This window comes from Babylonia areolata, chromosome 3, assembly GCF_041734735.1.
Source record: "Babylonia areolata isolate BAREFJ2019XMU chromosome 3, ASM4173473v1, whole genome shotgun sequence".
Taxonomy (NCBI): domain Eukaryota; kingdom Metazoa; phylum Mollusca; class Gastropoda; order Neogastropoda; family Buccinidae; genus Babylonia; species Babylonia areolata.
Window position 1 is genome coordinate 11,416,964 of NC_134878.1, and position 144,179 is coordinate 11,561,142.

Consider the following 144,179-nt stretch of genomic DNA (forward strand, 5'->3'; position numbering starts at 1 on the left):
TTGTATATATAAACTAAATGGAATCAGGGAGAACGGCTATGGCTGTAGCTACAGTGACAGTGGTGGTAGCAGTGGGAGCTTCATTGTAACTATTAGCGTCAATAGTGGTTGTAACAGATGTAGTAATGGATTAAAAAAAATCATTTAGTGATGGAGACTGCAGAACCTGCAGAACCCCTCCTGCCACTCTCGATCCTCACTATCTACCCCTTCAACACACACACAAAGGATGAGAGTACATCTTCAGCTGTAACTGTGTGAACAATGCTCAAGGCATGATATTTTGATTCTCTCTCTCTCTCTGTTGTTGTTTTTTTGTGTTTGTTTCGGTTGTTTTGTTGTTTTTGTACTTGCGTTATTTTTCTTCCATGGTATTCGATATTTATATTGCTTGCAGACATGCTTCATGTGTCTTCCTGTGATAAAACAACGGAAGATAATAATGTAAGATAGCCTATGCTGTGATATTTCCACCGTTGGAAAATTGAAAATGACAATCCTTCATTTACTGATTGACTGACACTGACAGGTGCGGTTACTGGAAGTGATAGCGGAGGAGATGGGTCAGCACAGCCCCCTGAAGCTGAGGGACATCTACCTGGACATCGCCACCACGCACGACAAAAGTCTGTCCGGATACTGTCAGTACCAGGACCTCAACGACTGCATGAACAGACAGATGGTAGGTACACGCCACGCCTGGGTTGCATGAACCTTCTAAACAGCAAACTGAGAGATGTATGATCAATGGTTTCTCCATTGTAATGGGAAGTCATTTACAGCTTAGTCTTTTGTGAAGGACCGTTGTTACTCTCAAACTAGGAGGCAAGATTGCACTGTGTCACAGTGCTGCAGCTTTGGCGGCCCATTTGGCATTTGGGAACCATCCCATCGCCGACTGTCCTAAAACCCGTTAGGCCGAGAGAGTGGGAATGTAACTTGGGCAAGACACTCTCCACTATAATCTAATTCTTGCCCAGATAGGTGGGACAGCAGTCGCCTCCATCGCTGTTCTGATGGTCATAGTCGGACACGACTGACTATCATTCTTGACAGCGCTAGGCTTTGCATAGCTCGAATAGTCTGGGATGCATGAGCGACCCCAGCAGCGCCATGTTTGTTTAGAACTAATGATTTTATTCCAAAGGCAGTGGAATAAGCGTTGACTTTGGAAATTTTTGTTTTAAGGCTGAGCACATAGCGCTGCTGAAATCGTTTGTGCAACCCGAATCATGTGGACGTGAGTGAACAGATGCGTGCCAGTCTCTGATCCTTGAGGTCTGTTTGTTCCTATCCCGTTTATCTCTCCCTCACCCTCTCTCTATCTGTCTCTCTCTTTCCGTGTCTCTGTCTCTTTCTCTGTTTCTCTTCCTCTCTTTCTTTCTCTGTCTCTGTCTCTGCACGTTTATATGTATTTGACTGTGCTTTCATATCTATGAAACTGCGTTTTGGGGGCATATCTGTTATGCATGTGTGGGTGTATGTGTGAATGTGTGTCTTCATGTTTTATATTTATTTGCTTATTTATCATCATTGTTGTCTTATTTATTTAATTATTTATTTATTATTATTATTATTTTATCATTATTTTCATTACTACTACCTTTTTTTTTCATCATAATTATTATTTAGTTATTTATGTATGTACGCTTATATATATATATATATTTTTTTATTTTTTTTCAAGGCCTGACTAAGCGCGTTGGGTTGCGCTGCTGGTCAGGCATCTGCTTGGCAGATGTGGTGTAGCGTATATGGATTTGTCCGAACGCAGTGACGCCTCCTTGAACTACTGATACTGATACTGTCTCTCTCTTTCTCGCTGTCTATCTCTCTATCTTTCTTTCTGTCTCTGTCTGTTTCAGTTTTTGTCCGTCTCTGTCTCCCTGTCTCGATCTGTCTCTTTTTTTCTGTGTCTTTTTCTTTCTCTTTCACTTTGTCCCTCTGTCTCTGTCTGTCTCTCACTCACACGCACACACACACACACATACGCACACGCACACACACACACACACATACGCACACGCACACACACACACACACACACACACACATTCTCTCTCTCTCTCTCTCTGTCTTTTTCTTTCTCTTTCTCTTTGTCTGTTCGTCTGTCTCTGTCTGTCTGTCTGTCTATGTCTCTCTCCCTCTCTTTGTCTGACTTTTCTTTCTTTCCCTCTATCATTTTCTCCGCATATCCCTTCTTGGCTGTCTCTCTCAGTCTCCACTTCTGTCATGCTTTCGTTTCCACGTCACATGCACACTCTAATAAACCAAATTACCATCAGTTTTCTTTGTGTTTCATTCACCCGTCGTATACATATCCAACATCACCTTTTTTTTTGTTGGTCACTGTTGTTCTTTTAGTTTTTGTTTGTGTGTGTGTGTGTGTGTGTGTGTGGTGTGTGTGTGTGTGTGTGTTTTAACAGTCCCTATCTGTACTTCTCTACCTCCTTCAAAGAAATCAGTCAATAGAAAATAAAACTGCTCCGTCTGTGTCAACAGTTCAGCATGCCCGGTGACTTGCTACAACTGACGGCCGGTATGTTCGTCTCCACTGACAGACACAGCCGCGAGGTCAACTACGAGAAGTTCCTGTCTTTCCTTGGGCTGGCGCTCAAATATGCTTCCAAGTAAGTTCCTTGGGAGAGAGTGAAGGATAAAGAGAGAGACAGTTTAGTGACTGTCCATGCTAAAAGAGAGAAGGGGGGTGTGGGGGGGAGGGAGTGAAGTTAAAGATCCCCAAGCCTTCTATGACCATGGGGACAGTGAAGACACATCTACTGTGTCTCATGCTCGGCGTAGGAAGGCGGGCCCAGTCCTTTTCTTCCGCCGTTTTAACCTTTCCAGCCGAAGTCGGGTACCCATTCACACGTGGGTGGAGTGAGGAGAATCGGAGTAAAGTGCCTCTCTCAAGGACAAAACAGCATGCCGAAACGGGGTCCTCGAACCCTGATCACTAATTTAACACTGAATCAGGAGTCCCACACCAAACCGACCCCGCCACTGTGCGTCATGGAGAGAAGTGACATTACACAAAAATTGATACCAACGGTAATGAAAAAATAGTTTATGTTTAAAAACTGTTATCAGGGAACTGGTTAGCACCGTCCACGCAGCTTGTGTATCCACATAGAAATGAAGACATTACAGGAATGGGTGTCAGTGACGAGGTTGTGATTATCAGTTTTATAGGGTTTACGGGCAAGAACTGTTTTTAATTGTGAGAGTGGAAAAGAATAGACATTTTTGTGATGTATGATGTTGCTCATGTTTGTCCTAATTGCGTTTTTAATCTAAGTAGTATATTATAAAGTGACGATGGGGTTGATTTTGTGTTTTCGACTGTCTGTCAGTGTTTCGTGTTTTCTGTGTATCCCTCTTTCTCTCGCCCTCTCCCCTTTCTCTTTGTCTCTGTCTGTCTGTCCGTTTGCCTTTCTGTCTCTCTCTCTCTGTCTCTCTCTCTCTGCCATTCTCTGTCTCTCTCTTTGTCTCTGTCTCTCTCTGTCTCTGTCTCTCTCTCTCTCTCAGTTATCTATCTCACCCTCTGTTTCTCCTATCTCTCTCGCTTCCATCATTTCCTACTTGTGTGTATCTCGGTATTTTATTTTTCCGTTTCGTTATGAAGACCATTTGTTTATTGCATTATTTCCTTAGAATTCATTTATCTACTGTTGACGTGTTGGTAAATCTACTACTGAAATGTCTTTTGTTTAATGATGCGTTTGTGTATATGTGTGTGCGGGCACGCGTTTATTAGTGTACCAGTATATGTGTGTGTGTTCATGCATAAAGTTGTGCACTTGCGTCTCTGTATTGCAGGAACAGACCCCCAGAGGACACACACAGATCCAGGTCACCGTAAGTATATTGTCATGAAACTCGCTTTCAACATACTCAGGTTGAACCATTCTTTGTGCAGTCTTGTATGTGCGTCAGATTTCTTCAGCTCGAAGTGTCGTCGCTGAGTATACGTCACGAAACAAATACACGCAAGAAATACCTTTTCTGGGGAAATACCTTTCTGGGGCAAACAAACACTGCACCAAAACAAATTTACAATGAAAATGATTGGTGAAATAGTGAAACATGTTTCTTATTATCTCTGAGAGTAGAGCGTGTTATTGTTGTGTACGATATACATAGTGTGTTGTTAGCGGCTGGTTTGTTTGTGTTATTGAAAAGAAAAGGGAGAAGAGGCTGTTTGTTATGTGTGATCGGGTGTGAGTGAGGTGGGGGGTGGGTGGAAGGGGGGATGAGGGAGCGCTCGTAGGCGCCATGAGTTTTGCGTTTTAAGTATTGGTGAGGTGGAGAAAACTTTGTTCTTTGTGTCTAGTGTATGACAGAACGCGCGCGCGCATGCGTGTGTGTGCGTGCAATTGGAGTGCATGTGTATTATGTTCGTGTGTAGAACAAGGAGGGGGGGGGGGGTGCGCCTGAATATTTGTACATGTATGCATGTGGAATGAAATTATCTTTCTCTTTCAATATTGTATTCCAGTATTTATGTATTTGTTCCTCGCTGTCTCTCCATACACCAGTCCTTTCCCCCCATCTTTACTCACCCCGCCCTCTCTCTCTCGCTTTCTTCTTTAACTTCTTCCTTGTTCACCTTGTCCTCATTCTTCACACACACACACACACACACACACACACACACACACACACACACACATGTTGATGGTTTGATGTAAAAAAAAAAAAAAAAAAGCAACTGTTGATTATTCAATTTACCATCATGAAATAAAATCTTGACTTAACCTCACACACACACACACACACACACACACACACACACACACACACCTTTCACAACCCTTATTAATCCAGCAACTGACTTTGACCACACAGGGTGAGCCAGCAGGTGGACAACTACTTCACCAACTCGGAGCATGCCAAGCTGGTCAGCACGGTGGAGCAGCAGCTCAGCGAGAACGACTTCACCATCGACATCAGCCGGCTAGAGACCGACATGCTCCGCGCCGACAGGATGGGCAAGAATCTTCTCGACCTCAGAACGGTGAGCGGCGTTCCGATCATGAATTATGTTCGTGTTCGGGCTGAACAATAAATGATGTTGAGTCAAAATTTCAAAGCCGCTGACATGGTAAGGTTTCATTCTTGGTTGAAAATGGCTTTTTTTAAGGGGAGGGGGTATAGGGTAGCGAGGGGGCAGTGAAAAATTGAGTGATTTAGCATTTGCAGGTTATTTTATGAAGGGAGGTTTTTGTTTTATTTTTTTTATTTTCGAAAATTGCATTTCTGTGTTGATACATTGTGTTGCTGTTTTGATTAGGAGGTTAGTTTTTTGGTTGGTTTGTGTTGTATTGTTGTTGTTTACGTGAGGACATTCACAGTGGTGATCAGGGTTGTGTGGGGATTATTTCAGTGACTGTAGTCCGATTAATTTTCATCTGGTGTAGTCAGTACACTAGCGATCGCTTGCATACATGCATTGCAATTCCATGCCACGGATGTGCGCTCATACATTCAGACACGCATCAAAAATGATTGTACACTCCAACATTATGCATAAACAGGCGTATGCGCGCACAATGGAGCACAAACACATGCGCATGGACACTTGCACGCGAGCATGCACACACACACAAAGAAAGAACACACAACAATAAGTGTTTTTAATAAGATTCTTATTCTCTTCACACACACACACACTTACAGGACACATGCGCACACGTGCACACGGGAGGGTATTATTCGTAATGGCAACAAGTGTACGATTATGATTGTTGTCTTTTTTTTCTTCTTCAGATCATGGACGTGTGTTACCAGCAAAACATTCCTCTGCAGAAGTCTGTGTTGACTCGTGTTTTACAGAGGTGTCGCTTCAGCAACCACGATGATCTTTACAAGTAAGCAGCGCTCCTGACGTTTGTGCCACAGTTGGAGATGAGATAGCACAGAGATCGATTTCACTGCCAGAAACCTCCCCTTGGGGATGAGCCAGTGTTATTGTTTTTTGTTGTTTTTTTCATGTTTTTGCTGTTGTTGCAGCTGTTGTTGTCTTGTTGTCAAAGATCACAAAAAAATGTAATGGAGAATGACGTCTTTCAGTATGATATTCTTCACACTTTCTTTTTTTATTCCACAATTCCTGTGTTTTACTGAGTGGGTATATTATGAACTCTTTTGGTTGTTTCTTTCATTTTCCATCTTTTTCTCCTCCTCTGCGTCCTCTATATTCTTCTTCTTCATGTTTTTCATACTTTCCTTTTTTTCTCTCTCTCTTTCTTCATCTTCTTCTCCCTCTCCCTCGTCATATTGATTATTTTTTCTTTCGTCCACTTCACTTCTTCCACATGAACTAGTTATTCTATAGCCCCAAAAGTGGTCAACACATGAACTAAGTAAGCATAACAGTAAGATATAAGCTGAAAGAATCTTGGTAAAAATCGACTTAGCGTGGGGTAAAAGAGGCAAATTATGGGCGATGTACGTTGTGACGTCAACCCGTTACAGCTGGAGGCAGTTCGTGGACTTTCTGGGCAAGGCCAACCAAGGCAAACCCCGCACAGAGCCGGTTCGCTTCAAACCCGTGTCACCCCCACCTGCCCAGCGTCGCTACACTCCCGCGTCCCCGGTGAACAGCAGGCCTCTGACTCCGTTGTGGAGACGGCATGAGGTGAGTGAGTGGGTCTCTCAGTGCGAGCCTGTGTTCACTCATTTCTGGTTGTTTCGTCGTATTATGATTATGTACCAGTAAATGTTTACTGTGTATTTGAGTGTATCTGATTGTCATGTTTGTATTTCCATAACCTTTTGTTATTTTGTGAATATTTTTATTTCATTTCTCTTTGCCCCGAGGGCTGGATGTAAAAAAGCAAATGCATGCTTGTTCCACTTCCCTCATTAGAAAAAAGTTCGTTCGTTTGTTGTTTTTGTTGTCGTGGTTTGATGGTTGCTGGTGTATTTTCGGTTTGTCTGGTGGTGGTTATTGTGGTTTACTTTTCCAGACATGGATGGATTTGTTTGTTAAAAAATTGTCTCACATTTAATGTATCAGGTTAGTATTCTCTTGCATTCCCACTTTTAACATACCGTTTTGGGGGATGGGGGAGGAGTGCTTAAAGTCTATCTTGTCTGTCTGTCATTGAAAACTATGAATATCCACATTCTCTAGTCATTTGAGGTAGGATTTTGAGAGCACTGAAGTCTTCAAAGTTTTTGTGATAAGTTAAAAAAACAACCCAGTCTGTTAATTAGTAAAGGCATCTCAGCTAACGGCAGGTAGGAGGGGGTTATTAGAGCACTAGCGCTTTACACACTGCCTGCCATCTCACTTTCTCAGGCATGCCAACGACTTAGTATAGGGGATGCGATCTTGATCCTTGGTAAGCATCTCAATTTTTGATTCATTGCCATTTCAGATGCGTGTGTCGACAAGAATAGTTGGTGTGTGTGTGTGTGTGTGTGTGTGTGTGTGTAGTGATAACGATGTGACTAGCATATAGTACCCGTTCCTAGGTTTACTGTGTCAGCCCTGCGTCATTTACAGTGTGACACATTTGGATGTTTCCAGTTCTCTGGGATTAGATATTACACGTTTTCTTTCTTTCAATTTGGAATATAAATTGTTCAATTTTTGCGATTTCTGTCATTAACCATTGTTCATTTCTCTTTTTAGGGTCATTTGTTACACTTCCGGTTCTTGTTCGTACACTCAGTCACATTTCCAGATGCCGAGTTCTTTCCGTCCTTTTTTTTTTTTTTACCTTCTTTCTTTCCTTCTGTGTGTTGCTACACAGCCCCCACCTCAAGACCCCCGTGTGCCCTTCAGTTATGAAGGTCACCGCGAGGAGCAGCACTCCAGGCAGGAGCAAGTGATCTCACGCCTCGAGCAGGACATCAGACAGCTAGAACGCAATTACGGGGTAAGAGACTGTCAGTGTCTTCAGAGTGTGTGGTTATGTTTGGAGGAGATAGGGAGGATGGTGTGTGTATGTGTGTGTGTGTGTCTGGCTGTCTGTCTGTCTGTCCGTCTGTCCGTCTGCCTGTGTCTGTGGGTATGTGACTGCATGCGTGTGTGAGTGAGTGTGTGCGCGTGTGTGTATGTGTGGTTGGCGTGAGAAGGGTGTAGGATTAAGTCTTGTGATGCCGTCCAATTAATGTGGAAATATCGAAAGATATTTGACATAAATAAGATCATGTCATCGCCCATCCTGTGTGTACTGACTACGCCACCTGGTGTCAACACGGGAGGTAAACGGATGCTGAACTACATGTCGTGTCTTGCAAAAAAGGTCTGCCACACATCAGCAGTTTATTAAACGGGAGACGAACAACATCCAGAGTCAAGTATAAACCGGGAACAGAAGGCCATATTTGCATGAATGTGCAAGTTAGTGTATGGCCTATTGGGCATTAATGAATACACGACCGAGCTTCATCAGTAAGACTCACAGGCCGTCAGTAGGATCTTCAGGGTCCATATTCACACGCTAACTGATGAGTGATCGCATTCGACTTTGTTTCGTTTTGCTTCGATTTGTTTTGTTTTTTCAATTGATCATCAGATTTCTTATCAGTCACCAGACAGTTTAGAATACCTGAAAGTGGCGTCCGTGACTTTGTTCACACCTGTATTATGGTCATCCCTGAAGGACTGACGACCCAGAAGCCTCCAGTAAACAAGACTAGACTTTTTAAAAATATTTTTTATCTTTTAAAAACTAAGATGATATCTTCAATTTGGAGAGTGTGATCCAAACACAACCTTTCCTACTTCGGAGAGATCCTGGGTGTTAACTACAGTGTTTGTTTCTTCGAATATCGTGGGTTACTAAAGAAGCACAAAGAAAAAAGAGAACGAGTAGAGATAACGAAGAGTGTACGAGCGTTCTTGTCAATGGGGTATTTGTGATATCGACTACCGCCCTTTTTAGTCTTGGTCATAAACTTGGTGATTATTGACTTGGTGTCTTCTGTTGGCCCCCTTTCTTTGTATCGTTCGTTATCTGATTTTTAGGTGTAGGGTCTGTAATGCGGGCAGCCCATGCGCTGCTTCTTTATTTCCAATGGAGTTTGTGGGTGTGGCGAGGGCGTCTTTCAAACAAGACATATGTGAAGGGGGGGGGGGGGATGGGGGTGAGCAGTCGAGGAGGAGGGAGGGTGAAGAACTTGCCTTTAAAAATCAAGCCAGTAGCCCCCCCCTACCCCCACGACGCCCCCCCCCACCCCCCACCCCCACGCCCCCTTACTCCCCCCTTCCACGCAGCGTGTTCCTATAATGAAATGAGCACTTGACGACTGTGCTGATAAACAGGCATTTGTTTCAGGACATCAAAGACAAATTGAGGCCCAAGAACGACACTCCGTGGTTCAAGAACTTCATGGAGTTCGCCAACGCCCTCTACAACCAGGACCAGCGATTTGAAGGTCGATGCCATGGCCTTGTGGGATGTTGTGTGTTCATGAAACGCATTGGTTGTCGTTAACTGTTTGCTTTTTCTCTTGTTCATTTACATGTGCGTGTGTTTTTCTTTCTTTCTGTGTAAAGTCTTTGTGTATGTTATGTGTACTCGCTTTAAGCGTCTTTTTATGAGAGGCTACTCATTGTGTTTATTGGTCATTAGGTGAGCGTTTTTATGAAGAAACATACTCCACAAGCACACACGCATGTACACACACACACATACACACACACACACACACACACACACACACACACTGGCTAACATTGTTAATAAACAGCTTCAGATGTGGTCATGTGGGATATACAAGCGCAACTGCTCGGACGGTTATGAGTGAGTGTGTATTTGCCTTTGTGTGTGTGTGTGTGTGTGTGTGCGTGTGTGTGTACTGAAGTGTGTGTTCTTTTTTTTTTTCTTCAGGTGATTTGCCAGCCGAAGACGTGTACCGGTGGACGAGGATGTACAACGAGAGTGGCAACCTGGGATTCTCAGACCATAATATCTCCAAGGCCCTCAGCGATGCCTCCAAAGGCGGCAAAGTCAACATTCACACTTACCTCGCCAAGCTGGGCAACGTGGCCAACCACGAGAAAATCGTCTGATGGCTCCTCCCCATCCCCTATTGTTCTCGTCTAGTGTCTCCTCCATCTCTCCTACTGACCGCCCTCCTCATCTGATGGAATGTCCTTCATCTTTACACGTCAGCCTGATAGCAACTTCTCTGGTCTGAGTTACGTCATCTCCAGCTACTTGTCAGCAGTTTTTTTCAGTCGTCCCATTATTTGTCAGCATCTTGTGTTGTGTATCTTTATGTGGAACAGTGCTGTGCAGCAGCAGCCCCCCTCCCTCTCCCCTTCCAAGAAAGCATCCAATTGTTTTAATCACCCCCATTTATCACATATACAGCGAGCCCTGTATGGATGAATCTGCATGCTATCAGTTTTCACGCAAGGTGTACTGACTGGTGGTTGTTGAATCTCCATGATTCTTTTTCTCCTAGCTTTTCCATACTCGCCAGCAGTTTTTTCCCTTAATACTTTGTATTTTGTTCTGTTCGGTCCTGTAGTTCTATTCATCAGATCAATGGTCACTCCTAAACCCTTCATTCAGCATTTTGTTTTCATCAGACATGTAGTGACTCTTTCTAGACAGTTGATTCTTTCAACAGCTGCATATTTCATTGATTTAAAAGACATGTTCACTCTCAGTCTATCCAGTCTTTTGCAAGCTTGTCTAATTACAGTGTACCATACGTCCTCTGTCTCCTCTGCAAATCAGCTCTTTGCTGTCAAGTCGTCGTCGCAGATTTTGTTGTTTGCTCGTTTTCACATTCAAATGATTATTATAAGTTATTGTGGATATGATTTGCGATGTTGAGATATTATGGGCGACTGAAAAGTGACATTCTTGCTAACACTGTCAGTGAGTATCAATTGGAAGAACAACAGTTAAGGACTGGAAGAGTCAAAGTGTGCTTTAAAGCCAGCTGATTATGGAAATTTGGAGTTGCCACATGTAATCCCGTATCTCACTGAAACAGGACGAGGGTCACTCAGAAGCCTTTTACTAATTATCTGTGATATTTTACTCTGAAACTTGCCAGAACTCTAACTTATGACACTTTTTTTTTCTAAAGCATAGACGTTGTCATACAAAGGTTTTGTTATTTTGATGTAAATAGTATCAACTGTTTGCTCTCAAGTTTTGTCATTTCGTTTAATAAATCCGAATGTCCTTGTTGTTATTGTTGTTGTTATGTCTGGTGTGAAAAAAAGGACAAAGCGAGATGCACATTTTACTTTCCCTTGTTTTCCTGGAATGGTTTGTCATCAGTTTATGCATGATTCGCACTCTAATGGTTATGTCTATCGATGAACTGTGCACGCGCATGTCTCAACTGATATGAAGCAATTTAGAAACTGAAAAAAGAAATAGTGTTTTAAGAAATGCATGGAACTTGAAGTGTGTGTGTGGGTGCACGTACCTGTGTGGATGCCTGTGGGTGTGGTTGAATGGATGTTGTGTACACTGAAGCTCTGCAAACTTTGTTATCATCTCAGGAGGAAGTTTCGTTTCGGCCCAAAGATGGGAGAAACAAAGTTTGTAAACCTCTTTCATGAAACACAAACGGGTAACGTGTGTGTGTGTGAGTGTGTAAGTGCATGCGTGTGTATGTTTGTTGCACTGCCATTGAAGTAATGCATTATAACATGGACTCAGACTCAGCCCACAGCAAAAGTTTAATAAGAAAATGTTCAGTTGAATGCAATATCACCCAAGTAATACGGCTGAGAAAGACTGCTGGCATACATGTAAAGAAAAGGAAAGATTTGCTAGTCTGTCAACAGAAGAATGACATGCTAAACGTTAAGTAATATATATATATATATATATATATATATATAAGGGGGTAGGATAGTAAAACCATATTCACTGTGAACTGAGGAACTTAACTGAGGAATATGACTTGAGTCCTACTGTCGGCAAATCTTTGAACTGGGAGGATGGGGGGAGTAGAGGGGGGGGAGGAGATCAAGTTACTTTAAGCTGAAAAGGTCTGCCTGTCTGGGTTGTACAAGAAACCAGTCATGCAGAAGGACAGGTTTCTCCCATGATCTATTATTGGACCGCACTAAAGGGAAGGAACCCGTCAGGTCTAGGACAGTCGGGAAATTGTACTCCTGCTGTTCGCAACACAGATTGTCAAGTTATTGTTTGTCAGAGAAATAAAATCCTTTAATCGGCTGTCATGTTCGAGATCAACTGTGCGCCTCTCAACACAAGCAGAACGAGACATAATATATGACAAGTAAATCAACCTTTATGTGGCTTTATTTTTTCGGGGGAATGGGGTGGGGGTAGTGAGTATTTCAGCATGTTTTTGGAGAAGGGAAGCGAGCAAGCGTTGGAGGTCTAGCCTGATATTTTATCCTCAATATTTATCGCCCCATAACTCATACTGGCCTTAATTTAGAGAGACGTTAGGTATGTGTGTATTGGGAGGGAATTACCAAGATAAGTGCTGCTTGCAAATGTCACTCGCGCGCTTTTTTTTCTTTTGTTTTTTTGCGCCTGCTTCAGGTTTGGTTTGGTACAATTGAATTGGTGAAATTGAATATAATTTTCTCGCCCGTCCGTAATCATAATGTGATGTTATATGTCCAACTAATGACCTGTTTACCTTCCTATTTCTGAAGTTTGTTTATACATGAAATCTCTCTGTTTCATATCCTCCTCACCACCATCGTTTTAGCAATCTTAACAGTCGGTTCCATAACCCTGTGATATAAACTTTAATTTATTATGGTTCATCTGAAGAGATGAGTTTGTCGATCTGTTATCATTGCATGTTATTTGATATGTTCTTGTTCCCGATTCATCCCTCAGCCTACCTGTCAATGTACACATTGAGTATGAATGATATGTGTACAACAGATGAATTACTACGACAATTCATGTTTGTTTCCTACTCTGCAACAAATCATATGTCTTGGCTGTTGTCTTATGAGTACTTAATATTATGCCATAGATATATCTGAAAACGTGTACATAAATATATTCATTTAATAAAACTGGTCACGTTTGTGTCTCTGTCTTTTTGTTCTTCCCCTTGAGGCTGTTCTGTCTCTCAGTCTGTCTCCCTCTCTCTTTCTCACACTCTCTCACTTATATGAATGAGCGTATATGCATGTGCGTGTGTGTGTGTGTATGCGTGCATGCATGCGTGCGCGCGTATGTGTATTTGAGATTATATAACAGTGTCACGTATGGCATTCTCTGCGCACACTCACGCACACAAACGCAAACACACACACAAACACACACACACAGGCCAACACGCGCACGATGACGCATGCACGCGCACGTTAATATTTATTGATGGGAAAGCACTTCTTGGTACGAAAACAAACTTGAAAATCATGACGGATGTGTGTTTTAGTCGATTGTGTGAAAAGTAATATTTGGCCAGATGACCGCATAATGATTTATTTTGCTTTGTCCCCAAACAACCCTGCAATTAATAACACACACACACACACACACCCACACGACCTATTCCCCTCGCCTTTCCTCCCCGTGCTCTCCAGCCCACTCTTTATTCCGTTTAATATCACTCTTAGCAAAACAACACGCAAACACATACGCGCACGCACACATACACGTGCGCACGCACACACAAACACGTGCACGCGCGCGCACACACACGCACACACCGAATTACTGAAGATTGAAGAGTCATTCTGTGATAGTTGTCTGGCCAGTAACGGGGAATACGATAGTCCACACGACTAAGAAATATGATAGCTCCAACAGTAGAGAAATATGATAGTCAAGACACCTCGTTCAGTCATGGCCACAAATGTCAACAAGCAGATCATATCCATTACAGCCAATGACTGCTATGACCACCGCGAAGACTACGTTGAAAGCAGAACAATTGTGCGGATTTAACAGGTATAAACAATGGTTTTGATTTGGCCCACAGTAGGCTTGAGTGTATCCCGGCCCACTAAAAATCTCTCTGTAAGATGGTTTTCCTGGCAGGCTGGATTAAAAGACAGCACTAACACCATACATTATTTAAATACTGTCTACCTGTCCCTCCCTCTGCCACCTCTCTTGTGTGTGTGTGTGTGTGTGTGTGTGTGTGTGTGTGTGTGTGTGTGTGAACTTCAAAAATAAGGATTCGTGTCTACGTATGACGCATCTGTCATCCGAAGGGCAACAAGATATGTCAGAGCGTGTATGAACTGATCGCCGCTGAGTAGCATTAATCAAGTATGTTACGATGTAACAGATATAAATGACCCAACTTCACAGCGCCATCGTCAGGCTAAACTAAAGTTTAAAAAAAAAAAAGGATGAAAAAGAGATAACAGTTATACTAATGATGATGAAATAATGATAATAAACAAATATAACATGCCGAAGGGGTAATGTCACTGATTGCTCATGATAAAAAGTGAAGCATCCCTGCAAACGTAAAGCTTTTTACCCTCCTGCATTGTCATTTTTTGGTTCTGTTTTACAGCCGAACCGTACATTGAATGGACCGAACCAGGATGTGGTTTTTTTTTTATCATCATACTTTTATCTATTCATTTTTTTAATGGGCCTGTACGACTCAGTTCATCGCTCAGCTCGATTCACAGGTATTTAAAAAGTTGTTTCCCTTAAATTGCACTCTCTATGCTTGAAAATAATTTGAGTGATTCAATAAGCAGACGACATTTGCTGGTGGATTATTCGAACGGGTAAGGTGTCTCACAAGGTATTTTATAGAAAATGTTTAGATAAGCTGATTGTGACTCTGATTTGGCGAATATTGCTTTATTTTGCACAAAATAAGAATTTAGAACTCAAACCAAAATGAGCCTTAGAATCGTAGAACAACAGAAAAGCACTTTGATCTGGATCAAGCTCGGCAGACTGCCCGATAGTCATATGTCATCACTTAAACACACAGCCCATGTGATTTGCCTTACCAAATAATCTTTGATCTATTCTTAACATCACTCTCGTACATGTGTGGGTGTATATCACGCCCGGAGACGTGTATGTTATGATCTACTGTTGTTTCGGGATGGAGGGAGAGAGAAAGGAGACGTCCGGTGTTTTACGTCACAATAGTTACTGAGGATATATGTATGAGAAATGCTTAATGCATTCAGGGCCAAAAATAAAAATTAAAAAAAAAAAAAGAGAGAAAAAAGTTAGATTCCGACAATACGAACGTCTGACGCGTGAATATTTCAATCCATCGTCGTTGACATGAATGACACATATAACAAATCTACAACAGGCCTTGATAGCTCGAAAGCAAATACGACTAACGGTAAAACATTACAAGACTGTCCTTCCTCCCCACTCTACACACGAGTTACTCATCATTTCCTCTCAACGTTATGCATGCGTGTGTGTCAAGTGCGCTTTTCAACGCCCCCTTCCCTCGCTCGATGTGTGTGTGTGTGTGTGTGTGTGTGTGTGTGTGTGTGTGTGCGTGCGTGCGTGCGTGCGTGTGTGTGTGTGTGTGTGTTTCTGTGTTATATGAAATTCTCATTTACAGGCATCTGTTAACCACATGTAATGTTGAATATTTCATATTTATATGAATTATATATATTGTTATATGAATATTTCAAGTATTGAATATTTATAAGGATCATCACAAGAAACGATTTCTCAAACATTTACAAAATTCGTGGGTTAAATCAAAAAGGGAAAACACGTTTGACCCAGGGCTTTGAACATTTTGTCCAGAAATTCATACGCTGATGAATTGTTAATTACTTTTAGTATCCAGTCTTGACAACATATATTACATATTTCGTTTCTCTCTTTCTGCCTTTCTGTCAACGCCTGTCTGTCTGTCTGTCTGTCTGTCTCTCTCTCTCTCTCTCTCTCTCTGTCTGTCTGTCTGTCTCTCTGTCACACACACACACACACACACACACACACACACACACACACACACACAAGCACACATAGACACACACACACTCTCACTAGTCTCTCTCTCTCTCTGTCTCCCCCTCTCTCTCTTATGTGAATTACACATTAGAAAAAAAAACATACATTTTACATGTGTTTCCGTATACAATACACACTTACTCACTGAGATCAGAATTCATTTTCCTTTCTTTCTTTCTTCGTTCGTTTTTTCTTTCTTTCTTTTTTCACAAGAAATGAAGACTGGCATTTGAGAATCGGCATGCCTCGCTTCCTTGGTCGAGACTATTACAATGATGTAAGTACTAATTTCATAATAAAGATTTCAATAATGACAATTATACTATGAAATTATCTTGCATGGATATTAGCTGCCCATATCTTTTTTTCATACTAACTCATATACACGCGCGGGCGCGCGCGCACAAACACACACACACACACGCACACAAACACACACACACACGCACGCACACACACACACACACACACACACACACACACACACGCACGCACGCACCACGCTGATCAGTGTGTTATCGATGAAGAAAGGCATTTTCATTTGTCGCACACACACACACACACACACCCACACACACCCACACCCACACACACACACACACACACACACACACACACACACACCACGCTGATCAGTGTGTTATCGATGAAGAAAGGCATTTTCATTTGTCGCGATCTGTCCACTTTTGTCACTCTGTTTCTCTCTGTGCATGTGTGTATCTGTCTGTTGGTTTGCGTCTGCCTGTTTCTTTGTTTGTCTCTGCATGCCCGTCTGTCTGTCTGCCTGACTGTCTGTCTGTCTGTCTGTCTCTCTCTCTCTCTCTCTCTCTCTCTCTCTCTCTCTCTCTCTCTCTGCCTCTCTCTCTCTAGCTCGCTCGCATAAAAATAAGGGACGAACAGGAAGGGAATGGGAATATAACCGACAGAAGCGGCGAAGGTTTGTTTGTTTTGTTTTGTTGTTGTTGTTGTTGTTTGTTTGTTTGTTTGTTTTTTTGTTTTTGTTTGTTTGTTGTTGTTTTGTTTTTTGATTGGGGGTGGGGGTGGGGGAGAGGCAGGGGAAGGGGGGCGGGGGGAGGGGGGGTTGGCTGTTATATTGTATATATCTTCTTTAGTTATTCTTCATTTTATTTTTATTTTTCAGGACTTCACAGCCAGGAGAGAACTCAGTGCTCGTGCGTCTCTTACAGTGCCACGAAGATTCAAAGAGGATACTGCAGACAAGCAAGATGTGTCTTGCTCAGAAATCTATGCACCTTACACAGAAGGTTTTGGTAAATACAGCACATAGAGAAATGAATACATTGAGTTTTAAGCTCAATCAATCACTCTGCTGAATCTACTGAATGCAACTGTTAAGGGCCGAAACACTTGACTGAAGGGGGCTTCTTCTCTGAAGACCTTGTACTGTCCTGCTCTTCCTAGAGTTTCTTATCACTCAGTACTGAATGCAACTGACTCAAACTCATAAATCTGTCATTTTTTAGTTTACGAGTTCAAGTACGATTTAGTGTGTGTCATTCACACTTTCAAAAAGTCTATGTGTGTAAGGGAAATTTGTCTATTATAAATTGCTTGGTTGGTAGGTTGCAATTGTGTTGCCAGATTGACCGATTGAGTGGTTTTGTCACTGTTACTTGGTCTCTGGTTGAATGGCCAACTGAAAGTGTCGGTTGGTTGGTTTCATTTTATTTACCCAACAGCCAGACAACCTCAAACGTTGTATCAGGGATATCAGTCAATGAAATACTGTATCAAGATTCTACAGTAATACGTATATCTGTATGCTAGTAATTGATCATACATTGCAGGTGACTTGCAGCCGTTTGACCATGCTGATGTCACCAATTTTAGTCTGGAAGTTTCCGATGAAAAGGTTCCCAGTGCTGAGCCGCTCCAGTGGTCAGTACTTTATTTTGTCCATAGCTTATTTGTGTTTGGGGTAAAACACGTTTTGGTATTGTCGTTTGAGTAATACTGTAACGGTGGACTTCATTGTCTGTCTCTCTGGTGGTCTGTCTATCTGTCTGTCACTGTCTGTGTCTCTGTCTGTGTGTGTGTCTCTCTCTGTCTGTGTGTCTCTCTCTCTGTGCCAGTCTGTCTTTAGATCCTGCCCCTGTCTTTCCCTCTCTCTTCTCCTTTCTTTTTGTTTCCCTCATTTTCCCTCTTCCTCTCTTCTCCACTGTTCCGCAACCTCTCCCTCCCTTCCCTTTGTCCTCTTCCCCACCGTTTACCTATGTGACCGTCCATCCCCACTCTCTGTTTGCCTGTCTCTGTCTGTCTGTCTGTCTGTCTGTCTGTCTCTCTCTCTCTCTCTCTCTCTCTTCTCTCTCTCTCTCTCTCTCTCTCTCTTTCAATCAGCGTGTTTAGAGAAGAAAGTGGGCTTTGCATTCATACTATATCCTGGTCCATCTTTCACAAAATGAGAGTTGTAAATAGCTAGTGTGTGTGTGTGTGTGTGTGTGTGTGTGTGTGTGTGTGTGTGTAAGCATTCATGCATGCGCAAGTATGTAATTATAATATGCACGTTTACTGTTTTCAAGGGCTACAAGGTGGAAAGTGTTCGATGGCAACTACATAGAAATAGTTCCCAGCTCCAACCCTGAATCGGAAAACAGCCTGTTTGACTCTCAGTCTGAGTCTGTGTCTGAAGCTTGTGTGGTGGAGGATGTCAGCACAGTTCCATTGCAATGGATAACCAAAGGTAAAACGTCTGGATTTATGGCGTGTAATAGTAGCATCATCATTATCGCTGTGTTTTTATTGGATTGTCTCGTATCATATCGTGGAAAGGGTGGGGTGGCAGCAGCAGCATCGGCATAAGTGGGGTGAGATATTGTATTATGTTTTATTATTCTAGTCACTACAGATTTCTCGTCAGCTTCGGACTGCTTTCCCTTGGGAAAGCGCGTTGGCGTCCTTGTCAGACGTTGATATTTTGTCTTGCGTGTACATATTTGTTCAGACATCAAAATTTAAATTTTCTGCACAATTGTTATAACGACATTTATATTGTCGTCATTTTTCCTTCGTGGCAGTTAAGTGCATGCTGCAAATAAGACGTTAGCCAGTCGCCTTATCTGACTGACTATCTGGGCACCCAGTCTATCAAAGTTTAATTAAGAGAAAGAGAAAAGTCTGCTTGTGCGCGACTGGGGTCGTCTCCTAGCTGACGTGGAAGAAAGCGATATCACCAGGCAGTCACTCTTTAATTATGTCTGATGTACAGAATGTAGTGTGCTCTATTGTTATCTTAAAAAGTAAGTTTATGATTAATTGTGTTAAAAAAAAACATTTGCATAATGTTGGGTTTTTTTTATTCTCATCGTGCTAGAATGATACGACACACTGCGATATCAACTCAACGTTATCGTATACGGATATAAATATTGCACAGTATACATGATGTTATCATCTGCAGACGAAGGTTACCTCGAGGAACCAGTGTACGTGTGCCGGTCAGACGTTCTGAACACAAGTCTGCCCAATCTGCTGAAATGGTCTACTGAAGAACTTGCCGGACCTCCTCTGGAGCGTTCTTCTCCTGGCTCCCTTCAGGACGTTGAAAACGTTTCTGAAGATCTGTTGTTTGGGTAAGATGTGATACATTTCCCTTCCAGTCTCCTCTGAGAGAAGGTATTCCTTCCAATCTCTTGTGATAGAAGATATTCTCAATGACATTATTTTATACATTTCTCTGTCTTTCTTGCTCTCACCCTCCTTTTATGTGTCTCTGTCTGTCTGTCTCTCTTGCTTTCCTGCGAACGTATGATAACTTTGGGTGTGTACATGTTTTTATATGGTTTTCTTTCAAATGGTTGGTAGGTTTAGTAATTTCCACCAAGTGATATGTGTGCATGTCTGAATGTGTCTCTGTCTGTTTATGTTCGGGCACTCGTATACATATACACATACGCGTTTGTACACGTAAACGTTTTGTTTGTGCATTTGTTGTACGGAATAAAGGAGAAAGGTTTCAGAATGGTTAAGACGCTTATCTTCCTGTAAAGTGTCCGTGAGGGTTAGGGTTCGAATCCTGCTCTCACCCTTTCTCCCAGATTTTGACTGGAAAATGAAAAGGAGCGTATTTTCATTAATACGAGGCGATAAACCGAGGCCCCCGTGTGCCGCACGCACTTGGGGTACTGAAAAAGAACCCATGGCAACATGAGTATTTTTCCTCTGGCAGAATTCTGTAAAATACATCCACTCTGTTAGGTATACAAATATATGTGCATGCACTGAAGGCCTGACTGAATGCGTTGGGTTATGCTGTTGGTCAGGCATCTGCCTAGCAGATGTGGTGTAGTGCATCATGTGGATTTGCCCGAAAGCAGTAAGCCTCCTTCAGAAACTGAAATTTAAACTGAAACTGTACGACGTAACAATATAATGCACAAAATATTTTGACAATTTGCTTTTTTTTTTGCTTTTTTTTAACAGAAAAAGCGACCTGCATCTTGAGACATCGCCAGAGCAGAGTTTAGAGGGACCACCGGTGTCCAGCTCATCCCAGATCTTCAGTAAAACCGAGGAGTTGGAACAGCATTCTTTCACACCTGTAAGACTGATGAACTGATACAGGGATGTACTGGGGGATATTTTACTATTTCTTCGTCAACGTGGCTTTTTTGCTTGAAATACTGTGTCTGAGAAGAATGCTCACCTACAAAGCTGAGTCAGTATTTTCCCTGTACTTTTGAACTACGTGTAACGAAACATTAGTCCAGGGTATCCCGCCTTTGTGTTCTTGTGTGTGTTCATGTGCAATAGGTTAAGCAGTGTGTGTGTGTGTGTGTGCGCGCGCGCGCGCGTACATGTGCCCACATTTATAGATACACATTAGCACAAACAGTCAGGGATATACCTGCTGTGAATCGTCTGTCTCCCCAGGCCAAGGCAGAGGAACTGATGTGTCCTGTACCAGAAAACGATTCACCCACCTCCTCACAACAGTCGGTGCACGCTGCGAACGGTCTAGTCCGTGAAGCACACGCTACGTGCACAGAGCTTGGGGGTCTGCAGTGCTCTCCCCCTCTTCCTCCATCAGTGCACATGGAGAACGGCGACAGTGACGGTATCTGCTACATTCTGATGTGTCACATTGACAGTATGTTGATTTTAGTACTATTTTATGCGACAGTAACAGCACAGTGTCAGTTCTGCAAATTTCCTCTATTTGAAGCCATTAAAGAGTCTCGAATCTTGAAAGCAAAAAAAAAACAAAAAGCAAAAGAAAACAAAAATTGCTGAAGGGAAACACGGTTACCATTTGCGATAAAAAATGAACACAAACAAATGAACGAAAAGCTTTGGTGAATTTAATGCTTGTGTTGCTGTTGGTTGTGCTACTGCACAGCAGCTAATCCTCTTGTCGACATATCACGTTGTATACGTAATGTTTAATCATCACATTCAAGTTTCCCACGTTCTAGTCAGAAGGGTTTTTATGCTGTAGCGCTTATAGGTCTACTCATCAATTTATTGTTGCTGTCATTATCTGAGTTTTGCCAGTAATAAGCAGTCACGTTGTGTTGTTGTTTTTATGTCTGTCTATGTGTTTGTCTCCTTCTGTCTAGTTGTTTCATTCCTTATTTATTTCACTTATGTTTGTTTTTCCACTTTCCAGTTTGCTTAGTTTATATACTGTGTGACTGGACGAAAATATGAAAATAATGACAAATCGTTAGTTGGTCGATTAATCGATTGATCAACTGATTCAGATCAATTAATTGTCTCTCTCACTCAAACACTCACTCAGTCACTCACTTGCTCTCATCTCTGTAATTTTAAACGCAGATAAATCAAGTATGAAGGAGCTGGTCAAGCAACAACAACCAGAAAAAGGGCTGGAGAAGCTGGTGATGTCTCCGCTAACCCCGGGGTGTCAGAGAAATTTTCTGTCTTTAAACGAACGAACTGTCGGCGAAGGTGAGTTTATTCATTGATTCGTGTGTTGTCATACTGGGTTTTTTTATGACGACTGCGTTTCTCTTTGTGTGTCTCTCTTTATCCGTACCGTATGGAGGCATTTTAGCTATATTGCTAGTACTACAAAGTTGCCAACATTTACTCACAATGCTGTGTTTTGCAAAGCACAATAAATACCGTGCAGAACGGTACATAATAGTACAGTGCGATAAACAGTACAGAACAGTACAGTACAGTACAGCAAAGCACAGCACAGCACAGTACAGTACAGAACAGTACAGTACAATACAGTACAGTACAGCACAGCACAACACAGCACAGCACAGTACAGTACAGCACAGCACAGCACAACACAGCACAGTACAGCACAGTACAGTACAGCACAGCACAACACAGCACAGTACAGCACAGTACAGTACTACAATACAGTGCATGGCATTGCAGTTCAGTATACAAGAATGCACACTGCAACGCAACGCAACACAATGTAATGCAGTGCAATACAATACAATGCCGTCGATGCGATGCAATAGCCTTCAATACAATGAAGGGTTGTGTCGTGCAATGCACGATAAGCGCATGGCAGCAGAACGTGGTACAGTACAATACCGTACAGTACTGAACAACATACCATAAAATGCAACACAGTACAGCACAATACAGTGTGACACACAACGGACACACATTTTGACAACAAATTATGTCTTTCCATTGTTTATATTCATCAGATGACACAGACATTGTAAGACCTTGCTCGTCAGTCATGGAATCCCCTCTACACGTGCTGACATCATCACCCACTGATTTTGAGGGAAAGATGAGCCAGACACTCCTGGAGCCCTGGTCACCAGAAATCCTGACTGACCACTGGTTGGTTCAAACGCATGCACGCACGCATACACACAAAAACAAAGACTCGCGCGCACAGAGCTTGTACGCACACACACGCAAACACGCACGCACACGCACGTACACACGCATGCACGCATGCTCACACTCGCATACGCATAGTGTTCTGCACACACACACACACACACACACGTACGGAAGCACGCGCACATACACACGTACAGACGCACGCACGCACGCACGCACGCACGCACGCACACACACAATTTCTCACAGCTTCACGATCAGATCAGTCGATTGCAATTGAACAGTAAGCTCAACGACACAAATCGCATCCATAAAAATGACAAGTAATCACTGGTTAAGTCCTATCAGAAAATAAATGACGGAATATAAAGACATTTTCAGTGATCAGCAGTACCTTACAAATAGAAAGATAGATCAAAATGTTCAGAATGAAATGTGAAACCACATTGTGTCCGCCTCATCTTAACGACACGTCCGTACTGCACTCGACTCACAGAGTGAGGCATAATGGTTTCGAGACATTTTCACACGGGAAATAAATGGTATGTCTTTGTCACAGTCCGCTGCTGAATACTGAAGGAGTCAGCAAACTGGAGGAAAAACTACGATACAAGGAGGCATGCTTTGGAAATATCCAGACGGTCAAATTTTTGGGTACTTTTCTGGGTATCTGTGTGTCTGTATGTCTCAGTGTCTGTCTGTCTTTAGCTATCTATAAACCACATAAAATGTTAAAAATGCTATTGTATGTATGTTATTTTTTCTGATTGCTTCTGTGATATAATCATGTGCTATGTATGTGCATATTTGATATACATTTGATGATTGTGTTACTCCCCTTTAGCCAGTGAATAAGATCTTTTTCTCTCCTCTGCCTCGTCGCCCTCCATCATCTTACCCCTTCCCTCGTCTGTGTATGTATCTCTGTCTCTTGTCCTTCTCTCCTATTGATGCATTTTCAGTTTTCGCTTATTGTTTGACAATGAACAAGCTAGTTACATGTTAATTATTGTAAGTAAAGAAATGTGTGTTTTTGTTGCAATGACAGGGGAACGATAAACAGACGCAAAGACAGACAGACTGAAAAACAGTTATAGCAATAGGGAAGAGAGAGAGAGAACGGAACAGGGAATAGGAAGAGGGCAAACTTGAAGACAGCAGCAAAAGGGAAGAGAGATAAGTACACTGGACTAACAAAGCAATGATCAGGTACAAGTGCTAGCACGTACATTACCCAAAAGTAGGAATAGCCAATTGAATTTGCCTACAACGGGTTCGGCATTCACCACCTCACAAATAAGGGTTGCTTATAGATAAACATCGTCCTTCTGTGTGCAGAGCCTCAGCTGCATGACCCTGAACACCTGGCAGCGGAGGAGAAACCAAACCCAGTCTCTCAGGCCATTCACCTGGCCTCGTCAGTACACAACAAAGCAAGCATGGGTCAGGTGGAACTAAGCCTTACCTGGGATTTCATTCCTCCAGATACACACCACCTCTCTAACTTCTGCCCTGAATCCTTGATTCTTGAACACGTACAGCCTCCGACATGGAAACTGAATGTGGAGTTCGAAGCAGTTGAAGCTGTAGTGGAACGTGAACTTGAAAAGAGAACTCTCCGAGACACAGAAAAAGAAGACGCGATCGATAACAAATCTGTTGACCGCGTAGACAGTCTAGGAGATGGCCTCAGCTCGAACAGGAACAGCTCGGAGCAAGATGATTGTCGTAATGTTATTCACTCTGAAGGCGACATGAAAGGCGAAAAGAATGCGCACGGTATCAGTGCAGTGGCTGCAAAGGCTTGCTCAAAACGTTCACCTAAAGTCACAAAAGGCAACACCCTGAGCAAAACATCTCCACTTGAGTCCTTTACGGGTACCACACATGTCAAACAAAAAACTGCATCAAATTACCCGGTCCAGAATCCTTTGGAAAAAGACCTATCCGACAAGCAGTTCGAAGCAATGCAAAACAGTCTTTCGAACGAACCAACGGACAGTACAAAATCACGCGACTTTCTGTTTAAAACGTTGCCTCCAGAAAAGAGGTTGGAACTATTAGAAACCCCAGCAGCTCAACCCAGCAAACGCCAGAATAATCAGGAAACTGTGAAGAAACCTTGTCCTCTTCAGATAGATTCAAATTCCGGAGACGGGGATAAAAACATGAGGTGCTGTGGACAGCAGCCAATAAAAGGCGCCATTGACCCATCACAGGATGCCAGTACCGATTCTCCTCCTGCCAGGTTTGACCTTCAGTTTGACGAGGAAGACCTAGACCTGGGGTCAGATTCTTTTGATGAAATCACCTCTACCTCTCCAGGTAAGAATGGTACAGAAATTTTGTCTACTATCTGCAAGGGTATCTTTAGTGCAAACAGGTATTAGATCTACCTCTGCTACTGGAAATTGGACTGGAAGGTTTGGCATCAGACTCAGATTGGGACATTTGGTACAAGTAGGCAATACATTTCTCCCTCGGTTTCAGATAGAGTCGTCAATGAGTGTGGACAATATGTCTGCCGGTAGGAATATGACTGATTGTTTTTTTATGTCCAACTTAAAAAAGGTCATTTAGTGCAAAAAATGACACCTCTGCAAATGTCAACTGAAAATTTGTCAGTTCAGCTGTTAAAGATGTGGTCATTTAGTACAAATAGAAACAGCATGCGTAATTTCGGTAGACGTTTTGTCAGCCCCACTATCTAAAAGAGATTAACCATATACAAATATATTATGTTTACACGACTGGAAGAGATTTTACTTTCAGTTGAAAATGGGGCCATCAAATGTAAACCCATCTTGTTCTATTTATTGAATGTAACAGAATTTGAACAGGGACACCGCCATAGAATACAAATTATATCGTGACAGCCCACAAATACACAATCGTGTGCAATAAGACAAAACAAATTTTGTCAAGACGTTAACAAACAATACACTTTAATCGTATGATGCAGACTACACTGAAACTATATGATTTTTTCTGACCTGATCGAAGGACTGATCAATCGACTAAGAAATTCATTCACTGATTGATGTGGTCGCTAACTGTTTCTTTAATCGGTCAGTCAGTCGTTTAGTTTACTAGTTCATTATTCGTTACGTATTTCTCTGTTTCTGTTTTCATTCAGAGAAATGATACAAACCAGAAACGGACAGGCTGGTTGACTGATTAAGTGACTGACTGATGACCGAAACTGGCTGGCTGGATGATTAGATTGTGGAATGGCAAGTTGTTTGTTGAGTTGATTGATTCGTTGCTTGTTTGATTCTTTGGCTAGTTTATTGACTAGCTCATTGACTGATTGTTCAGACACAAAATCCAAGTCTAGTGTGAGCTCTGCTTCACGGTGTGATGGCGTGCCTTTCGACCCCGTGGACAGTTTCCTGATGATGCGAGACGCCAGAACAACAGGCACAGCTGCTCAGGACTTGGGTAAAGGTAATGTTTTTTTTTTTCTTTCTGTTTCGTTGTTTTTGTTGTTTTTCTTTTGTTCTTTTTTCAGCGTTTCTTCATTGGTTAGATCGGATAAGAACAAATAATGAAATTTATCCTACTCGGTTTTTAATTTTGTGTGAGTATCTCTTCTACATTCCCTGTGACAGGTGTCCGACGGTTTTCTGTATACGTGCATGCAAACGTACATGAATGCGTGTGTACGTGTTTCTTTTTGTCCCATTGGGGCCATAAGATACTGAATCATCGAAATTGCGCGCTGTATGTTGTTATTTGTTTTAATATAACTAAGATGATAATGCACAATTTGGTTTACCTTTCTTTTTTTCCCATCGTCTGCATCGTTTCAGTGATATTTACTCTGCTCGTTCCAAGTCCCCCATTCACTTCCAAACTCGGGTTGTTTGAAGGCCCAATTTTTCTCTGTGTTCAGGTTAGTTTGTTGTTTGGTTGACTTAAAACATGTATAAGTAAAGTTGGCCACTGTTGCTGATAGATCATTGTGATATGTTTTGTTGTCAATTACACTGGTGGTAGTGGTACAGAAGTTCTTGTAGAAATAATAGTATCAGCACCAGCAGCGACAGATGTAGTGGCAATAGTACAAACAGCAACAGCGGCTGCAGAAGTAGTAACATTATTGTTGTTTTGTTGGTTTTAGAGTTGTTGCAGTTTGTGTTGCTGTTCCATATTTGAGAGGATTGGACTGTCTTTACCTTTCGCTTTTACTTTCATTTAAGCACCATCGTTTAGACACAACCATTGTTCTCCAACTTTCCCAGTTTCCTGTTGGGCGCGATGGCCTATTCGAACGAAGGGAGCAGTCCTTGGTTTCATTTTCAGTATTTCAAGGAGGTATTGCGTTCGGACAAATAAATATACACTGCACCACGTCTGCTAAGCAACTGCTACACCAACAGCATAACCCAACGCACTTGTCCGGCCTTGATTGCATGCATATGTATTTGTGTACCTATCAGAGTGGGTTTCTTCTGCAGAAGTTATGCAAGATGACTGGTTCCTTTCTTTTGTGCGTGCTGCACAAGGGACCTCGGTTTATCGTCCCATCCGAATGACTAGACGCGAAGTTTGATTCTCTTGTCAAACTTGGAAGAAAGGGCGAGACTGGGAGTCGAACCCAGACTCTCATGGAAACTGTAACGGCAGGTAAAAGGCGTCTCAACTATTCTGCCACCTTTCTTCTTGTGCTCTGATTGATGCAGGTCACAGCATTGTGAAACCAGTGGAGAAGGCACCACAGGCCCCCAAGAGGCCTCACCCTGGAGTCATCACCCCCATGACAGTGCTGCCGAGGAGTGCCAGTGCCAAAGAACAGAGATTTCTCACTGTCTCTTTGTCAGGTGAGCACAGCAATGTCCATAGTGTGGTTGATGATTAGTTCATGCTTGCAAAGGCGGAAGAAGTCTCTTTGGTCAGAGAAAGCAGAGAGAGAGACAGAGACTAGAAGACAGACAGACAGCTAGACAGACAGAGAGTGGATGTCTAGGGGTGGGGGGAAGAGGTACAAATCGGTGCGTGGATACACACACACACTCTCTCTCTCACACACACACATACATACATATATATATGTGAGAGAGAGAGAGAGAGAGATGAACTCATTTGTTCGCACACATATACTATGTATATACACATGCATACATGCACATACATGCTCGCAAACAAATGCACACAAGCATACATGCACGCAAGCACTCTCATACACGCGCGCGCACACACACACACACACACACACACACACACACACACTTCACCTCCTCCCTGCTTCCCCAGCTTCTCTTACTCCCATACACCGCCGACCCCCCCCCCCACGCCCCCCCCCCGCCACACACACACACACACACGCCAATCACCCGAAACCTCACCTAACCAGGGTAAACTTCTCCCCCCACTCCCCCACCCCCAAGGCCCGTACCTGACGGCTCTACAGGAGACGTGCAGCCAGGCAGAACCTCACATGGACCAGCTACGGACCCAACGGATCGTGTCTCCGGACGCCAGTTTCCTGGGACTCAAACCCGACTACACAAGGTTCTTGCTTAAGGACAAGATGACCAAGCTTCAAGACACTGCCTCCCAAGGTATGGCACTGACCTCCCAAGGTATGGTACTTTGTCTCCCATGGTGCGTGTCCCAGTCTATTTCGCTTTTCTGTTTAATCTTATTTCTTTTTTTTTTTGTCACATCCCACCTTCTGCGACTTCTCACGCCATTCGTCTCAGGCCACTCATACTGGTTCCGTCATACGCAGCCAAATACAGGTTCGTTCTTTGGCATTCCCAGCGCCAGCAGTCCTGTGGAAACTGTCTGTTGTTAGGTCGTCATGAGGCCACACACCGGATTAAATTTCTCACTGCTACTGAGTCATCTTCGAGTGTGTTCAGTGCTGCCTGTCCTGATTCAGCATAGGATGGACATCACCTGCTACCCCTGACCAACCCTGTCCTTGCTCCCATGCTGACGACAGTAATTATCCACTCGGTCCTACGTTCTTACTGATAGATGGTCTTTCTTTCTGGACGGGAAACAATTTCTTGTGCTTCTCTGCCGTGGCTAAAAATGGAAAAAGAAATTACAACACAACAAATTGTCGGGAAATATTAATAACATCACAATAAAACGTCGGCAGACAGAAATAACAACTCAACTAAACGTCGGGAAATAGAAATGACAACACAACGAAACGTCTCGGCGTATACAAGCGAGCATGAATTCAAGTTGTTAGCCAGCTCATGGACAAAATAAATGGTAAACAAACGAGCTGACAGTCTTCCTGTGTGTCTGTCTGTCTGCCAGTCTGTCTGACCATCTGTCGGTGTAGCTGTCCGTCAGTGTGCCTCTTATTTTCAAACGATTTCTTGTAAGAAACGAACAGACAGTCAAACAAACAGTCTTCCACTGTGTGGGGGTGTGTCCGTCTGTCTGCCTGTCCGTCTGTGCATCTGTCTCTCTACCTGTATGTATGTGTTACATTCAGTTTTTTGTTGCTGTTTTTTTTCTCTATAATATTCAGTTGGTTCGGAAACACATCTCTTTGAAAACGCATGCAAACTCTGTGTGTGTGTGTGTGTGTGTGTGTGTGTGTGTGTGTGTAATTAAGTAATGTAATACGCATAGTCATTGGGTGTGTTTTATGCTTTTGTGCGTTAAATCTACATTTTTTTTCTTGTAAGTTGTTGCGTGTATGTGTATGTGTTTGATAAACGCGCTTTGAGCTCCCTTTTAGGGGGGAAAGCGCTCAGCAAGTATTCATTATCATTATTATTGTTATTATTGTCATCATTGTTAATATTATCATTATTATTGTTGTCATTGCTATCATTATCATTCTTATTGTTGTTGTTGTTGTTGTTGTCTGGCAGCAGAGGACGCCAAAGACGAAGTGTACAAGTGCGTGGCCGTGGTGCACGCGTTACGCCTGGCGGCCCACATGTTGGTGCACTGCTGTCTGGAGTCGGCCATCGTTCACCTCGGGGCCATGCAAGGCAAACATACTGTGCTCACAGGTGGGAGTCAGTGTTGGTGTTGGCGGAGGTGTTGTTGTGGTGGTGGTGGTAGTGGTGAGGGTCGTGATGGTGATGTGTGCGTGTGTGTGTGCTTGTCTGTGTATGTGTCTCTGTCTGTCAGTGTGTGTGTGTGTGTGTGTGTGTGTGTGTGTGTGTGTGTGTGTGTGTGTGTGTGTGTGTGTGTGTGTGTGAGCTATCATTGATTTTGTCTTCGCACTATGTAGGATAAAGCAAAGTGTTGTTGGTGTTGTTTGCATGCGTCAGTCGGAATATGTGTGTGTATGTGTTTTCGGGTGCGTGCGTGCTTGCGTGTGTGTGTGTGTGTGTGTGTGTGTGTGTGTGTATTCGGGGTGTTTGCGTGCATGTGTGTGTGACTGTGTTGTATATGACCACTTACATTACGTTTGCCAAATTTTATTCTATCATTTAAGCAGTTACAAAAGACGTTGTCACCACCACCACCCCACACACACCACCACCACCACCACCACCTCCACAACCCTACAAATAAAACCCACTCATTTGTTCCCTGCTCAAGGATCTCTGGAGGGACTGCGCAAAGCGCTGTTCCAGTGTCAGTTCACGGCCCAGCAGACCAGACAGCTGCACCCCAAGGTGGCTGCCGTGTGCAGAGAGATCCAGCAACATAAGCAGTCCTGCCCTGCCCCACACAAGGTAGTGAGTGATGGGTGTGTGTGTGACAGAACATGTACGTGTGTGTCACTCCTTTTTTTGTTTGTTTGTTTGTTTTTCGTCTGAAGACAGAACGAAAAATGTAACGAAAAGTAAGGGATTTTGGTTTGCTCCATCCATGATGTTTATCCACCATAAATAAATGTCTTGTGTAAGAAGTAAAGGGTTCTAGTTTGCTTCAGCCATGATGTTTATCTACCATAGATAATTCTCTTATGTAAGCAGTTAGGGGTTCTAATTTGCTCTGACCATGATGGTTATCTGCCATAAATAAATCTCGTTATGTAAGAAGTAAGAGGTTCTATCTTGCTGCGTCCATGCTGTTTATCTGCCATAAATAAATCTCACATAAATAAGCTGAAAGACAGGACAGTTAGAGAGTGAGTGGGAGTGGGGTGGGGATAAGCGTTGACTGACTGAATGACTGATTAATCTTTAATGCTCAACTTTAAAGCCGGAGTCTCAAAGCTTGTCCTTGTTCGTCCACATGCCAGCATTCCACACTAACTAAAAAGGCAAATCAGAATCCCGCTTTGCCGTTGAATACAGGGCACAGGAACATATGCCACGTGTGAGAGAGAGAGAGAGAGAGAGAGACGGGGAGGGAGGGGGTATGCAGACACGGACAAATAAAGAAACATAGAAAGAGGAGTGAGCGAACTGTGACCTCGAAATATTTTCAATTCAGGGAGAGAGTGCAGAAAAATGTGTGGGAATGAAGGAGAGACGAAAAGAAGGGCAAGAAAGAAGATGAACACCTTGAAAATGTAACTGCCGAGAAACCGAAAAGTGAATGGTTTTGCTGCAGGTGGTGGTGGCCGTGAGGCGGGAGGAACCCACGCTGCTGAAGACACTGCAGTCAGTCATCAGTCTGGATGGGACTGTGGCCAGCGTCTTGTCGGACCCGGGTGGTGGATACCAGCGCTGGTCAGACAGACCAACCCCCTTTTTTTGTTCTGTCTGACTGTTTGTTGTCTGTCTGTCTGTCTGTCTCTTTGTCTGTCTGTCAGTCTGCCCCCTTTCTTGTAAGTCTGTCTGTATCTGTCTCTAAGTCTGTTTCTCCCTGCTTCTTACTTCTTTCCTCCCTCTTGCTGCTCATCTCTTTGTATTTCTGCCTCTGCTTTTCCGCGTCTATGTATACCTACGTATCTGTATCTGTCTGACACGTCTGTCTATCTGTCTGTATCTGCCTCTGAGTCTGTTTCTCCCTGCCTCGTACATCCTTCTGTCCTTCCGTCCATCTGTCTGTATCTCTGCCTCTGCCTGTGTGTATCCATGTACATGTTTGCGTCTGTCTGACATGTCTGTCTATCTGTCAGTTTCACCCTGCCTCGTACATCCTTCCTCCCTCATGCTGTTCATCTTTCTGTATCTCTGCCTCTGCCTGCCAGTGTCTATGTACGTGTCTCTGTCTGTCTGACTGTCTGTCTGTCTATCTGTATCTGTCTCTTAGTCTGTTTCTCCCTGCCTCGTACTTCCTTCCTCCCTCATGCTGTTCATCTTTCTATATCTCTGCCTCTGCCTGTCAGTGTCTATGTACGTGTCTCTGTCTGTCTGTCTGTCTGTATCTGCCTCTTTGTCTGTTTCTCCCTGCCTCGTACTTCCTTCCTCCACCTTGCTGTTCATTTCTCTGTATCTCCGCCTCTGTCTGTCTGTTTACGTGTACGTGTCTGTGTCTGTGTCTGTCTGACCTGACTGTCTCTTGGTCTGTCTCTCCCTACCTGTATCTGTCTGTCTTTCTGTATCGGTGTACGTGCCTGTGTCTGCCTGTCTGTCTGTCTTTCTATCTATATCCCCTTCTCCCTCTGTATCTCTCTTTATTACCCCTTATTTCTCTATCTCTGTCTCTGAATCTGTCTGTTTTCTTTCGTCTCCCTTTTATTTCCATGTTTGCTGTCAATGAAAATATGAAGATTGACTTTTATTTTAAAGAAACGACGCAATGCTTAAAGTTATACATATATACGTGTGTGTGTGTGTGTGTGTGTGTGTGTGTACCCACGACGTACGGCACACAAAGTTTTAGGCGAGATACGGGAAAGGTTAAAGCCAATTTCTCCACAAAGGACTATTGAGGCTACCCACCACGTTCACGTATCAACTTTGCAAACAAAACGCAGATAAAAAGGGCCAGTGACTGTTTGTTTGTTTGTTTATTTGTTTTGCAACCGACAGGCTGGATGACTGTGAGTGTTTGCTGACCTGGGACCAGAACGCTGTGGCCGCGCTGGTAGTGGTGTGCACTCTGGTGCTGGAGTTCGAAGCCGACCCACAATCGCCTCTTCACCAGGCCTGTCAAACACACAACGTCCACTACGTGGGCCTGTCCGTACAAGGTAAACAGTCCGCTACATTTATCAGGTGTCTGGGTGGACGATTGATGTAGTATCAAGTATTCGGTATGTATTATGATTAATTGATGTGGTATAATGTATCCGCTAAATTGATACGTCAGGACTGATTAATGTAGTATCATGTATCCGCTACATTTATTTGCCAGGATAGACGATTGATGTAGTATCATGTGTGGATAAGGTAGATATATCGATGCTCGAAACTGTATAACCAGCACCGGTTGTTATGGCTATCCAAGAACATGTTGATCAGTTTAAATTCAAGATCATGCGAATTCAATGGACTTCGAACTGTTTGAAGTTCTTGGTCCATGTCGACTTCGGTTTACTGGTGTTGTTTTTGCGAGTTATCAAATGACCACAAGGAAGGTCATCGAAAAAGCACACATTCTGTCCGACAGTATGTTGATGTAAGTTGCTGAAATTCGAACAAATATTTCTTTTTTGCCTGACAACAAAGCGATGCTTTAAAATGTATATTTTTGCCCATCAGACGTTTGCAGTGTGTTCAGGGATAGGTGGACTGGTAAAACCCATGGAAGCCTGTGTTCTGTTAGAATCAAAATGTGTGTGTGTGTGTGTGTGTGTGTGTGTGTGCAGAAACACAGACGACCGGTGCAGAGAGAAGACTGCCATCAGCGGACACAGGCACCACGGTGGTTGGATCCCAACGTCTCATCCAGAATCAACAGCTGCTGCAGCTTCTAGAAACAAGGTCGGCAACCTGTAAAAACAGCAGTCGATCTGCTAAGGATTGCGTCTGCACTGTTGGACGTGTTGGCTTTAAAAATCTCCAAGCTGGATGAATAAAAAAAAAAAAAAAGTGTAGGATAAATAATCGTCTGCAAACATCGTTTCATCACTGACATGACCACGTGCACTGACTTGGACTGGTGGCCTAGTTATTTGTAACTCCTCTGCCAAGGAAACGAGAGAATCGAGGTCCCGTGGGGTGGTGGTGGTGTGTCCATCGAGATCGATGATGACCATCGTTGTCATCCAGCTGGGGGATGGGGGGAGGGTGGTGGTGGGGTGGGGGGGAGGATGCTCATGAATCTATCTGTGAATGCGCAGATGGCTGAATAGTCCAATCTGCGCACGAAATGTTCACTGACAGTTGGGGCAGACAAAGGCAGGCATATCATCGTCAGGGAGTTTGTTTGCCCGTGACTTTCTGGCCTGCCTCTTCTGAACAGCTGCAGCATTCGGAGCACGAAAGAAAAAAAAAACAAAAAAAAAAAAACCTCCACAGCGACAAAAGGGTTTTCATTGGCAACATTCTGTAGTAAAATCAATTTTGATAGTAAAACAAATACATTATTTGCAGGCAGACAAAAGCGAAAGAAAATATGTATGGCGCTGCAATCCACGTGGCGACGCGCTCTTGCCAGGGAGAGCCCGATTTTCACTCAGAGAAGTCTGATGTGACAAAAGATAATACAATACAGTACAATCTGCCACAACATTTGATCCTTGTAGAAGCGCGTAATATAGACAATACGTTGGTCATTTCCTGTTTTTATCAGATGGCCTTATATTCAACTTGTTTTTCGTCACTTCTTTTATTTGGAAGTTTCACAACATGCAGTAGCCTCGTTTTAGTTTGGTTTCAATCAGTTAAAATGTAATTGTATGTGCTTGTGTGTGCATGTGAATTGGGGTGGTGGATGAGTTTGTGGGTGAGAGAGAAAGAGAGAGAGAGATGCTTGAGCATAACCGAGTTCTCTTTAGTTTAGCACAAAACAGTATTCCATGATCGTGGTTTAAATTGACTGACCTAGCTGAAGACAGCTATCACACCCTTGGTTAACAACTTTATTCCGGTAATACCGCCATTGCTTTCCGGTCCTCCAGACACAACATCATCGTGGTGAGGAGAGACTATGCCAGCCTGGGCCACATCCATTACCCGGACGTGGTGGTGAACATCCACCAAGGCGCCGTCCTGGTGCCGGTGAAGGAGCTGAAGGAGGAAGGGGGCCTGGAGAGGGTGACAGAGCGACTGGCGGCCGTGGGGCTTCAGCTGTCCACTGTCTGGATCCTGCTGCATGCCATGGGATATTCCGGCAGGTATACCTAGATTTCTATAGCAGACCTACAGATATCGCTGATTCTTTGTCAAAGGGTTTGCGTTTATATTAAGAAGACATTACACCCCCACCAAAAAAGGAGAAAAAAACAGAAGATGGGAAAGTGAGGGTCAGTAATGGTCTCGATGAAAAGCCATTGTGTTGTAAAAATTGCGGGTATCTTGTAGGAACAGCTGAGCGTGTGTGTGTATGCGTGTGGTGTGTGTATGCATGCATGTCACAGTGTGTGTGGTTGTGTATGTGTGTGCAGTGTATGCGTGTGTTATAAAGTTCACTTTTAATATAGATTGAGTGGGCTGTACTTGTAAACGATATGAATGACTAATTGAATAATACAAATAAAATAAAGAAATATTAAAATTCCCAGATTATTTGTTTGAAAAAACTCTTCAGTGTTGCCGAACAATACTTTGAATAATCCTACATTGCACAAATATTACTGCTTGTGTGCACATAAAATGGCATCAAATCGATGAATGTTGTAAAAAAAAAAAAAAAAAAAGAAGAAAAAAAAAAGAAAGTAGATGCATTGACCTGTGAAAACTGTCCACCCTATCTGAATTTTTTTTAAATAAGGCTGTTTATATACCAGAGTTCGTAAGTCATAATTATGTTTTTGGGGAAAGTCATAAAACAATCCAAGGTATTTGACCTGGTCAGCAGGAAAGGCCTCTTCACACTGCTACAGAAGATTGGATGTCCCCCCCACCACCCCCCACCCCCGCACCCCACAAGCTCCTGAGGATGATCACGTCTTTTATAAAGACATGCAGGGCACCGTTCAGCACGATGGATCTTCCTCTGACCCATTCCCAGTCAAGAGCGGGGTGAAGCAAGGCTGTAAGCAAGTAACCTCTCCTTGAATGCCGAACTTCTCCAGCATGTTTGCACTCCTGACCCGGAGCCGTCTGTGGTGGCTCGGCCACGTCAGGCGAATGGATGACGGGCGAATCCCCACTGAAGGAAATCCTTTATGGCGAGCTCGCCACTAGTTCCAGACCTGCAGGAAGACCTGTCCTACGCTACAGGGATGTCTGCAAACGAGACATGAGGGCAGGCGACATCGTCCCAGCAGGTTGGGAGGTGGTGGCTGAAGACCGTAACAGCTGGAGAAGGACCGTAAAGGCATGCGTCCAGAGGAGCAAGGAGAAGATGAACAGCACTGGGAACAGGGGAGAAAGCGCAGACGGCAGAGGGCAGAATCCGTACCCTCTGAGCCAGGCGCGATTTTCACCTGTAGCAACTGCAACAGAGCCTGCCGATCCAGAATCGGACTGTACAGCCACAGCAGGCGTTGCAGCTCATCAACTTGACCGAACTAGGCGCAGAGTTCCATTGTCTCCCGAGACAGACGGACGCCAACAACAACATAAAACAATACAGGTTTCGTGGAATTTTGCATGTATGGACTCTGTGTGTGTGTGTGTGTGTGTGTGTGTGTGTGTGTGTGCCAACAACAATATAAAACAATACAGGTTTCGTGGAATTTTGCATGTATGGACTCTGTGTGTGTGTGTGTGTGTGTGTGTGTGTGTGTGTGTGCCAACAACAATATAAAACAATACAGGTTACGTGGAATTTTGCGTGTATGGACTCTGTGTGTGTGTGTGTGTGTGTGTGTGTGTGTGTGTGTGGTTTTCTCTCGCACAGAAACGTATTTGACATACTTGACAAAGACGCTGTGAAAAAGATGGTCCAGCTTCAAGCACTGATGGCCAACCTGTCGGCGTCTGCAAAGGGATTCACAGCAAGTTATAAGGTTTATTTTCAATATATTCAACATTTTTTCAGTTGTAAACGTGACAAGGAAATGAACCGATTTGTTATGGTAGATCAGATGTATTCCAGAATACATTTGTGATTAAAAATATTTTTTTCTAGTTTATTTTTCAGAGATTTTTTACTGTTGTTGTTGTTGTTGGTGGTGGTGGTGGTGGTGGTGGTATGTGTGTGCCGGGTGTGTGTGTGTGTGTGCGCGCGCGCGCGTACGTGTGTGTGTGCATGTGTATACATGCGATGGTGTGCGTGATTGAGGGTCTTTGAAATTACGTTTGTATGTGTTTGTTTATTTGTGTGTGTGAGACAGGTGTTGTTGTGTCAGAGTGCCGAAGACGTGGCCCTCTACCTTTCTCACCTGACCACGGCGACGTTGGGCAAAATCAGTTCTGCTAAAACTGACCTCTGTTTGACTGCTGAAAACCTTCCCTTGCCCCCTGTTGAAATGGACAAGGCGCGTATACCTGACTGTCTTTTTGACTCCATGTTTGTTAGTCTGTCTGTCTTTCGATCTTCTTTGGTTTTTTTCTTTTGTCTCTTGCTGTCTGTCTGGCTCTGTCTCAGTGTCTGTTTGTCTCCCGTGCTCTCTCCTTCTCTTTCTTTCTCATCCTGCTCATCTTCTTGTGGATGAGAGATGTACATGTGTGTCTGTCTCAGTGTCTGTCTCCCGTGCTCTCTCCTCTTTCTTTCTCATCCTGCTCATCTTCTTGTGGATGAGAGATGTACATGTGTGTCTGTCTCAGTGTCTGTCTCCCGTGCTCTCTCCTTCTCTTTCTTTCTCACCCTGCTCATCTTCTTGTGGATGAGAGATGTACATGTGTGTGTGTGTGTGTGCGCGTGCGTGCGTGCATGTGTGCCGCGTGCATGTGAGCTGGCGTAGCTGTGCATGAGTCAGTGCGGCTTACGTATGCGAGTTCGTGCGTGCATATGTGCGTATGTAATCAATGCTTTTTTTCTTTAATGATAAAACACAATTTATATTTTGGTTTTAGTTGCGTGGTTTGCAGATTCTGATGAAAAATATTTGCTAAAGGCGCGTGTGCTTATGTTTCAGGAGGAAAAGTTTCTCCTTGGTATTCCTTGTCTCAACCCATTCAGGTATTGATACGTATAGACATGATTTTTTTTTTTAAATCCAGTGTAGCCTACGTGTATATGTGTAAATGTCATAAATTAACTAGTCGTTTTATTATTGAATTGTGCCTTCGGGTATTCATTGTTTGCATATGTCAATAAATTAGGCTATAGTTGAATAAGTAATGATCTGACTTTACACGACTTCAAACAGTATACAAGCCGGCGATTCAAGTTGGCTGTCGAGTGGCCAAACACAAAGAAAGGAAAACATGTAGCTCTCGAGCACCCCGCAGGTAACTGTAAGTAGCGACTGTTGATGTGATACGCGTTTTGAAAAAAAAAAAAGTCTCTCTGGGCTCTGCAAGTAATATATATGATAAATGATGTTTATCCACTGATTTGGCTACTAATTGAAGTGTTTATTATTTTTTGTCAATGCTCCCATTATTCTTTTTGTGTTTAAAGGCGTACGTGTGATCTGGAACAGGTGCTGTGTCTGTGTTTGTTGAGTAGGCTTCTAACTGAAGTGTGGGTTTTTTTGGGGTTTTTTGGGTTGGTTTTTTTTGTTATCAATCCTCGGATCACTCTTTTCAGTATCTCTGAAGGCGTGTAATCCAGTACAAGTGCTGTGTGTGTGTTTTTTGCAGATGCCAACTACTGCTATCCCGTGCCACAGTGGGTGAGGTACTGACCATGTCCGTTGATCAGCTTCACTCTCTTTACCCCGAGCTGCCAGAAAGTTGTCTTCAGGTCAGTTCAGCTCACCTCTCACATCTGTGTAACCTTTTGACATACTAAGTGCGCGCGACTGAGCGCCATGTGTGTGCGTACGTGTCACTGTGTGTGTGTGCGCGCGCGCGCGCGCTTTTGCGCGCGTGCGTATATATATTCAACGTGTCACAGCTATCCTGCATTGAAAATGATATGAAGAGCTAAGAGAACATGTAAGCAAGTACTCTCGCACATCAAATGTGGTGCACATGATTTCAATATTAACCTGAATGTTCACACACACACACACACGTGCGCGCGCGCACACACACATTCCTAGTACGTATCGCAGCTCCCGCGTAACGCACACACACACACACACACACAAGACGCAAACAAACAAATGAAATATGCTTGCCATGAAAATGTATTCCTGGTTTGTAGCCTATTTATTATTTTCACTGATGAACTGCCTGAGACTTACAGGGGTCAGTCAGGACTGAAGCCCTTGCAGAAAGTCACGGTCCTGATCTTAATCATTTTGTTTTGCAGAACCTACATCGAGTGGTCACGATGGACAGGGGACTTCAACTCCGACCTCACAGATCAAACACGTTGCCCCCGTTGCCAACAGCCGACTACAACAACCAGAACAGACAACGACAGCCTCTCCCGGACTCATCACCCTTGCATCATGGACAGGACGAAGGGAATGGAGAGCCTGCTGTGTTTTATCAACCTCAACCCTTTCCACCTGTTACTGATGATGAGTATCGGGGACAGGACATTTCATCAGCTTACCTGTATCAAGACACTGCCAGACCTGATCACGCATCGCACCAGGTATCTCTGCCAAATGTGCCATCTGGTCTTTCCAAAAGTTTGCACTTCACAGACCAGCCAACCCCATATCTGTTGCCCGATCAAAGAAAACTGGAAAACGTTGGAACGTTCCAAAACAAAAACAGCTACACAAATGAAACTCGTGGAAGTGGAGCAAGGCTGCATACAGAGAGAGAACCCTTTAATTCTGGTTACAGATCCCACATTCCAAGAAGACAGGGATTTGGCGGAGTTCAATCAGCTTTGGGAGGAGAATATCAGCAACAAAGCTCAGCTAACCGTCCTGAGTATTTCCAGGAGAAAACCAGAGGTCAGACCTGTCATGAGAGTGAAGATGTTGGTGATCCTCACGAATATACGCCATTGGATTATCAGAGCTTTAGAAGCGCACAAGGATATCCTGTTTCATCTTATTCAGGCTTTTCAAAAGACCGCCAGCGTCCTATATCACCGAATGCAGATTTATCAGATCGGTGGGGAAAAGGGGGAATGTTCTCCTGCTCAGAGTCAGGATTGAACTATCCATCACTGAAAGGGGCACAGACAAACAGGGAAATAAATAATGCACCATTGCTGGGGACATCACATTCCACTTCATTCAGGTCTACGGACACTATGAAGCATACGTGTACTTTGCCCCAAACATGTCAACAAAACAGGTTCGATCTGGACCAACGGAGAATGTTTGGTATGAGATCTTCCTCACAAACAGTCGGTTACGGAGCCGCAGATCTTTATGCCAGTGATGGAGTGGCTGGATCTGATCACCAGTTTTCATCACCGTCCAAGTATTTGAAGACAGAGAGGAACGATCCGATCCACAGTTCTAGTTCTGCTTCAAACCAACCTTTTACAGGTTTGCCATCAGATGTTGAACTTGAAGCAAGAATGACAGCAACGCGGTCAGATTCACACCCAGAAAACTACCAGAAGATAAACTCGCAGTGGAATAAGACCAGCCATTGGTCCAGCATCCACGGACGTTTAAGAGATGAGAATGAATCATTTCAAAGGCCGACATCAGAAATGCATCTCAGCGAAACCTACCTCCAGAGAAGCCAGGCTTTCTCAGTAGGACATCCTTTGTCGAGTTCCCGGCAGGCAACTGTCTCTGACACTTGGAAACCACTAAACTATTCTGCCAGTCCAATACATCATGTCACGAACAACCTCACCTTGTCATCTGGAGATCCGTATGATGCGAGCTGTCCAGCAGAACTTTTGAGAGGCCAGACTTCCCCAGCTGAACGATCAGCCTGTTACAGAGATCCAAACGATATCCTGGGATTTGGAAACGTGCCAGCCCATCCAGCACACTCGAAAAAGCTAACATCCGCCTATCACATGTCATCCAGCGAAAACACCCACCGTAGCTGTGCAGCAGAATCGTCAACCAGCTGCTATGGAGAGGAAGACACACGAGAAGCAGCACCTACTGGGTCTGTCCATCCACACCCTCGGCCGTCGTTCTGTGAGGACCTAGCTGCCACAACACGTCGGCTGCTGCAAGGGAGGTCCCCGTTTGGTGGGAGTCACCACCTCACATCCCGGGCCTCTTTCGGCCACCGTGTCAGTGTCGGTCTGGCTCAGCCCCTTAGAAGGGAAGATTTCAATTTACAAGGTACACGTGTGTGTGTGTGTGTTTGTGCAGATGTTTGTGTGTGTGCGTGTGCATATTTGAATGCCTATTTGAATATCTGTGTGACAAATACACATATCCCCTGTCGTTTTTACATTGTTCTGTATCAAATATTTGCTCTTTCTTTCTAACCAACTGTGATTCAAGTGTTGTGTGTGGTCTATCTGCTCCCAGACAGAGAGCATACAAGAGAACATTTGCTGCAGCCAGCTTCTCCGAAAATCTTGAGTCAGCAGTCAATGTCGCCTCCCCTTGATATGGACTGGGAATCATCTACCTATGAAAGGAATCTTCAGGTTAGTGTATACTGAACAAATGTATGTGTAGGTGTGCATGCATGGATGCACCACTTGTATGTTACACACACACAGAGAAATAGAGTGTGTGTGTGAGAGAGAGAGAGACAGAGACAGAGTGAGAGTGTGTGTTGTATATATATGTGAGCCTGCATGTTCACTTCTAATCTTGACACACATCTATATTCATGTATACTCACATGCACACACTTATATACGGGAGTGAAGTTACATAACATCCAGAGTTTCAAATATTTTGGCTGACTCAATAACAATAGCTTCTAAAATAAATTGCTTCCAAGTGAGTAAATTTATCACAAGAAGAAGAAGGAAAAAAAAGCAGCTTTTAGAAGTCATCAAGATTCACAGGAAAGCTAACCATTAACTTAGTTGTCTGAGCCAGTAAGTGGGCCTTGAGTACAGCAGACCTTTCATAAGTAATTACCCTGCCTACTTGTGAATTTCCTCTGAGTATGAAGGAAACTGGAAGTCACCCTTCATGGATGTTGTATAACTTATATCTCATGAATGGAAAAATGTTCAGTAAGCATTCCAATAACTTTGAAAATCTTGTTCCTTTTTGATAGAACAATTTGCTGCTTGCAATGTTCATTGGCTGTGCTTAGTTAAGTATGTGGTGGGTTACTTGATAATTCAGTTGGTTGCTAATATTGATTTTATCATTCACACAGATAACTGACACAAAGTTGAAGAAATGGTCTGCTCATCTTCAGAACAATAAGAAACTGGAATGTGACTCCAGTGGAGGTACGTTCTGTAAGCATGTTAATCATAATGTGCATGAGTGTGAGTGCACGTTTCTGTGAATAAGTACAAAAGCAAATATGCACATTCACAATAATTTGTGAGTGGGCATACACACACTATATGTTAATTCATACAAACATGAGTCTGTGTGTGTATGTGTGTGTTTGTGTGTGTGTGTATGTGTGTGCATGCTAGTGCCAGTCACGCAGGCATAGCCACTTGATCATGGATGCTTGTGTATGCATGCATATATATTGTCTTCCTGCCTACTTGTGTGTGCACACTTAAAAATGTTCGGCAAACTGATCTGGGTTCTGGAGAAGGTAAATCCAAAAATTATTTTGTGACTCAAATGGATGCAGTGTTTGTATGCATGCGGGTGGATGAACAAACAAGTGTGTGTGTGTGTGTTTGTGTGCGTTCGTGCATGCCAGTGTGTGTGTGTCTTTGTGTGTGTGTTCACATTATGAGACAACAGAGACAGAAAATGCTTGACAGTAAATATCTCTGCTTGCAAAGATCTGTACAGTACATGTGTTACATGCAGGCGCCTTAAGTGGGGAAGAGGTCTGGTCCAGTGCTGAGAACAGGAGAGCTGTGGAGATGGGCCGGAAACTGACCTATCAACTGATACCTGGGGCTGGAGGACAAACCAAACTGACATTTCTCTGACTCTCCTCTCTTAGCAACAGCCAGCACAAGATTTCTTGACATTTGTTGAAATCGTTCTTTTTTTTTCTTTTTTTTTTTTTTTTTTGTGGCATTCAACTTTAAAATGACAGTTGGTATTCCACTGTTATGTTTTGCTTCAAGAGAGATGAAACCATAAAACACACATGTATCATCACTTTCAAGAATTATCATATAGGTTTCATAGAGCTTAAAAAAACAATAAAAAAACAAGAAAAAGATGCACTGTTAACATACCAAAAAAATTTTTTTGCCAGAAACTAGCTGATAAACATGTCATACTAACCATGGTAAAAGGTCAAGGTCACATGGTTAAGATATATATATATCTATGCCAGTGCATGACTATTTATCCATGTTTGAAATCTTACTATCACAACTTCCACATGTGAGTGTAGAATTAAAAATAATCTAGAAAAGCTAATGAAATAATTGTTCTATCACTGGTTTCAGGTTAAAAGATCAAATTATTTGTCATTTCATACTATTGATTTTTATTTATTTATTTATTTTTTTGCAAAAGGTTTAAAAAGTTAACTAGCCCATTCTAATAGTTAGTCTAGACAAATTCTAATAAATTATTTCTTGTACTTTGTTGCTCTTCAGTCACAAAGGTTTTCTTCTGTCTGAAATAAGTGAAATTCAGACTCATTGCCATAAACTGAAACCCCCCCTTTTGTTTTCTAATTTGCATGCATTGTTTTTCAGCAGATTTTCTTTCAACAGAAATTAGGTTCCCTAATGTGTTGAGTGGATGTCAATTTTTTTTCTATTTCACTCAAGAGACAAGCACCCAGACCACTACTCATGATGTTAAGTTGGGTAAGTAAAAATCACTGTCACTGAGTCTGTGCAGGAATTGAACTTAGAAACATACCAGGTGTTACCATCTATATATAATATATAGATCTATCTATCAGTCTATCAAACACACACACACACACACACACACACACACAGGCATATTAGGCCATCGCTCTGCTGAGACTTTCTCTCTATACTCATCTTGACCAAAGGTCATGATCAGAATGAACAAAAAAGAAAAAAATGTTACTGTTACATGGATTTGTTGTATGGTGTTGAAATTGTTTCTTTGTTGCGGTTGTTAATGTTTATTGTTTGCAATATATATATTGTTAAGATTTGTTTGCAATCTTATGTTCAAAACTGTTTTGTTATAGATTTCTTGTGTTATTTTCAAAATTGTTTGATGATTGCATTGCTACCATTCAAAACTCAAACTTATGAGAGACATCAATTGTATAAAAAATTATGCATCTATAAATATAATTCTTTAAATCGTTAAATCAATTTTTGTTATTCATCAAAAATTATTATATAGTTTTGTTTTGAGAAAACCATAAAATAAAACAAAAAAATAATAGCTGGTTAAAATGCTGTTCAAACTCAAAGTAACAACACTCTTAGTCTTGTACAGTATGTGTGCTACAAATTAATGCTTACAAAAACTTGTTTGTTGTTTCATCAACTTTTCATAAAAGATGCTGATCACACTCACTCTGAAATTATGTAATATGACTTGACATGCTTCTGCTACAAACCAATATCATATATTTACTACTACTACTACTACTACTACTATCAATACATGTAGTGAATACTTTCTAGCACGCTATCCAGAAACCACAAGGTCCTTTACAAAACACATGATTTTATACATAACACATAACAACAATGTTACATGTAGTACCAAAATATGACAAGCAACTACACACACACATAAGTGCAATGCATACACATACATCCATACATGCACACATTGTTTCGTATGTACATGAGCCACCTTCTACACACATGCAAACTTAATGCACATCCACACACACACGCACACATGTGTACAACTTACAAGCAAACACACATAAATACACACTCGCTAAACACATATATTCGTACACATACATGCATTAATATTTAAATATGTGTGTACACATGAAACATATCTGACAGTAAACATGGAACTGTTCTGTTAGAAAACAAATTAAAGCATAAAACCCAACACATCCAGATCTATTTATGATGGTACGGGCAGAAATAAAAAGAAATTTAAAAGATGTAGATTAATTTTAAAATTAAAAGTTTCAAATTACTATAAGTATAACTATGTCAGTCAACATTGTCCATATTCAAAATAAAACTAATTAACAATATTTTTGTGTTATATGTACTAAATTTTGCATGTGTGTGTGTGTGTGTGTGTGATGAAAATGAAGCGCCTGTTTTTGAACTTTTGGTTTTTGTCTATCACTTTTTTAAGTTTTTACAAACATACAGAAAAAAAAAGAATTGATGGTCTTACTTTTAGAGGAATGGCTATGTATATATACATGATCACCAATTCAGTGTGTGTGATGTTGGGTATTTACCATCTTGATTTTTCTTTCTCCGTCAGTCAGTGATAGTGAAATTTCATCATTTCACAACATGTACACACACACACACAAATTGCACACTCACAGCCACAGTTAATTCACATAATGTATTCGGCACACACACACACACACACACAAGAAAAAACAATTTTTGTTTTATCATTATTTCTTTATTATACATTACCAGTCTTTTTTTCTTTTTTTTAAAATATACGTCAAATACTGCTGCCTAACATACCAGTTGACAAAATTATTTCTGTATATTAGATACTCCAATACATTCAAATGTGATAGTTATTTTCATCTCAAGGCTTACTTAAAGTCAATGCTTCTTGCACTTCCACCTAAGTTCCAGTTAATACAAATACAATCACAGTATCATCCACTTAGGTGAAGCCGGCATTACAACACATGGCTGACACCTTACCTTAGAAGTTAGATTTTACCACATTCATTTGAGTCTTGATTCTTGTTTTCTCAGACTGGTAAACAGCAACACTGAGGGAAAGGGATCATTTACGATTTAGTTGCTTCATCTGAAGAACTACTTTACAGGCAACAGAGAAAGAGAAAAAATGACAATTTCAGAAAGTTTAAACAAAAGAAATATATATTATTTTTAAACGAGTGTGCGCACGCGCGCGCACACACACACACACACACAGAATTCCAACATTTGCACACATCTCATTTTAGAAGTGTGTGCATGTATCAATACTAATGCAGTAGTATTAACTAAATAATGAATTTTCCCAAAATCTGCTTTACATTGTAGTTTGTACAGATTGGGGCAAACAACTCAAAGGAACTCATGCACACAAAAAAATAGGTAAAAATTATAAACAGAGACACACAAATCAATAAACAGTACAAAAGCATCCATAAACAAATTGATTTTAATTATTAATATCTTTGAAAGTCTTGAATAATAGTTCACTAGCCATTGACTAGTAGAATTTTACTAGTATCAGTGCAGCAGCTGTAGTAATATTACTTACACCAGAAGTGCCAGAAGCTTAAAAAAGTACTACTTTAAATGTTATAAGCTTTTTTTTTTTTTTTAAAGTTGTCAAAGTTCACAGCTTTCAGTCCAGGTTTTGCTGTACAGACCTTAAATAAAATTTACTTGATTTAGGAGCTACAATAATGAGAATACAGTCCCACTTTCTCTGAATTCTAATCTCAAGAAAAATTCCTAACCATTCTGACTCACGTTTCAGAGACGTGCACATAGATCAACAATCTTCATCAGTTATTGTCAGTTTCAATAGTCTTAATGATATTTCTTCACTTCAAATCAATATTCACAGAAGCCAGAGCTTCCACAGCCCAGTCAGGGTAATTCTTCTCAGGAAACATGTCAACAAAGAAGTTTCTGACAAACTCAGGAAAACAACCTTCAATGATGCTGGTGTGCATGCCCATCATGAGACGGAGCTGATAGGCCACATTGTGCACAGTCAGAAGGGTACATGCCACAGTCTCATTGGTCACCACAGTGTGTAGATAGGCTCTTGTGTATTTGGCACATGTTGAACACTTGCATTCACTGTCAATGGGTTGGAAATCAGTGGCAAAGCTTTTACTTTTCAAGTTCAGCTGCCCTGTGGCCACAAGTGCACACCCAAAGCGTGCTGTCCTTGTGGGAAAGACACAATCAAACATGTCACATCCTAGAGCCACACACACCACCAAATCTACAGCAAAACCCACCCCCATCAGATAGCGAGGTTTCTCTTTGGGTAGTTCATCGGTTGACACAGTAACCATTCGCCAGAAGTGTTGTTTCTCTTCACCTCCGCTCAGTCCACCTATCGCAAAGCCTGGCACATCTCGCTTCACCAGTTCTTTTGCACACTGCCGTCGAAGATTTTCATCCAGACCACCTTGAACGATGGGGAAAATGTTCTGGTCATGGGGTCTCTTGTGTGCAGCAATGCAGCGATCTAGCCAGCGTATTGTGCGGTGCATTGCTTCCTCCACCCTGGGTCCTGTGACAGTACTGGACACAACATCGTCCAGCTGCATTATGATGTCGGCACCAATGGCGTTCTGGATCTCAATGGAGTGTTCAGGTGTCAGCAGCATCATGGAACCATCATGTGGGGACTGGAACTTTACCCCTTCTTCCGTTATTTCTGCCAGTTTTAGCAGTGACACCATCTGAAAGCCGCCACTGTCTGTCAGCAGAGCTCTGTCCCATTTCATAAAGTTGTGCAGTCCCCCCGCTTTTTCCAACAACTCTGGGCCCGGCCTGTGTCCCAGGTGGTAAGTGTTGCCCAAGATGATGCGGCAGTCCAGCTCACGCAGCTGTTCTGGAACCAACCCCTTCAGCGATCCTTGGGTTCCAACGGGCATGAAGACAGGTGTTTTGACTGTTGCGTGTGGCAGTGTCATCTCGCACGCCCTGGCTTTGCTTATCGGACATTCTGCAAGAATTTTTAGGGACAGTGCCGCGTGTTTCTTGGCCATCTTGAATCCCAGAGTCAAGGGACATTACTCTTAAGAGAGGAGGATCGTCGTCTGTTGACCATTGAACTCTCAAAGTGGAGGACATGACAAGGCAGGCTGCGCCTTCTGATCGGTCAAAATGCATGACCGGTTAGACTGCTGTTTAGACACAGTTGTTTGGTTATCAAGCTACATAATTAATTAGTTGGTTGGCTAGTTGATACATAATTAGATTCTAAGGTCTTTATTTCCAAAGAAAAGTGTTACACAGGATTGGTATATTTGTTGGTGCAAGTTTTATTTTTAATCTTTATCTATTAAAATTAACTAATTTACCAGATTTTTTGCTTTATTTATTTATTTTTTAACATATTGAAATATCAAGCACGTTTGTAGCTGTGGTTACATGTAGCGATTTTGTTGTTGTTGTCGAGTTGCAGTTGTTTTGTTGGTTTCAATAGGCCCAAGAAGCAGCATTGCCTAATCGTGGACACACTCATATAAGTTTTGATGATAATAACTGAACATTTATCAGCGGTCTCCTCGTTACAAAAAGCGCTTTACAATCCACGCACACACACGCATACGAAACGCACCCAGTCCTCAACTTACAATCATGCACAATAAACATATAGTATATGCGCATTCAAACTCGTACCTACAATACAAACATAGTCATACATACATGCATGCATGCATCCATCATTACACACACACACACACACACACACACACACACACACACAAAACAAAAAAACACTTTCATGTATGAGAGAGGGTCTAGAGGAAATGCTGCTGGAAGAGGAAAATCTTGAGGTTAGGAAGGCAGTGAGGGGCTGTGACGGACGTGGTTACTGGGCAGTTCCATATTTGAACAGTAGATGATGAAAAGGCTCGACCACCGTGCACGCACCCACACACACACACACACACACACACACATGTACGCGCGTGGGCGAGACTTGAACACAGGATACCGTTTGGGTTACATTTTAAGCAATTGGGTAAAATGATTGTAAAAAGATGCTTCTTTTCTGTATGCATTAACTCCCTTGTTTAGGAAAAAAATCTCGACGCACGTGAAGGCAGTGTGGTTTGCTTTTGCTGAAAAGATAGAGTAAAATGGCTTCAACTTCTTCAAGTTCAGATGCCGTCTTCAACATCCCAATGAAAATAAAGAATAAGCAAAGGAGAACGGAAGTTTTCCGAGAGATGAAGAGAAAGAAACGAAAGGTAAACATTGATTTGATACTTCCTACCTTTGTTTGAGCATACGTTGTTGCAGCTTCTGTACTTCAGTTTGTGGGTTTCCCGTAGTAGTTTCGTAGCGACCTGAAGCATTTTCCGTTACAAATTTCGATAGTTGAATACAGGTCTCGTATGTCTGACAGAGAGCACAAATGACAATCTGATGGAAACCTTTGCAGTTTGCTAATTCTATTGTAGAAATAAAATATCTGATGGAAAATTTTGCTATATGAATTAAATAATGTCAATTGTCATATGATGGAACTGTTTTCAAAGATGTCTCTCACCCTCCCTCCCTTGTATCTCAGTTTGTCTATCTGTCTGTCTGTCTTTTTCTCCACTTTTCTTCACATGTTTACATTACTCTAAAGAGTATGTCTGCATTTGTGTGTACTGTACAATTTTCATGTAGTCCTTCCATGATATGTAATGAATGTGATGCTATGATTTTTTTTTTTTTTCTGTTCTCGTTTAATTTTATGGAATGTTATTTGTAATCTATTTGTTTACATTTTTCCCCATTTTTTTCCTTTTGAGGGCTGGATGAAAAAAAGCATTGTTGCTTATTCTATTACCCTCAGAAATTCATTCATTCATTCTCTCACACATACACACAATGCGTTCACACAAACGTGTGTGTGTGTGCGCGCATACACACACAGTGACACAGTCACACACACATGCACTAGATAGTGGATATATATATATATATATATATATATGTTATACAAGCATACAATGAATCGAATGATACATGTACACACCATGACACACTCACACAGGGCATTGACTTACAGTCATATTAACAAAACCATGCATCCCTTTTTCTTTTTTTTCTTTTTTCTTTTTGTATGCCAGTAGATTTTTAAATGATATTGTTGCTGATGTCAAACTGCTTTTAACATTTGAGGCACAGTCGTTACTTCACATGTACAAACGTAACAAAGTATTGATATTTGTTTCTTTGTTTTCAGGCAAAGCTGGAAGAGAAAAAAAGAAAAATGCAGGAAGCCAAGGAAAAAGGAGAAAAGGTAACAATGATTTAAATTTCAATGATAATATGGACTCTCTACTGTTTTCACCATAATTGTGTGACATGTACAGTTTGATTTTTTTAATTCACTGAGCTTTTAGCTTTCCTTTTTTTTATGACAAGTTTTCTCTTGTCTGTTATGATTGCTTGACCAAATCATCAAATGTTTACTTTTTATTGTTAAAAAAAGTATTTTACAATCTGCAATATTGACCTTAAAAAGACTGAAGTCTAAAAGTAAAACTAAAGTAAAATTACAGTAAGAGAGTAACTTTGACTTTTGTGATGCAGCACAAGCTGTGTCGCTGTGACTGACACCAACTGTAAATATTTCATGACTGTATATTGATGCATTAAAATCAGAGAAAGAAATCATTGTCATACAGTGATTCTTTATTTTGTGTTTTTGGTTTGAACCAGGATGGAGGAAGGTGTCGGAATTGTTATGATGTTTATCTGCCAATAAGTGTCTGAGGGTCTCATACTTTCTCTGAAGTTTTAGTTTGACTGGAAAATAATTGAATCATTTGGATGAGATGATAAAACGAAGTCCACTGATCTGCACCCACCCGGCGCAGTGATTGAATGAAAACTGAAAAGGAACTTGTCACAACAAAAGTGTTGTTCTCTAGCTAAATTCCGTAAAAGAAATCCAGTCTGACAGGTACACAAATATGCATGCACCCAAGGCGTGACTAATGTGTTTAGTTATAGTCTTACACTGCTGTCACTGTGTCAGGCATCTGCCTAGCACTAGATGTGGTGTAACAGAAATATGGATTTAATTTTTCCAAACACAGTGACCCCCATTGGGAAATTGAAACTGTTTTAAACCAGTCTGACACTGTGACAGTATATATTTTTACAAGTTAGATACTTGAACAGTATCTCAGTGAATTTAATGTATAACTGAGCAAAGATTTGTGTTTATATTGTAAGATAATGATGCATTCTGCTGAGTTTTACTTCCTGATGTTGATCAGTTCCTGTGTACATTATCCATTGTTGTTTTTTTGTTTGTTTTCCACTTTTAGGCACCAAAGCAGACGCCCAAAACATTGGAAAACATGAGAGTGTATGATGAAACTATGGTGAACCCAAATGATGAAGAGGTAATATTGGCTTCTTTCTTTATTTGTTTATTTTTTGCTCTTGTTAGTTGTATTTTATATCATAATGTGCAAACTGATTAAACACTTCTGAAAAAAAAAAGTTTTCTGTAACTGTACAGTGGTGGAAGAAAAAAAAAGATAGAAAGGCAGTTTGATTAAGATTCTGACTGATCTGCAGCGACAAATGTTGGTGAGGTAATAAGAGAACAGAAGAAGAAATGTTGGTGAGGCTCTGTATGGGGGACTCAGATGATGGGGCAAGATCAGACACCTGCAAGATCGGACTCCTGGGTGCACTATTGTATTTCATTTTCCATTGCGCTGCAAAACATGGACCATTATGGCAGATTTGGAAAGAAGAATTGAAGCCATGGAAATTAGGTGTTATGGCGAGATAATTAAAGGAGCTGTTGAGGGAGGGGGATGGAGGGGAAAACAGTGGGATGACAGCACTGCAGAATGGACAGGAAAACCAGCTTGCAGAGACCCAGGCTTTGACACAACTGACAGACCTGGAAGAATCTGGTGAACAGTTCTTCTGTGAGGTGCCCCAATGACTCTTCGTAGAGTTGAGGGAAAAGAAGAAGAAGAAGATTGGGCAGCAAAGTAGAGAGATGGGGAAAAGAGTTTCTGACTGAAGTGAATCTGTCAGAAGAAATCACTGAACATTATCAGTTTTGTATAAAATGAAATTTTCAGGTACAGGTTTCACACTCCACACACACACACACACACACACACACACACACACACACACACACAGTGAAACACACATGTTCACACACACACGCACCTATACGCATGCATGCACACTCACACGCACACACACACACACACACACACACAGCATCAACGCACGTACAGAATCACTGGACTGTTTCAGCATGACGCATACAAATAATATTCTGAACAAATAACATTAGTGATATTGATCTTTGTCCTCAGGTGATGGCTGATGAGGCGACAGATGAGACTGCTCCTTTCCACACTGGACAGTCAGAGCCCAAGATCCTCATTACAACAAGTGATCGCCCCAGCAGTGTAATGTTTCAAAGATGAATGTGTGTTTGTGTGTGTGTGTGTGTGCACGTGAAGGTGTGTATGCGTGTGTACGTGTGTGAGTGTGTGTGTGCGTGAAGGTGTGTATGCGTGTGTGTGTGTGTGTGTGTGTGTGTGTGCATGAAGGTGTGTATGCGTGTGTGTGTGTGTGTGTGTGTGCGCGTGTGAAGGTGTGTATGCGTGTGTACGTGTGTGTGTGTGTGTTTACATGTGCATATGTGTGCGTGCGTGGGTGTGCGTGTATGTGTGTGTGTGTGTGTGTCTGCGCGTGTGTTCCTTCTCCAGTTTTAAGATATTATCACTTAATGTGATATTAGATTTTTAAAAAAGATGAATTATGGGGAAGAAAAAGTATACATACCTTTGTGTGTGTTTGTAATTTATATAAAAGTATTTGGACAAGTAGTGTATATGTAAACATGACAGGGGAAAAAATGGGAAAGAAACTAACAATGCAGTGAAAGTAAAATTGGCAGAATCAACCTAATACACGCTTTGTTGCTTGGCAGCTGATGATTGCTACAGTTGATTGTGTGTATCCATAGGCAGCCAAAGTCCGTATTAGGGAGTGGATGCACACATGTGATGGATTGCCGTAAAGTGACCATAAAGAACACTTTGAAGAAAGGTCTAGAAGACCATTGTTACAGGAGAATAGTGATGATTCTGCTGCAGTGGTTTTGCAGTTCTTCCAAGTACCCTCAGTTTGACAGTGGCATCAAGTACTGCTATGTACTAACCACCAATATGTCAGAGTTGAAAAAAAACAAAAACAAAAAACTTTCACTTTACATGTAAAGTTATGCTATACATGAAGCCATTAGTTGAGGGATTGTCATCTTCTGCTGAGTGGAATGTGCATGGTTTTTATTTTTCTGTTCCAGAGAACCAACAAGTTTTGTAAGGAGTTGAAAAAGATCATTCCCAACTCAACACTGGTGTATCGCCGGGGCTTAGACCTGAAGAAAGTCATACCACAGGCCATAGCCCGCGATTTCACAGACGTCATCGTTGTCAATGAGAACATGAAAACTCCAAGTATCCTTTCTGTTTATCAATATTCTATTTGTGTTTGAATCTGTGTCTGTGTATGAGAGAGATGGAGTGAAAGAGAGAGTTAAATGGACAACGCTTTACATTTATTATTTTTATTAAATTTACACAAAATTTGCAGTGAACCACCCCCAAGGCTGCTGAACATTAGTGAAGTGAGATCAGTGTCATCTCAAGTGTAATTGCTACTTTCTTTTTGTACTTTTAAGTGGTGTAATTGATTTTTGTTGAACAAAACTATGTCGGAAGTAATGCCATGACAAGATGAAGTCCAGGAAAAGAATGGTGACTATCACCCTTACTCTACTGTAAGATCAGTGTTATCTCATTGAGGTGATGCTCCTTCACTGTTGAACACGTTTGTCAGCAGCAGTGAAGGGACTAGTGATATATCATGTTACATGGCAGGACTGTGTGCTGCATGTTGTCCTTAACACGTGACAGACGGCATGCTGGTCAGTCATCTGCCCAACGGGCCCACAGCGCACTTCAAGCTGACCAACGTCAAGCTGAGCACTGAAGTGAAGGTGAGAAAGGAAGGGGCTGGGCTTGGGGTTGTACTTCACACAGCAGTTTGTTTTTTTACACACACACACACACACACACACACACACACACACACACATATACATGCATTGCACCCGCACACGCATACTCAACTTTTTTAGCCTGATATATTTTTTTAGTGAAGATGTGATTAACAATAGAGTTACTGAGCAATCAGTTTTATCTTGTGCTCACACTCACAGAGTATAGACAAATATTGTTATACACACACGCGCGCGCGCGCGCACACACACACACACACACACATCCACATATGCACAAATGTGCATGCACACTTGAGTATATATTATATATATGTACATGTGCACATATACAGACATCATACTTCCACACGTTCGTTAATGAAAGGATCATTTTCTGTTCAATATATTTACTTTTTTGGCACTTGTTTTTGCTTGACCTTTAAGGATACTGAATTGTTCAGCTTACAGTAAAAATGAAACATTTATATTTCTTCTGTATGCTTGTGTATGGATTTGTTATTTTAATCTGATGTTTGAAGGTTGTTAGATTACAATTATTAAATAAATGACAAAAAGTTTGCAGTTGTATGTGTGGGTAAGCCAGTAAAACAGTGCAGCAAAATTTGAAAGGTGTTTGATTTCAGTGATCGAATATTAAAGTGACAAAATTGCTTGACTGACTCCATATTTTCGTCCAAATTTCAGGGGTCGGACGGAATGACGGAGCACCGGCCAGAGGTGATACTGAACAACTTCAACACCCGTCTGGGTCACAGCGTGGGTCGTCTGCTGGCCTGTCTCTTCAACGCCGACCCCAACTACAGCGGGCGTCGGGTGGTGACCTTTCACAATCAGCGTGACTTCATCTTCTTTCGGCAGCACAGGTATGTGGGGTGTGTAGGGACTGAGGTCACACTGACACGGCTGATGGCCAGGTTGGAGAAATTGATGTGTGAACGTGATGCGTGAGTTTGTTGGAGAACTTGATGTGTAAGTTTGTTGGAGAACTGGATGTGTGAAGTTTGTTGGAGAAATTGATGTGTTAACTTAATGTGTGAGTTTGTTGGAAAACATGATGTGTGAGTTTGTTGGAGAACTGGTGTGAAGTTGTTTTTTTTTGAGAACTTGTGTCAGTTTGTTGGAGCACTTGAAGTGTATGTTTGTTGGACAAAAACGTGATGTGTGGGTTTGTCAGAGAACTTCATGCATGAACCTGTGTGAATTGTCAGAGATCTTGATGTGCGAATTTGTTAGACAACTTGATGTATTTTTTTAAAATTTATTTATTTATTAAGACTTCTTGCTGTAGCGCATATTCTTGAAGGTCTATGCGCTTTACGATAGCACTAAAAACATTCACTTAAACATCCCCACACAGACATATGCATATAATTTGAAACATAGGCGAGAGAGAACAATTAAAATAGGTCATGTCAGTTGATAAAATCAAGAAATGCAACAGGTATTAAAAAAATTAAAAAAAAAAAAAAAAGACAATTGAAATTGAAAGAACACAAGCACGTATACGCATGCATATATACGTAGGTACATACATACGTACATACATACAAACACACAAAACACACAACGTGCGCAGACACACACACACATACACGCACACATGCGCGCGCACGCACGCACACATGCACCAACGAACACAAGCCGCATACCCAAACACATTACTCATGCACTCACTCAGTGACACACACACATACACACACCTACAGGCACAGTACACACACGAACACAGATCAACAATCGAATATGCAAACTACTGCGACATTACATAAATATATATATATATATATATATATGTATGAGTGAGTTAGAAAACTTGATGTGTGAGTTTGTTAGACAACTTGATGTGTGAGTTTGCTGTAGATCTTGATGAGAGTTTGTTAGACAATGTGATGTCTGATTTTGTCAGACAACTTGATGCCTGAATTTGTTGAACAACTTGATGTGTTAACTTGATTAGTGAGTTTGTTGGAGAACTTGATGTGTGAGTTTGCTGGAGAACTTGATTAGTGAGTGTGTTGGAGAACTTGATTAGTGAGTGTGTTGGAGAACTTGATTAGTGAGTTTGTTGGAGAACTTGATGTGTGAGTTTGTTGGAGAATGTGACATGTGAGGGTGGTCCCAATGTGCTATACACATGCTGTTTATTATTGTTATTACAGGTAAGAGTTCAAGAGTGGCACCAAACTGCTACACATACATTGTTCGTTATTGATATTATAGGTATGAGTTCAAGAGTGGCACTGATACGCTGTATGTATGCTGTTTGTTACTGTTATCACAGGTATGAGTTAAAGAGTGGCACCAATATCATATATTTGTAGTTCATCTTTTTTCTTTTTTTTTATTACAGGTATGAGTTCAAGAGTGGCACCAAAGTGGCCTTGAAGGAGCTAGGTCCTCGCTTCACACTGAAGCTGAGGTCACTGCAGAAAGGGACCTTTGACAGCAAGTTTGGGGACTATGAATGGATCCACAAGGTAACAATTTTACATTGTGACCTGTTCTGGGGTGATGTGTTGTTGTTTTTTGGGGAGAGTTGGGGATGGGGTGGGGTTTGGGGTGTATGTAGGCATTTTTATCCTTGCACATACATTTATGTGTGTGGTCACACAGATGTTTGCTTATCCACACTCATACACACACACGTACGCATGCAAGCACATACACACACACACACACAGACACACACACACATACACACACATACACACACACACACACAGTGACACACAAACACACACACATGCTCAGTTTTGAAATCTACCATTCTCATTGACAGAGGGACTGACAGACAAGAGATTTGTGAAATATTCATAGTATTGTTAATTCTTTAGTGTAAGATCTATAGATAAACATTGACTAATGATTTTAGTGTTTTGTTTTTACTATTAGTGTAATATGTTTAGACGAACATTAACTAATAGTTTCAGTGTTTTGTCTTCAGTTCTAGCCTTTTTCAACTGCAGGCATATTCAAAAGATGCCAATTGTTCTTTTCTATACATTCCAGTACATTCCCAGTCGCAGTGTTCATGCTTGTGATGAATAGTAATGATTTTTATGCTTGTGTCACATTTGTTGAGGACATGGAAGTATTACTAATAAGAATTTGTAAGCTTGCGCATGAAGTAACATGTTTTGAGTTTGGTTGCTGTTTATGCCTACATGAATTCATCTGTGTAGTAATAAACATGCTTAAGGGCTAATTATTTTAAGATACAATACCACTATATTTCTGAAATAGTTCAGGGGGCTTATCATTCAAAAGTACAATGCCACTGTATTTTGGAAATATACCATTTTAACAGCATTGATTCTTAACTCACTCCATGCCAAGAGTTTTTGCCCTTGCCAATACCTGAAAACCCAGGGTTTGTATAGGATGGGGAAAAAATTGTAAAAAAAACCAAATAAACACCCAGACAATTGATATTTGGTATATGTATGCAAGGAATGTTGTTCCATATGTGTGCAAAAAATCAAAGTATTTACTCACCGTCTTGATGTTGATCATGGTATCCATATTTAGTGTATTTTTTAGCATTTTTGCACCCATCAGAAAGGTACACCAACATGTTCCACATCACATTCTAACACTATTTGAGGGACTGAAGACCTAGTGCATGCAATGAAGTATGAACAGGTGGTGAAGAAAGTTGAAATTCACTCATACAAGAAAAAATATTGTCTCTACATAATGAAAATCAAAGAACAAAGAAAAAAACTCAACCGGCTGGGTGTTGACTGGCCAGTCAGCTGACAAACCTGGTATGCCAGTGAAGGGATGTGCAAGAGGGAAAAAGGAAAAATTGTCAGTCCAATCACTGGTGAAAACACTTGCAAAATCGTCCGTTTCCTCAGTGGTTTCGTCGTCTGTGTCTGTCTCATCTGCTGGCACATGTTCCTCACTTTCCTCTCCATTGTAAACACTCTCTTCAGTGGCCGAATCTGTTTCTAGTTCATCGGGATCTGTTTCAAATTAACTGTCCGAAGAATCAACATTATCTCCTTCGACATCAGAGCCTTCAGTTTGGATCATTTCCAAAGCATCTTTGACGCTGAGTAACATTTCACCTCTCCGACCGTGTCGAACACTTCGCCGTGACGCCATCTTGTCAAACAACTTACAAAGCTGACAGGGGGCACGCTTTGTTATCAAGTGCGGTTGAGCTTATCGCGACACACACGCAGCGTGTGTGAATGAAAAGCTGACCAGAGGTGACGTAAGATATCACATCTGCTTTTGATTTTCGCATCCGACGCGTCACTCCGACAGCACGACTTTTTAAAATCCAAGTCCGCATATGCGGACATTGGCATCCAACGCTTTCTCCGACGATGTCCGCATATGCGGACAATGGCAGCGAGTGAGTTAATATTCATATATGATGTAGGTTTGTGCACATAATGCATTTACTAAGGTCATGTACTGTATGTGGTATATTTGTACATATATATATATATAAGTGTGCACATGTGTATGAAATATGATTATATCTATGTGTGCATGTGATTCTAAACACTGTTTTAACTCGTTTTCAGCGCCATGAGATGGAAACGAGCAGAAGAAAGTTCTTCCTATAAGTCAGTCAGTGCGTTTGTGTATTGGTTGATGTGTGAATGTGTTTGTGAGAGAGAGAGAAAACAAATGGAAGATTTTTGAGGGAAGCTACATTTGGATGTGGGTGCAAAGTGTGTGTGAGTGTTGTGAGAGAGTGAGTGAGTGTGAGAAGGGGCCTGTATAGTTGTAAAGGTCAAATTGTTCTCATGCGAGAGCAAGTGTGTTACTGAAGGCATTGATCTTGTATTGGTAACGGTGTTGATGTTGTGAAGAAAAGGGGGAGGAGAAGATGTGGATGACTGTGCACAAATAAAACTGTACATGAATTAGATACTGGATCACTGGAACTGGACTACTTCAATATTTTCTTAATACATTCAGCATGAAAACCCCCCAGCCATTTTCCTCTTATCATTACAGTTTTGGAGTGCCTGTTTTTTTCCTTGCCATGATAAAAAAAGAACAGTTTTCTCTCTCTGTCTCTCCCTGTCTCTCACTCTCACTCAGCCATCAAAACGTACATGATTATGACATTTTATTCATAAAAAACGTGTTTGTTTTTTTTCCAGCATATTGAATCATTTTATCACATGCAGTCACCATCTACAGATCTGTACAACTAAAGAATTAAAAAAAATAAAGACATTTACAAGTAGCATATCTAAGCCTTTCCTTTGTGATTTTTTCCCTACAATTTTTTACTCAATATTTAGTAACTGAAAAACGTCAGAATGTTTTTCGTAAAGCTCAAAATATGATCACTATATATGAAATCACAGATCTTTTATTTATACAATATTCTCATTGCTTTTAACAGATATGCAAATTGTAAATCAAATGTCAAATTCTATTTTTTTTCAATTGAAGTTTATTCTGTGATTTGGAGAGGCAGTGATGATTATTCTCAGTTCATTGAATGTCGAGTTCAAAGCAAGTAATTAACTCACATCTCTTTTTATCTCCATGGTAAATATAGCAACCCTTTCATGAATTAATTCACTACTAACAAAATCATATACCATTTCTGAGTAAAGGATAGTTTCCAGAATAGAGGGCTCTGAATATTTCACTGCCCACTGAAGTGAATTGAATGTTTTAAATTATCAGGAGTATACAGTTTATGTAAATATTCTTTGTAAATGTATGTGTAAAATATGTGTATAGTTGGGTTCTTGATTGGATTGTAAATGTATTTTGGTGGAGTGAGAGACAGTGGGGATAAAAACGGGTATTTCTCATGTTTATGACATATTTAACATTTCTCCAAGTACAGTGATTTGCCCATTATAAAAAATAGGTAACTCCTGGCAGCAATCTGTTGTTTTCTGTATTTTCAAAATGCAGAATTTTAGTGTAAATGCCACAGTCAGACATCTTAAAGTGACACTGGAGAAAGTACAGCTGGTGTAATGTATTTTGCTTGTGTGATTTTAAGTGCACACGTGCACACACCAAAGACATGTTTTTCAGCATCGCGTATGATATACTGAAAATGATGCAGAGTGCACATTTCATGTGTAGCTTTCAGAGTACACGTAATGTGACGATGACATTACTATGTCAATCCTCAGCAACAGACATTGGAATGGACAGAGTTTTTTTCAAGTGCTCCTATGTATTTTTTTGAGATGTTGCCATGTTAAAAAGCACTCCAGTGGTCTGATGGAAAGTGCCCCATACCTGCAGCATATGACTGGATGGAAAAATGAGTACATGAATGCATTCAAGCCGAGCTAGACTACTTAGGTCACGGGAAAGGCAGAGATTAATTGTTACCTTTGCTGCTTCTATCCCATTAGAGAAATCAACAACTAGTTCAATGACAGTGGCACTGCAAACATAATCTTGACATCTACCATGTCATAAGTGAAACCCACTTCATTTCTGGATAATACATAATATTGGAAAGCAATTTGTTGCATGCATACATTATTTGCAGATTGCAGCACATACATATATATGTAGTGTATGTTGAAGCTGGATTTCAGCCTTCATGGTTTACATTCTTGTTTGTTGGGGGTTTTTTTCTTTCTTTTTGTGTTGTTGCTGGCAGTTCAAAGTTGCAGTAATCATCACTGCTCCTGCCCTTGGTACCAGGATGGTGACAGTGCATGTAACAATGGTTTATTTTTTTTCATACCTGCAAGGCTGTAAGACATAAGATAAATTTACTGGTGAGCTGCAACTGGCATTGATTTAGTTGCTGAGGTGCAAGTTGAAGAAAAAGCAGTGGCAGAAAGCTTGGGCCTCAGAATGGCCAGAGCACTGGCATCAGCATGAGTTATTGAGGTTTGTGGTGAGGCAGCATTGTCCACAGACATCAAACTCACAACATCACTTTTCACTTGCTGTACAATTTCTCACTCATAAGAACATCAGCTCATTAGGTCTACATTTACCATTGCTTGCATTCTGTCACCATCTGACATGCGCACACACACATGCCAAGCTCACACATTCTTAATCCCCAAGCCCCTCTCACATAATGTCATTGTGTGTCTCACACACACAGCTTTTCCCTCCACACTCCTTTACCACCTTTCTTGCATCACACTTCAGAACTGACTGACCCAGGCATTTCAAATCATGTGCCTGCGTGTGTAGCATCTACATGTGCACTTACATGTGGGTTGGAACTGCTTGCATTTTGTATGAGAATAAATCAGGAAATGTGTTGGAATGTGAATCTTTCAGCCCCACAGTTTTATATATATATATATATATATATATATGTGTGTGTGTGTGTGTGTGTGTGTGTGTACATATATATATATATATATATATATATATATTGAATTTGATGAAAAGCAAGCTGCATCTGTTGTTTAGACATTTGTTATGCCTGTGTGATTTTTTTCTTTACCTTTCTTCTGATAACTTTTTTATTTCATTAAAAAAAATTTTTTTTAGATAATTGATACTATAATAGTCAAGCATGCACATGCTTGTTTAATTCAACATGCATATTGGTACACAAGATCTCAAGTGTTATTTTCACAATCTCACTGTATGGAGAGTTTCATTATTGAAATCTATAGAGAAAGATATTGATTTTCCACATATTTCAAATGCCCTTCAGACATATTTATTTCCTTGCTATGATACTGATAATTATTGCTATTGTGAAAAGACCACACAAACACACTATTTACAACAGGGGTTTCTTCTTTCTTAGCTGCACAGGGGTCAGGTTTTGAAATGTTCACAACCAATCTAAACTATTACACTTCGGCTGGTGGAAATGGACTTTCTTTCTGTCAGTGTGAAGGCACGGATCACTTTGCCATTCTTTCCCCATCTCTGTCACAGTGCATGTGCTTGCACACATGCGCACACTCATACGCTCTCAACATACATTTGCACACATACGCAGACACACACAAGAGATACACATACACACACATGCACGCACATATGCACATGCTTGCACGCATGCACACACACACTCTCAGCATACACACACACATTCGGACACATGCGCAGACACACATACACACACAGAGATAAACACACCTGCACATATGCACACACCTGCACATACACACACACACTCTCTCTCTCTGTGACGCATGTACACACACTGCTGTCCCTCCCTCCCCTCACTCAGCCAGTCAGGGGGAATAGTACATGTCGTGGGTGGATCTCTGCAGGGGGAGGTAGGGGGAGGAGGCAGCAGACCTGGAGACGTCCATGTCCCTGAGAGAGGTGGTTCCCTGGGCAAGGCTGGTCAGCAGGCTGTCACTGCACACAGGACATGCACACTGCACACAGGCCATGCACAGGTCTATACCACAGCTATTTGTGTTTCTCAGCGAATGTGCACCGTCTGTTTGGTACTGTCTGTCTGTACACGTACACACAGGCTCTGTACACATACACAGGTCATTCAGGGGTCTATACCATAGCTGTGTGTTTCTCAGCCAATGTGCACTGTCTGTCTGGCAATGTCTGCACAGGCCATGCACACCCACACACAGGCCATGCGCACTACACACAGGCCATGCACGCATACACACAGGCCATGCACAGGTCTGTACTACAGCTGTGTGTTTCTCAGCAAGCGTACACTGTCTGGTAATGTCTGTACATAAAAAAAATTATACACACAGGTCATGTACAGGTCTGTACCACAGCTGTGAGTGTTACTCAGCTAATGTGCACTGTCTGTCCGGTAATGTCTGCACACACACGCCATGCATAGATCTATACCACAGCTGTGTGTTGCTCTCTCATCAAACCTTGCACACGCACACACAAACCATGCATAGATCTATACCACAGCTGTGTGCTGCTTTCTCATCAAACCTTGCACACGCACACACAAGCCATGCATAAATCTATACCACAGCTGGACTGGTTTTCTCATCCAATCTGTACCATCTGTCTGGTAATGATTGTCTGCCAGACAAGACATTTTGGGGAGCTACATTCAAGATTGTTGTGGTAATTCTGGTCTTTCATTCAGTGTGCATGTTGAGAACATGTTTGCTCTGGCCAAAGTGGGTTGGAATGTACTAGAGTGCCATGCATAAGAACAGGATTGTATTGTATGTATTAACCTTGCAGTATTCCTTGTTGATTTAGTCATGACTGTAGTGGATTACAGTGTATATGCATCTGTGTAAGACAGCGCAGAAACATCTACTAAGACTGTATTCGCATATAGTTCATTTCTACAGTTGCATATGATTACTCATGCAATATGTCTTTGTTAAATAGTTTTATGATTGAATTAGGTTACAGTGTATAGTATTAAATATGAAGATGTATTGATTTCCCACATAGTTTGCATTTATAGCAACTTGAAGCACATAATGTTCTGAAAGTATTGCAAGCAAGATCATAGTGTTTGAAAGGGCACACCAAATACATCTCTTGCCTCTCAAAAGGACATGCACAAGTCTTTTTTTTTTTTCACTGAAGAACATACAAAAAGCCAGTGGCATTTTGTCCGGAGAACTGCTTTATGCATGCAAGATTAAATAGATTAAAAAAAAAATGAAGCAGGCAACACATGCAAGACTCCTCTATACTGCATGAGGAAAAAGTCTTGAAGGAAGAGGAGACAAGCAGACTTGGAAAAGATGAATATCAGCCCCTGATAAACAGAAGTGAGGGTGGAGGGAGGGAAGGGACGGAACAGGTGGAAATATTACCTTTGGGCAGAAAAAAAATGATGATTTTGATCATCTGTTATAGATGTAGAAAGAGAGAGAGCAGGTACTGAAAATGCCACTGTACCATAAATTTCCAAAATGCAGGGTTGTTAAAAGCACATAATATATCCAGTATATGTCTTTAGATGAGGGGAGGAGGTGGAGGTCGGAAAGCTGTTCCTGTAGCAGGTGCTGGAATAATGTGAGGACACACTTCAAGCAGCAAGTTAAGCAAGGAGAGCTCTCTCTCTCTCTCTGTATATATATATATATATATGTAATTGATTGATACATATATTCTTGTCAAGCCTGGTACCACTTGCTCTCTTGGAGAAATCAGCAGTTTTTAAGACACACACACACACACACACACAGCCTCCACTAGTCCAGAGTTGATATTATTGAAACAAATCTGTGTTCTTTACCGATATGAAATGAGAACAAAGGTTATAAATGAAAAAAAAAAAAATAAATAAAATAAAAATCAGCAAAGATGGGTGTTGTACAGTTTCATGCAAAATGCAGCTTCAGAAATATTACACACAACATGTGCACTAACCTGTCAACTTAGAAGCCTTCAGTGTGCTTAGGCTTTTTACAGAATTTTTGCTTTGATCAAGGAGTGAATAAAAAGATGGGATATTTCCTGTTCGAGTGTTTGGGGGAGATGGGTCTTCCTTGTAACAAGGTGGTAGAAACTGGTGTATCTGGTGATTAATTGTATGACACATATAGTAACCTGATACATATCAGGTTTACAATATCGTTAATGAAAAGAGAAAGGTGGGGTACTCTTTGGTCGTTTTGTTGCTCAGTGATTGCAGAAGGATTGGGGTGGGGGGACCCTGTTCCAAAAACAATGCACACTCCAACACAAAAGTTAGAAAAGTGAATGGTGAACTTCTCTCTTTCTCTCTCTCATTCACACACACACACACACACACGTATACACACACACACACACACATGTATACACACACACACAACAACAATAGCCCATACACACAAAAGAAATGCAACCTTCATTCTTTTCACAAGCATTTAATATTGTCTGTCAACAAAACATCATTTATTTGATCTTTAATAGAACAAGTTAATCCTTACATGTTATACATTACATAAAACACTGCCTTCTGTTTTATAAATGAATATGTCCACTGTGCCAGTTGCATAAAGCATTTTGGAACCTGAAATGACTTGCAACAGACAGTGGCAGAAACGAAGAAAATGAAATGTTCAGAAACTGTGGTTGTACTTTGGTGAACACAGAGAAAGCTGTCTTTCAATGTGAATAATCAATGAACAGCACTGAGAAATGAATAACAATTTGCACTTTCTGATTAAGATGTAATTTTCCTGGAACATTTTCTATCTATGAACAACAACAAAAAAATATGAAATCTCTATTTGAACATTATTTTAAAAACATTTTATTATTCTCAAACACACACACACTCAGAGTACACCAACATGTGAGAGCCAACACACACATACACTCACACACACACACGTCACATGCATGCAAGCACACACACACACACTTGCATGTCACATGCAGGCAAACACACACACACACACACAGTTGACTGCACACACAATATTATAATGTTCTCTCAGCGATGTCTATAAAATCATCCCTCAGTGCATGTTAGTCACTTCACTCACACATCAACATGGTCTAGAAATTAAATTGGTAAAAAGAACTAAAAAAACAACAAAGACCAATATAATATTGCTTTACAGACAACAGCACCAAACATCTGCCCTCAATCCCCACACAGGAAGACTTGAAAAGAGTGAATTGATAGCAGAGGTTGTTTTTTTGTTGTTTTTTTTAAATATTTTTATCACATCTCCAAAATGTAATGAATGAAATCTTGTAAAATGATACATTCTTTCTTGTACACATCCAAAAGCGCTCTTCCTTCAAACGGAAACGTTAACTGCTGCACAAAATATTACTCCAACCCTTCAATTCTCTTACAATTAAGCTGTGATATATATGCACACTATTACAGTTTATACTGTTATATATTATCACCTTATGCTAGACTTTTTGAGGCATCTGTTCATCATCTTAGGTCTGCATGTTCTTGTTCTTGTTGTTTAGAGTCCAGCTGACCACACAGGGCCATACCAGGACTTGGGTCTGCATGAATCATTGCATGAGCACATGGAAAAAAAACAACCACCTCATTTGCTTACCCTGTCAAAAACTTTTTCTAGTCAATCTACTGGTCTGCTTAACATAATTCCTTGAAGTCCATTCAGACATTTTGCTTCATAAAAAAAATCCTATCGTTCAACTGGACTCCTTAATATCTTTCCTTAAGTGCCTTCAGACATTTTGCTTCATAACAGATCCAATTATTCTGGAGGCATAGATGTAGAAGGAAAGTTCCCTCTTCACTACTGCAGCCAGTGCAAACTCAAGACTTCATCCTTTCAGATTTTACACAATAGCAATGAGCATGAGCCCTGCCTCAATGTATAAAGAACTCAAACCTCTGTGCAAATGCAAGAGAGTCTAGAAAACTAATGATCCAAAGATTCTGAGTTTGGAATCTGTATCACTGAACACCAGAAAGAGCAGCTAGATCTGCACAGATCAATTCTCTGTTATAAAACCACATGTAGGGAATAGACAACAATAAATCAATAAGAATGGTCCAGAATCTATACAGGAATACTCACTGCAATATTTCAGTTTCTAAGGTTTGCAAAATAACATTCTACACTGTAACTGATGTGTAATGCAAGTCATGATTCTTAAATATTCACACAGTAATGTTCCTGGCCCTAAAGATGTGCATCATACTTAGTAGTTTGCAATGTGATGGTCTTGGCTCAAAACAATCAATTTGTACGTCTATTACTTTACAACACCAAAGACCCGACATTTAATGTTTTTAAAATATGAATTGGTTCAAAAATATTTATATGATGACAGTTTGCTCGTTCTAAAGACTTTCTCTTGATGTACTAATTAATGTTCCTAGCTTTGTCATGTGGCGCTAAGAGGTGAGGGGGTTGGGCAGTTATACTTATAATCATGCTTGTTAAATTTTGAGAATCAATATTCCTAATTCTCAACTACCGCACTGTGATGTCACAGATCTGCTGTCAGTGTGATATTCCTGGCTTTTAGCAATGGCACTATGTGTTCAGAGTCCTAAAAGATTACAATAATGACGTTCTTGGATCTAAACACTTTGCACCATGATAACAAAGTCTGAAAACTTATTTATGTGTTGCCTTCCATTTTAAGATTTGCACTGAGTGACAGATTCTTGTCTTAAACATACACAAGGTTTCTGTCCTTGTTTTTAAAACAAACAAAGCATCTGCCTGTGACTATCTTTTGCGTTTACATGTATGGCTCATTTGCAATATAATGTTCAATGTCCAAGTATCTATCAATAATATTTCTGGCTCTTAAACCCTGCAGAAATTTACATTTTCTCTGCCTCTTTAAAGATATTGTCTATCTCAAACACACACACACACAAACTATGTACAGTAATCAGATTATCAAAAACAAACTGCTTCCAATACACAACTGCAACAAAATAGGCCTATCTAGATGTAACCTCACCAATGTGGATTTAGAAAAAGACAACAACAAAATAAAATGTAAATAAATATGATGATCCATTTGGCATTCTGACAATTATACTAACTAGTCAATTATACTAACTATGCAGCAAGAAACTAAAGAACAGCAGGAGCGCCAGCTGTGTACAGTCAGTATTGCCAAGTAGACAAGCACTTTCACTCTCCCTGCCCTATACTGGTCATTCAAAACATGACTGGCTTGAAAGCTGAGTGGATAGTAATAGTAAGATGGACTTTCATTCTGCAGATCCTCAAGGCCTGTGGTTCAAATCCTGGCAGTATCTGAAAGTTGAGAGTGGAGAATTTTCTCATCTGGAGGGGAAATGGAAAGAGATTTTTTTCTTATCTCTCAAGTCCATGTATGAGGAAACCTGCTAGATGCTTTAACCTGCATTGTCTGTATACCCACACAGACTATCAAATACACATGTTAAAAGATCCCTTAATATTCAATATATCAGTGTTCGGTCAATGAGATATGGAAACACGAACATACCCAATATGTGCCCTCCCCCTCCCTCCCCCTTTCGCTTTCGACAAAAAATTGTCAGTGTGGCTGTGAAGGGGGGGCTTGCAATTGCACATGATAGGATAGCAAGGAAAAAAAAAAGGAAAAAAGAAAACGACTGTGGCTGCCTGTATGATGCAAATGAGTCAGTGTGGGAGTCCCAGCCCAGGAAAACAGAAGGGAAAAAGACATGGGAAGCAAGTCATACCTTGAGATAGGATACATGGTATCAACTGTACATAAAACGTTTGTCCACAATGCAATGAGTAGGTGAATTCATGACAAACAAACAATGAACTGTTACACACACAGACCACTGTGATTTTCTACATGTTGAAATGTGGGTCACGAAATAACTGGATTAAAACGGATTGGAATAAAAGAAATATGCACTACTCCTCTGCAGTATCGGTACATGTAACACGCTAGATAATGTCCCCTTGTGGTGGAGTACATAATGAAATTTGACCAACAGATAAAAACAAAATAAAAATGAACACCCAAAAATGAAATGTCCTCCTCTTTGCACTCAAGTTGTAAAACAAAGATGCTGTTCACCCCTGACTGCAACACAACACATTCCCTCTTTCTCCTCTCCACTCTGTCACACAACACCAATTATAAATTCCATAAAAATCAGAAGTCTTTGGGAAAGAACTAAAGTGAACAAGGATAAAAGATCTGACATGATAAAATCACATACATAAAAGAGTCTTAAAAAGACAGCAATGTGGGCTCTTTTTTTTTTCAACATACATTATAAACGACCATCAGTACTCAAGTCACAGCATCATGTTTTCCATCCTGACTTATCTCCATTGCATCCCCACATACTCATGTTTCTAAAGTAGCTGCTGTCCATACCCTCAGACAGGATGGTGGCTAAAATCATGTACATGACACAAACAGAAACACAAAGATTTGGGAGGGAAATACCATGTGCTGAAAGCTATAAGATGGATGTTGGTCTATCTTAGAGACAATTTTTCTCTCTTGAAATTGTGTCTTTCCATGTCTACTGTACATAGGTCTGTCATGAAGTTATCACACAAACTGAGGATTATTTACAGGGTAATAAATAAGAGAAAGGCAAGCTACTAACATTAGGGGCACAATGCCCTCCAATACATTTGCCAAAAAGAAAGAAAAAGAAAACTAGAATTAGTCAAAGCAAATAAAAATAATACATGTTGTTAAAAAATCAACAAATATCTAACAAGGAAAATAAAAACGCTGTAAAAAGGACAAGAACAGCACTAAATATAAAACAGTAAGCTCACAATGTGTTAATGTAACAAAGAAATAAATAAAAGGACTGGAGAATCTTAGTAAGTTATTGATAAGCACATGAACAGAATATGGACTATGTTCACATCACAAAACATATGAACTCAGAAAAATCATAAATACACAAGGCACAGATCGTTAGGTGTTGGAGATAAAGAGAAACAACAACAAAAAAGAGAAGAAAAAAAAAGAATACTTGCTTGATAGGAAAAGAGAAGGAGCGCCCATTTAACAGTGGGCCATAACAGAAATTAATCGGACGCAATGATAAAAATGTTAGCAAGAAATCAATGCCTAACAATCTCACCAATTTTATAAATTAAGACTGTAAAACACCATTTTCTGATCACTGCCACAAGCACATGTGCAAAGACAACAAGTGTTAAAATGGTAAACCATAATCATGTACATGTGATCATCACCAAAACGTTTTCACAGGCAAAGTCATTCACCTCTCTGCTTTCTCCAGGTACACCAAGACTAGCTTGTACACAATTAGAGACAGACACATATCAACACTGGAACATAGCAAGAAGTCTACTGCTTTGAGATTAGTTATATTAGCCATAATTATTAGTGTCACCATCATGATTAAAACTAGAAACCAAGTCAAGCATAAAACTCAGATCTCATGAATCCTGTCGTCTCTAAAAACAACAACAAAAAATGGACATGGAGCATGGAGGTGCGATTTACATATCAAAAGATAAAACAAACTCTTAAACACAAGTAAACATAAAATCTAAAACTCGGACATCTCACAATCTCTCATTTTCCCCATGTCATAAACAGCTGGGGAAACAATACTTCATGCCTGTTGAAGCTGGTGTCCGTCAGTATAAAATGTTTTACTTTTGTCTCCCACCTAAAACCCAACTTCGTTTTTTCTGATAATGGAAGTAACAAACGGCAAACTGTGATGTCAACCAAACGTCCAACACACAGCAAACCAGTCATCATCACTGGGGAAAGCCAACAGAGTTGTCACAGTCACCAGTTCACTTCTCTTGTCATGCCAGCCTGTTTTTAGGAGTTACACCTTTTTTCTATAAAACAAACTAACTGTATGTGTACTTCCATTTTAACGTCTTTTCACAATGTGATATAAGACGATTTATATGAACAGCAGGAAGAAATGTATGCACAAAAAAAAGAGAAGCAGTTCAATGACTTATTTCGGACACAGGTGCACTAAACAGTCAAAATCGCGCTTTGAATTGGCAGGTGAATCTCTGGAATATTGTTGAATAAATAAATAAATGAATTCTGTGAACATATCATTAGTGAGAAAGTACATGGGGGATGGGATGGAGACAAAAATCTTCAAGAGCTCATCTAGATCATTGGACAGATTCACATGATCATGAATGCCAAGGTAATGGATAAATCTGAGTTAAAAAAGACAAGACTCATACTATAACAATAGAATTACTACAAAATATAAATCAATGTCGACCATCTCAGTCTCTAACATTATCATCCTCCCACTCTCCTACCCACCCCCAAACACATATTCTATCTCTTCCTCTCTCAGTCACATCCAATAACTCCTTAATGTACATAAAGATGATACACAAAGTACAATTTAAGATGGAGACAATAAATGCCAAGGCAGTATACTAAGATTTTAAAAATTGACATCCACAAACCAGATGAGGGGTGTGGGGGTGAAGAACGCAAAAAAACGACAAAACACAAACCTGACAGGGACATAAGAGAACAGGCTGTATATGAGTATTGCTAGTTACGCTGTGCTTCAAAGCAAAACGCAGCAAAAACGAGGGTCATAGAGACACACACAGACCACGGACACGGGGTCGACAAGGACGAGAGCGCGTAGCGTGTACAGCACAGCAAGGTGGCCCGGGGGGAGGAGTATGCAGGTGTGCGCAAAAGCACATGATCACCTGTTGGCGTTGCTGCTGTGTAGCGTGTTTATCGTCTGGGCGCGTCGGGCGGAGTGCACCTGGCGCTGGCGGGCCAGGAAGGACTGGCCCATGTTGTTGTTGGCCAGTCGTTCCTCTGCTGCCTGCCGGTGGAGCTGCATGCCCTGCCACGACATATGGGGATCCATTGTATTGTACTGTATTGTATTGTATTGTACTGTATTGTGCTGTACTGTATTGTGCTGTGCTGTATTGTATTTTATTGTATTGTGCTGTATTGTACTGTAATCCACTGTACTGTATTGTGCTGTACTGTATTGTATTTTATTGCATTGTGCTGTATTGTACTGTAATCCACTGTACTGTATTGTGCTGTACTGTTTTGTATCATATTGTACTATACTGTGCTGTATTGTATTGTACTGTATTGTGCTGTGTTGTATTGTACTGTATCATATTGTACTGAATTGTATTGTACTGTATTCTACTGTATTGTATTGTGCTGTATCGTATTGTACTCTATCATATTGTACTGATTGTATTGTACTGTACTGTATCATATTGTACTGTACTGTACTGCACTTATCGTATTGTACTGTATTGTATTCTACTGTATCGTATCGTACTGTATTGTATTTTACTGTATCGTATTGGACTGTATCGTATTGTATTCCTCAAGGAGGAAGGTGGCAGAATGGTTACTGCGCTCATCTGCCAATCCAGAGAGTCCATGAGGGCATGGGTTCGAATCCTGCTCTCATCCTTTCTCGCCAAGTTTGACTGGAAAATCTATCTGAGCGTCTTGTCGTTCAGATGAGATGATAAACCAGAGTCCCGTGTGCAGCACGCACTTGGCGCACTGAGAAAGAACCTATGGCAACGAGTGTCGTCCTCTGACAAAATTCAGTAGAAGAAATCCACTCTGATAGGTATACAAATACATATGCAGACACTCAAGGCCTGACAAGGTGCGCTGAGTTATGCTGCTGGTCAGGCATTTGCCTAGCAAATGTGAAGTAGCCTATAATATGGATTTGTTCAAACACAGCGATGCCTCCTTGAGAAACTGAAACTGTACTGTACTGTATTTATCTTGTCACAATAGATTCTTTTACGTGAAATTCAGGCTCCTCTCCGTCACTACCAGAGTGCCACCTGTTTTTTTTTCTTCTTCTTAACTTTGTTTTTCTGCCTCCAAGTGCATAAGCTTTCTGATCCAATGGATTTTTCTACAGAATCTTGCCAGGGACAATTCTTTTGTTGCCATGGGTTCTTTTAAGTGTATGGTGCACATGGGAGGTTATCATCTCATCCAAATGACTTGCCATTATTATACCACGCTGTCACAATGAGTGACTCACCACTTACCAGGTTATACCATGGTGTCACAATGAGTGACTCACAACTTACCAAATTATACCACGCTGTCACAATGAGTGACTCACAGCTTACCAAATTATACCACGCTGTCACAATGAGTGACTCATGACTTACTAAATTATACCACGCTGTAACAATGAGTGTCTCATGACTTAACAGGTTATACCACCTGTCACAACGAGTGACTCACAACTACCAGATTATACCACACTGTCACAATGAGTGAATCATGACTTACCAAATATTGCACTGACTGACTCGCGCCTTACCAGGTAAAACCACACTGTCACAATGAGTGACTCACGACTTACCAGGTTATACCACGCTGTCACAATGACTGACTCATGACTTACCAGATTATATCACACTGTCACAATGAGTGACTCACCATTTACCAGGTTATACCATGCTGTCACAATGAGTGACTCATGACTTACCAAATGTTGTACTGAGTGACTCACGACTTACCAGGTTATACCACGCTGTCACAATCAGACGCTCCTCTTCGTCATGTACAGCACGCATCCTCTCATGCTCCTTCTGTAAAAGGGCATCACAAGTCTTTCTTCAGCATGGATGACATTTTAACCACAGGCTTAAGTTCACTTTTCTTTAGTATGTCACATATTCTTCAGCATGAATTGACTCAAATGTCAGATTTTTTCTTTCAAATGTCCCTGCACTCCTCAAAGAGTGAAGAGGATTCTGTGACAATTGACATACACAAGTCTTTCTTCAGCATGGATGACATTTTAACCACAGGCTTAAGTTCACTTTTCTTTAGTATGTCACATATTCTTCAGCATGAATTGACTCAAATGTCAGATTTTTTCTTTCAAATGTCCCTGCACTCCTCAAAGAGTGAAGAGGATTCTGTGACAATTGACATACACAAGTCTTTCTTCAGCATGGATGACATTTTAACCACAGGCTTAAGTCCGCTTTTCTTTAGTATGTCACATATTCTTCAGCATGAATGGACTCAAATGTCAGATTTATCTTTCAAATGTCCCTGCACTCCTCAAAGAGTGAAGAGGATTCTGTGACAATTGACATGTACATGTCTGTCACAAATGTTTACATTTTCCAAGAAATGTTTTACAGAACACGCCTTCTGAATCATACATGATATAAATGCACTGACAGCCGCCAAGTGTTTGTTTTATCCACTAAAAATTTCTGTCAGTCACTGAAAACCCACTGATACAATGCATACAAGTATCACACTTGGACAAACTGATAAATCAAATTTAACACGAAAATTATAATGCCACATAATATATAAAATCATCAACAATAAAATTAACCAAATTATCAGTCTTTCCCTTGGCAAACGTACATTAAAATGAAAAGTAAGAAAAACCAAAAAACGACACACACTGATTATACACAATGACGCACATGTACAACCACACATACACAGAGACATACGTCAAGGCATACATTCATACACCTATATTCCTTTATCTGCTCCCACCCAGCCCAAGGAGGCGCAATGGCAGCTGCCTGGGTATTCAACTTCTGATTCAGAGTTCATCAGTCACCTGGGTTTGAGTCCCCAGTTGGACACTGTGGTTGTGTCCTCAGGAATGGCACTTCACTCCCATTTTCCTCACTCCAGCCACAGGGGAATGGGTATCCGACTTAAACTGGAGATGGGTTAAAATGGCAGAAGGAGAGGACTGGAATGTTGTTTCACTGCCTTGATGGCCGTATGGGGCACTTAAAGGAAATTTTCTATCTAAAATTACGTTTAAATAACATACTTACCGTGACCCAACTAGCGCAGACTCCGGCAGGGGTCTGACATTCCTGTCTTGTGCAAACTATCCGCCTATGCGGAGAAAACGAAAGTACTATGGCCGATAACCTCCCCTTTGTCCCCCTGGCTAGCGCCCTCTTTTTCCAGCAGCCATTATGACTCCTGTTCCTGTGCTCTTCATACGGCTAAGTTCTTTCGTATTTTCTGTCTGTCGATTCTCTGGCGTTCTTGTTTTTTGCCAAATTTTGTCTTCAACCAGGTCACATAATTATATGGTTCGACTGGGAGATCGGGCTAAAAGTAAGGCGCGATCGCAATTGATTCATTTAACCTGAACTTGAGCCACCCTATCACCACATGAGCCAGTAGAGTGAATTGCCAGCCCGTCTGTGCCCTGTCCCTGTTTTTTTTTTTTTTTTTTTTGCTTTTTGTTTTTTGTTTCCCTAGTTTAAACGTCTTTTCACTGGTCAGTGAAATCATTTCTCAGTCCCTGTGCTCACCTCTATGTGGTTGATGTACTGGTCTTTCTCCAGCAGCTGATGCCTCAGGGACACCAATTCTGGGGACGTCTCCAGTGTCTGGTTCATGTCCAGACTCTGGATCACCTGCAACCACCACCACCACCACCACCACCACCGTCACACACCAAATACAGCCCTTCATGTTTTTCACTCCATGAAATTATTCCCTTTCACAAAAAACAACAAAAACACAAAGGACATCTGTGCAATGCGGATCACAAAAAATCTTGTTCCATATAAAAACTGTGTAATATTTAAGAATAATGGTGTCACATGTGCAAGGAAAACCACAATTAAATCATCCACAACACTCAGTAAAGCATAATGTATAAGAAATATACAACTGAATGCTACAACAAGGATGGGTTTTTTTTCTTTTCTTTTTTATCAATCACAAACCCATATCATCATTATACAATTGTCCCTACTTGATTTGTTTTAAACTCTGAGAAACAGAGGTACAAACCAAAGTTACTATGAACCTTAAACGAATGACTCATTTTTTTCAGTCTAATCACAGGTACATAAAAAAAGAAAGAAAAACCAAGAACAAAAATGATTTGGTCAGCAAATATTTGTGTACAATAATTGCATGTGCCTGTTAACACTGCTGGCCACACAGAAAGTCTGGTATCCATCAAATGAAATGTGCACAGAGATGAAAGTTTTTAGAAATAAATAAAAGATAAAAGAGACCAAAAAAAAAGTTCTAAGAAATAAAATATGAAGAACCAATTTCTTTCATGTCTTAATCTTGTTTATGACCACTTCTAGCCATCATTTTTGATGGCAGAGCACTTTTTCTCCACTCAGACTATTTAGAGACAGTGGCTAGAGAGGTAAAGCCATGGCAGACTATTTAGAGACAGTGGCTAGAGAGGTAAAGCCATGGCAGACTATTTAAAGACAGTGGCTAGAGAGGTAAAGCCATGGCAGACTATTTAGAGATAGTGGCTAGAGAGGTAAAGCCATGGCAGACTATTTAAAGACAGTGGCTAGAGAGGTAAAGCCATGGCAGACTATTTAGAGACAGTGGCTAGAGAGGTAAAGCCATGGCAGACTATTTAAAGACAGTGGCTAGAGAGGTAAAGCCATGGCAGACTATTTAGAGACAGTGGCTAGAGAGGTAAAGCCATGGCAGACTATTTAGAGATAGTGGCTAGAGAGGTAAAGCCATGGCAGACTATTTAGAGACTGGCTAGAGAGGTAAAGCCATGACAGACTATTTAGAGACAGTGAATAGAGAGGTAAAGCCATGACAGACTGTTTAGAGACAGTGGCTAGAGAGGTAAAGCCATGGCAGACTATTTAAAGATAGTGGCTAGAGAGGTAAAGCCACGACAGACTATTTAGAGACAGTGGCTAGAGAGGTAAAGCCATGGCAGACTATTTAGAGATAGTGGCTAGAGAGGTAAAGCCATGGCAGACTATTTAGAGACAGTGGCTAGAGAGGTAAAGCCATGGCAGACTATTTAGAGACAGTGGCTAGAGAGGTAAAGCCATGGCAGACTATTTAGAGATAGTGGCTAGAGAGGTAAAGCCATGGCAGACTATTTAGAGACAGTGGCTAGAGAGGTAAAGCCATGGCAGACTATTTAGAGATAGTGGATAGAGAGGTAAAGCCATGACAGACTATTTAGAGACAGTGGCTAGAGAGGTAAAGCCATGGCAGACTATTAGAGATAGTGGATAGAGAGGTAAAGCCATGGCAGACTATTTAGAGATAGTGGATAGAGAGGTAAAGCCATGACAGACTGTTTCGAGACAGTGGCTAGAGAGGTAAAGCCATGGCAGACTATTAGAGATAGTGGATAGAGAGGTAAAGCCATGACAGACTATTTAGAGACAGTGGCTAGAGAGGTAAAGCCATGGCAGACTATTTAGAGATAGTGGTTAGAGAGGTAAAGCCATGGCAGACTATTTAGAGAGACAGTGGCTGGAGAAATTCAGCCCTGAACTCACATTCTTGGCCTTCTCAAGGTAGCGTGTGTACCGCTCTTCCATGGCTTTCATCTCCTCATCTTTGCGAGCCAGCCTTTCCTGCAGTGCCGTCATCTTCTCTGTCGTGCTGCTCAGCTGTTAAAGACATCAACACACACCATGAACTTTCTCTGAATACTTGGCAAGCTATTAGAATGTTCATGCTTAACAGGTGCTCAATATAAGACAATCAATTCAATTCAATATAATTTATTGTCTGCTTCAATCAAAACAGAAAATTCTCTTCTGGCTCACTCAAAATACCCGTCAGCAAATATCAAAGAGAAAAACGAATAAATGTCACACCGTTCCTTGATCACCACGCACACATCAGTTATCGTGTAAAAAGAAAAACATTTAAGTAAGATACTACTACATTATAAGATAAGAGTGAAACAATTGTGAAACATACTAACATTATTCTAATCTGGGTTGGGCCAGGAATCGTCAATATTAATTTTCAGTTTGTTTCCCAAGGAAGTGTCACTGTGTTTTGACAAATCCATAAACACCATACCAAATCTGCTAGTCAAATGCCTGACTAGAAGCAGTACTCAATGCACTAGTCAGGCCCTGAGTGTATGCATATATATCTTCTTACCTAGCAGAGCGGATTTCTGCCAGAGTAAAACGCTTTTGTTGCAATGGGTTCTTTTCCAGTCTGCCAAGATTCAATATTCAATACACAGGAATATGCAACCTTTATCTAAGTTGTTGAATTCAGACATGAAAACTGAGTTTATGTGGATTCTTTCAATGGAACCTGGATTCAGCAACAGGAATCAAGTCTGAGGAGAAGAAAAAAAAGTCCATCTGGGCAGACCTCTGGTCTTTAACAACAACCACAGAAAGTTAAAGTACAATGACAACACAAACAAAATGCCCCCCACCTCTGATTTGACCTGGTCCATCTGGGCACACCTCTGGTCTTTAACAACCACAGAAAGTTAAAATACAATGACAACACAAACAAAATGCCCCCCACCTCTGATTTGACCTGGTCCATCTGGGCACACCTCTGGTCTTTAACAACAACCACAGAAAGTTAAAGTACAATGACAACACAAACAAAATGCCCCCCACCTCTGATTTGACCTGGTCCATCTGGGCACACCTCTGGTCTTTAACAACCAGCATTCAAGTACTATAACATGAACAAAATGCCCCCCCACCTCAGATTTGACTGGGTCCATCTGGGATGACCCCTGGTCTCTAACTACCACAGAAATGACAACACAAGCAAAATGCCCTCTACCTAAGATTTGACCTGGTCTATCTGGGCAGACATCTGAGTCTTTAACAACACCCGCAGAAAGTCAAAGTACAATGACAACACAAGCAAAATGCCCCCCACCTCAGATTTGACCTGGTCCATCTGGGCAGACCTCTGGGCCAGCTGCAGTTCTTTCTCCTCCAGTTTCTGTGTCTGCTCCGTGATGCGCTTCTTCATCTCCAGCACCTCATTGGAGGAGGCCGTGGCCGTTGTCTGCTGCTTCTCCTGGAGGTCTTCCACCTGGGCCTGGGTCTCCAATAGTCGCTGGTTCAGTAACCTGCACAAAGGCCACAGACATTTTTACATGGTACTGCATGGGTGCAATAGTCGAGTGGTTAAAGCGTTGGAATTCCAATCTGAGAGTCCCGGTTTCAAATCTCAGTGACGGCGCCTGGTGGGTAAAGGATGGAGATTTTTCTGATCTCCCACGTCAATATGTGCGCAGACCTGCTTGTGCCTGAACTCCCTTCAAGGGTCTGTGTATGCAGAAGATCAAATATGTTCGTTAAAGATCCTGTAATCCATGTCAACATTCAGTGGGTTATGGAAACAAAAACATACCCAGAATGCACACCCCCAAAAACAGAGTACGGCGGGGTAAATATACAAACCAGTCACACAAGTAAAATGTTACATGTATGTCTGAGTGTGTAGGTGTCTATGCCTAAAATCTGATTGACACAGGAAACAAATGATGCACACCAAATGGCAGCTGTCAGTCAGCTCTACTCAGGTAGGCAACCTGTTGTGCAAATGCCCCGTGTTTGTAAAGCGCTTAGAACTTGGTCTCTGACCAAGGATAGGCACTATTTAAATATCATTTCATTCATTCATTCATTCATGGTGTTGGGATGGTTTCAGTTTCAAGGTATCAAAGCATGCAGACAGATCCATTTAAACACTACATCACATCTGCTGTTAAAAAAAAAAAAGAAAAGAAAAAAAAGGCAGCAGACGCATAACCTTTGCATATACCCAACAAACCGATCAGAGTTTGTTGGGACAAAAGTCTACATCCAGCCTGAAAGTGTGATCAGTGTTGTCAACTGTTCATCAAGGACACAGAATGCCATCGATGAAGTGCAACCAATGCAGAACACATTCAAATAGAAAATGAAACATTATAAATATGGTAATATGCAGAGCCCAAATCTGAAAAGCAATAAAGACTAAATTTGAATACACTATTTTGAAAGTGAGTATGCTTTTTTTGCTCTTTTTTTTTTCTTTGGCTGATGTTACTACAGCCAAGGTTTTTTTTGTGACATGCATTGGAAAATCTGTTACTAATTTTTACGGACCAGTAAGGCACTTGTGTTACAGTGTACTGGCAGAGGGGGCATGCTCCAGGAAAAAACAAGAACTTGCTTCATTGTCTAAAAAATCACAGTAACCACTCCACAGGCAGGATGAAACGAATATACACTGACAATACAACCAGTCACTTCACAGTAAAACTTGCACCAATGCAAACTAATGTATACTAAACTAATGTATACATACTAAACACACACACACACACACACACACACACACTAAGACACATACACACACATCCCCGCACATAGACACAGACATACACACACACACACTCTCAGACACACACACACAAACACACATCCCTGCACACAGACACACACACAAACACACAATCACCAGCAGAAACGGGGAAACTCGTCGCTCTTTGTCGGACTGTGCCTACCTGACTTCTGTCTGCAGTTCATTGTTGCGTGCGTTGGAGTCATCCAGCTGTGACTGCAGCACCTCTGACTCTTCGTTCTGCGTGCCCGACGTCCCCATCTTCAGCATCTTGTTCTCGTGCTCCAGCCGTAACAACTGCTCTCTGTAATCGCCCAACACACTGACGTGCAATACTGAGTATACAAAATAGTTGTTGTTGGTCTGTCGTTTGATAGTTCAACTGTGACATGCAATATCAAATATACAAAATATTTCTGTCTGCTGGTCTGTCTGTTTGACAGTTCAACTGATCACAGCACAGTGAACAGACAGCGCTGTGCAAAATAGTTCAATATGTGTTACACTACAGATTAATGAATTATTTACAATGGAGGGGCATGAGAATTTCAATAATCTGTATGTTTGTGTATACAGCTATCTTTCATTTGGTGCCATTCAAATAATCTTTTTATTTTTCATTCATTTTATTTGGTTTTTTTTGTTTTGTTTTGTTTTTATGCTGGACATGTGCTGCTGCCAAAAGGAAAATCTCTGTACCAAGGTATAGACAATAAAGGTTGTGTATTGTGTATTGTTGTATTGTACACATGCACAGAAGAAAAAAGAAAAAAGTAAACAGCCAGCACTGTACAAAATCTTTCAATATGAGCTACATTACAGATTAGTGAATAATCATACATGGCATCAGATTGTGAAACACTGTTGGTATAGGACTGAAACAATCAACTGAGCAAGTATATATATATATATTTTCTCAATAGTTAATGTAGATTTTTTTCTGTTCACACTGACTGTTAATCTCTTACAAGCACTGAAAGATTTCAGCACAAACTGTTTACCTCTATTTTTCTAATCCAACAGACACTTTTACACCGTGCCATTTACGTACAAGGTGGAGAATTCCAACAGCAAATATTTCCAAGATTACACACTTGATCTCATTCTTTTTCATTTGTTCTTGCGCAACACATGAACAAAGAAAACAAAATCCGTCAAGTCCCTCAAACAAGCCAAGCACATTATGCATGAACAAAAGTTGTGGTTGCACCCACACACACATATGCACCCACGCGCATTCAGAAAGAAACTGTGCAATGACTGACTTGATCTCTGGTGGGACGGACAACATCTCCATGCGCTGTGAGGAGGTGGAGGAGGAGGAGCCAGACCCGACCTCCCCCATCTGGTCCCCGATGGACATGCCGGGCATGGTGGCCTGTGTGCACTTCAGCTCCTCGTTCATCTCCTTCAGCGAGTCCCTCTCCGCCATCACACGCTGAAACAAGTCACCACAATAGTTAATAATAATAATGAAGTGCTCTTCTACAGCACTGTTCCCTCAAAGAGAGGCTCACGGCCCTTCACAAATCAAACACAACAATAAAGAAACAACAATTTTCAAGAAAATTCAAATAACAATCACTCATGATGCTCCACAAATTACATGTTACAAAAGAGAAGCAACAATCATAAGAAAAAGAATCAATCACAAAGAAACAGTCACCATCCTCGCATCATGAACAGCACGCACTCACACAATCACGCACACGCTTGTGAACACACAAACAGTACCTCCATCAACATGTATACATACAACACAGGAAAAAGTAGTACATCCCTCATATATCAGCAAATTAGACCCAAATTAGACTACACATACACATACACACACTCTCACGCACTATATAATATTATCGAAAAAATATCTACCACACTACTAAGAAATTTTCTGAGTACTGGATAAACCAAGACTGACTGCTGATTACTAGGTCAAATACTTTCAGTATCACAATTGTAAATCCCAGAATGCACTTGCAACTATACTGTCTTCTGGTTTCAAGCCGCCATTTTGTGATTAGTTGCAATACTTTCGACAGTGTAGTTCTGCTGCTGTGAATTTTCAACAACAACAAAATTGCTGATTTTGATGACCAGCAAATCAGATGAGATGCTGAACAAATTTCACTATCAGTGGGCTTTTTTTTTTCTAAACAGAAGTAAACCACTTAGTGTGTACAGAACATTAAGCAATGAATTTATTTTGTCTCTGAAAGTTTCAGTACTTGTGTGAACTTGGAAAATCGCAATGTACAAAAATGAATTCATTTTGTTTCCAAAAGTTTCAGTACTTTGTTTGAACTTGGAAAATCGCTATGTACTCCTTATCTATAATTTTTGTAGCTTTAAGTGAAGTCGGGATTTTTTTTTTTTTTTTTTTTTTCGTGTACATTGCTGAGAATCTGCAAGTGAGATTTGAACTGTTTTTGCTTCTTTTCCACATGCACTAGTTCATTTTGAATGGAGAAATATGGCTGATTTGCTTTAAGCGATGTCTTAAGAATTTGGCTTCATATTTCTGGATCATTGAGTAAAAAGGAAATGTTGTTTTGTTTTTTTTACTGACATTTCTTTGTGGTGAGAGTGTGTATCTGCTGCAGAATTACTTCCCTTGGCACAGCATTCTCATGGTCTCATTGCACAAAGTTGTGTGGTAGGCACAGGGTTGATTATGCAAAGACCCAAAAAGGAAAAAAAAAAACGAACCCCACAACACTTTAAGGAACGATTTTAAGAAATAGCTAAGTTTGTGTATGTTTCTTTCTTGAGCTGGTGTGGGGCTTTGAGAGCACCTTAAAATTGCAGTCGCCACATCACTGAGCCAAACAAAAGACTAGCTACAAGTTGCATCATTTGCATTTTTTTCTTCACAAGCCTTCATTTTACCTACATCACACACTTACCTCTCTTCCTCAAAATATAATATCTTTGCAAAGAAGACATTTGATCTTCCACTTTCTATCCAGTCCTCTTCACTCTGTACAAAGTGTCCTTACTTCTTTTTCTCTCTGCTGAACAGCAAATTTCTCCTGCACTCTGTTGAACTCAAACTCCCACTTGTCGGCTCTCTTGGTTTCGTCTGTCAGGCGATTCTGAAGCTCCAGTGTCTGGCGTTTGTAAGACTCCAGCTGCTGTTTGATCGTGGCTAACCGTTTGAGATCCTGCAGGCATACACAAAGACAACCAGCTGAGGAGTATTGCAGGACAACAAAAGAACTGGATAATGTATACTGCAGGAAATTCTGTGAGTGCTGTTATTTCGGTTCTACAGGAACCGTACAAAATGATAATTAATCTGAATGTCAGCATAAGCCATAACGTTTCACAAAATTTAACACATAATAATTTTTTCCTCCTTGGATATTTTTACATACACACACACATGTGCATGATATAATCGCTCCCAAACAAGAGGATACATTATCACAGAGAAGCAAACTATCTATTCCATCTGAAGTGCTTCCCAACATTTCCATTTCAATTTGTCCTTCAAATGGTTAAATATACAAACATGTACACATCATCCGCCTCTTCTCTTTTAACTATCAATATATATAATCACACATACACACACGCATGCACAGACAGTGTTAACAGTGTTAAGAGGAACAGAGTCATTACAGGAGACAACAGAGACAAAAGACAACACAGTCAGAATACAGTGTTAAGAGGGATGGAGTCACTGACAGGAGACAACAGACAACACAGTCAGAACACAAGGAGTCACTGACAGGAGACAACAGACAACACAGTCAGAACACAAGGAGTCACTGACAGGAGACAACAGACAACACAGTCAGAACAGTGTTAAGAGAGATGGAGTCACTGACTGGAGACAACAGACAACACAGTCAGAACACAGTGTTAAGAGGGACAGAGTCACTGACAGGAGACAACAGAGACAACAGACAACACAGTCAGAACACAGTGTTAAGAGGGACAGAGTCACTGACAGGAGACAACAGACAACACAGTCAGAACACAGTGTTAAGAGAGACTGAGTCGCTGACTGGAGACAACAGAGACAACAGACAACATTGTCAGAACACAGTGTCAAGAGGGATGGAGTCACTGACAGGAGACAACAGACAACACAGTCAGAACACAGTGTTAAGAGGGACAGAGTCACTGACAGGAGACAACAGACAACACAGTCAGAACACAGTGTTAAGAGAGACTGAGTCACTGACTGGAGACAACAGACAACACAGTCAGAACACAGTGTTAAGAGGGACGGAGTCACTGACTGGAGACAACAGAGACAACAGACAACACAGTCAGAACACACTGTTAAGAGGGACGGAGTCACTGACTGGAGACAACAGACAACAGACAACACAGTCAGAACAGTGTTAAGAGGGACGGAGTCACTGACTGGAGACAACAGAGACAACACAGTCAGAACAGTGTTAAGAGAGACGGAGTCACTGACAGGAGACAACAGACAACACAGTCAGAACACAGTGTCAAGAGGGACAGAGTCACTGACTGGAGACAACAGACAACACAGTCAGAACACAGTGTTAAGAGGGATGGAGTCACTGACAGGAGACAACAGACAACACAGTCAGAACACAGTGTTAAGAGGGACGGAGTCACTGACAGGAGACAACAGACAACACAGTCAGAACACAGTGTCAAGAGGGACAGAGTCACTGACAGGAGACAACAGAGACAACAGACAACGCAGTCAGAACACAGTGTCAAGAGGGACAGAGTCACTGACTGGAGACAAGAGACAACAGACAACACAGTCAAAACACAGTGTTAAGAGAGACAGAGTCACTGACTGGAGACAACAGAGACAACAGACAACGCAGTCAGAACACAGTGTTAAGAGGGACGGAGTCACTGACAGGAGACAACAGAGACAACAGACAACACAGTCAGAACACAGTGTTAAGAGGGACAGAGTCACTGACTGGAGACAACAGACAACACAGTCAGAACACAGTGTTAAGAGGGACAGAGTCACTGACTGGAGACAACAGACAACGCAGTCAGAACACAGGGAGTCACTGACAGGAGACGACAGACAACACAGTTTCCTGACCTCCTCCATCTCAATCTGCTGCTGCATGTAGGACGTGTTCTTCTCCTCCAGCATCTTCAGCTGCACCCTCAGGTCACTCATCTCCTCTGGAACCACCACCACCACCATCATTTATAACCATCATCATCTACACTCCGCTTATATCACACTTTGACATAAACTTACAGTTGGGCTAACAGCAAAGTTAGAGCTGTATGATCAATGGTTCCCTCAGTCCATTGCAATGGGAATTCATTTACAGTTTAGTCTTTTGTGAAGGACTACAACTCTCAAACTAAGAGGCAAGATTACACAGGTTTTTAGTGCTGCAGTCTTGGGTGCCAGCTGGCATTTGGGGATCATCCCATTGCCAAAATTTTAGTTACACCAAATATGTTAACAATAAATATTCTGGCTACTCACCTAACTTCTTTTTGTACGATTCTATAGTTGCTTCATATTTTGCCTGCAAAAGAAAGACAAAACAAAGCATAAGAGACATAGACAGAAAAGTAATGATTTTGAAATAAACTGAAATAAACAAACATATATATTTATACATATATGTGTTTATAATCATTTCACAGGATGGCTGTTTCTATAACTTGCTCAGTACGGTCAAACGCTCAGAAACAAACCACACCAGCCAGTCTCTTCTTCTGTTCTTCAGAAGAAATCTGCACCCATCTATCTCCCCCAACACATTTATCTTCTTCACACTCTCTTTTTCTTCCTTATCTTAACCATAGTTGATGATGAAATCTACCCCCACACACCCCCTTAATGTCACAGTGCCATCTCTTTTCTTCTTCATTTATTCTTTTTCTTTCATATCCATCCATCTCTTTCTCAAGTAAAAAATATACTGAACATTCTCATGGTTTGGTTTTTTTTTCTTTCTACCAACACAGTCACAAGATTATAAACTGGATCTGCCTTTCACACACTGCCTCTCATACAAGCTTAAAATTCAAAACAAAACATGAACATTTGTCAGATACAGAGGCACATGTAAAACCAAATGACTTATGGAGTTGAGATACCCAATACTGACACTTATGCAATTCCCAGGCCAGGAAAACAGACAAAACAAAAATACCAAAAAAACCCAAACAAACAAACAAATAACAAAACATGTATAAGACCGACTGACCACTTGATCTGAGACGTGTCGAAGAATATCGAGTTCATCTTTCATGGCCCTTGCTTCTGAAGCCAGCTGGGTCAACTCTAAATTCTGCACATGAATGTAAGTAGCAATATGTGCAGCACACACACACACACCACTCCTAAGCAATTCAAAATACATAAACATTAATTTTTTTTTTTTTTTTTGTACATACTCCTTCCAGAAATCAAGAACATTTAATCCACTGAAATCTGCTGAGGCAGAGGATATAAAAAAAAGTCACTGCATAATCATCATAAGCAAAAATAAGTCTCTCCATAAAGCAACTATATACTAGTAGCTACAACATTTAATTCAGTCGCAGAGAGAAACGTCTTCAGGGACTATAGCAACTTGAATATTTCATTGTCAGTCACAGACTGAAAAGCAGTCGGGGTCTGAGTACAAAAAAGACTGAACCTTGTAAATTGGTAATCACACTTTTGATACCAAGAAATAAGAGATACATCCTTTCAAAGACCACTAAAAAACAAAACAAAAAAAAAACGAAAAAAAGTTGTGTGAGAATTCACTATAATGTTTTGTCTGGAGCAAATTTCTTGCAAAAACCCTAAGTAAAGCAACACTCACCTTTTCTTTTAATTCATTATGGTCTTTGAATAAAACATCATATTTGATTCTGTAGTCGTCTTTCCCTGAAAGAGAACAAAAGACAGGGCTTGATGAAAGAAATGTGTTGAAAGTAATGACTCAAAACTTGACTTCTGATTAAAGGTTTGACACAAAACAGTTTTAATAGACTAAAAGGAGAAAGGAAAGGAAAGACAATGGGAATCAACAATGGCAATCAAATACAGCAATAGATTGAAACAAAAAATACACCAGTTGGAATTTCAACATTTCATCTCTTGTCAATTGACTTAACTCTATGAGTGCTTGACAAAGAGAGAGATGGAAAAAAGAAAGAAAAAGATAAGAGACTGAGAGAGGGAGGGAGACCGAGAGAGAGAGAGAGAGAGAGAGAGAGAGAGAGAGAGACCATGCATACATGTACATTATGTAAGTCTGTCTGTTTCTGTGTTTCCAAGTCCAAGTTTCCCAATGCTTGCATGTCTGTTAAGAGGAATGGACATGTTAAAGATAGCACTCATGGAAAACTATTCTTCACCTGATTCCAGTTTGTAGATCTCTTCCTGCAAAGTGTCGATCTGCTGCTGATAATGGCTCAAACGCTTGCCTGCTGGTGTGCTGAGGAACAAAAGGAAATCAAGCACTTACTATGACAGGAACGCATCATGAGGGTTTCATCTTGAATTTTCACATTCATTTTCTCTTCAATAAACAAGGCAGCCTTTTCAAGCAATGGAATGGTACACACAGTCTGGGCAGTTTTTTTTAAATTGATAAAAAGTTTCTTGTGTATATATGTAACAACATACAAGAAAGAACAAAAGGCAAGTATAACATACACATGCATCTGGTATTTAAATGTGTGCACATACACACACACACGCATGGTATCTAAATGCATGCGCACGCACTCGCACACACACACACACAAACACATACATTCATCTTTGCTGAACTTTGTTATAAAAGCGTTCAGTTTTATCCTGTTTGATAATGTCTGAATCTGCCTTAATCTTATTGAATTACTGTATGTATTTGACTGATTGATAGTTCCCGGTTGTTGAACATTAATTACACTATGGTTTAAAGCTTTGCCGTTTTCCTGGTATAATTCAGATGTCAGATGCATATGTGGAGAACATATTTCTAGCAACCATGTAATATTCGAATGTCAGAATCTAAAATGTTTTTTGCCAGACTTCACCAAAAGTTCTTTTGAATGTGTTATTAACAATTCCAATATGTTATTTGTTATTGCAGAAGGTTTGCTGCATAGTCCTATAGGACATTTGTTATAGATGTTATAGTTGTTTGATGTTGGCGTTTATAACGTTTCCATTTTTCCTAGCGTTGTCTTTCCCTATTCACCCTCCACACATACACACACTTTTACCCCTCTCCCTCTCACAGGCCCTACCCCCAAGGTTTTTTGGGTTGTTTTTTTTTTGTTTTTTTGTGTGTTTATTTTTCCGTCTAATATTCAAGTGGAAAGACGTTAAACTGAAGACAACAACAACATACATTCATACACACATATACACACTCTCATTCACAATCACTGACACACACACTCATTCTATTTCTCACACTTATGTACACACACACACTCCCCCTTTCTGACAAGCATGTGCACACACACGCACACACACACACACACACACACACACACACACACCTAACACACATGTTTTCAAGGAAAATGCGTCGTGTTACCTGGGGTCATCCACATTTTCTGCCTGCTGAAGTCTGTCCTGCAGTCTGTCATTCTCAGCAGTCAGTGAGGTCTTCTCCTCTTGGAGAGAGGTCACCTGCAACACACGCCAACACAACCGTGTCAACAGGGTCAGTCATATCTTGGGAGGAAAAGCAAGACAGAGGGGGGAGCCAGAGGGTCAGTCATGGAGAAATAACACACACACACACATGGAGAAATCACACACACACACACACACACATGGAGAAATCACACACACACACACACACACACATGGAGAAATCACACACACACACACACACATGGAGAAATCACACACACAAACATGGAGAAATCACACACACACATGGAGAAATCACACACACACACACACATGGAGAAATCACACACACACACACACATGGAGAAATCAACACACACACACACATAGAGAAATCAACACACACACACACATGGAGAAATCACACACACACATGGAGAAATCACACACACAAACATGGAGCAATCACACACACACATGGAGAAATCACACACACACATGGAGAAATCACACACACAAACATGGAGAAATCACACACACACACACACACACATGGAGAAATCACACACACACACATTGAGAAATCACACACACACATGGAGAAATCACACACACACACACACATGGAGAAATCACACACACAAACATGGAGAAATCACACACACACACACATGGAGAAATCACACACACACACACACACATGGAGAAATCACACACACACACACACACACACATGGAGAAATCACACACACAAACATGGAGAAATCACACACACACACACACACACACACACACACACATATGGAGAAATCACACACACACACACACACATGGAGAAATCACATACACACACACACACATGGAGAAATCACACACACACACATGGAGAAATCACACACACACACACACACACACATGGAGAAATCTCACACACACACACACACACACACACACACATGGAGAAATCACACACACACACACATGGAGAAATCACACACACACACACATGGAGAAATCACACACACACACATGGAGAAATCACACACACACACACACACACACACACACACACATGCACAGACTTAAATACACAAGCTAAATTCTTGAAAATCATCTCCAGGACCTCTTCCTTTAAATTTTTCACCACAAGAATATCTGATGTCTCTGTCACATATACTGAAGTGTAACTGACCTGCATGTCTAACTCGTGGCATCGCTGCATCAGTTCCTCTTTGGCTTCCAAGGCAGCATTCAGCTCCTCCACTGTCTTCTTCAGCTGCAAGACAAACTTGAGTGCTTCAATGAGATCAAACCTAACAAAATTAATATAGTAAACAGGCATCTGACATTCAATACTAAATGCTTATACATTGGGAGACATGTTCTCTTTTGCTTTATTAATTTGCAGGTTTAGTTTCAACTTTAAGTGTGGGATTAATGGTTAAAAACGAAATAAAGGTCTTGTTAATGGATCAAAAAACATTATTACTATAAAATGTCCAAATTTTATGTCTGTTATGTTTGAAAACATGTAAGAAGGTTCTTAACCACAGTACACAAAATGTCCAAATTTTATGTCTGTTACGTTTGAAAACATGTAAGAGGTTCTTTAACCACAGTACACTTATTCAACAGCTCATTCTGCACAATGAACATTTAGCAAACGGTAGATGACTGAATTCAAAACTGCAGACACAGAACTATGAACGTCTGTCAGGTACATCCAGGTTTAACGTCAACACTCACTTCAGGAGGTATGGCCAACAGGGCTAACCATTCAGGAAAGCAGTGGAGGAAGAGCCTTCTTACACTACACTAACATCACAAGAACAAAACACTAAAATGGGCAGTGAAAAGCCTGTTGTTTTTATACTGGGTGTCTGTGACATGTATGTAAACCCAGAATTTTTTTTTTTTTTTTTTTTTTTTTGCAGGCAAAATCAATCATTAAGCTGCAAAATACCTTTGTCTTGCAAAACATCTTTGTCTATTTGTCTCAGGCACTGAGGGACAAATGTGACACACCTAGTTAGAATTTAAAGTCTAATACTAGAGTTCTAAACTCTGTATCTGTAATCACAGTACCTGGTCATGAAGCTCTGTGTCGATTTCATCACCCGTGGAAGTCTCCTTGTTCATCAACTGAAATAAAAGAAGAAAAAAAAAATTGTCAAGGAGAAATGTGCAAGTCCGTGTTAACATCTACATGCTTGTGCACGTGTGTGGTGCACTGAAACAGCCATGCGTGACTACCCACTGCCTATTTGCTATTCTCACACACACACGCATGCCTAAAGTCCTGGGACATGTATGTTCATGTACTGTTGCGCATTCAAACAAAACTCAATTTTTCTTTCTTTACAGTCAACAGGACCGAACATTGCCAACTGTTGTACAATTCACGATGAATGAACCAAAAAGCAACCTTCAAGTGAACACCCAACCCACCACACACCCTGACATTGTTGGTTATAGTCCAACCGGCCATGTAGGGCTATATTCAGAATGCAATGTGTGTGTGTGTGTGTGTGTGTGTGTGTGTGTGTGTGTCTCCATGTGTGTGTGTGTGTGTGTGTGTGTGTGTGTGTGTGTGTGTGTGCCTGCAGGTGTGCATGTGAATGTGTGTGTGAGTGTGTGTGTGTGTGTGTGTGTGTGTGTGTGAGTGTGTGTGAGTGTGTGTGTGTGAGTGTGTGTGTGTGAGTGTGTGTGTGTGTGTGTGTGTGTGCGTGTGTGTGTGTGTGTGTGTGTGTGTGTGTGCGCGCGCGCGTGCGCCTTTGTGTTTATGTTGTGTGTGTGTGTCTGTGTGGGTGTCTGTGTGGGTGTCTGCATGTGTATGTGTTTATGTGAGTCTGCATATGTGTGTTTATGTGTGCCTGCATGTGTGTGAGTGTGTGTCCCGCGTCTGTGTGTGTGTGTGTGTGGACCAACCTCCTGAATGGCGTTCTTGATGGTCTGCTGCACGGACTCCCCCATGCCCATGATGCGCTGGATGTGGTCCTGCTTGTTCTCACAGTTCACAGCCACGCCCAGCACCAGCTGTAGGAGCCGCCCCACCTCCACCGGGTCATTGTACTCCCCTGCACAACAGTCCTCAGCTGTGGTAGTCACACCAAGAGACAGATACTAACCCCTAACACAACCGTCATCAGCTGTGGTAGTCACACCAAGAGACAGATACTAACCCCTAACACAACTGTCATCAGCTGTGGTAGTCACACCAAGAGACAGATACTAACCCCTAACACAACTGTCATCAGCTGTGGTAGTCACACCAAGAGACAGATACTAACCCCTAACACGACCGTCATCAGCTGTGGTAGTCACACCAAGAGACAGATACTAACCCCTAACACGACCGTCATCAGCTGTAGTAGTCATACCAAGAGACAGATACTAACCCCTAACACGACCGTCATCAGCTGTGGTAGCCACATCAAGAGACAGATACTAACCCCTAAGGCAACCGTCATCAGCTATGGTAGTCACACCAAGAGACAGATATTAACCCCTAACACAACCGTCATCAGCTATGGTAGTCACACCAAGAGACAGATACTAGAGACAGATACTAACCCCTAAGGCAACCGTCATCAGCTGTGGTAGCCACATCAAGAGACAGATACTAACCCCTAACACAACCATCATCAGCTGTGGCAGTCACACCAAGAGACAGATACTAACCCCTAACATGATCGTCATCGGCTGTGGTAGTCACACCAAGAGACAGATACTAACCACTAACACAACTGTCATCAGCTGTGGTAGTCACACCAAGAGACAGATACTAACCCCAAACATGACCGTCATCAGCTATGGTAGTCATACCAAGAGAAAGAGATACTAACCCCTAACACAAGTCGTCAGCTATGGCAGTCACACCCAGAAAGAAATATTCACCACCTACACAACAGTTGTTAGCTATGGTAGTCACACCAAGAAAGAAATATTCACCCCCCAACACAACAGTTGTCGGCTATGGTAATCACACTAAAAAAGAAATATTCACCCCTCTACACAAGTGTAGTCAGCTAAGGTAGTCACACTAAAAAAGAAATATTCTTCCCTTATACAACAGTTGTCAGCTATGCCAGTCATACCAAGAAAGAAATATTCACCCACCACACAACAGTCATCAGCTACGGTAGTCACACCAAGAGACAGAGACAAAGATACTAACCCCTAACACAACAGTCATAAGCTGTGGTCATCACACCAAGAGACAGACACAGAGACACTAACCCCTAATCGTTAGCTGTGGTAGTCACACCAAGAGACAGACACAGAGACACTAACCCCTAATCGTTAGCTATGGTAGTCACACCAAGAGACAGACACAGAGGCACTAACCCCTAATCGTTAGCTATGGTAGTCACACCAAGAGACAGACACAGAGATACTAACCCCTAACACAACAGTTGTTAGCTATGGTAGTCACACAAAGAGACAGACAGAGATACTAACCTCTACAGAACTGTCATTAGCTAAGGTAGTCACACCAAGATACAGAGACAGAGACACTAACCCCTAACACAACAGTCATTAGCTATGGTAGTCACACCAAGAGACAGAGACAGAGACACTAACCCCTAACACAACAGTCATTAGCTATGGTAGTCAAACAAAGAGACAGAGACAGAGGTACTAACCCCTAACACATCATGTCAACAGTTGTTAGCTTTGGTCATCACACAAAGAGACGGACACAGAGATACTAAACCACACACACACACACACACACACACAGAAAGAATACACACACACGATACAACCCAGCACAGCACAACACAAATGCATGCAAGCATGCACACAGATGCAGAGCTGCCTACCGATGGCATTGAAGTCTGGCATTTGAAACCCTTGAATCTGTACACCCAGCACCTGGTGATAGAACAGAAAGAATTATTCACAGCTAAGTCAGTTCATAACTACTTCACAAGCCATCTTGACGCTGGTAAAAGTAGAAAAAAAATTGAAAGAATAGGAGATCAAATCAGAATTTGAAAAAAAAAGCTCTTTTCAACATTCAGCAGAAATGAGCACATCTGTGTGTGTGTGTGTGTGTGTGCATTTGCACATGTGCATGCTTGTGTTGTGTGTATGTGCATGTGCATGTGTGTGCGTGCATGCGTGTGTGTGTGTGTGCATGCTTGTGTTGTGTGTGTGTGTTTGTGTGCATGTGCGTGTGTGTATACTGCGTTTGCATGTGTGTGTATACATGTATGTATGTATGTATGTATGTGTGTGTGTGTGTGTGTGTGTGCATGCGTGCGTGCGTGCGTATGCATGTTTACAAGTATATCAATATGATCCATATTTCCATCAGACTTCTGCAAAAACTGATGGCCAGTCTGGAGCTAAAATAAAATAAAAAGTTTACAACAAGGAAGCAGTTAGCTTAAGTGCTATAGTACATACCTCCAAGTTGTATTCCAGAATGCCCTTTACTATTTTCTTCAAATTGGTCACCTGAAGAAAAAAATATCAGCAATGATGAATTAAATGAAAAGGGAAAATTCATGTTCGAGTGAAATAGAAGATAACTTTTCTTTTTCAAAAACAACAACAACAAAAAACCTGCGCATAGACTGCCAATAACTCCAAAGGTATCTTACCTTTCCACACCCAAACCATCTTACTTGGAGATCATGAACTGTATGAAAACACATCTGGTAAAGAAAACTTGTTACACATTTTACCCTGACTTTGACATTAATTTACTCCACATAATAAAAAGCACACTGTAATTTTTCCAGTCAGCCTAGATCAGCAAAACTGCATGCTTCATACCAACTGATAAAAGAAACACACACACACACACACACACACACACACACACACACTTGTTGTGGGCACGTGCACAGACACACACACACGTTTACATGTATTCACATACACATAATACCTCAAAAGAGGACAGTAAAAACAAAAATTGACTATATAATTTGTAAATCAGCATGCAGACTCATAAACACATCATACATAAACGGTAAATAGCACATACACATACACAAACACAGGTCAGACAAACCTTCAACCGCCAGTTGCCAACATCTTCTGTTTTGATTTTGTTCATCCATGTTTGGCTGAAATATTCAGGGGCTCTGAAAATCAAAACAAATCATACTTGGCTGCATGTTTATGGCTGCATTTAAGTGCAAAATAATGTTCATACAGTGTGAAAAGCAACAGTCTCAACAATGATGATGCAAATTTTACAACAGCATTCAAATGACATTGTCAACCAACAGCATTCAAGTTCAACCAATACTGACAGAATTCTAAAGAAAGAAACAGTATAATTAATATCTTCAATCCAGTATCATTCTGTATTATGCTGCCACAGAGCTAAGGCTGTTGCAGGAATTTAATTAAACAAAGAAACAAAACCCATAATAACTAAAAATAATATATTTCATTGCCTATAGTCAGGCTTCATTGAGCTTCACTCTCCTCATACTCAATAGAAAGAGAGAGAAAAAAAGCAAAAGTACAGAAAATTACATGCTCATTGTTTGAAATTGTTTTATTTCAGTTACTTACTTAGATTTCCTAATGATCAGTAAACGGCAAGGTTTCACTTTCTTGAAAAGAAACTATCCCATAGTTCTAAGATGATGAAACTAGGCAAACATATTTTACATTATAAAAAAAAGAAAAAAAAAAGAGTCACAATAACCAAAGAAGGAAGTCAAATCATTCAAGTGGAAGAGAATGAAACAGAAAACACAAGACACACTTCCCCAAGACTGTAACTCACAATAACTGGGATACTTTACAACAACAAATCAAACCCTCATTAACAGCTTACATTTGCTGCAAGGCTTGTGCAATGGCAATTCCATCACTGAGATCTGCTGGTGAATCATGGGGTGCATCCAGTTCAAACGTCTGCAGCTAAAACATAATGAACGTTATAATTCATAGCATCATTCTTCAAGTGTTCAAGCCTGTGATCTGATGTTGCTAAAGAATCATGAGAAAAAATGTACCACATCAAATTACAACCAGCACAGAGTGGTGCTGCCAAACACTAATTATTAATTTGTCAAGTTCAAAGGGAACAAAGCTCTGGTCACAGAGAGTCTGACATAATGAGTGGCTGTCTTTTTCATATTTGAATAACCCACAATTGTTCCTTTAAGGATATAAATATTTCATTATTTGCAAAGTAATTTTATAATGACAAAAACAGGTCTTTACCCACACTCGTTTTCCTGCACAATCATGTTTATTCTATTCAACAATCAGGTCAAGTGGTAGATTGCATCAAAACTGCATTTGCTGATTCAGGAGATAACTTATCATACCAAACAACTCATTTTCCTGCACAATCATGTTTATTCTATTCAACAATTAGGTCAAGTGGTAGATTGCATCAAAACTGCATTTGCCGATTCAAGAGATAACTTATCATACCAAACAAAGTGAACTGTCAAAGCTCCTTTGATATTGCTTGAGTTGATACAGCTGAGCTGACCACTCTTGGCAGATGTGGTGTTGCGTATATGGATTTGTTCGAACGCAGTGACGCCTCCTTGAGCTACTGAAACTGACCACTCATGCTGTGCGTGCACATATCGATCTAATCTGCATCTTTTCGAATTCCCAAACTTAAGGTGGAAGTTCAACTGTTGATTACAAACCATTATCAATTCTTTTCTTTTCCTATTTTTTGCAAAATATTTTCCTGATTATAATAATAATTTTAAAAAACATAATAATTTAACATATTTCATTATCTAAAGTCAGGTCATAGTCTTCATTTCTTGCTTAAATTTGGGATTTATCTTCATCAAGAAAAAAAAAGTGGTAGTACAGCACATTCTATTCACTGGCAACTCCAAGAAGTCTTCAAACTATCATTTCTCTTCTGGTAGTCCAGCTGAGAATGGGAACACAACTACACTGTAAGTTGTGTTCATCCTTAAACAATATATGTGCTATAAATGACAAAAGAACAGTTGTGACATGGTCAACTGAAACGTGTTTCATAAAGTCACGAATTATTTGTTAAAATTGTCCTCTACTTTCATATTATTCAATCTAATATTACTAATTTGTAACATTCTGAAATATCAAAATAACAACATTTTATTTTGAAGTTGTTTTCCACTACCTGTTCAAAAAGACATGTAGTTAAATTACTCTGGTCATTGCTAAGGCCATTATTATCATTATTGTCATGGGCATGTTTCAGTCTCTATAATCCACCCATATATAATATATGTACACTTAATGTGATTCAACTAAGGTATTAAAAATCAAAATCAGGGCATATGTTCATCTGGGAAAAAGGAAAAATCAATTTCCACCCTTGACTAAGCAGGCAGTGCAACCAGTATTATCCAAGAGGAAGCATGGCAAACTCTTTCTCCAAAGATTGGGCAAGGTCAATCAAAACTGGGATACATTCATAAATTTCATATAAATGATTGTTTGGGCTTATACTCTGGATGGGATGTACTCATGTTGATGCAGCACCGTGAGATACTGGGTAAAGCATGTTGACTTCTCTCCCTCTCTCTCTTTTCATTGCTTACAAACATTTAGTTTTGAAATTGTGTCTTTTATGATGGCAAGTTTCTGAATCTAGTACTACTAGTAGGCTTGAATTTCTCCTTCCAACCTAAGTCTTACCGGAGTGCGACACTGTTATTTAAATTTTTTTGTTTTTAGCAGTCTATCCACATTTCATTCACATGTTCTAGAAGAGCTTCAAACTTTGAAGATTAATTTTACGCGTGCAATATCCATGGTGATAGTCGCATGCAGCTTGCTGGGAGCTGATGCTTGATCATTTGGATTAACTACAAGATAAATAGGATAATGCATAAAATACTGTTTCGTAGTCTTCCATAACTGGTTTCAGTGTGAATATGACTGTGTACGAGGCGGAGAAAATACCTCTATATATCCAGTTACTAGTTTAAAGCTACATGGCATATAATTTGCTTTTGGTGCGTCTATTGCATACGAAAGGAACTGGGCAGGGCTACGAAAGTGCCACGGTGAAGTCATCTCCCACTGTGACACAGGTATTTTTTCCACTGGTATGGGTCAGTCTGAGTGTGTTCTACTTACCCAGGAGATAAGACTGTAACATATCTGTTCCCTGTCGGGTTCCATGGCAAAGCAGCTACTCAACGTGATACATGAAGGTCTCAAAAGATCAAATGAAACGTGAAATCATGCAGAATTTCTGAAATATTTTCTTTCCTGAAGACAGACGAACTGGGCGTTGCGCAGACTGATTCCGCTTTTGCGACTTTACAATCTGGCTCCGAATTTTCTTTTAAAGTTTCTTGTGATTTTCTATTTCCTGTCTATGCCAATATTAAGATTAAAAGTCATATTTCGTTGATTATAATCCACATAAAATGGTATTTTAGATACACCGTCAACATTTCGAAGCGAAAATAAGGTACGACATATGGCAGACAGTCGTTCTTAATGTAACAACAAACTTGTTGCCGACACGTTGTAATGACGGAAATATCGGATAGTAGCAGAACAGCGGTTAAAACAACGGCAAGCTTTCTTTGAAAATGTCGGGTACTTTACCCGTCAAGACGGGATTAATAGAGGGAATCGGGAACGAGGTGTTATTTGGAGCTGCGGCATTTGTTGGTGTGGTGATCCCAATGTTGGCATACGTTTTTAACAGGTTAGTTTTTGTTCAAAATCCAGATTGTAACCAGACTGGAAACAAAAATAGACAGAGTGATGACAGTGTTTTCCCAAAGCCTCGAAGCAATAGAGAAAGAAATTGGGGGGCGGGAGGGGGTGGGGGGAAAACAGGAGAAGAAAATGGAAGAAATTGTGGATGGAAAACTGACAGAAGTCCTCGCAGAAAGAGACCAAAAAAGAGAAGAGAAAAAACAACATTGTGATTGTCAATCTGAAAGAAAGTGACAAGACTAGTGCAGAAGAAAGGAAAGAATATGACATGGATGAAATCATGAAATAATGGGAAAATGCCAAGTGACAGTGGATAAAAGGGAACTGACAAACCCAATCAGGTTGGGAAAACAAGGGGGGAACAGAGCTAGACTGTTGAAAGTGACTGTGACCACAGAAAGTAGAAAAAAAGAAATCGTGAAAAAAGCAACAATGACAAATCAGGGAATCAGTGATCCAAAGAAAAGGGTGTACATAAACAGTGACATGACACCAATAGAAAGACAACAATTCAAGCATGTACTGACAGATGAAAAAGAAAGAATGGACAAAGGGGAAAAGGATTTAATTATCAGAAATGGCCAAATAGTCAAAAAGAGGATCAGACATTGTCTGACAAGGTGAATGAAAAACAGACCAAGACAGATGACTAGTGACTGCAACCTGACAATGTAAATCAGACTGTAAAAAATTTTAAAGACTTTCAAATTTCCTATGATTGTGTTCTCTTATATAGTAATGTAGATAGCCTCTCCAGTAAGATAGAGGAACTCAAGATGAGAGTAGGTGAAATAAAACCGCATGTTATTGGAAACACAGAAACAATTCCAAAAAACCAGAACAATAGAATCAGTATTAAAGTGCGCTGTAATATCCCAAATTATAATATATTTACTAATGCCAGTGAAAAGAGAGGTGTGGCCCTGTATGTACACAAATCATTAAAAGCGCAAGAATGTCCTACATTAACAAATTTTACTTTTGAACTAATTGAAGAAAGTGTATGGTGCAAATTTGAAAGTGCGAATGATGAGAGAGTTATGATGGGGTGTATATACAAAAGTCCACGTTCATCAGAACAAAACACAGAAAGATTATTTGAACTTTATAGTCCAAAGAAATAACAAAATTCAACAAAGTTTGTACTATGGGAGATCTTAATTATCCAGCTATACAGCGGGATGGTACTTAATTATCCAGCTATACAGCGGGATGGTACTTGGACAGGCCCTTCAGACAGTAAATTCATTGAATGCTTACTTGATGCGTTCCTGATACAAAAGGTGTCAAAACCAACAAGAACTAAACCAGGTCAAAAACCCAGTATTGTGGATAGGTAATAGAAAATGAAAACAATTTAGTATCAGATATCAACCACCTGGGAAAGAGTGACCAGAATATGTTGGTTTTTCTGTTCCACATTTCATTGGTGAAGGAAAAAGCAGAAAAAAGCATAAATTTGATTTTAAAAAGGAATAATGGAATGAGAGAAATGATAAATAAAGTGGACTGGGCATCAAGGGATTGGGATGGAAAAGACGTGAACCAGTGGTGGAATGACTAAAAGACTATACTTCACAAAACTATGAATATATATCAAAAGTGTCAAATAGACAGGAGAAAAAAATAAACCCTCATGGATGAACAATAAAATAATGAGAATCATCAGAAAGAAATATAAATTGTATAAGCGTTTCTTAAGAACTAAGTCAGGTCACTCCTGTCTATGCTACATTAAAGAAAGGAATAAATGCTGCATAATCATTAAAAAAGCTTTAAAAAAAATTTTAAAAAAAGATTATGAAAGAAATTTTGCAAAAAAATGTAAACAAAGTCCTAAAATATTTTGGAAATATGTGCAAGAAAAAACAAAACTTAGTACAGGAATAGGTGTACTGAAAAAAGAAGATGGAAGCTTAGCAGAAAACGATCTAGAAAAAGCAGAAACACTTAATAAATTCTTTGCAAGTGTGTATACTAAAGAGACTTTGACAAATTTACCTGACCTTGGAGAAAGCTCCAGGTCGGGAAACGTTAATATTTGTGACTTAAGAGTCACTCCATTGGCAGTAGAAAAGAAGTTGCATGCCTTAGACCCTTACAAAGCACAAGGACGAGACAAAATACCCTAAAGAATATTAAAGGAATTGAGCAGAGAGTTAGCTCTTCCTTTGAGTATGATTTATAATAAATCACTTGAATATGCTTGTCTACCGAAAGATTGGAAAATGGCTGAGGTAACAGTTATATATAAAAAAGGGTCAAAGCATGAACCAGGAAACTACAGACCAGTGAGCTTGACTTGTATTGTGTGTAAGATTTTTTAGTCCTTTATCAGGGATACTATATTATCACACATGACAACAAACAATCTGTATGCAGACTGTCAACATGGTTTTAGACAGAGAAAATCATGTACAACACAGCTCCTAGAAGTAATTGAAGATCTCACAAAAATAATAGATATGCGAAAACCTGTAGACATAATTTATTTAGACAAAGAAAAGCATTTGACACTGTACAACATCAAAGACTTTTATTAAAATTAGCTTCATATGCTATTACTGGAAGCATACTGAAGTGGACAAAAAAATTCTTGTCAGAAAGAACACAGGTAGTTAGAATTGGAGAAAAAATGTCAACAAATGAAAATTTTGTTAGTGGTATACCACAAGGTAGCATACTTGGCCCAGTGTTTTTTACAATACACATAAATGACCTTCCTGAAAGTATAGAAAGCAAATGCAAAATATTTGCTGATGATACTAAACTTATGGCATGCACAAAATACTACTACACTCCATAATGACTTATATAAGTTACAGGACTGGACTGATAGATGGAATCTATATTTTAACATATCAAAGTGTAGAGTAATGCACCTGGGAAAAAAAATCCAGAAAACAAATACCATATGATAATAGAAGACACCACACAGGACATTGAAAAATGTCAAAGTAAGAAAAACCGTGGCATAATATTTGATAATAAACTATCATTTGACATATATATACAGAATATAATAAATAAAGCCAACCAGATGATAGGAATAATTAAGAGAACATTTACCTATTTTGATGAAGATATATTTCTTAAACTGTATAAAGCATTGGTTAGATCACAAGTGGAATATGGTAATATTGTGTGGCACCCATACCTCAAGAGACAATCTATAGCTATAGATAGGGCAACTAAGTTATTAAAACTAATAAAAGAATGCAAATCTATGAGTTGTCAACAGAGACTTATATACTTAAATCTGCATTCATTAAAGGGTAGAAGGCTAAGAAGGGATTTAATAGAAACATACAAAATGTTAAATTGCTATAATGAAGTCAGTGTGAATAATATTTTTAGAATGTCAGATAATGAGAGTACAAGAAATTCAATGATGAAAATTTATAAAGAGCACTGCAATACTAACCTAAGGAAAAATTCATTAGCTAATAGAATTGCACAAATATGGAATGCACTGCCTATCAAAACTAAACTTGCACAAAATACTAATGTGTTCAAAAATCTCCTTGACGTGAACATCAGTTTAAAAGAAAAATTTATTGACTTTGACGAGTGATTTACAGTACATGTAAAAGAAAATATCTATGTATCTCACAAATAAAAGGAGACCGATATTGAAGGAGACATAAAAAAGGCCTTGAGGCCTAGGGAGTTAAATGCCAGTCCCTACACTACTACTACTACTACTACTACTAATGTCAGGTGTTGATCCACTCGATCACTTCGTAAATGTGCAAATTTGGACTCTATATTTTGTCATCGCAATAATTCTTTCATGATAGTTAGGGAAAAACACTTTTCTCTTTGGCCTCGTCATGTAAGTTCCAATCAGTCCAAACTCCAGCCCCACCTGTTTGATTTGTTTGTTTGTTTGTTGTTGTTTTTTGTTGTTTATTTTTGGTGAGTGCTGAGCAATGCCACTGCCCCTCCCCCCCCCCCACCCCCCCTAACCATTGTCAGAAAGACTGGAATTTTCTACTAATACACTAATTCACTCACTTCTAAACACAAAGCCAGGGAAGAAAAAGACCAGTCTTTATTGGAATGGCAGGAAATTAGATCTTTAATCTTCTCATGATTCATGACATTTCAATTCGAAATTTAATGAAAATACACATTTACTTTAGTAGTACCTTTAGTTAAAGGTTGCAATACTCAGATGGAGATGATAGTCTGAGAGTCATTATAACAACTAACATGTGTACATAAACTAAGTTAAACTATGCTTGTAATAACCCTAGTTTATTTTCCTGATCTGATGTGGCTTTCTTCCCTTTCTTTTTTTTTTCTTTTGCCTATTCATTTTTTGTGATCTTGTGCATTCCACTTTGACTTGTCATGTCTTTCCCTGCTCCTGGGAAAGGTTAGATAGTTTTCAGATTACCTTTTTCTTATTTTGTTTTCACTACCTCTTCTGTATGCGTTCTCCTTGTATGGAATACTTAAATCTGTTTTTGACTGTTTTTAGAATAAAAGGGATGGGCAGTTGTCAGTTTATCAAATGTTCTGTTGTTGTTTTTTATGAATCCACGTCTTAAATGTGCTGTATACAACTTGTATAACCAGTAGTGACAGCATATAATTTCTTCCCTATTTCTCCATTCTCCAGATCAACATTTATAAGCACAAACCTGACCATGTCTTTCAGTTTTTCTCCTTTTCTCCCCAAAAAGCTGCTAAAAAAAATGGCTGAAGCATCCACACCTGTGTCAGTCTGTGTTAGAATTAAAAATCAATGTGTGTGTGTGTGTGTGTGTGTGTGTGAGTGAATTATATTTATTTGTAGGTTAATTTGATGTGAATAGTGTAATATTAAGAGAAAAAAAAAGCTTATGCAAAGTTCAGATAATTATGTTGAAAATTATGTGTGTATCACTGTATGCATTTGTAATTGTATTTTCTATGTGTGTGTTTGTGCAACCTCAAGTACTAAGTAAGTCTGCGTGTGTTTTTATGTGTGACCACATAAAATCAATGTCTTACTGACTTATTCCATTGGTAGAAAAAAATTTGTAAATAATTATTGATGGAAATTTGTGTCTGTGTGACCACATAATAAAATTAGTATCTATATAATATATATATTACGAAAGAAATATTGGTGGAAATTTGTGGCTGTGTGTGTGTGTGTCTCTCTCTCTCTCTCTCTCTCTCTCTCTCTGTCTCTCTCTCTTTCTGTGTGTGTGTGTCTGTCTGTCTCTCTCTCTCTATGTATGTATTTAACACTTTATATATGGATATGGGTGGCGCTGTAGTGTAGCGACGTGCTCTCCATGGGGAGAGCAGCCCGATTTCACACGGAGAAATCTGTTGTGACAAAAAGAAATACAAATACAAATATATGCATTTAGTTTTTTCCAGGCTTTACCGGCATTTTTGCAGGCAAAGGCAAGAACCTGTCATTCACCCAGACAGCGCTGCCAACGTGGAGTCCACACGTGTGCGTCTTCGTCAGCAGCACAGCAACACCAGTACCAACAGCCAACCAGCAGGACGAGCCAGTTCTCGAACTCGTAGCCAAACCAGTGGTCCCCTAGTCTGTCCCATCTGCCTCGGGGAAGCTGCCTATGCTGTGGAAACAAACTGTGGTCATTTGTACTGTGGTAAGTAGATGATGGAGTTGTTATGGATGCCACAAGTGTGTTCATGTTTGTGCACTGCTGTTTATTTTTACTGAAGTTTACTGTTAAAAGTTCATTACTTCTTGATGATACGTTTACAATAAAAATAATGATAATAATAATAATAATAAACAGGTACTGAGGTTTTAGTGGGGTTTTTTTTGTTTTTGTTTTTGTTTTGTGTTTTAAGTTTTATGATGTAATTTGAGTCTTGAACTTGAAGGAGAGTTAAACTTGAGGGCTGTGCCTCTTTTTTGGTCAGGTTTTTGTTTTCACAATAATCTTAGACAATATCTTTCATCCAGGTCACAGTCAGTGATCTAATATTTTTGTCCTATATTACAGCAGGTAATTTATTGTGCTCAATAAAACTTGAAGATAGGACAAGGCTGAAGGAAATCATAGATATTCTATTTTGATACATGTGAAGGACCTGTGAGAGTGTGCAGTGGGGCCATTCATTGGCACTGATCGACTGTTCACTGATTTCTGTCATGTTTCCTGACCAGGTCTGTGTATCATCACCTACTGGCAGCATCAGAACTGGCTTGGTGCAGTGCCTTGTCCATCATGCCGAACTCAGGTAGGAAGGTGTACTGATGTGTGTGTGTGTGTGTGTGTGGTGTATGTGTGAGGGGCTTGGGCGTCAGCAGGGTATGTGTGCAGAATTGGATGGAGTTACGTTGTTTGGGTCAGTACCATGACAGAAACACATCCGCATGCATGCACATGTAAGGGCGCACACAAAATGACAGTTGGGAAAAACACATATATAGAGAGTTGTAATTAAACTTTTTTGAAATTCAGTTATAAAATCTAACATGGCTTTTTCTCACCAAATGATTACAGTTCTTAAGTTCTCATGTGAGTGGTGACCATTGTGGGATGAGTGCATGAACCTCCATCTCCTTGAAAGAGTTTGATCAGTTCAGAGCATTTTTAAACCGTTTTAAAGAGACATGCACACTTAACACAATTTAATAATGATAATAATACTGGATACTTGTTGAGCGCTTTCCTCCCATAAAGGTAGCTCAAAGTGATAAACATTAAACACATACACACACGTGCAATAACTTACAAAAGGAAAAAGAAAAAAAAGAAATAGATGTAATGTACAAAAGCATAAAACATATTCAAAGACTATGCTTATTAGAAAACTATTACATTGCTAAATCTCACACACACACACACACACACACACACACACACACACACACACACACACACACAGTTTGCATTGCTTATAACTGAATGTCATTTGAAAGGGATGGAAGGTCTGTGCATAGGCGTTTTCAAAAAGATTTTAAAAGATTTAAATGAGGGAGAGTGGCGAATATCGTGAGGTAAACTATTCCAGACGGATGGAGCTGACAATGGAAAGAAGTGCTAACAACTTGAATTTATGTAATCACCCAGTGTCAGTTGTCTGTGCATCTGTCTGTCCGTGTGTGTGTATTTGTGAGTGTCCATGGGAAACCTTATTGTTGGCATTTTCTCAGCAATTACAAGTGTTATTAGAACCAAACTGGAAAGGAAGTAAGTTATGCAAAAGTCCTTTTGAGGAAGTCCATCTATGTTGATGTGGTAAGCAGGGTAACAGATCAAAGGTCAAGGTCATTATTTGGCAAAATAGAAAAAGCTGAATAGGGTCATGTCTTACGCACAGTTTTCATCACACTTTGTTTAACTCTCTCCATACGAACGGCGAAAGAGACGACGTTAACAGCGTTTCTCCCCAATTACCATCATCAAAATATTGCAAGCGGAAGGCTCTTATACTGAAGACGTGAATGTTGACAAAGAATACCACAGTTCTGATGACGGAAGCTAAAGGTTGGGTCATTCAGACACCCACTGGACATCCGAAGGGTCTGTGTAGAGGAGAAGAGAGGACTGGCCATACTGAGTGAGTTAAGGGCAAGGCCATGGTGACAGCATGATCCCCATTGAAATTTAAGAGCATGGTCACAAAATGGCATGTGACAGTAACAGGAAAAGCTTAGAAGAAGGTGGTGTCCTGCATATGTTGAATCAGAACAAGCGCTACTGAAGTCTGAACACCACCAAGTTCACTCAGCAGCAGAACATTGTCTCTGTGGTGTGTGACCTGATGACGACCTAACATTTGCAGGTTTCTATGGACTGTGGACTCCAGAGAATGCTGTTAATAAGCCTGGGCACAGCTGTGCATGGGGAACTTTGGGTGGATAGCTCAGGAATAAGGGTAGTGCCACTGAAACTGTAAATCAATGTGGCAGCAAAAAAAAAAAAAAACCCATGGCCCACAACAACAACAAAAAACTCAACAACAAGAAAAAAGAAAAGAAAGAGCTGAAACAAAGAAAAACCTTATTATTAGTTTAACTTTAAGAGTATTCTTTTGTTATCTTGTTTTGCACAAGGAGTGCAAGTTATATAACTTTGTGTTAGTGTCTGCTCATTATGAAGATGAAAAGTTTCAACCTCACTCAGCTCACACTGTCTCTCTCTGAGACACACTTACACACACAGTCTCTTCTCTCTCTCTCTCTCTCTCTCTCTCTCTCTCTCTCTCTCTCTCTCTCTCTCTCTCTCATACATACACACACTGTCTCATACACACACATACGTGCACACATATTTGCACAAGTGTGCATGCATGCTCCCCCCCTTCTCCCTCCTCTCTTCACACACACACACGTACGCATGCATGCAAGCGCACGCACTCATACACACACACACACATAAAACACACACACACACACTCACTCTCATTCATTCACTGACTGACTGACTTTCTCACACATGCTCAAAGAGAGAGGGAGAGAGGAGAAACAGCAGACAAAGAAAGGCTACATGATGATGGGTGAATTTTTCAGGTGACGTTGCTGTTGCCCAGCTTCTCGGAGGCTGAAATAGCAGAGAGATCAGATGAAAGTGTCCGCATTCTCGGAGAGATCAATGGCTACAACCGCAGGTTTTCTGGGGAGCCAAGACCAGTGAGTTACCTTGTGATGTTTATCCTCCCCCACCCCCTTCACCATCCCTTCCCTCACTTCTTTGTCTCTGTGACTTTTCCGGACAGAGGAAGTCAGGTTTCACTTATTCACCACATCATAGTATGACTTGAAACTGTGGAAGGAAGATTGAGAAAATAAGAAAAGAAGAAATTTTGAAGAAAGTAAAAAGTTCACAGTTAATAAGAAAAGACAAATTTTTGAAAGAAAATAAAATGAACACTGAAAAATGTTATTGTCAAATAGAATCTTTCATTTGATGATTTGTGCATCACATTCTGTTGCTTCAGATTTGTGCTTCAAATTCTGTTGCTTCTTATGTGATGTTTGTTTGTTGTTGTTGCAGTACATGGACTATATCAGGGATCTACCCACCCTTCTTCGTCACGCTTGGAACGAGTTTTTCACTGTCGGTGGCCTCATTTTCATGTTCCGTGTGCGAGTGGTGATTTGTGTCATCGCAGCCTTTGTCTACTTCATCTCCCCTCTGGACATTATCCCAGAGGCAGCGTTCGGCATCCTTGGGTTCTTGGATGATGTGTTCATCGTCCTGCTCCTTGCCATCTACATCAGTATCGTGTACCGACAGATTGTGGAGGCCCGTGCGGCAAGAGCGGCCAACGATGGACAGGGAACATGAAGCACACACTGTCAGAGGTGGTCTTGTTGAAGGACTTTGGCAAACGTCGGATAGGTTATCAAGTGTTTGGTCATGTGAAGTGGTAAAACATCACAGACGTTGTCAGTCTTTTGGAAAGTTGAAGTGCAATCTTCTGTTGTGTGAACAAGTTTGCTGTATGTGTGTATATCTGTTCAAATTGCTATAATGTGTCTGTTTAACTGTTCGTGTTTTGTAAGTGTGAGAGAGTGTGCATCCACATCTGACTTTGCGTGTCCTTGCTGTTGCTCTTTGTTCTTTCGTATGAACTGTGTCTCTCTGTTTGATGATTTGTTATGTCTGTAAAGATTCTTCAGCTGACAGTAGACTGACATTTACTGAAATTTGGATAATCTTGTCTTCCAGCCTGCAGTGTGGTGGTATGCATGACTGTCAGCGTACTGGATGCAGGTGTAGTTATATGGAATCAGAGTGAAAATGCATGTACACACACACACACAAACACACACACACACACATGCATGCACCCACACACACACGTACACATGTTCATACACACACAGATCAAGAAGAACAGAAGCTGTTTAATAGCTTAGCACCATCATGATTGTGATGTTGTATTGGCTTTTATCAACAGTGTGATAACCATACTTAATTCTGCTGTTCATAATTATTAAACTTTGTGATTTGACGAAAGAAAGATTCACTGATATATTAATGAATTTTGTTTTAAATACATATTATGATTTCACAGTTTGCAACAATCTGTCTCTCTCTTTCTCTACCTTTCTGTCTAACTGTGTCACTATCAGTGTCTTTCCCTCTCTCTTCCTTAATCCCTCTTTCTCTCCTGTCCCTGATTTCCTTCTCATTTTGATCTGCTCTTATTACTGCATGTATTATTAACTTCAAACTGGGTATATATATATATATATATATATATATATATATATATATATATGTGTATGTCCATATATATATATATATATATCCATATAAGTAAATTTTATTCATGAAGAATTTTGTCATCAAACAAAGTAGTATGCACACACACACATGCTTATGTGATGCATGCTTGTACGCTTTTACACAGTACATATTCACATGAATGTACATTTGCATTAATCTATATTTGCATATTTTTGCATATGCATGTACAGTGGAAAATACTTCATTGGAACATATTTTAAGGAAAGTCACTATAAGTGACAGAACAGTGGATGACAAATTATATAGATAAACGTATTTGAAGTGTTTGATTTTGGTGTCTTCTTCCCCATACAACCTACCACCTGACTTTGAGAATTTTGATCCTCAGATTTTTTCTATCTTTTCATTTTCAGTTGCTCATGGAGCTGTCATTAGAGAAGATAGTCTTCAATCATTTTGATAGTTGAAACAATTTAATGGATATTCAATGTCAATTGAAAAGTAATTATGTGACAATCCATCTGTGATATTTGGAAGCCCCAGGTTGATATGGCCTGAGCTTTCTATTTCTAACAGCCCAGGTTCCTAGCAAATTCATGAAGGACTTCCGAAAATAAAAACACACAAAGTGACTGTAACTTTGGTCAGATTCATGGTGAAAACATGGGAGCCTGCCCCACAACCACAGATGCATTTTGGTTCCAACTGGCATCAAACTGATTCATATAAATAACATTAATTGTTGCATCTGATCATTGAGAAAAAGATGCATGTACATGCTTCTGCCATTTGGCTTCTCTCTGTGTTTGTGTGTCCTTGTGTATGTCTGTGTACATACATATTTGTGAATGCCTGTGTACATGCACCTTGCTTTCCAACCCTGGAATAGAGTGATATTTATTACTAGGGTAAAAAAAAAAAAAAGTGTTCATCTGTCAGTGTTTATTCATGGGTATGGTTCTGCTTTGCTTTTGTTAGTAACATTTGCTTGGCTATCTATTGGCATGTTTTTTTGTGTGTGTGGATGTGTATGTGTGTGTGTCTATGTGAGTTAGTTTATGAATATGTGTGTTTGTCTGTTTATTGTGTTCTGTATATATGAAGGAAAGATAATACGCTAAAGATGTGGTTTGAAATTGAATCTGGATAATAAGTGTGGCTGGAAGTGGCTAGTGGTTTTGCTTTTGTGGTGCTTTGTCTGTTTGAAGGAAAGAATTATAACATTTGAGTTTGTATTTTCTTTCATTGAAAGAAAGAATTATAACTATTGATGTAGCATTTTCTTTAATCTTGTTTTGTTTTCTTCTACATTCTTTGCTTTTTATATTCATTTGCTTGCTTGTTTGTTTCTTTTTGGGAATAACAATCTACTTAAATACTGCAAATGCTTGACCAATACATGAGTATAATGTGATGTCTAACAAGGCAGGCTATTACAGTGAACAGCTAATGAATTTGAAAGAAATTTGAATCACATGTCTACTTTAGTGTTGTTCTTTCTTCTTTTTTGTGTGATTCAGTTCTTTAAGTTTTTAATGATAATGTGGATCTCTCTCTCACACTGTATCTCCTCTCTCACTGTCTCTCTCTCTCTCTCTCTCCCTCTTTGTCTCTGGGTCCATTCCTCTTCTCTTTCTCTCCCCCCCCCCCTTCTTCCCCGCCTCTTAGTATTAGTCTGGATTGTCCTAATAATTTTTAAACAGGATTTTGTTGTGGGAAAAGTTAACAACTAAACAGATTGAAATATGAAAGAGCTTTGCTTTTCATATTGTTTTTGATGTAAAGACTGTTGAGACAGAAGCTTGAAAGATACAGATAATCAGCATTGTGATATATTTCCTTGATCCTCCCAATTTTTAAAAAATATATTTATTTTGTTTGTTGTAATTTCATGTGTATGCTGTTTTTTTTACATGTTCATTGAGTTCTGATGTTATAAATGAAATAAGGTATTTTATTCTACAGGAGTTACTTGTGTCAATCTTCGATAATTTTTATTTAGTTTTTTTAGTTTTTCAAAGCAGTGTACTTTAAATTTTGTTCAATTCTAAATTTTGTTGAGTAAGGCAGTATACCATACTAATTGTTGTGTTTGATTAAGTCCACAATAATCCTGCTACCTTAGCTGTTTTGAAGGTGGAATACTGTTTCAATTATTATGTTTGCTAAAGTCCATAGTAATACTGGAACATGAGCTATCTTTGAAGGCAGTACACAAAATCGATTGTTGGAAAGTGTGCTTTTGTCTTGTGCCAGTCGATTTTTTTTTTGTTTTTTTTTGTTGTTGTTTTTTTGTTTTTTGTTTGTTTCATGATGTCCTGTCTCTGCCATAGTCATACATACAGTACATTATTTTCATATTTTGTTTAAGCTTGTGCACTGTGTTTGAGTCTTCAATAAAGTTTATGAAAATAGGTGGTTTGTTCAGATTTATTCACATGCTTGCAGTATATTTCTTTTTCCCTTTTTCTTGTATTTGTCAAGACTTGCTGTAGAGAATTAGAGAATTGACACCCAGCATGGCAAAGTGATTAAGATCCTGTTAATGTCACGTATTGATGATTAGGATGATACAGGTTTAAACCATCAGGCAAAAATGTGTGGCTTTTTAGGTCCATGGCTGACTCATACCCAGAATTGAGCATGCTGTTGATGTAATAGACAAAGTGATTAGAGAAACAGACTTTCAGTCCGAAGGTCCTGAATTCGAATCTCAGTATCTTGCCTGGTGAGTTATAGGTGGAGATTTTTCTGATCTCCCAAGTCAACGTATGTGCAGACGTAGTAGTACTTTGATCCCCATTATTTGTATACGCATTCTCAAGATCAAATACATATTCAAGATCCCGCAGTCCTTGCTCCAGTATATGGTGGGTTATGGAATGACACATACGCCAGAAAGCACACCTCTGAAAACAGGGTATGGCTGCCAGCATGGTGTGAAGAAGATTAACAAATTAATTGACAATAGATCTGTAAAGAAAACAAGATCAAATAAGTATCATTACCCTCATCTTTAACACATTTTGTGTTTGTCCTTGTTTCACTTTTAACAAAACGAAACAAAAACAAACTTGTTTCGACTTCCTGAAGCTTTTTGAATACTTTAAAAACTTGAATACTTTAAAAAAAAATAAAAAAACCAAAAAAAAAAACACATAAAAAACCCAAAAAAAAACACAACTACTACAAAACAATATAACCCCACACTTCTATTGTATATGCTGGAGTTCACTATGGCAGAATTTCTGTTCAACCTGCTCGCATAACTAGTTATCTAGCTTTTGAAACCACATATTTTTCCAGCTTGATTTCCCCAACAGATAATGCAACCGGACCCCACCACAGTCCACCCACATAAATCGTGGAGGAGGCTGTGGAGTAGGGTGTAACCGGTCGGACAACATTTTGAAGGACTGTAGCACCACGATAAAATTCCTCCCGTTTGTAAAGAGCTGCAGTTGAACAACCGAGAAACGAGGAGGTTGTTCGGATCGAATGTTTCTTGGTATCGTCGATGGACGTGAGCATGGAAATTAGAGTTTAGTGTCTATGACGTGACCAGTTGACGAATCTTCAATCTTCAATCTTCAAATTGGAAGGTCAGCCGTTATTACTGACTATTAATGACCTGTGTGCGCAGAGGCGTCAAAAAAAAAAAAAAGAAGAAAAAAACAACAAAAAAAACCCCTAATCAGAATCTAATTAGACCTATCTTCCTACCGAAGGGGGTGACAATGAGAAAGAACATGTATACATATTCCCTCCCACCGTCACTTGCAGCGTCCCTCCGGAGGATCCTAAAAAAAAAAAAAAAAAAAAAAAAGGGGGGGGGGCGGGGGGGGGGGGGGACTAAACTGATCTTGTTCAGCTCCCTCTTGAAAGCTACCAAGGAGGGAGCCTCTGCTGCTGTTGCAGGCAGGGAGTTCCAGGCGGGGATGTGTGTGTGTGTGTGTTTGACATATACAGAGAAAGAACTAGTAAGGGAAAGGGGGACAAGAAGCGGGGGTGAGATTGCTCCAGAGAGAGAGAAAACAAGGGATCAAGAATAAATGACAAAGAAACAGATAAACGGACAGATTCACAGACACATACAGAGACAAAAAGAGGCCAAAGTATGGGAAAGATATATCTGTGACCTTTTATGTTTATAACAACCTAAGTCGGTGTTTTATTCAGATTTGTTTTCACAGTTGTTTTCTTTTTACCCCTCGTCGGGGCAACACGAGTCAATCATAATGGTGCGTGTGCTTGGTTTTTGTTTGTGTTTGTTGGTTGTGTGTGTGTGTGTGTGTCAGTGTGTGTGTGTATGTGTCAGTGTGTGTGTGTGTGTCAGTGTGTGTGTGTGTATGTGTCAGTCTGCGTGTGTGTGTGTGTGTGTGTGTGTGTGTGTGTGTGTGTGTGTGTTATGAGACAATGAAACATGCATTTTTTTCTCTCTTTCTCTCACTCCCCTGACATTGTTTGAATACAAGTGTTGTATTGATTTTTATTGTCTCTATCACCGTTACTACCGCTGGCTGCTATTGCTACTTTGATCCCAGTTAGAAGGAATGAAAACATAAAAGACAAGTCGAACAAACTATTGAAACGACGCCCGAAGTGGGCGTTCTCAGCATGTGTCCATTCACCGTATACACGACCTAGTTTCCATTGTCTTCAGAAGAAAAGCGAGACGAGAACATTGAAAGAGCTTTCAAACCGCTCATCCATGAAGTGTGGAGGACCCACAGCGGTGTTTGCGCACAATCCCAGCTGGGTGCAGAATCACAGTGTCACTCATTATTATTATCATTATTCATTCAGTCATATGTACGTACAAATAGTGTGTTGTGAGTATTCCAAGTGAAAAATAATAAAAAGATTTTTTTAAATCAATGAACGGCAAGGGGTTGAAGAAGAGCGCTTGATTCTGCTCACAGAGGGCCACCCATTTTCATTTTGAACTCGCCCGGATTTACCTCCTACGTCATTCCGCACGTGGGGATGTGAGTCGATCGAGAGCACTGCTCTTGTCGAGCATTTTACTTTTCACAGAAGACGCACAGTTCACGCACGGGGCGCACAGCAGCAAAAAGAAGTGTGAACAATTGTGTACGTTCAGTGGAGTTTCATACAACGATGTTGACTTGATTCCAGTCTGTCGTTTTGCTTTTTGTTAAGGGTGCGAGTGAGCAAGCAGACGACACTGAAGTTTCACTGCAGAATATCGAAGCCATTTCCCACTGAATGAACGCAGTTTCACCAGCAAAGCAGTACCTAGTTATCAGTGATTATTTTGGAATAATGGCTGATTTCGAAGCCGGACAAACATTCACAAACGGCGCCGTCGATTCCAGAACACACAGCCGAGAAAACTCGTTGAGCAGCGATGGGTGGCGAGGTGAAGAAGAGCAAAACAAGGAGAACACACAGACGAACGCACTGACACGCCGAGACAGCGGGTGTAGCGACGACAGCGGCAAACTGATTCTCCGTGACGGTGGGCAGTTGAAAGAGGAGAGCAGGACTGAGGTCGTCAGTGGAATAATCAACCCTGGCTTCAAAAGGTAAGCAACCATCAGTGTGTAATTATCAGCAGTGTTCGCAAAGAACACCTCTTCAGACTGGGATGCTTCACAATTTACTGTATTGCTCTTCCATTTCAAATTCCAAATACCTCCTTCAAACTTTTTTTCCCCATAGGAAAGTGGCAGAATGGGTATATTAAGTTGTTCATCTGACAGTACATACAGTGTGCGCGCAGGTCTGGTTTCGATTCCCAGTCTCGTCCTTTATCCCAGTTTGACTAGAAAATCAATCGCTGCATGAGCGTCATGCCAGTCAATCGAATGAGAAAATAAACTGAAGTCTCGTGTGCAGCACGCTCTTCGCGCACTGAAAAAGAATCCAGGGCAACTTGTAGTGTTGTTGAACATGTTCTCTGGCAATATTATGCAGGATGAAAAAATTCTCTAGTCTGATAGGTACATATGAATATAAGTATGCTTGCACTCAAGGCCTAAGAGCGTTGGGTTACGCTGCTGGTTAGATATCTATAGCCTAAGTAGCAAATGTGCTGTAGCGTATATGAACGTGTCCGAACGCAGTGACGCCTTCTTGAGAAACTAAACTTATAATATGTCTGTCATAATGATTACTATCAGTTCAGCAGTCTATACGTAAAAGCAGACCGACAATGAGAAATTATATATCCCACTTTTGTTATGTTGCGTGTGTTTGGTTAACAAAAGGCAGCAAACCTTACTTCAGACACGCACTTTGGAACACAAAAGCGTGTTTTAGTTACACATTATATAAATTAAGCGTACGTGGTTACAACCCATGCAATTTTTCATTTTCATTCTTCCATCCGCAACCCAACCTCGTCTGCTTATACCAGGATATCAAAACACTGGATTTCTTGCTTCAATTTCTGGAATTCTTACACTAAATGAGTCACTTGCAGTGGTACGTTTGTGGTGGTTTAACTTGTGACCGATCCCGTCAGCGCGCGCGCGCGGTTGTGTGTAACGGTGTGTGTGCGTGCGTGTGTGCGCGTGCGTATGTGTGTGTGTGTGAGGGGTAGAGAGAGAATAACGGATTCGGTTTTATGATGGTAATAAAGCAGACAATGGTTTTTTTTTCATCCAACCCTCGAAAGAGAAAAAATAAATCAGAAAGAAAAAATGTGCCCGTAAGTAGAATAAAAAACATACAGACCATGGATGCAGAATAATGTATTGCACTGATTAACTTTGAAAGAGAAAAGCAATGCAAATAATATAACTATACAAGCAGTAACTAACACTGATGTCGATGTCTGGTGCGTATGCATAATCATGTATAGATTTTACGTGGTCTGAGACTTACATCGGTCAAGTTATCTTTATTACAATAATTAATAATAATAATAATGGACATTTATATAGCGCATTTCTCCAGAAATACTGCTCAAAGCGCTTTACATTTCATTCCCCCACTCCCCGCCTCTCCATCAATACTCCCCTCCACCCCATACCCCCACCCACTCAATTTTCAATGTAGTTTTTGTTTTACATGGTTCCAATGAGAAGTGAGTAAATTGGTTCTTTGATTTTCAATGTTTTAATCAGCCTTTTAATCGACCTTACTTTGAGTCTCTTGACTGGTTTTCAGGCCTGACGGGTGAGATCAGCTCTGAGATAACTTTTTTGGGTCGGCTGGGATATAGGCCAAAGCAGAATGTTTTCATTTGATTTGATGTAAAATCATGAATGTTGAAAATAACTTATCAAAATGTTGATTGAAAAAAGCTTAAAGATCAGGAACTTACTTTAAAATAGCAGCAACAAAACTGTATCACAACATACATACTTTGAAACAGGTGTTTCGGGACGGGAACCGGGTTGGAAAATACGGAGACGAGAAGGGGGTGGGGTGGTTGTCATGAACACTTGTGTCGTCTGGTTCTGCACTGTTGGGCACGCACTGTAAAACGGGAAAGACATGTCCCGTGGTTTTGTTCAGTACAGTGGAAGATTAATCGACAGCGTTCCACAAGATCAGCAGGGCGAGAAGGGGTCCGCAACTTCACACAGAACATTGACTTTTTTAGCAGTGCAGTAGTTTTCCTCTTTGAATCGTACTGCTTTTTCAGTCTGCTGAAGTAAAGTAACAGTTGTCACCTGAAATCCACTCATCATAGTCCGTGTTTGCTCTCTCTCTGTCTCTCTCTCTCTGTCTGTCTCTCTCTCTCTCTCTCTCTTTGTCTCTCTCTGTCTCTGTTTCTCTCACTGTCTCTGTTTCTCTCACTCACTCTCCCTCCCTCCCTCTTTCCCTCCCATCTCTCTAGAGCTCTCTAGAGCTCTCTCTTCGCGCACTTTGTGTGAATGCATACATGTATGCCAGCTGTATTTGTGTGTGTGTGTGTGCGCGCGCGCGCGCCGACGTGAGCGAGCGCATCAGTTATAGGCTTATGCGTTCACAGAATCATTAAATGTTTTCATACTCAGGGACGCATTTCACATAACTTCTAAAATTTTGCATTGCACAGCTTGAAGCACCACAGACCAACACAATACCACCAAACCGGCGGGCTGACCCGCCTTTCGCTTCTGTGTTTACTACTTCTGCGTTCGTGGGCTGCAACTCCCACGTTCACTCGTATGCACACGAGTGGGCTTTTACGTGTATGACCGTTTTTACCCCGCCATGTAGGCAGCCATACTCCGTTTTTCGGGGTTGTTTCCATAACCCACCGAACGCTGACATGGATTACAGGATCTTTAACGTGCGTATTTGATCTTCTGCTTGCATATACACACGAAGGGGGTTCAGGCACTAGCAGGTCTGCACATATGTTGACCTGGGAGATCGGAAAAATCTCCACCCTTCACCCACCAGGCGCCGTCACCGTGGTTTGAACCCGGGACCCTCAGATTGACAGTCCAACGCTTTAACCACTCGGCTGTTGCGCCCGTCGCTTCTGTGTTTACATTATCTTACGATTCCCAACCAGCGGAGTTACATATGATATAACGCATTGTTAGTCCTGGCCTGTTAGACATCAGATTTATTTTTTACCTGTAAGGGTTTCTGAGGGTGGTTGGCATGCGGAATAAGAGTACAGACTGACTGGTTTGGCGGATGGATCAGGGAGGGATGACCACTAAGAAGAAGTGGGGAGAAGGTGAACATGAAGAATCCGCATTAATCGGTTCGATATGTACATTTACATTTAAACGTTATTTCGTATTATTTCGAAACATGGACCATGATTTTTTTCTCTCATTTTCTGGTTAGGTAACTGGCTTGTATCGGATTTCATGAACCAAACGAAGACATTTTCCGTGTGAATAGTATGGTCTCAGGCATGCTCGCCCTCGCGCATTCGGTCGAGTTTTTTGCGCACACGTGAAGAAATGTTCATAATTGCTAAATACACGATGTAAGCTTAAAACAACGATCCGGTCGATCAAGTGGTAAACAAGTTATTATTATTAAAGTTTATTTTATAAATCCAATAGTTGATGCATGAAAAAATAATTTAAAAGATAGGGGGGTGGAGTGGTTGGTGGGTAGGGTAATCGAGAGGATTTTAAGGCCCAGTGAGTTATTCTTGTAAACGTCGGTTTTCAACATTTTGTTATACAAGTGTCCCCACCCCCAATCTTCGCTCACTCGATCCCATCCCCATCCCACTCCCATCCACCCCCTGCACCCACCTTATTCTCACCCTCTCTTGACAGTGATGATGGTGATTGATGTTTTTCAATGTGTTAACAATAATTTGTGGGTCACTCGTTTCTGAGAGAGGGATGGAGACAGGAGGAAAGGGGAAGGATGGGGTGGACGTGGAGACTACCAGTTCAGTTCATGTCGTTCATTGCCAGCCGACCGGGAAACTCCTCTCAGACGTGAAAACATTTGAAAAACACCACAGTGCTGGGAGACCTAAGATACCGGGTACAGGAAGACTGAATCTTACACAGCATACCACGGAATGCCCCGGTGACTAAGTTGTGGAAGAATTGGACTTCCCCAACACTGAAAATCCACTTGATCAAAGCGCCCCGAAAGATGAGTTTCATTGAAGTCAGTCATTCAGCGATAGTTCCTAGACTTGACAGTTACTTTTGTTCACTTTGTCTCGGGGTAGCTGACGGCTTTCGTGATATATACGCTTGTCAGACTGCCCTACCCCGAAGTCTTATCTCGGCCCCACCCAGATCACATAGACACCCGACTGCCGCGAATACGGTCGGCAGGAAGCTAAACATTGACAGGCTCACGTCCCAGTGGCTTTGCAAAGAAGACTGTTTGGTTGTGCTGTCCTTTTTTTTTTCTTTTTTTTTCTAATTAGCAGTACAGAAAACTACATAGCTTTGGCACAGTTATGTGTTATATTCATCGGAATCTGTTCACTCCTCCGCCATTCAACAGCCCACCTTGAATAATGAAAGGGGAAGAGGCTTCGCCGTTTCAACAGTTTATGTATCGTAGAAGCAGAAGAATTCTCGAGAGTTGTGCATACACAGTAGATAAAAATGTTATCGGAATGTGAATCTTCAAGCTTTGTGACGGACGGGACAATAGATCCTTGGCCATGCGGGTCTTCTGGGTAAATAGTACACACTCTTGGTTTGTTCGTGCGAGAGTTAAACGGGCGACGGCTGTTCATACTTTTCCTTTGAAATGCTTATTAATCACCATGTTTTGCAGAACCGAGATAAGTTTGACTCCCCATCCCTTGAAAGTGTCTTGTTGCAATAATAATCTCTGTCGCTGTCTTGTTTGTGAATCTTTAGAAAGGCGTTTTTCAAGACCATGTCAGGTATGGAGTCCCAAGAGCTTTAGACAATGTAGTTATAAAAAAAAAAAAACGCCACTGCTTTACACACACATACTCTCTCTCTCTCTCTCTCTCACACACACACACACACACACACACACACACACACACACACACACACACACACACACACACACACACACACACACACACACATTCATTTATACATTTATACATACATGACTTTGAGTACCTCTCAATATTCGCAGCTCTTTGAACCATTTTAGAACGTCCAGTCTTGAAATCTCCCTTAACTTGATGGAGATATATATTTATATATATATATATATATATATATATATATAGAGAGAGAGAGAGAGAGAGAGAGAGAGAGAGAGGTGTAAATTCTTTTAATAGTGGCAGTGGTCAGTGGCCTCAGTTTCCGTGAGAAGTCCAGAGAAAAGCAGGAAAGTGAATCAATAACATTGAATTACAATGCTGGACACGAGGGTAAATGCTTGTTGGAATTTTATATAACCACACAAAAGTGATCCACGCCCTGCGTTAGTGTGTTTTAATGGTTTGGTTTCTATTGGTCAGTGTCACAATTAACATACACTATCTTTCGAGACAGTGCGTGTTGGAGAATACCGCAACGCAGATGTCACTCAACTGTATCCTTAAGTAACGAGGGACTGCACACACCATACATAGTTCGTTTTGCTTTTCATAATTGTAGGACAAGCTTGTTTGCTTTGCCATACTTTAAGCCACACGCTGGGAATTTTCCCCTTGCTCTTGAGAGGAAAAAACAACCTTACCTGTTTGTATGCTTGTGGTTACTCTCTCTCTCTCTCTCCCTCTCTCTCTCTCTCTCTCTCTTTGTGACACCCTTTCTGTGCCCCCCCCCCCTCTCTGTGTGACAAACTCCCTCTCTATCTCAGTCTGTAACACCCCCATCGCCCCCCCCCCCCTCTCTCTCTCTCTCTCTCTCTCTCTCCAGCTCCGTCTCAGCCAGACCAACCCGGGTTTGTGTACAGATATAATATCACGCCAGCACGTCAGGATTTGGTCAGGACCTCTATGGTACTGGCTTAGATAACTCGGCGTATCATATCCACAAAACTGCTTCACTTCTCATTTCCCCCACACGCCCACCCACCTCGTGTCCTACCCCCACCCTCTTCCCCCACACTCCATTCAAGAACGAACACTGAACATTATCGTCATGTTGGAATAGTGAAAGTGTACGTAAGTATCTGAAATTAGGTTATGTTTACTCACTTTTGCCCAGGCATGTAACTTACTGACAGCCCGGTTCCACAACCGCACCTTATTTCTCACGCTTCGTCAGCAACAGGTCTATTTCCTGACATATTTTATACGTTGAATATTTGGACTCTCTCTCTCTCTCTGACTTTCCCATCGACACACACACAGACACAACACACACACACACACACACACACACACACCACCATGAAAGTGAACCGTGCGCTTCACATTTATATTACGTGTGCTGTCTGACACAAAGGGAAGGACGGTGGGAGTGTGTGTACAGTTAGGATATGAACGTGAATGGGAGACGCTTCAAAACGCAGCGACAGTAAAATAGTACAGTGTACGCATGAATAGCGTTCCGCGTGGCCCACATTCATTGTTGGAAACCATTGCGTTTTTTCAGTTAAGTTACACTGAATAGTGCATTGAAGAGTCCCATCACCCCCCATCTCTCTGTGTGTCTCCAACTCTATTTCTCTCTGTCTCTCTCTCTCCTTTGACGTGAATACATAATTCATTCTGTTTCTCTGTCTGCTTCTCTCTATCCATTCCCTTATCAGAATGGATGTGAAAAATTTACGACAGATACACTTGCGGTCACATACACATAAAGAGTATGATCACGCACGCACGGTGCAGGCACACACACACTCACACCGGCAAACACACACACACACACACACACACACACACACACACACACACACACACAGAGAGAGAGAGAGAGAGTTTAACGTCTATTCACTATAAGTGTTGTTTTTTGTTTGTTTTTTCACAGTCTAAAAACACTTATAGTGAATAGACGTTAAACTGAAGAACACACACATATACAGATATATATATGTGTGTGTGTGTGTGTGTGTGCACGCGCGCGCGTGTGTGTGTAGATATACATGCATATACAGATATATGTATGTATGTGTGTCTGTGTGTAAACAGAATAGTTATAACTCCTGGCTGCCGCTCGCACCGCTCCACAAGGATGTCATGGAGTTTGTTAAACGTCAGTACTGGCCATCTGTGAAAAAAGCGAAGAAAAGTAGTACCTCACTCATAGCTGGCGACACATTGTTTTATTTTATTTTATTTTTACGCCTAATGCACAGGGACTGCACCAGGGTCTGTATGCCTGTCCGTCTCCTTCCCTCGCTCGCCCGCTCGCGCTCTCTGGTGGTTTCTGCCCTCTCCTGACTTGAGAACGTTTTCTTGTTGCAGTTTGTGTTGTCTTGTGTTTCCTTTGTTCGGTCTAATTCTTACTCATCTTGTACAGTCTTCAAATTCGTTTGCACGAGTGACGGGCGCAATAGCCGAATGGTTAAATCGTTGGACTGTCAATCTGAGGGTCCCGGGTTCGAATCACGGTGACGGCGCCTGGTGGGTAAAGGGTGGAGATTTTTACGATCTCCCAGGTCAACATATGTGCAGACCTGCTAGTGCCTGAACCCCCTTCGTGTGTATATGCAAGCAGAAGATCAAATACGCACGTAAAAGATCATGTAATCCATGTTAGCGTTCGGTGGGTTATGGAAACAAGAACATACCCAGCATGCACACCCCCGAAAACGGAGTATGGCTGCCTACATGGCGGGGTAAAAACGGTCATACACGTAAAAGCCCACTCGTGTGCATACGAGTGAACGCAGAAGTAGTAGTAGTTTGCTCGAGCATGACATATGCTCCGCCCTCGTGTGTATCTTGTAAACATCTCTTGTTTGCCCGGCCGTGATGGTAAAGTCACTCCATCCCACCCCACCCCTTTGTCTGCCCTTTTCACTCTAGGGCATGACACGTCTTGGCTGTTTTCGTTTTCTCTTTGTGCATGCATTTTGGCTCGTGTGTGTGTGACTGTGTTTGTGAACCCATCCGGCCACGGTTGTCGTTATTGTGCACGTGCGCGTGTATTGGGGATGGGGTTGGGTGTGACACTGACAGTGGCGTTTTCCGAGGAACTGCTGCCTCATTAGACACTTGTTTCCCTTTCAAGTTTCTCGTCTGTTTTGTCTTTTTTATCCTCACCTCTGGTATAACTGTGTAGTTTCCAAAGCAGAAATAGGAATAAAGCATTTGAATGAAATTAGAATATGCTATAACTGACACATGTAAGAGGATGTCAAATCGCAAGCATAGCAGGGAGTCCGGCAAAAATAACTGTTGACGTACCCTTCCATAGCAGAGGTTAGTTAAAAAAAAAAAACAAAAAAAAACAACTTCTGCACGGTTTGAAACTTGGTGGAAGAAAGCAGCACTCCGACTCTTACCTGTCTTATGCCACAATGACAGATGACGCACGCGACACACACGTGCGCGAGGTACGGGAGGGACGTGCGCAGGTAGTGTGCATTTGGCGTTGGTGCGTGCGTGTGTCCTGCTCCCTTGTTTGTACAAGTGCAGCCTATAGATCACTCGCCCCCACCCATGGTCATTCTTCGTTGTTGACAGACACGTGCTTCTGATCACGGATCCGTATGTTCAGTGTCGCTGAACGGACGTGGTGAAACCTTTTGTGGGAAAGGGATGAAAGATATGTGTGTGTTTGGGGGGTCGGTGGGTGGGGGGTGCGTATATATATATATATATATATATATATATATATATATATATACACACACATATATATATTATATGGGTGGGTGCGTGCGAGCGTGCATGTATTTGTATTTATGGGAGAGGTAGAGTGGTAAGGGAGGGAGGGGTTTTGAGAAAGTGGCCATGAATGATTTATGCAATTTGTAATTTTTCCTTTAACGTAAAGCGCCCCGAGCTCTTAGAAACGGCGCTCTATAAATAATTATATATTATCATTATATATGTGTGTGGATGGGTGTGTGAGTATACATGCATACATTCACACACACACAGACACACACACACACACACACACACACACACACACACACATACATACATACATACATATATATATGGATATATATATATATATATAGAGAGAGAGAGAGAGAGAGAGAGAGAGAGAGAGAGAGTCGGAGAGAGAGTCGGAGAGAGAGAGATGGAATTGTGCGTGTGTATGAGAAATGGGGAGTCGGTTGGTCAGGGAGAATCGGGCTCGTTCGCTCGCCCGTTCAAATTCTCCGTCAGTACATCCCTCGTCTAAACATTCCCTTTCCCCCAAATAGTAACCCATTCGATGCACCAATAACAAGTGCACGAATGCAGACATACATGTGCTTATGCACGCACGCTCGCACACCCACACATACAGACACACACACACACACGTGTACCACACCCCTTATCCTCCCCTCACACATGCACTTTTACAACATATAGAGTTAGTCACTCGTACACTCCTCGCAAGCTGGCATCTCTTCATCAAAACAGAAAGCACAGGATGAACCTGAACCACGTGTAGTACTTTACAAATCCCCCCATTGCATTATGTGTGTGTGCAGCATCCATTCCCAGAACGGGGATTCGAACGGCAGCACGCAGATCCCCGAGATCCCCTCCAGACAACCCAGCACAGGAGGGGGCACAGGCACCGCCCGCCACAAAGTTCTGAAGTCCGGCAACATGGGTGAGTCTCACACTCTGTGTATTGACTTGGTTCTGCTTGCAGAGCTTTATTTATACATCATTGTTTGTGCGTTTCCGACCCTCTCCATCGGAAAAAAAGAAGTGGGTTTTTCTTCTGTTCATGTATCGTGGGGGGTTTTGTTGCATGTTATCATTGTTTGTGCGAGTCTCCCTCTGGGTTCTGATACAGTTATGCTTGCAGAACTTTATATATCATTGTTTGTGCGTTTCCTACTCTCTCCCTCGGAAAGAGAAGTGTTTTTTTGTTGTTTTTTTAGCATGTATCGTGGGTTTTTTGTTGCCTGTTATCACTGTTTGTGCGTTTTCTACCTTCTCCCGGAAAAAGGAGTGGGTTTCTCTTTTGTGCATTTATCTTGGGGGGGGGGGGGGGGGTTGTTATGTTTAACTTTTGTATTTTTGGTGCGTCCTATTGTCTGAAGGATGGGTATGTTTAATGCGTGACGGTGTTCGTTTAGTTTCTATTCTTGGCTTTTCGTCTCTCGTTTCTTTATTTTTTTTATGGTTTTTCTCCTTTTCCATGTTTGTAGGCTCTGTTGGTTTGCCATTGTTGAAATTGGGCTAATCTCTATGGTTACACACACACACACACACGTACGCACACAACCACACACACACATAGGTATACATACGTGTGAGTGTACACACACACACACACATATATATATATGACTGTGGGTGAATTTGGGGGTGTGGGGGGCAGCGGAGGGGAGATGCACTTGTGTGATCATTTGTTAATGCAGGCTGAAGCGAATTTATATGCAGTGCTGCGAACTGAATCTTCTTTCTGTTCCTTACAGTGTCCTTCGTACCGGAAGAGGAGATCACTCTCCCCACCGACGGAAACCTGGCCTCGTTTTCGGCAGACTCCATGGCGACGTTCCTGCGGTACCTGCGGTTGGAGGACCGGCTGATCAACCACCTGCACAGGAACGGTCTGGACGGCCGTAAGTTCGGACGGCTGAAGGACTCTGACCTGGACACGCTCAAGCTGAACAACCCTGTGGTGGTGTACTTCAGAGACAGGACTGCCCCTGCCGTCACCAAGAAGGCAAAGCCACGCTTGCCGTTCGTTCTGTGATTGGATTAGTTGGTTGGAGTTGGAGAGACAGATGCAATAATTATGTGAGTAGCTGTGGCATGAGTGACTTAAGGAATGAATGGATAAACGAATTGAATGAACAACAACAAAAATGAAACGAACAAGTTGAATTCGTAAATAATTTTGCGTTGAAGCTGGTGCTGCGACGGTTTTTTTTGTTTTTATATTTTTTTCTCTTTTCTTTGCTACCTGTTTTGTCACAGCGTCACAGCACTCTCCTCCAGGCAAAATAATTTCTTTTTCCTTCATCACCCCCACCCACACACTTCCGTTCCCTTCCAGCACCACCACTTCAACCGTGGATTACATAAACGAGAAGAAAGCGCATTTTTACCTGACTGTGGTGCAACAAAACTGCTTCTGCGTATTACCAAAGAATGTCTAGTTTTCTTGTAGTTTCAGATCAAAGGAAAAAAAAAACATTTGTTTGGAGAGGATGTTTCTCTTTTTGGTGTGTAGGAAATGGAATGATAAACCGTAAACAGAAACTGGAGTACTGGCAAGTCTCTTGGTGTTCATTATTTGTAACCGAGAATTTGATTATGTATTTGTGGGTATGTGTGCATAGAAGTCACAATAATTTGTGAGCCTCTTTGACGTGCGGTTACAAAGTGTATGGCACTAGCTTTTATAAGGAAATCGGGGGATTTTTACGGGTAATTCTTCATTCCTCCTCCTGTTCTCACACCCCATCACCCCTCTCTGGATTCCTGGGAACACTTATTAAAAAAAATAACTTGTAAATTGATTTCGACCTTAAGTCTTAGTTGGTTTGATTATAGTATTAGTAATGAGTCATTGCATGTATGATATCACAAAGTAAACAAAAGGCGAAGCCTTCATGGCTCACATGTGATCTCTGCTAATTTAAAATATACTAAAACGAAACCGAAAACGTGGGGTGGTGGGGGGTTAGGGGAGGCGTGTCAGTACTTAAATATGTAGTAGTAGTAGTAGGGATTGGCTTTTGGCCTTAGGCCTCGCGGCCTGTTTGTGTCCCCATATTATTTTTCAACTTTGTATAGGTCTTTCGATCCGAATCATGCTTTCGCACACCATCTGCCACGAGTGTTTGTCGAACCGAAAGTTGTGCGCTGGAAAATGAACAATTCTATATTGCTAAATCAGCCCACGCCCGTTCATCTACATTTCATTGTTTTACGATCCAAATAAAAAAAATATATATCAAAATTTAAAACTTTCCCTGTTCTCATTGAGACTTTCCAGCTTCGATGAATCATAAGAAAATAGCCAAACGCACTTTTCCAGCGTAGTATACACGATATTCACTGTGGACAAGTCCAGTTCTTTCGTCAAAATTATGATCGACGGACGGGACGCCTTCCACATGATATAGGTATACAACCCGCTTCGATAAATCGTAACAAACGCTCCACATAGAAAAAACTTTTTTTCGGTTGTCTCCAATTTTGGGCTTTTATCTTTTAACAATGGAATTACTGCTTTTCTTATGATTGACAGACGTTGTCAAATTATCTAACAAGTTTTGATTAAACTGTGCATCATGGAGAGAGGCAACTGTAAATGAGAAAGGGTAGGCCAGTAAAACAATATACACAAATACACGTTCAGGAAACATCAAACTTCAGCTGTTCATTGGCAAGCAGCGCGCGCGCGCACACACATACATACGCGCACTGTGATAATTTTTGTTAGTGTTCAGAAAACATTGAGGTCTGGCATGTATACACACATGGTCATCTTTGTTAGTGCCAGGAAACATTGAGGTGTGGTGCTATGCTACAAGGCTTGATCGGCAGGGTTTTCCTCCTGTCGCTTTTCAGTACATTGGCTAGGACTGTTTTTCCCCCATGTCCATGTCCAGTTTTCATGCACAGACGAAGCCTGTATTCCCCTATGCCGATGGCCAGTTTTCGTACAGTGACTAAATCTGTATTCCTCCATGCTGATGTCCTGTTTTCATAATGTGTAAATCTGTATTCCCCTTATTGATCAGTTTTCATGCAGTGACCAGGTCTGCATTCCCCATGTTTATGTACAGTTTACATGCAGTGACTACATCTGTGTTCCCCCCGTGTCGATTTCCGTACAATGTCTAGGCCTGTATTCCCCATGTTGTTGATCAGTTTTCATACTGTGACTTGACCTGTATTCCATGTTTTATATCGAATCCCGGCACAGTCGCCAGTATTTTCTCCCCCTCCACTTGACCTTGAGTGGTGGTCTGGACGCTAGTCATTCGGATGAGACGATAAACCTGGGTCCCGTGTGCAGCATGCACATAGCGCACATAAAAGAACCCACGGCAACAAAAGGGTTGTCCCTGTCAAAATTCTGTAGAGAAATCCACTTTGAAAGGAAAAAAACCCACTTACAGGCAGGAAAAAAACAAAACGACAAAAAAAAAAAAAAAAAAAAAAAAGGTGGTGGTACTGTGTAGAGCAGTCCGAATTTCACACAGAGAAATACAATAAAGTACTGTGACTAGGCCTGCTTTTCCCCCATGTCGAGTTCCCTACAGTTGCTAGGCCTGTATTTCCCATGTTGTGCAATTTTTTTTTTCCATACTGTGACGAAGCCTGTTTTCCATGTTATGTCCAGTTTTATGTGACTGGGCCTGCATTTCCCCATGTCGATGTTCACGCAATGACTAGACCTGTATTCCCCATGTTGTCTTGTTTACATATGATGACTAGGCCTGTTGATGCTGATGTTCAGTTTTCATACAGTGAATAGGCATGTATCTCCTCGTGTTTTGTCCAGCCTTTGATCCACTTTGCAGATCTGTTTCTTGGTATTTTCAACGCTCAGTGATGGGCGTAAAAATGGCAGTTTATTTGCAGTTTCAAAATTTGATGTCGCAAAACAAAAAAAAAAAAAAAGGGTCCAATTTTGCAGTATCATAGAAAGGACAACTCGATTTACAAGCAAGTATGCAGTGAAAACATTCACTCTTGGTGATAAATAGTGCTGCGGCTAATATGTGGACGACATCAAGTCTTTTTTTTTTTTAATCGAGTTTGGTTTCCTTTATGACTTGAAATAAAACACTGTTCTAGCCTGATCCTACATGATTCCCAGAACACATGACTAAAGTCACAATACAGAGTCAGCCATTTATATTTTGAGGGGAAAATTTCGATAATGGTTTGCAGTTCGGTATTAAGTCATCAGTCGCCCATGTTTGTGACTAAAGGTGGTTTTCATGTTCAATTTGTACTGCCGTGCTTACATCTTGCTTTTAATGGAAAGGTGCAGATAAAAGTTGAAAACACATTTTGAGAAGACTATTTTGAAATTGATTTCGGGGTTGGTACCTGAGTATGCATGCTTGTAGTTAAAAAAAAGAAAAAAAGACAGGTGGATGTGCAGCGTCTATATTTGATGTAGGCAGCAACACGCTCTTGCAATCAAAAGTGGATCGGCTGGTCATGATCTAGACCCCACCAGTTGTTTCCCTTGGTCTGTAGAATCACATCGTCATGGCGCAAAAGCTCACCGACAATGTTTGGCAAAGCAGTATTTTTTTTTTTTTAATGACAATTTACTTGAAAACATTTGTGCAACTTCATATGAACTGTTTTTTTTTTTTTTTTAATATGGAAAGTTCATTCGTTAACGTCCCTATGCCTTGCGCATTGTCGGTGAGCTTTTGTTGGGTCCCATCACCCATGGCGATGTGTTTTCGTTATTGCAGATTTGCCGTTTTGATCATGACATCTCAGGGAGCAGTGGTGAAATTAAACAGAACATGGATTGGATGGATGTGGGTTGTCTTTTTTGCAGATAAAATGAAAACAGTTACTATGGGAATGAACGAAAGATTCATAAAGTTGGACTTTGTATATTTGGCAGTCAATGCTGCTTATGATTCAACTAGCACACAGGTAAAATGAAAGGTACATTGGAACAAACCCAGATACTCCATCAAAAAAAAAATAAGCTCCGGTCTTGTTCTGATCATTTGATGTAACCTTTCACTTACCTGTGTGCTAGTTGAATCGGTAGCATAAGCACCATTGACCTGAAGTTGTGTACCTTGTAAATTATGAGTGTTACCGCTCTGTATTGGTTGTTAATCGTCTGTTTGCATTGGTTGTATGTGTGCTGTTCCTCACTCCGTGTTGTGTACCTTGCAAATGAAGACAGTTATCACTCTGTATTGGTTGTTAATCGTCAAAACTGACAGATGATCCGCACCTCGTACTTCAGTGCCCAAACCATTGCCATCATTAACATTGCAGTATGGGTTTGCGCCTTGAACGTTATAACATTTAACACAGAGCGTCACACATACAGCAGAGGACCAACAATAACGTTGCCCGACTGTCTGGAAGAGGTGCCGTGACGTTCTGACACCCAATCTTTCTCGGGAATCCGAAACGAAATGAACCATCTGACACTTCATGTTCCAGTTCAATGTCACAACACCCCTATGTGCTACGTGATGCTAGACCGTCACGTTCGCCCATTATAACAAAACACGGGGCCTGAACTGTGCATGTAATATATGAGTGTCATTTCTGTATCAAGAAGGCAGAAACTTACTGATAAGTTCCTCTTTTAAACACATTCACTGATTCTACAGGTTGATAGTCCTCTCCTGTGCAGAACATGTCCCGTACACACAGGTCTGATAAGCAGACTGTGACAAATGGCAGTAGTTGGTTCCAGTCTCGCCTGGTTCACCAAAGTTCCACCTCCACAATGCTTAAACGGTGGTCTGGGTACAAGTATTTCAAGCGGGATGGTAAATGGTGCGAGCCTGCTTTAAACCATACATAATACAGGGAATGAAACTCAATTTGCAAACAAATAAGCTCTACATACAGCAGACACTCTATCAGGGTCATTGACCGTACACAATGTGTACACTGAGCCATGCAACTTTCATGGACAAACGTACACTATATACTTAACAACCGCAACAGGCCACTGCGTCGAGATATAATTGTGATGACTGGATTCAATCAATACACCACAATCACCGGAATCTTTTTTTGGGGGTGGGGATCCATCTGTGTCCACATGACGGAGGTCTGGCGGCTTCCCCTGTGTCCTGGATCACAGCTGTAGGGGTCCATTCCATTCCAGAACGTCTCCATTGACGGCTCTGGTAGTATGTTTCAGCCCTGCACAGCAAATAATCAACGAAAAGAAATCAGTCTATGTAAATCATAGACTACACTTTGCATGGAAATAGATAATGGAAAAATTCAATCTATGAAGAAAAAAACCCCAGCACTTCATTAAAATAGTAAAAAATACGTTTTAAAGTATATATATCAAAGCGCAAAAAAAAGAACATTCCTTAAAGGTGGAATTCCTTGTTCATCATGCGAGTAACGTTTTTTTTTTCTCTCTTGCTTTTTTCTTGTCTTTTGGTGTTTGTGTTTGGCAGTGGTCAGTGTGGTGTTGGTGAGATGGCATATTTAACGGAAAGTGAGAGGGGGAGAAAAGAAGAAAAATCCAAAACCAAAAGAGACTGTGGGAATTATCCCCTGGGACTTCCATTGACACCACCACCACCTATTACAGCCCGAATGCCGACCATTCCAGGAATTACCTGCCCATAGATAACGTCATGCAGAAGAAACCAGCAGCTCTGTCAGACTGTTTTACAACTGATATTGTCAAAAGGATTTTTTTTCACTATTCATCTGTGTTTTGGTGTCGTATTCTGGGAGTGTTTTGTGCAGTATATCCGGTAGGAGTGTGCTACGGGGTTCAATCGTGTGCCGTGCTGTGTTCGCGGCTGTAACTCGGCCATTGTACCGACGGCCTGGTTTTTGAGCGGCGCTCTCCGAGTCTGATCAGAATCTGAAACGCTGCAGTTGACACAGGTCTGAAACTAGTGTTTTGCCTGTCCTCTCCTTGTGTTTGCTTTTTTCCCGGATCTGTGCAATTGTTTTTTGTAAGTTTTTAGTGCGTTTTTTTTTCCCTCCAGTTTCCTTATTTTTTTCTCCTGAAACCCGATTATGTCGTTTTGCAATGACGTAACTTCTGTGACGTCTATACGCTTTGCGTCATAGGCATGATGGAATTCCAAGGGGTGCTTAAATACAACTCTAAAACGTCGTCAGTGGACTCAGCTTTTGGTCCGATTCGCAGACCAATCCGAAGTTTAATTTTCAGACTATTATCTAATTCATTACGGACTAAATATTGCTCTAAAGTCAAATGCATATGCATCAGTAATGTGACAATTAAGCATGTAGTTTTTTGTTTGGTTCTGTACTGTGATTTGAAGAAGCCTTACCTGCACGAAATTGTGTCTCACGACTGAGAACGTTGACATTTTTTTTACTTTTTGCATTCATTAACAGTTAATTCGCTTGTTAGATTAGCGACTTAACTTTTACGAAGTCCATTAAGTAATTTTCTGTGATTGTATTTAGATATTTGTTTCAAAATTCACCCCCCATATACCCAGTTTCACCAAACTCACCATTCATGCCCCCTCCCCCTCTTCTTCTTCTTTCCGTTACACGACCAACATCGACTTGCCGATTACTCTGTCGTGGTTCATGCATGCTGGGTGTTTTCGTGTCTCCATAACCTACCGAACACTGACATGGGTTACAGGATCTTTAACGTGCGTATTTGATCTTCTGCGTGCGTATACACACGAAGGGGGTTCAGGCACTAGCAGGTCTGCACATATGTTGACCTGGGAGATCGGAAAAATATCCACACTTTACCTACCAGGCGCCGTTACCGTGATTCGAACCCGGGACCCCCAGATTGAAAGTCCAACGCTTAAACCACTTGGCTATTACGCCCGAGGTCACGTGTGCAGTACACACTCGATCGGCGCAAGGAAAAAGAACCCAAGGCAACAAAAAGGTTGTCCTAAACGATAATTCTCAAATATATAGATTAATACAATAACAGATTGTCTTCAATCGCCGATATGTGTGACGGGGCATTAAACAAAATTCCTCCTCCGACCATTCCCCAAGAAACACAGGATGAACTGTCGGTGTACGGACTGACCTGTTGAGAACGGCGTTCTTGCACGGGCTGCTCGTGGTGTGGAGCTGGCCTCAATGACAGGTGGCACTGTCCCGGGTCACCACTGTCCTGTCCTCACTCCGCTCTGCTGTCTGCACGGCCACGTGGTCGGTGTGTCGGCCCCGTCACTGACATCAGGGTGGCTGCTCTCCGTCTGGCAGTACCCGTTCAAAGGTCTGCATAACAACATAAAACCATAATAATAATAACGATAATAATGATAATGATGATGATACTATCAATAACAACAACTATAACAATAATGATATTATTATTATTATCATCATTATTAACCGTATTATTAACACTATCATTATAATCATGAGCAGTGGTAGTATCATTGCTGTTGTAAATGATTCATTATTATATATGGCATAATCTTGCGCGATGCAACTCAACGTAACACTCCTCACACAAATCGTGCACTGACACCACACACTCACAAACATACCTGGCACACAATCTTACCAAAAGGTATTTACTATCGCAGTAAAGGGGTTTTCAGTTCACCACAGACGGACAGAAGCCGTTAATCTTGACGGGTGGACATACAAAAACTGTGGACAACGCCAAACAATGGGCACCCGGAAACGCACAAACTGAAGTGCTGAAATGAAACAATGGAGTACCGTTTTTCTCATTATCTTCATTGTTCTCTCACAAGACTCTAAAAGATTTTTTTTTCTAATTCAGCAATTCAGTATTGATCTTCGGCGTGAACAGTATTCAGTAACAGGCCTGCTAATATTTACAGTGAAATTATTTCTTTGCTAAATAATGTACAAACTAACAATCAGTATTAGATATTAAATTTTTGAAAAAAGCAGTGGGATAAGATTGACTTAGACTGATACAGATACTTAGGCCTGTCAGTTATAAGGCGCATGTATTCGGTCAGAGACCAAACTCGAATCGTTTTGCAGAGTCCGTTGTACAACTGTTTGCCTACTACGGTACTTGTCGAACCGACTGAGACAAAGCTGCCCCATCATAGTCATTCGTTTCCTGTATAGGCCTAATTCGATCAGTCTCTCTCTCTCTCTCTCTCTCTCTCTCACACACACACACACACTTACGCGCGCGCGAACACACACACACACACCCGCGCGCTCGTGCATATTTTACCCAAGATACCCAAATGCGTAGAGTTGTTCATGATCTTATGAATAATAGCACATGCACAGCATGCTTGTACGACAAAATAATGCAACTACTGAATGGGCACATAAGAAAACAAACGAACCTATTAAACTGTTTTCCCCGTGCTACCACTGAGACGGTGCGAGGAGAAGTCACAGCGAATGTCGTAGATCGGAAGAGCAGTTTCAGTTTGGGGCGTCACTGCGTTCGGACAAATCCTTAAACGCTACACCACTTCAACTAAGCAGATGCCTGACCAGCAGTATAACCCAACGCGCTTAGTCAGGCCTTGAGTGAATGCCTATAATTATAGTTGTGTACCTATCAAAGTGGATTTGGACAACCTTTTTGTTGCCTTGGGTTCTTTTTCCTTGCCCCGATCGAGTGTGTTCTGCACACGGGACCTCGGTTTATCGTATCATCGGAAACTAGACGCTCAACTGATTTTTCCAGTCAAACGGGAGAAAGGGCAAGAGAGGGAATCGAACCCAGACCCTCACGGACACTGTAATGGCAGATAAGCGTCTGAACCATTCTGCCATATCTCTCCAGGTAGTCACACCCCCTCCCAACACAGTGCATATAAAGGGAACTCACTGATCTTCCAATACACAGGACATTCGTTGTTACTTCCCCTGGAAGATGAACCACAAAGACCTATGATCTTGACGTGAACAAGGGATGAAAAACACATCAGATTCATATACTAAAAATGCATCGACATGTTTCCTCAAAATACAACAGCTTTCTGTTGACCGGAGGTGAGGAAGAAACAAAAATCACACACACACACACACGTGCGCGCGCGCACCAGTACATTCCGTCACGACACACTCGTACAAATCATGCACACGCATTATATCTACTGAAACATCCCACATCATCAAATGACAATTAACCAAGGTTTCTGATTAGAAGCCCACAATACTGGAAGATGGACAATAAAATATACGAGGGTGTGGAATAACATCTTACCTTACTTCCGTTGTGGGTAAAGATTCTGTGCAATGGAAAATCCACATCAGCACGTACATTCCGTAGTTATGTATATCTCTTCAGTTCTCAACATGTCCTTAAGAAAAACAACAAAGCTGTGTGTGGAAAAACATGCAATGGAAGCGATTCGTTTTTGCATATCATATCCAGGTCCCACATCGTTTTCATGCAAAGCACACAGGTCCTTGTTCATGTTGAAGACTACACAACTCACACTTTGAATGATGCACTCCATGTTCACAAAATGAACAGTTCACGCAACGATGAAAAGAGCACTAGGTTAACAGCTTTTTTCTTTTTTTACCCTCCATCCAAAAGGTTGTTAATTCTATTTTTTGAGTCCGTTTCCAATTTTGTACGGTCGTCTGAATTTGTTTCTCTGTACCATAAAAATTCCATTTCAAGCCCACCTAGCTTGTACACTGTACTTCCGTTCTCTTTCAAACTGGTCTCTGTGCTCTGAGCTTGTGTGAGCTTCGCAAACTTGTGTCTCCCAAGGCGTGTTGCACGTGTAGCTCGTGTCAAATTGTACGATGTTTCGGTGTGTCAGCCTAGCCCCTTCCCCCTCCCCCATCAGTGGAGTGAAGTCCCCTGCATTGAACATCTTGACACTTTGGCTTTTGTCAGCGTCGCGCTGAAACTCGGCTTTTCCGATGAGTGATCTTGAATATGAGTAGATGTGTGTGTGTGCGCGCGCGCTCGCACGTGTGTATCTAAGTGTGTGTGTGTGTGTGTGTGTGTGTGTGTGTGAGCACACGCGTGCATCATGCAAGACACTGGAATAGCACAGGCAAACCCAACTCGATAACCAGACTATAGCTGATTGATCTAATTTTAATCGTAACTACATAGTCATAATACACGAACCAGCATGATAAAATGACATAGAATACACACACAAGACTAGTTCGTATAATCACTGTTGTGTTAAAAAACTTGTTATAATTGTTTGTTACCTTAATCAGTCCGTTAGCAGGTACTCAGCTATTTGTCTGTGGATCAGTGTCGTCAGTTGAAAGGCAAGTATTTCCGGTCAGCAGTGTGCAGTTTCTGAAGAATCACAATAACGCTACTGCGACTGCAATTGTCACATATTTCTGATATTTGTGTTCATCGGAACACATGAATGACAACAAACAAACAAACAAACAAAAAACAAAAAAAGTAAAGAAAAAAAAGAGTTGGTTCAGCTGAGCATCGAGTTAGCAGATAAGAAGTTGTGGGTACAGTTTCCGAAACAAAGGAACTGTAGAGGGGAGGGGAGGGAACCGCTGCCTTTATCTTACTGATGGTGATATTAGGTTATGTCTGGCACCCTGTCGATTCCATCTGTTGGGAACGTAATGGTCTGGAGTGGCCGTATGCAGCATCCAGCGGGTGTTAAATGAGAGTTTGATGTATCCATTACATCAGACAAGTGTCAATCGACTGCATTTCAACAGGCCATGTTTGTTAACAATGAAAAATGAAATGTGCAACGAAGCACTGGCTTTAACACGTTTCCTTTCCATTCGAAGTGCCAGCGCATATTGAATGCCCTCATTTGCAAAGGTGTGGACTGGGCGAGATCGATAGAAGGGAGGGGAAGAATGGATGGGAATGGGTATCACGCGTGACAGGAGTATCGAACTGTATCGAACTTTCTCCAGTGGTGACATGTTTAGGAAAGGGGACACTTGTGGCAATGCAGCGAAACTGGCGTCCCACAAAAGACGGCGCTTCACAACTGAACTGGAATCCCCCTAGTGTATAATACTGTTGTGTTAAAGACCATTCACATGCCAGTTTACTTACAAAAAAATACATGCTCAACAGTACATTCCCAAAGTAAACCTGACGTGTGTTATCTGTTCTCTTTGCGAACCCTTCACAAGCATTTCAACATATACTCTGTTCTTTCTAGATACATACCTGCCACATTTGAGGAGTCTGACCTATTTTTCTATATTCCTCCATTTTTCTGCACATCCTATTTCAATGAACAGTTGAAATGCAGTCGATTACAACATTGACAGAAAAAGCTGCGCCGATATTTGAGCAAGTAGACATTTTGAATAGTGGCTGTAAAAGTGAGTCCACTTAAGCCTCGCAGTATATTCACGAATCAAAATGACTGGCGTGCGTTTTGTATGTATCAACCGTGACATTGCAGTTCTACACTGGCAGAAGTCAAACACATGATAACTTCAGAATAACTCCACTCGAAGTATCCGAGGCTAATTCTCTCGTTCCCGGATAGGTGGTGATTTATTCTGGGTCAAACACAACGACTCGATTCATTCAAGCAGGCGAGTACAAGGACTCGCGCACTCTAGTACATGTGCACTCACGATATCCACAGACGAATGCCCGCGGCATGGTTACAAGAGGGGAGTCGTATTGTCCCGATCCAAAGCAACCCTCCAAGAGTTAATCAATAAACACCTGAGAACTTGTTGAGCGAGAATATCCCGTTGGATTATCTTCATAAAAAACAGCTACACACATTCAAGGACTGATTGCTACTGTTTAAGCAAACCACTACGCTGAACACACAATCTTCTTCACCTATATATGCAATCTGCCCTGCCGTTTCTACACAAACATTCAGAAATGGTCAACAAAATAATTCTGATTTATTTTTAAAGCCTTCACAACTGTATTCAAAGTTAAAGCTGTAAGATTTTCAACGAAGATTTACAACACACGGACCAGTCCAGCAGTATAGTTTTTACGGTGCACCTTATACTAAAACTTATCAATCTCTAAATTTTGTACTTTGAATAAAAACAACAACAACAGCATTATCTGTCGGTCATTTTGAATTTCCGCAGCAAAGATGAGTCAGAAGCGTACATGTTATACATTCTATGTAACATATTATAAACAGACTTCGTCACGTACTGTTCTCATCTTATTTAACGTTTGTACTTCGATATGCCATCGCATCAGTTAGAAAAAAAAAATGTACCAGTTAGAGTATAAATCTGTTAACATACAATGCCATTTCATTTCGTCTAATCTCCTGTACACAGCTGACCATAATTGTGTCTATAAGAAAAGCTGAATGTGGACAAAGATGAGTAATGCTGACGGAACGGCAAGAACTGCGTTTATATAAATGTTCAATAAAGATTTACATAATACACAAAAGAATAATTCAGCGTGTGTGTGTGTGTGTGTGTGTGTGTGTGTGTGTGTGTGTGTGTGTGTGTGTGTGTGTGTGAAAATCAAGGCATGAATATACCAGCACAACTCCCATCTCCACCAACACACAAAATACATCATGATACAAGTATGCACAGACGAGGCTTCAAAGTCTATTCAGATCACACATACTAGATGTCGTTATCACCAAAGTCCTCAGAAAGACCTCACTGAAGGCAGGGACACAGGGGAGCTCAGCAGACCTTACACAACTACTGCACAGAATCACATACGCACATCAAACAAATGGCTAAGAACTAAGAACTGGATCCAATACACAAACAGTCGATCCAATTCTGAGGCTGATACTCGATCGTCATCTTTGTACACGGGTACACAGGTACCAACGTCTTCTTTATGAAAGAGGACATTCGGGTACCAAGAATGCCACGCCTCTCATTTATGAACTTCCTATCATCATGCCTAAAAATAAAATCAGCTAAAATAACAGTTTCTTTGATTTTTTTTTTTTTTTTTCGTCATTCAACCAATTTTTTTCTTCTTCATGAACTCGTCACCTGACACAAACTGGCCAGATTTATGTCTCGTGTCTTCTTGCAGTTATTAGGCTTGTACACATCTTCCGAGCGTCCTTGATCACACAAAACAAAAACAAACAAACCCCCCCCCCCCCACCCCCCCCCCAAAAAAAAGGAAGAAGGACAAAAGAAAAAATAATTCGACACGGAACATGTCACTGTCAATCTGTTCTTGAGCAAACAAGGCATTCCCGGCCCCGACGATCGGCGCCAGGCATATTACAGGCAGTTCGCGTCAACTATTTTCACCGGCAGCTGGGCTCGGCTCCAGAGGCTGAGGAGACCGCTTCATCGTCAGAGACACTGGCAGCAATGATTGCTTTGCCCGGAATAGCACAGCTCGCTTTATGGTGTCATCGTCTTGCCGGGGAGGACAGATTATTCCCCGGAAGATGAGTTTCTCTGTTTCCGTATTATGTTTGGGGGTAAGGAATGAAGAAAATCGTGCGCGCTTGTGATCGTGGGAGAGTGCACGCGCGCGTGTTTGTGTGCACGTGCGCTCACGCAAATGTGGGTGTAAGTATATAGAAAGAAACAGGCACTGAGAACACAAATTTCAATCTCTATGGAACGAAATAGCTTCAGCCTTTCCGTCTTTGGCAAGAATGTATGTAGATTGTAAGACTTCCATGAGGCAGGATACATTTCGTTCATAACTAGCAACTGTTGAGATTTCTGGTGTCATGGGAAAAAAAGAAATTATGCCTAAAAAAATAGGGTAGAGAAATAACTTTTACACAGTATACATTTTGTACACTGTGTGATTATATTATACTGATTAAAAAAAAAAAATTTTTTTGAAAGTCGGAATGGCATAACACATTACAATTCATTCCTCTCCGCTGCTGGACGCAAAGCAAGTCACCGTCACGGGTACATCGGGAATGGGTATAATCTTCATCCCCCCCCCCCCCCGCCTCCCCAACCCCACCCGCCCCACCCCTTCCCGTCTCTGTGTTAGATGAAAAATAACTATGAAAAAGTTGTGGTGTTGATAAAATATATAGTTTTACAACAGTTACAGAACGTTTCTAAACGTCTCTCTCAACCGAGTTTCGTTTGTGCAGTGACGGATGAAATCTGGTCCTTTAGTTATGGTGACAAGTATACGGGATCATACAGAGCTGCCTACTACAAGGGCACGTTTGCTTGCCATGGAATTAGGCCTAAATATAACTTTAGACTAGAATAGAGCATGTCTTTAGTACCATGTGTACCCGGGTCACAATGAATGGTTGTTGTTTTTTCATTTATTACAATAATGATAATTATCAATATCTATCTGTCTATTTGTATCTGTATATGTAGATAGATAGATAGATAGATAAATAGATATACATATAATATACAGATGCATGTGTGTGAGTGTGTGTGCGTGCGTGTGTGTGAGTGCGCGCGTGTGTGTGTGTGTACACGTGTGTGTGTGTGTGTGTGTGTGTGTGTGTGTGTGTGTGTGTGTGTGTGTGTGTGTGTGTGCGCGCGCGAGACTGAGGGGTGAGAACTATGAATATACTGTACAACGAACCGTCATATAAGAAACAAATTCCACACCACTTCAAAAGATATATATCTAAAAGAAACGGAACTGAAGGAGGAGCACAGCTCCCTTCATCACGGGAATCGAACCTCGGAACCCCTGCTTCCTACGCCTGCACTGTGGCCAATAGAGCACCACCACCTCACCGTAATGGGAGTGTCGTTCTGCAGCCCTGAAGTGACCCCAGTAGACAGTATGGGATGTGAACAACACCGTTTGAATCAGGTATTTGGTTTGGACCATGTGAGCGCTGTTGTCTATGTTTTTCCGCTGCATGGAATGTTGAGGGGGACAAAACCGTTGTCAATTTGGGGAAAACCGTTGTCACTTCGGGGACAAACCGTTTGGGGACAAACCGTGGTCACTTTGGGGACAAACCGTTTGGGGACAAACCGTGGTCACTTTGGGGACAAACCGTGGTCACTTTGGGGACAAACCGTTTGGGGACAAACCGTTGTCACTTTGGGGACAAACCATTTGGGGACAAACCGTTGTCACTTTGGGGACAAACCATTTGGGGACAAACCGTGGTCACTTTGGGGACACACCGTTGTCACATTGGAGGCAAACCGTTCTCACATTGGGGGTTCGTTGTCACTTTGGGGACAAACCGTTTGGGGACAAACTGTTGTCACATTTGGGACAAACCGTTGTCACTTAGGGGACAAACCGTTGTCACTTTGGCAAGTGTGAAGTGAGCTGCCTGCTGTTCCGACACTGGTTTCAGTTTCTGGAGGAGGCGACACTGCTATCGGACAAGTCCATTATACGCCACACCACATCTGTCAGGCTGATACCTGACCTGCAGTATAACCCAACGCGCTTAGTTAGGCCTTGAGTACAGGTATAGAAATATATATATATATATATATATATATATATATATGTGTGTGTGTGTGTGTGTGTGTGTGTGTGTGTGTGTGTGTGTGTGTGTACCTGTCAGAGTGGATTTCTTCGATAGAATTTTGCCAGAGGACAACACTAATGTTGCCATGGGTTCAAATTCAGTGTGCCAAGTGAGTGCTGCACAAAGAACCCCTCGGTTTATCGCTTCATCCGAACGACTGAACGGTCAGTCTGATTTTTTTTTCCAGTCCAATTTTATGAGAAAGGGAGAGACCGGGAATGGAACCCACACCCTCGCTGCCGGACACTGTACTGACAGACAAGCGTCTTAACCATTCTGCCACCTTCCTCTTTTCTCCTGCCGGCACTGGCTGTTGAGTCATGACTGGGGAGCCACTAGTGTCACCAGAGGTTTGTCCGGAGGCATGGACCGCCGGTTCTTTGATCTGCAGTGTAGAGGAGCGGGGACGGACTGGAACCTGTTTTATTCCCGGGAAGTCGAAGGCGTCGTCACACTCCTGTTCCGACACGGACGTTGAGGTACTGACTGACTGAGAGACCACGGACACTGGGAACCAGCGGGAACCGTCGCTTAATAACCAATGTGTTCACCAGGCAGTCTCACACTCCTGCACATAACTAGAACGATTTTTAAAAAAAATGTGTTATAATGTTTACGCCGTTCCGTCGGTTTCTGTGTTTTGAATGAAAAAGTTGTTTCCTCTTCCAAAAACCACGAGGTTAAGGTCACAACTCGGTTTCCTCATTGTAGCGCAGCTTGTCGTCACTCTGTGTTTTCCGGCTGCAGACGCTGCTCCCTCGCGAGGTGCACGAGCTGGGCTGACTCCGCCTGTCCAGCGGCTGCTGCTGGGGGTAGCGGTAACCGCCGCCGCCGTCAACACTGAAGGAGCGGCGGCCGCCACGGCTGAGCACGATGTCCGTCATGGAGTTGGACTCGGAGAACTTGGCCAGGATGGGCGTGGTCGGCTTCAGGGCTTTGTTGGTGTCTGCGACGTAGTAGGATTGGGGGTGGGGGTGGAAGTAGCGGTCGGGAGAGGTGGCTGTGGCGGTGGTGGGGGTGGGGGTGTGGGCGGTGGCGGCGTTGCTGAGCATGCCGCCATTCATGTAAGGTCCCGGCAGGGCGGCGGACGCCGTGGACACCTTGCGGGAGTGGAGGAAGTGGGCGGGGGAGGGGTACGGGGAGCGCAGCATGTGAACCTCCTCCTCGCTGCGGCCCAGACGGGACGCGTTCCTCCTCTCCCTTCCCCCTGCCCCTCCCGCCCCCTTCTCCCCTCCCCTCCCCATCATCCTCGGCGGCGGCAGTGGTCGCCGACGACGAGACGTGGCTGGCCAGCTGCTTGGTGGGCCGGGAGCGCACGTGCGTGTAGAAGAGCGAGAAGTTGTTGGAGATGACGGGGAAGGTCAAGGCCACGAGCAGGACGCCCACCACGCAGCACACGGTGCCCACGATGTAGCCCACCGGGGTGACGGGGCTCACGTCCCCATAGCCCACAGTGGTCATGGTGATGATGGCCCACCAGAACCCCACCGGGATAGTGTTGAACTGCTCAGAGGGCCGCGTGGCGTCCTGCCGCTCCGCGTAGTAGATCATAGTGGCGAAGATGAGCATGGCGATCAGCAGGAAGATGAACAGCATCAACAGCTCCTGCAGGCTGGCCCTCAGAGCGTACACCAGCACCTTCAACGCCTGGTAGTGCTTCACCAGGTGGAAGATGCGAAACATGCGGAAGATCCTGAGGATGAACATGATCTCGATGACGAACTGCTCATTGAGGTAGCAGGCCTGCAGGTTCCACGCCTGGAAGATGACGGTGACGTAGAGTGGGACCAGCGCCAGGAGATCGATGATGTTCATGGGCGAGATGACGAACTTGAGCTGGCTGGGCGAGAAGGTGAACCTCAGCACCAGCTCCACGGAGAAGAAGACTGTGCAGATGACGTCCAGAACGAAGAGAGCGTCGTTGCTGTTCATCACCGTCGGGATCAGCTGGCTCTTGCCGTTGCAGATCACCGTCACGTTGTGCGTGATGGCCGGACGTAGCTGGGGAAGAGTCTCCAGGCAGAAACCCGCGATGGAAGTGACGACGAAGAGGAAAGAGATGATCCCGTAGGCCTGGAGACAGATTCAGATTCAGGTGATTCGTTCGTTAGGCAATTTTAACAAGGGGCGATAACAACATTTTTTTTTTTTTTTATTTTTTTTTAATAAATATTTGTCACCAGACTTGTAGCAGTGAATTGTGACGTGACTGTATCTCTCAAACACATTCTGATGATTCATTCATTAGGGCTACAGCCCCATATGAAAGGCGCGACAACAGTTTCAGTTTCAGTTTCAGTAGCTCAAGGAGGCGTCACTGCGTTCGGACAAATCCATATACGCTACACCACATCTGCCAAGCAGATGCCTGACCAGCAGCGTAACCCAACGCGCTTAGTCAGGCCTTGAGGAAAAAAAAAAAGGTGAATAAATAATAGATAAGCTTACACAAATAAATAAATAAATAAATAAATAAATAAATAAATAAATAAATAATAACTCATGGCCTGGCTTCGCTGACGAAGATCTAGGAAGGGCACACACACACACACACACACACACACACACATAACTATAATGTAAAAAAAAATAAATAAATAAACAACGTTACTCTTTTCCTATTGTCACCAGACTTACAGCAGTGAACTGGTACACAACATAGCGAATTCAGGTGATTCGTTCATCAAGGGACACAGACCCCGTATGAACAAGGGGCAAAAACATTAATTTTCTTATGGTCACCAGACTTATACAGCAGTGAACTGTGATATATAACTGTATCTCTTTTAACTGATTCAGATGATTCGTTCATTAGGACCACAGCCCCGTATGAACAATGGGGCAACAACATTTTCGAACAGTTACCACACTTACAGCAGTGAGTTGTGATATAACTGTATCTGTTTTAACTGATTCAGGTGATTCGTTCATTAGGGCCACAGCCCTGTATGAAAAAAGGGGGCGACAACAACGTTAATTTTTTCGTTGATGTCACCAGACTTAAGCAATAAATTGTGATGTAACTGTTTCTCTTTTAACCGATTCAGATGATTCGTTCATTAGGGCCACAGCCCTGTATGAACAAAGGAGCAACAACAACTTTTAATTTTTTTTAAAATTGTTTTTATTGTTACCAGACTTACAGCAGTGAAATCTGACATTGCTGTAGCTCTTAAGTGAAAAGCTTTATACAAATATAATGCCAGATTACGTATACCCCCGTCGTCCGTAGATGCCATCAGCGAATTAAATCGAAAAGGACATGGGTATGATTTTTGTGGGTTTTTTTGTGGTTTTTTTTGTTTGTTTTTGTTGGGTTTTTTTTTTGGGGGGGTTGATGTTTTTTTCTTTATGATAAAATTTTCACGAAGATCACACAAACTGGAAACACACACACACACACACACACACACACACACACACACACACACACACACACACACACACACAGTGATAGAGAGAGAGAGAGAGAGACAGAGAGCTGTAGATGGAGAGACAGAGACAGACAGACAGACAGACAGAACAGGAATAACGAACATGTATATTTTTTTTCTCTCTCTCACACACACACATATATACACCACAGCGTCCAGTATCACTTATTTGAAGACCACACACACACACACACACACACACACACACACACACACACATCGTGAGTTAGATAGACATTCATTAATGTGTTTTTGTCCGAGTTTTCTCTGTATGTGTGTGTTATGTGGACTGTTGAGGTTTGATACACGCACGTACATGTATGTGCATGGCAATTAATAAAATCAGAACAGAGAATAGAAATATGCACGATCTGTGATATCTATTTAAAGTAAAGGTTATGCCATTCTGTCCTTTATGTGCACTTAAAGTGTCTAGTACAAATCTTGAATCTCTACATAAAAAAAAATACTACTCGAATTAGTGCCGAGAAAGTGACAACTCTCCCGTAAACATCAAATTCCCATCAGTCAAACAGTGTATGCCGATCATTTTAATACTCAAAACCAATGACATAAATATACATTTCATAAATTCACCTGTGTAAGCGAGTGAACGAAGGAGTTGCAGCACATGAGCGAACAAAAGACCACAACAAAGATAAAGACAAAGAGAAACAAGACAACAAAAAGAAAGAAAGAGGAAGAAAAAAGACAAAAAAAGGAAAAACCGAACTGCTGAAATCTCGCTCTAAACACGACATACAGCTCTTTCTCAACCCTCTTCCATTTGGTCCCCTCTTTTTCTTTCTTGGCTGTTTTCCTTGTTACCCTATTTCCCCCCCTCTGTCAGCCACGGATCCGCTATCATTCAACATCAGGAACCCCAGATCCCAAGAGCACACAGCAGAGCCTGGCGAAGAAGAGACAGGGGGAGAGGAGGGGGGTGGGGGGGGGCACAAGGGAGACAAGACACTGAGGGGCGGGGTGGTGGTATAAGAACTAATTAGCAAAGAGGCAGTGGGGGGATTTGTCTGTCTGAGAGGATTAGGCCATTCCACACGAAAAGCCTGCTTCTCTTCCAATCTCTTCAACAAGACTCTGAAGCAAAGGCATTAGGGTTTTCTGATAAATCCTTGAGGACACAGAGCAGACAAGTCGTTGGAGGGCAACTGTTTGTTTCGAAATGGAACAGACACAGGGGCTCTGGTCAGGAAACGCAAGGATAAAGGATAAAATTTTACGGTGAAGGCGGAGTATATGTAAAAGTCTGAACTGACCTTTCTACCCCCATTTTTTTTTATTATACCAAAGCCGACTGTCCTCTTGGCCGAGAGGGTGGGGATGTAACTTGGGCAAGACTGTCTCCACTGTCTCAAGGCCTGACTAAGCGCGTTGGGTTACGCTGCTGGTCAGGCATCTGCTTGGCAGATGTGGTGTAGCGTATATGGATTTGTCCGAACGCAGTGACGCCTCCTTGAGCTACTGAAACTGAAACTGTCTCCACTATAATCAAATTCTAGCCCAGATAGTCGGAACAGCAGTTGCCTCCTCTGCTGTTCTGATGGTCATAGTCGGACACAGCTGACTATCATATATTATCTAAGTGTAGTGAAAGTTGAGTACAGTGCTGCTCAGTGTTGACGTTGGTGGTGGTGGTGGTGGTGGTGGGTGGGGCTATGAGCTAGGAGGTATACGTGTGGAGGTAGCTATGTACGTAAATACAGACGAGTGTGGTGTCCGTATAAACTACAGCGCCGGATCCTCGCCCAAAGATCCCGAGTTAAATCCCCGGATTCAGCGCACTCAGTAGGTAAAGGTGGTGATTTTTGTTGTTGTTGTTTGGTCTCCCATGAA

General features: G+C 41.3%; 7 protein-coding genes and 1 long non-coding RNA gene across 14 annotated transcripts in view; 4 read left to right on the forward strand and 4 right to left on the reverse strand.

The window, feature by feature from the left end:
* The window catches only part of LOC143279722 (uncharacterized), a 63,084-nt gene extending 50,069 nt beyond the window's left edge, over positions 1–13,015 (forward strand). For all 6 annotated transcript variants that reach the window (XM_076583842.1, XM_076583836.1, XM_076583837.1 and 3 more), the window contains 9 exons: positions 530–682; positions 2,503–2,630; positions 3,820–3,858; positions 4,849–5,017; positions 5,770–5,870; positions 6,478–6,640; positions 7,764–7,889; positions 9,294–9,393; positions 9,849–13,015. In XM_076583842.1, coding sequence (XP_076439957.1) covers positions 530–682; positions 2,503–2,630; positions 3,820–3,858; positions 4,849–5,017; positions 5,770–5,870; positions 6,478–6,640; positions 7,764–7,889; positions 9,294–9,393; positions 9,849–10,030 — 1,161 coding nt within the window. In that variant the 3' untranslated portion in view covers positions 10,031–13,015. The remainder of the gene's footprint in view (positions 1–529; positions 683–2,502; positions 2,631–3,819; positions 3,859–4,848; positions 5,018–5,769; positions 5,871–6,477; positions 6,641–7,763; positions 7,890–9,293; positions 9,394–9,848) is intronic.
* Positions 13,016–45,142: 32,127 nt separating this feature from the next.
* Positions 45,143–47,497, reverse strand: LOC143280447 (queuine tRNA-ribosyltransferase catalytic subunit 1-like). Its single transcript, XM_076585091.1, has one exon. The coding sequence runs from the start codon at positions 47,489–47,491 to the stop codon at positions 46,307–46,309; it is 1,185 nt and encodes a 394-aa protein (XP_076441206.1). The 5' UTR covers positions 47,492–47,497; the 3' UTR covers positions 45,143–46,306.
* A 1,040-nt stretch (positions 47,498–48,537) lies between these two features.
* LOC143279724 (ribosome production factor 1-like) lies at positions 48,538–58,477 on the forward strand. Its single transcript, XM_076583845.1, has 9 exons — positions 48,538–48,703; positions 49,693–49,749; positions 50,786–50,863; positions 51,809–51,904; positions 52,807–52,960; positions 53,420–53,502; positions 54,211–54,389; positions 55,877–56,003; positions 58,068–58,477. The coding sequence occupies exons 1-9, from the start codon at positions 48,593–48,595 to the stop codon at positions 58,107–58,109; spliced, it is 927 nt and encodes a 308-aa protein (XP_076439960.1). The 5' UTR covers positions 48,538–48,592; the 3' UTR covers positions 58,110–58,477.
* Positions 58,478–58,606: 129 nt separating this feature from the next.
* Positions 58,607–96,785, reverse strand: LOC143279723 (protein Hook homolog 3-like). 2 transcript variants are annotated; one of them, XM_076583843.1, is made up of 23 exons: positions 96,620–96,785; positions 94,347–94,432; positions 93,567–93,639; positions 92,954–93,004; positions 92,365–92,416; positions 90,467–90,615; positions 89,624–89,680; positions 88,731–88,814; positions 87,498–87,592; positions 86,323–86,402; positions 85,785–85,849; positions 85,179–85,262; positions 84,449–84,491; positions 84,047–84,132; positions 81,990–82,154; positions 80,259–80,431; positions 79,157–79,297; positions 77,536–77,731; positions 76,164–76,277; positions 74,181–74,285; positions 72,387–72,458; positions 70,560–70,702; positions 58,607–61,827 (listed from the first exon to the last, which is right to left on the reverse strand). In XM_076583843.1, the coding sequence occupies exons 1-23, from the start codon at positions 96,662–96,664 to the stop codon at positions 61,698–61,700; spliced, it is 2,289 nt and encodes a 762-aa protein (XP_076439958.1). In that variant the 5' UTR covers positions 96,665–96,785; the 3' UTR covers positions 58,607–61,697. The 2 variants fall into 2 exon arrangements, with proteins under 2 accessions (XP_076439958.1, XP_076439959.1); XM_076583844.1 differs by lacking the exon at positions 58,607–61,827 and adding an exon at positions 64,583–67,139.
* A 199-nt stretch (positions 96,786–96,984) lies between these two features.
* Positions 96,985–109,818, forward strand: LOC143279725 (E3 ubiquitin-protein ligase RNF170-like). The gene is made up of 5 exons (XM_076583846.1): positions 96,985–97,202; positions 102,617–102,837; positions 103,365–103,438; positions 105,717–105,836; positions 106,201–109,818. The coding sequence occupies exons 1-5, from the start codon at positions 97,084–97,086 to the stop codon at positions 106,492–106,494; spliced, it is 828 nt and encodes a 275-aa protein (XP_076439961.1). The 5' UTR covers positions 96,985–97,083; the 3' UTR covers positions 106,495–109,818.
* Positions 109,819–112,309: 2,491 nt separating this feature from the next.
* On the forward strand, positions 112,310–126,872 carry LOC143279726 (uncharacterized). The gene is made up of 3 exons (XM_076583848.1): positions 112,310–112,952; positions 122,347–122,471; positions 123,289–126,872. The coding sequence occupies exons 1-3, from the start codon at positions 112,633–112,635 to the stop codon at positions 123,567–123,569; spliced, it is 726 nt and encodes a 241-aa protein (XP_076439963.1). The 5' UTR covers positions 112,310–112,632; the 3' UTR covers positions 123,570–126,872.
* Positions 126,873–128,500: 1,628 nt separating this feature from the next.
* Positions 128,501–132,852, reverse strand: LOC143280448 (uncharacterized). The gene is made up of 3 exons (XR_013055015.1): positions 132,702–132,852; positions 130,569–130,762; positions 128,501–128,704 (listed from the first exon to the last, which is right to left on the reverse strand). It is a non-coding gene; the product is annotated as an uncharacterized LOC143280448 (long non-coding RNA).
* Positions 132,853–138,942: 6,090 nt separating this feature from the next.
* Positions 138,943–144,179, reverse strand: part of LOC143280241 (potassium voltage-gated channel protein Shaw-like) — a 168,680-nt gene continuing 163,443 nt past the window's right edge. The window contains exons 4-5 of the mRNA XM_076584873.1: positions 140,126–140,964; positions 138,943–140,058 (exon numbers count right to left, since the gene is read on the reverse strand). Coding sequence (XP_076440988.1) covers positions 139,578–140,058; positions 140,126–140,964 — 1,320 coding nt within the window. The 3' untranslated portion in view covers positions 138,943–139,577. The remainder of the gene's footprint in view (positions 140,059–140,125; positions 140,965–144,179) is intronic.

Excerpts from the sequence above, each read along its gene's own strand:
- LOC143280447 (XM_076585091.1), bottom strand. The coding sequence starts at position 47,491 with ATGGCCAAGAAACACGCGGCACTGTCCCTAAAAATTCTTGCAGAATGT.
- LOC143279724 (XM_076583845.1), top strand. The coding sequence starts at position 48,593 with ATGGCTTCAACTTCTTCAAGTTCAGATGCCGTCTTCAACATCCCAATG. Across the intron at positions 48,704-49,692 it reads TGAAGAGAAAGAAACGAAAG|GCAAAGCTGGAAGAGAAAAA; the intron begins GTAAACATTGAT and ends CTTTGTTTTCAG. Across the intron at positions 51,905-52,806 it reads CAAGTGATCGCCCCAGCAGT|AGAACCAACAAGTTTTGTAA; the intron begins GTAATGTTTCAA and ends TTTCTGTTCCAG.
- LOC143279723 (XM_076583843.1), bottom strand. The coding sequence starts at position 96,664 with ATGGAACCCGACAGGGAACAGATATGTTACAGTCTTATCTCCTGG. Across the intron at positions 92,417-92,953 it reads TTCTGGAATACAACTTGGAG|GTGCTGGGTGTACAGATTCA; the intron begins GTATGTACTATA and ends TTCTATCACCAG. Across the intron at positions 70,703-72,386 it reads TGACAGCGTGGTATAACCTG|GGCATGCAGCTCCACCGGCA; the intron begins GTAAGTCGTGAG and ends ATGTCGTGGCAG.
- LOC143279725 (XM_076583846.1), top strand. The coding sequence starts at position 97,084 with ATGTCGGGTACTTTACCCGTCAAGACGGGATTAATAGAGGGAATCGGG. Across the intron at positions 97,203-102,616 it reads TTGGCATACGTTTTTAACAG|GCAAAGGCAAGAACCTGTCA; the intron begins GTTAGTTTTTGT and ends GCATTTTTGCAG. Across the intron at positions 102,838-103,364 it reads CTGTGGTCATTTGTACTGTG|GTCTGTGTATCATCACCTAC; the intron begins GTAAGTAGATGA and ends TTTCCTGACCAG.
- LOC143279726 (XM_076583848.1), top strand. The coding sequence starts at position 112,633 with ATGAACGCAGTTTCACCAGCAAAGCAGTACCTAGTTATCAGTGATTAT. Across the intron at positions 112,953-122,346 it reads ATCAACCCTGGCTTCAAAAG|CATCCATTCCCAGAACGGGG; the intron begins GTAAGCAACCAT and ends GTGTGTGTGCAG. Across the intron at positions 122,472-123,288 it reads TCTGAAGTCCGGCAACATGG|TGTCCTTCGTACCGGAAGAG; the intron begins GTGAGTCTCACA and ends TGTTCCTTACAG.